The sequence below is a fragment of the Cricetulus griseus genome, chromosome 3, assembly GCF_003668045.3.
Source record: "Cricetulus griseus strain 17A/GY chromosome 3, alternate assembly CriGri-PICRH-1.0, whole genome shotgun sequence".
NCBI lineage: Eukaryota > Metazoa > Chordata > Mammalia > Rodentia > Cricetidae > Cricetulus > Cricetulus griseus.
This window is the reverse complement of record NC_048596.1, coordinates 155,816,463-155,960,641: the sequence shown is the minus strand read 5'-3', so window position 1 is coordinate 155,960,641 and position 144,179 is coordinate 155,816,463. Positions and strand designations below refer to the sequence as shown.

Genomic DNA, 144,179 nt, shown 5'->3' with positions numbered 1-144,179 from the left:
TGTGTGTGTGTGTGTATGCAGATCAGAGAACAGCTTCTGTGGAGTCACATTTGTCCTTACACCTTTACAGAGGTTCTGGAAACACAACTTAAACTGTCAGGCATTTGTGCCAAGCTCCTTTACCCGCTGACCCATCTTGCCTGTCCCAGCTGTGAATGATTTTACACAATAAAATAAATGAAGAAACTTTACTTCTTCTCTCAAGCTGGTACAAAGTTAATTGTTCAAAGGGTGAAAGTGGTTCTCTGAACATCCTGGTTTTTCCACAATCCCTAAGAGAGGCTGAAGACGTTCTGTATTGAAGTATATTTGCTGCTCTTGCATAAGACTCTGGTTCAGTCCCCAGCACCCACAATGGGCAGTTCACAGTGACCTGTAACCCCAGCTCCAGGGCTCCATGGGCACTTGAATGCACATTCATCTACCCATTCACAGATGAAAATAAAGATTTTTACCAACAAACTCTTCTCAGATTTCCACATCCCACAAGCACACACTTGTGGGAGGGGAGCTATGTACTCTTTTTTTCTATAGTGTTTGTTCAATATTCCATACCATTTATTAATTTTAACATTTTAAATTGTTTTTAATCAAAATAAAAATTGTCAGTAACATATGGTCAAAGATCTTTTGTTGTTGTCATTGTTCATTGATAAATTCCAAGTATACAGACTATGTCTTCTGCATAGGTGGTATTTGAATTCCCCTGAATGATGAACCAGTGAACATAGTTTCATCCAGTTAGGATGTGTTCTCTAACACATACAGCGAATCCAAATGAGCTGATTAACCTTATTGTGTTAAATGTAAGTAAGACATTGGACTCCTCGGGGAGTTGAATGAGATCATGTAACTAAATCATTGACTAATGTTAGCACTGTAAACAACTGTGAACTCCATCAGGAGTGACAAATTCTTCCAAAATATATTTCTAGCACGGTCTCCTGAGTTCTGAGATTTCAGTCTCAGATTGAATAAGATTTTTTTTCCAAATGTGTCACCACCATAAGCTAACAGATCTGGGTTTCTTATGCCGACTTTATACTTCTTTTTGTCTGTAAGAACCACCAAGAATCCAAGCAGTGGTGGAGAAGATGCCATTGATGCCCTTCCCCTATAATGAGATTGCTGTCTACCTTGGTTACCATTCCTAGAGCCTTCATCCAGTAGATGTTCGAAGCAGAAACAGGCACCCACAGCTAAGCACTGAACCATACTCCTGGAATCCAGTTGTGGACAGGGAGAAGGGATGAGCAAAGGAGCCAGGACAGTGTGCTGCAGAAACCCGCAGAAACAGTTGACCTGACCTAGTGAGAGCATAGAGACCCTAGTCACAAAACTGGGAAAACAGCATTGGACTGAGCCAAGCCCTTTGAATGTGGGTGACAGCTAGGAGGCCAATACAGTGTATGAGACCTCTAACAGTGGAGCCAGTCTTTAACCCTAGAGCACAAATGGACTTTGGGAGCCCATCCCCTATGGAGGGATACTATTGCAGCCCAGATACAGCAAGAGGACATAGCCCCCCCCCAATAAAATGACAGACTTTGAAGGTCCCTGATGGAGGGCCTCACTATCCCTGGGGAGGAATTGGGGGGATGGGTTAGGGGGTTGGTGGGGAACATGGGAGGGTGGGAGGGCGAGGGAATGGGGGGATGGATATGTAAATATGAGTAGTAATTAAAGAATTTAAATAAAAAAAACCAAAACACCCTGTGCTGGGCAGACTAGGAGATTGCATTGTTCACTTTATGTTTCTTCCAAGTCAGGAAAAGCAGCAAAAGCCTAGCTAATTCATAGCATCTGATTGTTTTCGTGTATCTCTAGCAAAAATGGTGTCTGTTGTTTCTTCTCATTCAATGTACAGACAAGCTTCCGTGGAAGGGCTGCCACAGATGCCTGGCCCTTCAGAGGAAACTAACAGTTTTGGAACAAGATTTCAAAATATCACTTTAGCATTCTCACAAACCTGATAACAGGAGCCCAGCTTCCTGTGGGACAGTTGCTGACCTTCCAGAGAATTCAGATATAGAATTATGTTCAAGACACTCAGTGCTTTACAAAACACTAGTGTAATAGAATGTAGTAGGAAATATAAGAGGAAAGTGGCATGTATGCTAAATGGACACAGAACTAAGAACTATAACGGCTAGTCTTTATCATCAACTTGACTAGGATTAGAGTCACTTGGAGACACACCTCTCTGGGTATGTCTGTAAAGGAGCTTCAGGTGATGTTTACCTGAAAAAGAAAGACCCACACTGCAGTACCCCCATGGGTCAGTCCAGACATCATGAAACAGAGAATGGAGAAAATAGAGTTTAGCGTCACTCTTCATCTCTTTGCTGATTGACTCCAGACACAATGTGACCAGCTGCATATATGCCATCATAATTAGATTCCCTCTTACCAGAACCCACCATGATGGACTGTTGCCTCAAACTCTAAGCCAAAAGCAATCATCCTTCCTTGAACTGGCTTTGAAGGGAATTTTGTCATACCAAGAAGAAAAACAACAAACATAATAATCAAAAAAATTTAATTATTAAAAAAAAAGATCAAGCTCCAACAGTTAGTTCTGGGAGGTGGTTATGAGGGTCTCAAATACTTCCTCTTTTTTTTTAGGCAACTCTCCAATTTAACATAGCCTCACCCAAAAGAAACAAGTCATGGTGAGATGAGACAGATACATTTTGAGGGATCCAGGGTTGAAGGGTCATTGGAAAGGGCTGAACCAGGAACTGGAATGTTTTCAGGATTCCTGGAAGCATTCTTTTTATTTCCCATCTCTATTCAGAAGCCCTCTGCTTCTCTCCCCATGACTACTTGCTTTCTTTACCTCTCACATTGCCAAAGATTGCTGCCTTGGTGTTGCCTGTTGACTGGTTTGTTATGATAAATCTTTCTGCCAAAAGCTGCCGAGCCCCACCACCACATGTGCGCTTTATGCCAGCCGCCCGCCTAAGTTAGAGACCAAATTAATACACAGAGAGACTTGTATTAGGTTCAAATGCTGCTTGGCCAATGAGTAGGATTCTCATCTGTTATCTCAGTCTTAATTATCATAAATCTATATATTTTATAAGACTTATCTTATAGAGGATGCCTTCTGCTGGCACCCTCTCTTGCCGGTGGCTCACATTGCGCCTCTAGAGGAGGCGCCGAGGGGAAAAGGGACACTTTCTGTTTCTCCTTTCTTAAATATGATTCTCCTTGCTATGTCACTTCCTGCCTGGAACACCACTTCTCTACTACATTTCCCAGAATTCTCTATGACTCCCAGTCCCGTCTAACTTGCTGCCTCATTGGCCAAACAGAACTTTATTAAACAATCAATAAGATAAACATGCACAGAAGTACTTCCCCCATCACTGGTTTGCATTGTACTCTCAGACTTCCAGCCCCTGAAGAGACTAACAATGATGCCTCTCAATCCAGATTTCAGACTCCTGTGCCAGTCAACTGTGTTCCAGTCTAGTGTGACTGACCCAGGAGTGATGTGTGGTATGATGGTGTTTCATTATGAGAGATTAGAATTTTTGTAAGTACATAATTAGCTAAAGACATTCTACTCTACAGGCTCACCCCAAACTTACAGAGCTTTGAGACACTTATGGAGACTATTCTTGAACCTCTTAACTCATAACAGCACGGAAATACAATAATTCTCAAGTCTAATTAAGAATTCTGGAGTTTCAGATTCTTCGCTATGGATGCCCCAATTCTAGCAAAGTATAAATCTTCTCCTGGACTTCTTGTCATCATTTTGACATTAAAGAAGGATCAAATTATTTCCCTTTCCTATAATTCAAAGGTTCTCAACATTCCTAAAATGCTGTGACCTTTTAATATAGTTCCTCATATTGTGGTGACCCCCAACCACAAGATTATTTTTGTTGCTACTTCATAACTGTGATTTTGCTACTGCGATGAATTGTAATATAAATATCTGCTTTGTGATGGTCTTAAGTGACCCATGTGAAAGGATCATTCAACCCCCAAAGAGGTCATGACCCACAGGCTGAGCTAGCCCCTGTTAAGGAAGAGACTCTTCTAGCCACTGACACTGTGAACACACCCTCCCCCATTTATTAGAAAGAAGGACACAGAAAGAATGAAACATCAAAACGATGTGAAGATCACAGTCATGGTGGAAAATGTGGCAGCACTCAAGATGGAATCCTGAACTCATGCTAGGAGGTTAGGGTGAGATTTCGATGTGACACATCCAGAAAGCATCAAAAGGGAACCAGAAGCTGTTGGAATTGTGTTGGTAAAATATAAGAAGTTCAAGACAGCAAAATGAAATGTAATTGAATCAAATGTTTTCTCAGAATATGACCTATGACTGGGAGATTGAATTTTCTCTTTGCATATTAAAGAGCCCTGTGGTAAAGAAAAACAATTAAGACAGCCTTGCAAAGCACGTAAGTGTTAGTTCTCATTCCAAGTTTAAATTGAAAGATGATTTTGGGTTCAATGAATAACAAAATTTAATGAGCCATCTTTTGAATGAGTTAAGTGTAAATTAACCAGAAAAACTCATGCTTGGCAACCATCTCCTGTATAAAGTAATTTCATTTTGTCAGGGTGTTGCTAATTTAAACAAGATGACCTACCCCACACATGGTATTCTTGCATTGCTAGCAGATTCTTCTCCAATGGCATCATAATTTCCAAGAGACATTCCAGAAGACAGACACACTAGAGTGACAGAACTTCAACATGCCCCACAGCCATAGCTCATCAAGACAATCCTAGCACCTCTACTCTTTCATTGAGAATATAGATCCTACAAGAAATAAAACATTAGTGATGATGCTGATAAAGCAAGCTGTGATGAACTGAAAGGTCTTTTTTTAGAATCACCAGTTCTCCTTTGCAGTGTTCTCAGACATCTGGATTTATTGCATTATCTTTACTGCTGTGCTACCTTGGAGGAAACTCACACCCACATTGCCTTTTGCGTCATGTGCAATGGCCACTAAAGGGGATGATGGCAGCATGAGATTGAGTAATCCCATCAAGTGGGAACAAATGCTGCTGGAGCTGGTGATCATTTTTCCAGGTGCTTGGGCTTTTAGTGAAGCAGTGATGATAATTTTCATGATCAGGTCCTTTGCTAACAGCCACAGCAAAGCAGATGAAGAAAATCAACGGACAACTAGGTACTGAGTGCTTCTGGTATATACAGTGCACAGTGTCTTAGCTAGGGTTATTGTTGCCATGAAAGGATACAATGAACACAGCAACTCTTATGAAGGAAAACATTTAATTGGGGCTGACTTACAGTTTCAGAGGTTTAGTCCATTGTCTTCATGGCTGAGAAGCATGGCAGCATGCAGGCAGACATGGTGCTGGAAAAGATGCTGAGAGTTCTACATCTTGATTTTCAGGAAAAGGGAAGTGAACTGTGAGAGCTACTATGCATAGTTTGAGCATTTGAGACCTCAAAGCCCATCCCCAAAGCCTATACTTCCTACAGCAAAGCCACACCTACTCCAACAAGGCCACACCTCCTTATACTGTGACACCCTATGAACCAAATATTCAAATGCATGAGTCTATGGAGGGCATAGCTATTCAAACCACCTCCACAACAAACTCTTCAAGGCATTGCCAAAAGGGCTCCAAAGAGAAGTCACAAATGTGAAAAGAATAAGAAGAGAAAGAAGAGGAGGAGGAGGAGAACCACCACCACCACCTCTGGCTGTGTTCATCAATGAATGTAGAGGATAGAATTTATTGAAGGGATCAGACAGGCTTGTTAATATTCTAGGACTGAGTTAAGAATCTATAGAGGCATAATCTCATCTAGTACTGACAATCAGTCAGTGTATTGGTGTTGTTCTTTCTTCTTTACTGAGTTAACAATGGCAGCATACATTTCTTTCCCCTCAGCCCTTTCTCCACTGAAGTTTAGTCATTTCAAGCTCAGAAGTTCTAAAACTTGTGGAAAAACCCAAAGTACAGAGAAGGCACCAGCAAATCACAGCTGTGGCAGTGACAGTGGGGTCCAAGATCTCCTAAAATCCAAGTGTGTGTTAATTAGGGTTTCTGTTGCTGTGGAGAGATACCATGACCATGGAAATTCTTGTAAAGGATAACATTTAATTGGGGCTGGCTTACAATTCAGAGGTTTAGCTCTTTATTATTTTGGCATGACATAGCAGTGTATAGGCAAACATGGTGCTGGAAAAGTTGCTGAGAATCCTGCATCTTGATCTGCAGGCAACAGGAAGTGAACCAAGTGTAGCTTAAGCAAAGGTAACCTCAAAGCCCACTCCCAAAGTGACATCCTCTAACAAGGCCATATCGCCCATAGTTCCATTCCCTATGAGCTTATGGGGGCAATTACATTCAAACTACCACTAAGTGTGATTTTCCTACAATCACAGCAATAAGCCTTCCTGATACTTTAGCTCTTATGGGCTTATTGGGTTGGTGTGCTGCTCAGGTAGAGCTGTGATGTTGAATGCCTGGAGAGGACAAGGGTTAGTGCAATTTCCCTTGATGGACATGGACGTTGTAAGAGCCAGGCTTATGCAGAGCAAGCAGGTCTCCAGGCAGGATCCCAGAACCCTGGCTTTTGCGCATATAAGAGAAGGAACTCTAATCCCTCAGACACTCTTCTGCCTCCATGAGGATGCTGTGAGGGTTAATCTTGATTGTCAATTTGTTAGGTTATAAAATCACTGTGGAAACAAATCTCTAAGCATGGCTATGAGGGACTATCTAGATTAGATTAACTGAGGTGGGGAGGCCCACCCTATATGTGAACAGAACCATTCCATAGACTGAGTTTCCACATGGGATAAAAAGTAGAAAGTGGGGCTGCAGAGATGGTTCAGCAGTTAAGAGCACTTACTGCACTCACAGAAGACCCAATTTTGGCTCCCACTACCCACATGGTGGCTCACAGTCTTCCACAACTCCAGTTGCAGGGGAGCTGAGGCCCTCGTCTGACTCTTGAGCACCAGGCATGCATGCAACACATACAGATGCACTTATACACAGAAAATAAAATAAATGAATCTGAAAAAATATTTTAAAGTAGAAAGTAGAGTACAAGCATTGATCTCTCCTTCCTGACTCTGGACACGATGTGACTAGATGGCCCCTGCGCTTGTCATATCTTCCCCCGGTGATAAATTACATGGAACTGTAAGCTAAAAATAGATCTTCCCTCCCTCCCTGCTTTAACTTGCCTTTGTTGCCCTATTGAGTTAAGCAATAAGACAAGCAACTAATACTGATGTAGACTTCTGATAACTGATGAAAACAACAATACCACAAAAAGACTGGCCATGAATCAGGTAATCCAGACCAACTAGTTCCCAGAGAGCAAGCAGTGCTTTGTAACACCCCACCTCTCCATTCATGCTGTTCTCCACATTGTTGCTATTATTTTCCTGTTTTGTTCTCCCCAAACATCAACAGCTCACTATTTGCCTTCCTCAGAAACATTTCAGAGAAAAAGATGAGTTATGTGTTGCCACCTGTGTCTCTGAATCTTCTTCCATGGTGATAAGGTTGGTGGTGACATCTCAGGTACAGGTGAGTTTTATTTCTTCCTACTGTTCCCAAATGGAAATCTCTTTTGATTACTCTGTGTGTGTGTATGCGTGTGTGTGTGTGTGTGTGTGTGTGTGTGTGTGTGTGTGTGTTCATTTTTTACAATTAAGGGAAGCAGTGTTGCCCTCCCTGTTAGATGAGTTGCTAATTACAAAGTAGAGTCTCTAAAATGGCTCTTTTTATCTTTCTATGGCCTCACCCAAATATATAAAAGAGGAACAGGAGGTAACTATTTTCTTAAGGCAGAGACAAGGGTGCTTAGTTAATGCTGAAGGATATTAGTATAAGATTCTTGGCCCATAGAATAGATCTACCTGTTATAACCAGAGAATGGATGGTGATCAGGATTGTTATAGAATAAAAACACCAAATTCTGGATTTATTCATGGCTTCTTTTTATAGTATGCCCTTAAGTCTCTGTGCCTTTCAGTCTCATGTTCCATATTATTACAAGACAAAACATGAGTTCACAGCTCCCACACTCAACTCTCATAGTCATTAGTCACTAGTACATAGTGTCACCATGAATGGAGACCTTCTACACTTCTTCTGTGCTTGTTACAGCCTTTATGTCACTGCCACAGCCATGTGGAGTTCATGTTGGTACCCTTCCTTACAGTCTTGAGTTCTTTCACAAGTTTTAGAACTTCTGCACTTAAAATGACTAACCTCTGAGGGAGAAAGAGCTGAGGGAAGAGAAACACCTCCTGCCATTGTTAGTGATTGTCAATGACTAAAGTTTAAGTCGGTGTTCAGCAAATGTGAAAAGTGCTGATACACTGCATAGCTTGAAACCAAGGACTAGAGAGGTATTTCTGAAATATTGATGCAACAACACATCATACCAACAGACAGGTTTGAATAGCGGTTGAACCTACCTTAACTGCATTTATGGAAATAATTTATCCAAAGGCCTTTGTTTATCTCAACTGACCTGTCAGTAGGTCTGTTTTGGTTCTCTAGATAAAGAGGTACTGAAAAACATCTCAACCAAACAAACATGAGGCAGGAGTGAAAGAGAAGAGGCAGAAGTGGAGGAAGAGTTCATACAGAAGCACTGAGGTCGGAAAAACGCAAGTTTGTCTTTCATCTCTGAAGAAGCCCCATTTGTAGCAAAGAGCCTGAAGATATTTACCGACTGAGGACAACACTGTGACTGCAGAGCAACGGAACATTGCACAGCAGCCTTCGGTCATCTTTTGTCTCTTTACTAGCCACTCCGAGTTTGATGTAACATCCCCATAGCATTAGATAAAACTCCTGGGGTACAAGCTACGATTGACAGACTTGCAGCCTCCACCAACTCTAAATCTAAGCATATGATAAATATAGCTCATAAAGCCAAAACGACACAGTCAGCCCAACCCCCTTTATAAAAGGTAATGTGTGAACACCATTGGTTTCCCTGCCTGTCTGAAGCTCACCCACCTCACAGCCTGCTACAGAAGTTCCTGGAACCTTGTCCAAGTTAACCTTATCACTCAGGTGCAGGAAGCCCTTCAGGGTCAGCTATGCCCACAAGCTGGTTCTGAGTGCAACTCCCACAGAGGCTAAGATGCCATGGACAAGGGCAGTATCAGGAGGGCATTTCAATTTTCTGGATTCTCAAGTGTTTAAAGCTGCTTCTTTCTGAAGATGCTGAGGTTATCAATATTTAAAATTAATCATGGTTCTTAAAAGTTACCCATCCTTATCATTTACACAAAATACATTCAGATATTTCCAATAATAACAATTATTCACTTCATTGGCTTAAGAACACTATAATTTTAAGTAATAAAATATACCAAAAAAGAGGCGGGCATTGGTGGCACATGCCTTTAATCCCAGCACTCAGGAGGCAGAGGCAGGTGGATCTCTGTGAGTTTGAGACCAGCCTGGTCTACAAGAGCTAGTTCCAGGACAGCCTCCAAAGCCACAGAGAAAAAAAAAGATGTAGAATAAAAGCTATTATGATTTTTGTCTCTTGAGGAATTTTTTAACTTGCCATGAAAAATATAAGAATTGTTAGTAAAATATGATCTTTCACATTAGTCTGGGTTGTAAAGCACTAGCATTATTCTTTCTGAGGAAAAACAATGTTCTTTTAGAAAGAAAAAACAGCAAGGATTAATAAAAGGAGTATATAATCAAACCCCAGTTGGCTCCTGATTGAAGGAAGTCTCTCTGGGTGACTTCAGGACCCAAATTACTAATCAGAGATTTCCAGATCTGTGGGTGGACAAACTTCCCAGGGAAGGGACCAGGACCTGTCGCAGCAGGGTTCAGCATCTTCCTTCTCAGCTCTTATTGTTTGCACAAAATGTTGTTTTTATGCCTTGTTCTGCTTCTTTGCCAAGAAGGCTTGTTTATTCAATTTTCCTTTTAAATGCCCAAGGGTTTAAATTAAGGAAGTCTTCATTTAGAGAAAATGTATGCAGTGGGGTTTATAACACAAAAAAATGGGTGGGGGAATCAAAAGAGTTGGACATCGAATTATGGCATGAGTACTAAGGATTGATGTCTAATGTATGGCATGAGTACTGAGGCTGGACTCTAATGTACGGCGTGAGCACTGATAGTAATAGAATGTTGACATAGATGGGGTTTGTGTGGAACACATCAGTTTTGATTGCTTTTGTCATACAATGTGACATGGCTGATATTTTAATCAACTCTCTGTATGAATCAAGCTTTATCCCATAATATGTTGTAAATCTCAAATACACAGAGTGAAATTTACTCTAAGAACTATTTATCATTCAAAATCCATGCCATGTGTCCCTCTTGGGACATGCCTAAGCCTTTTTGTTTATTTTTAATGTGCATTTTAAATAGTTATTCATTAAAACAATCCCATATGTTTGTAATATAATTTTCAAGAACCAACAACTCCTTAGCTGTTTGAAGGCTTTCCTTTTTATTCTAATTCACAATGACACTGGTTCGTGCAGCAATATAAAACCTGACTTTAACTGTCATGTATTAATGAGTAAAAATAAAAATAAATTACATTCTTCTGGTTTTCATAGTTTCCTCCAACTCCTCAAGGAACAATTAAGGGGTCACTGAGCCCTGCTTCTTTGAATTTGTGAGCCTATATTTTGCCTCTAATATATTCTGTAATATTGGTGTGACATTAAACTAAAAATAAAAACTAATTGTGTAGTGAGTTCTCGGTTAGATGTCATGCTGAACTTCTCTTCAGCAGGTTTTAGAAACAACTCACCTCCATTTTCTTTCCTGTATATGGACATTGACATCCAGCTAAGCAGCAAGTACTGAACACTGTCAGCTAAGGAACTGTTCAGAGCCAGCCCTAGTGCTGTACATAAGGCATAAATTTCAATAGCCTCACTGACATAGGTTGTTATTAATAGAAACTAGTATTTAAGTAGTAAATAGTGAAAGTATATAAATATTAATGTGCAAAAGCTGAGAAAATATGAGAGATATCTATCACTGTGGGATATTTCTTTATAGAATTATTAATAACATTTAAGCAGAAAAAATCCTAGAAATCATTCCCTTGACATAGTTCTAATGCCCAGGTTTCTGCAGAGTAATGAGATAATGGAGAGGTGGGGGGGGGGCGTTCTCTGAATAGAGACAATAGAAAAATCTTGTGAGATTCATAGGAATGCAGCATAAATGCAGGCAGAGATCACATTTATACATATAAGGTATTCCTCTAATTTATTCACAAACATTTATGTCATTTCCTTACCTTGTCTACTGTCTATAATGCAATAGTGAACACGAAAGTGAAAATCTTAACAGGATAGTGATTTCTTTTTTGTTTGCTTGTTTGTTTTGTTGTTTGGGGGAGATAGGGTTTCTCTGTGTAGCCCTGGCTGTCCTGGAACTTACTTTGTAGACCAGGCTGGCCTCAAACTTACAGAAATATGCCTACTTCTCCCTCCTGAGTGCTAGGATTAATGACCGGTGCCACCACCACTTGGCACAAGATGGTGACTTCAATTCTGTTCTGTATGTGTTCAGAAGAATTGCTGAGCACCAATAATCTACATTTCTCCCAGCGGGTAGTAAAGCTCCCTCTTATCTATATCCTTCCACTGTTTACCCCTTTTTGTAAGGTGGAATAGCTATACTTACAGTATGAGGTGGGATCTCATAGGGGTTTTATTTTGCATCCCCTGAAAATAAGTGCTTATTTTTAGGTACATGTTCTTCTGACTGCCTGTTGGTTATTTTTGAGTTTCTTTTGGAGAACTATCTGTTCAGGCTCTTTGCCCATTTTTATTACCATATATTAATTATATATGATCATTTGTTTTACAACATTTTATACCTGAACATATTGCCCATCTTTTAAAAGTTTTAATGAATTTAGTGGGGGGGGTGTATGTGGTGTGTGTGTGTGTGTGTGTGTGTGTGTGTGTGTGTGTGTGTGTGTGTGTTCCATAGTACACACATGGAGGTCAGAGAACAACTTGCAAGAACTGGTTCTCTCCTTCCACTGTAAAAGTGCCTGAGGCTGAACTCAGGTTATCAGTTTAGTCTGCAAACGCCTTTCCACACTGAACCATTTCACTGGCTGCAGTTTTCAACTGAATTGTTCTCTGCTATTGAGTTGTAAGAGTTCTTTATAAACATCTCATCAGATATATGAACTGCAAATATTTTCTCCAGTTTTGGGTTGCCTTTTCACTTTCTTAATTGTTTCACAGTAAAGGCGTTTTCATTCAATGTAGTCCTATTTATTTTTGTTTCTGGTGTGATGAAGATTATTGCCAGACCAATGTCAAGGAGGTTTTCTTTTATGTTCTCTTCTGGAATTGTCATTATGCAAGGTCTCACATTTAGGATGTTATCAACTTTGAGTTGATCTTTCCTCATTTACCAGAGTCCCACTTTATTCTTTTCCATGTAGGAATCCAGTTTCTTCTCTACACCATTTGGGGGGGGGGGCAGGAGTGGAGACAGGGTCACTCTGTGTAACCACGGAGGTACTGGAACTCTGTAGACCAGGCTGGCCTAGAACTCAAGACATCCACCTATTTCTGCCTCCTGAGTGCTGGAGTTAGAGGTGTATGCCACCACTGCCCAGGTTTCTTCACCATTTCTTTACTCATTTTTTTTTATGTTGGTTTTGTTTTGAGGGTTTTCTGCTTGTTTCTTCAAAGTCTTTTTGCCTGGAATTCTCTATGTAGTCCTATTTGTCACCAACTCATGGAGATCTTCCTATTTGGGTTTCCCAAGTGCTAAAATTCCAGATATGAGCCACCATTTCTCACTTCTCAGCAACATTTACTGAAGATCTAGCTGTTCCCATTATGTCTTCTTGGTGACCTTGTTAAATACTAGTTGACATGTTAAGTGTGGCACCATTTCTATTCTATTTCATCAGTTCACATTACTGCTTTTATGTTACTACCATATTGTTTTTAATGCCATGGAATTTTAGAAAAGTTTGTCCTCTTAGAATTGTTTTAGGCACCTGGAGTATCTTGGGTTAGTAACATTTCATGGTGTTTTCTCTATGCCTCTCAAGAATGACAGATTTATTTTGAAAGAGATTGTGTGAACTCTGCATGTAGGGACATTTTCACATTATCAGTTCTGATCCAGATAGCTTCCCATTTATTTGTGTCTTCTTCAATTTCTTCTATCAATATTTGTAGTTTTTCATGAACAAATTTTTCACCTTCTTGATTGGGCTTGATTTCTAGTTATTTTATGCTATCACTAAATAGAATTATTTTCTTAGTTTCCTTAACAATTAGTTTATTGCTGATATTAAAAGGTATACTACTGCTTTTTTGTATGAGAATTTTTATATGCTTGAGCTATGCTGAATTTATCTATTGGTTCTATTTTGTTGTTGTTGTTCTTGTTGGATCTTTGGTGTTGTCAACATTCAAGCTCATGGTCATCTACACATAGAGATAACTTTACTACTCTTCCAATTTTGGTGCCTGGCATTTTGTTTTCTTGTCTGAATACTGGTGGTGAGAGCAGGCATTTTCTATTAGCTCTTTGTTATTAGAAATGTTTTAAAATGTTACCCATTAATTATGATTTCAGCTGTAGGGTTTTTCCTAATAGATGTCCTTTATTAGTTGAGGAATTTTCCTTTGTAATCAAACTGTCAAGAGTTATCATCCAGAAAGGATACTGAGGGGATAGAAAAATGGCTCAGTGGTTCAGAGCTCTTGCTGTCCCTCGGAGGATCCAGATTCTCAAACCCAAGCACCTAAATTGTGGCTCACAAACATCTGTAATCCAGTTCCAGGGAGTATGACACCTTCTTCTGGCCTCCATAGGCTCCAGGCACTCTTGTGGTGCATAGGCACATGCAGACCAAACACTGGTACACATAAATAAAAATGGAAAAAGATATGATACTGAGCTACGTTAAATGTTTTTCATTATCAAATCGAGATGATCATGTGGATTTTCTTTTCCATTCTGATACTGTGATGCATCACATTAATTTATTTGATTATATTAAACCAGCCTTGCATGCCTGTAAATGGAGTCCTTAAATGGTCTAGATAATAAAAAGCCAGAGTCAGATATAGAGGGAAATGCCCAGAGATCAGCACACCTTACCTCCTAAGCATCTCAGCAGACAAGAGACCAATTTCCTGTTTTCTCCCTAATTGTATCCTGTTTCTGCCCAGCTACCTCACTTCTTTTCTGTCTGTACAGACCTCCAGACCTCTATGGTTAGCTAATGGCAAGTTCCATTCTCTGACCCCCAGACTAGCTTTATTAGTTCAAGCAAGATATCACCACACATGTCATTGTTTTGGTCATAAATTATGTGTGCTATTTGTGACATGGTATGGACACAGTTTGATATTTTATTGATGATTTTGCACCAATTATCATCAAAGAAGTTAATATATAAACACTAAACACCATGTTACTGAACAATCGATTGAAGATGAAATCCAAAGGGAAATTAAAGATACCCTTGGAATAAATGATCTTGGAAATATGACGTAACAAAGAAATCTACTGAATATAGTCAAGGAAATTCTAAGACATTTTTAGCCATGAGAGTCTATATTAAACGAGAGAGAGAAAGAGATGAGCCTGGCACACAGTAATAATACGAGGACTTAGAGATACTGTGGGAGGGTTACAACTACACAGCAAAGACAGGCCAGCCTGGGCTACAAGTGATCCTGTCCTCAAAGAACCAAAAGAAAAAAATGTTTAAATAAATAGCCTAGGACTGTGCTTCTGGGACTAGTAAAAGGAAAAAAAGCACTAAAGCTAAAGTTAAAAGGAGGAAACAATCATAGCAAAAATAAAGTAAATAAGAGAGCCCACAGGGGAAACATAAATAAGTGAGTTCTTTGAAAATAATAAATAAAATCAGCAATCCCATAGCTAAACTTAGAGGGGAGAAAGAGAAGAACCAAATAAATGAAATTAGAAATAAAGTAGAGACATTTTGACAGATGCTTCAGAAATAAAATGAACCATAAGAGACTATTGTGAACAACCATATGCCAATGAGTTGGATAAGCAAGAGGAAACAGACACATTTCTAGAAAATGCTAACATTGATTGGAAGAAACAGAAAACTTAAGGAGACAAGTAACAAACGAAGAGACTGAAAAGTAATTAAAACCTTCCACCACCACCAACAAAGCCTAGGGCCAGATGGCTTCGTGGCTTTCATTCTAACAAACATACCAAGAATTATTACCAATACTTCTTAAATTTTTCCAAAAATATATAGCTAAAGGGAATGTTTCCAAACACATTTTATTAAGCCATCATCTTGATGCCCAAGTCAGAGCAAGAAAAAGATTATAACTCACGTATTTAAAAATAGTTTAACATTTTTATTAGTATTTTGTGAGTGAAGCAAACAGAAGAAATGCACATGGATCCAGTACCTCTCCGTATTTCAAATAAGAATACATTTGGGGGAAATGCATGCCTCTAAAAGCATTTAAAAATTATCAAAATTCTGTCTGTGAATGGCTACCTCAGTTACCATTTAACTAAGGTCTGAAATATTAAGAATCTGCTTTTCTGTCTTTGCCACATCTACGACAAGAATGAAGACCATTCTTAGCAGTCACACTGTCGACATTCCAAAAAATGTCCACAGCAAAATTACTGTGAAGGGCCCCAGGGGAGCCCTCTGGAGAGACTTTAATCATGTCAATGTAGAGCTGAGTCTCCTTGCAAAGAAAGAGAAGAGGCCCAGGTTGACAATGGTGGAGAAACAGACACTGGCCCCTTCTGCACCATCTGCAGCCATGTTCAGAACACGATCAAGGGTGTCACACCAGGCTTCTGCTACAAAATGACACCCATGTGAGCTCATCTCCCCATCAACATTCAGGAGAGTGGGTCTTTGGTTGAAATTCAAAATTTCTTCTGTGAAAATTACATCCACAGGGTTCAGATGAGGGAGGGTGCTGCTTGATCTGTTTCTCAAGCCCAAAAGAATGAATTAATCCATGAAGGGAATGATATTGAACTTGCTTTAAATTCACTGACTTTGACATAGCAAGCTACAACAATTAAAAGTAAGGATATAAAAAAGTTTTGGATGTGGGCTGGAGAGATGGCTCAGAGGTTCGGAGCACTGACTTGTATTCCAGAGGACCTGAGTTCAATTCCCAGCAACCACATGGTGGCTCACAACCATCTGTAATGAGAACTGGTGCTCTCTTCTGGTGTGCAAGCATGCATGCAGATAACTGCATACATAATAAATAAATAAAATCATTTAAAAAGAGTTTTGGATAGCAACCTATGTGTAGTAAAAGGCAACAGTGCAGCGGGCTGATAAGTAAGACTTGCATTACCCAGCTCCAGAAATAAGAACCCGAGTTGTAAGTACAGCTTAAGATGTCTTTGGGGTCAATAAAAGATGTCTACTGAAAAACAGATCTGCTTTTAATTGTCCTGGGCAATAATATCTATTATGAGACTAGTTTCTAACAATAGAAGAATTGGATTGTTCAGATCACCTATGCAATTTCAGTTATTTCTACTTCATGTGTTCTATTGAAAGTTGTCTAACAATTTTTTTTTTGTTTTTCTTTGTTTGCTAGCTATAGTGTTGAAGCCATTCTCTTCTGTCTCACTAAGTCACATGAGGTCACATGCCCGAGAATTGCTATTAATTACAGTTAATAAGAATGGATAATATTTATTTTCAATAATGACTTATCTGTAGCCACTGAATCTTAATAGTTAGTTCACATTTTAATGATATTTTCTGTTCATCTAAGCTTCAGAAACAATATTCACAATAAATTTTTTTTAAATAACTAGCTTCTCTTTCTCCAAGATCACTATGTTCAGCCGAGGCCATAGTCATTCTATACTGAATATGCACTACTCATGTACAGTGTACCAGGGTGTGTGCTAAGTTGTTAGAAAATGATATGGACAAGAACCAGTACAAATGACATGTCAATCGAATCAACCAAATAGCCACCAAGAATAATGGAATCTATAGAGAAATGTACAAGACTTTGGAATCCTACAAGTGGGAATTATTCATTTGTTTTGTTTATTCTTCTCTCATACATCAGATGATCAAAGTTTCCCCTTCCTCTACTCCTCCAGCCCCCCCCCCAAGTCCTCTCTCCCCCACATCCACTCCTCCTTCTTTTCCCTTCTGAAAACAGCAGGCCTCCTAGGGATATTATCTGAGCACAGCATAGCAACTTACAATAAGTTTATTATTCACAAAACCTCATATCCAGGCTGGTCTAGGCAGCCCAGTGGGAGGAAAACAATAAGCAGACTCACGGACACTCCCACTGTTAGGAGTCCCACGAGAACACCAAGCTACACAACCATAATGTAGATGCAGAGGACATAGCTCAGACATATACAAGACCCTTGGTTGTCACTTCAGTCTCCATGAACCCCTATGAGCCCTGCTTAGTTGATTCTTTGGGCTGTGTTCCCATGGTGTCCTTGACCCCTCTGGCTCCTACAGTCCTTCCTCTCCCTCTTCTGCTGGGTTCCCTGAGATCCACCTAATGTTTGGCTGTGGGTCTCTGCATCTGCTCCCATCAGTTACTTGAGAAGTCTCTATGATTACAACTGGCCTAGGCACCAATCTATAAGCATAGCAGAATATCATTAGGAATCACTTCACTGGGTTTTGTTTGCCAGTAGAATTTGGTTCTATCCTAGGTCTCTGGGATATCCAGCCTCTGCTTCCTGCCCATCCAGGCAGTGTCAGGAGTGGGCTCCTTGTCGTGGGGTGGGCCTTAAATTGGACCAGTCATTGGTAGGCTATTCCCATAAGTTCTGTCCCACCTTTACCCCAATACATCTTGCATGCAGGTCAGGTTGCAAATCAAAGGTTTTCTGGCTGGATTGGTGTCTCAGCCACTGCACCTTGTCTGATTGCAGAAGATAACCAGTTTAAACCAATTACTAGGAGTCTTCCTTAGGGTCATCCTCTTAGATTCCAGGGAGTTTCCACTGCACTAAGTTTCCAAATCACTCCCTAAATGTCCCCCCAAATTCCAGTCATTTCTCCCAGTACTCTCTCCCTCCACTACCACCCGTGCACCCGATCCCTCCTGTTCCCACCCTACCCATTCCCAGTCTACCCACAAAAATCTATTCCATTTGCCCCTCCAAGAGAGACCCATGAGTCCCCACTTGAGTCTTCCTTGTTACCTAGCTTCTCTGGGGCTGTGGATTATAGCATGATTATCCTTTGCATAACAGCTAGTGTTATAGGTGAGGACAAATCATGTTTGTCTTTCTAGATCTGGGTTACCTCACTCAGGACAACCATCTCTAGTTCCATCCATTTGCATGTAAATTTCATGGTGTCATTTTTTAAACAGATGAGTAATACTCCATTGTGTAAATGAACCACATTGCCTATCCATTCTTCTGTTGAGGGACATCTAGGTTGTTTCCAGTTTTCCGACTATTATGAATAAAGCTGCTATGAACATGATTGAGCAAGTGCCCTTGTGATAGGATGAAGGATCTTTTGGGCAAATGCCCATGAGTGTTATAGCTGAGTCTTGATGTAGATCAATTCCCATTTTTCTGAAGAACTGCCATATTGATTTCCATAGTGGCTGTAAAAGTTAGCACTCCCACCAGCAATGGAAGAGTGTTCCCTTTGTTCCACATCCTCTCCAGCATGAGCTGTCACTTGTGTTTTTGATCTTAGCCATTCTGACAAGTGCAAGGTAGAATCTCAGAGTCCTTTCGATTTGCACTTCCCTGATGGCTAAGGTGCTTCTCAGCCATTTGAGATTTCTCTGTTGAGAATTCTCTGTTTAGATCTGTACCCCATTTTTTAATTTGATTATTTGGTTTGTTGATGTCTAGTTTCTTGAGTTTTCTAAATATATTGTGGATATTAGCCCTCTGTCAGATGTGGAGATGGTAAAAATATTTCCCTTTGTCCTATTGATGATGTCATGTGCCTTACAGAAGCTTTTCAGTTTCATGAGGTTCCATTTATTAATTGTTGATCTTATTGCCTGTACTATTGGTGCTCTGTGCCAACAAGTTCAAAGCTATTCCCACACTTTCCCTTTTATCATGTGCAGTGTATCTGGCTTTATGTTAAGGTCTTTGATCCATTTGGACTTGAGTTTTGTGCAAGGGGATAGATATGGGTCAATTTGCATTCTTCCACATGCCACTATCCAGTTAGGCCAGCACCATTTGTTGAAGATACTTTTTTCCCCTTGTATATTTCTGGATTTTTTAGAAAAAAATCAGGTTCCTTGGGTGTGTGTATTTTTGTCAGGGTCCTCAATTCCATTCCAGTGATCAACCTGTCTGTTTTTATGCCAACACCATGCACTTGTTATTACGATAGCTCTATATAGTACAGCTTGAAATCAGGGATGGTGATACCTCGGAAAGTTCTTTCATTGCTCAGGATTGTTTTACTGTCCCGGGTTTATCCATGTGAAGTTAAGAATTGTCCTTTCAAGGTCTGGAGAGAATTGTGTTGGAATGTCGATGGGGCTTGGTTTAATCTTTACATTGCTTTTGGTAAGATGGCAATTTTTACTACATTAGCCCTACTATTGATCCATGAGCATGGGGGATCTTTCCATCTTCTGATAGCTTCTTCAATTTCTCTGTAAAGACTTGAAGTTTTGTTCATATAAGTCTTTCACTTTTTTGGTGAGTGTTATCGCAAGGTATTTTATGTTGTTTGTGGCAATTGTAAAGGGTGTTGTTTCTCTAATTTCTTACTCAGCCCCTTTATCATCTTTTATAGGAGGACTACTGATTTTTGTGAATTAATCTTGTATCCAGACACATCTCTGAAGGTGTTTATCAGCTGTAGGAGTTTTCTGGTAGATTTTTAAAATGTTTTTCCTGTATTTATTTATTTTTTGTCACTGCCATTGATTATTTTTATGTGTCTGATTTCTTTTTTCTTTCTATTTTTATTTAAATTAGAAACAAGATTATTTTACATGTCAATCCCAGTTCCCTCTCCCTCCTCACCTACCTCCCCCCCACAACTAACACCCTACCTAACCCATACCTTTTCTGCTCCCCAGGGAGGATGAGGCCTTCCATAGGGGGTCTTTAGGTTCTGTCAAATCCTTTGGGATATAGCCTAGCCCCTCCCCCTTGTGTCTAGGCTCAGGGAGTATCCCTCTATGTGAAATGGGCTCCCAAAGTCTATTCCTATGCTAGGGATAAGTACTGATCTACTACAATAGGCCCCATAGATTTCTGAGGTAGAATTTTTTTAGTTTGCTTATGGATATTGTCATATCATCTGCAAATAATGATACTTTGACTTCTTCCTTTCCAAACTGTATCCCCTTGATCTCCTTTAGTTGTCTTATTTCTCCAGCTAGGACTTCAAGTACTATATTGAGTAGAAATGGAGAGTAGACAGCCTTGTTCCTGGTTTTAGTGGAATTATTTTGAGTTTCTCTCCATTTAATTGATGTTGGCTATAGGCTTGCTGTAAATTGCTTTTACTTTGTTTAGGTATGTCACTTAAATCCCTAATCTCTCTGAGACTTTAACCACTAAGGTGTGTTTGATTTTTGTCAAAGGCCTTTTCAGCATCTAATGAGATGATCATGTTTTTTTTTTCTTTCAGTTTGCTTACTTGGTGGATTAAACTGACTGATTTTTCATATGTTGAACCATCCCTGTATCTCTGGGATGGAGCCTACTTGATCATGGTGGTTGGTATTTATATGTATTCTTGGATTCTGTTTAAAAGTATTTTATTGAGTATTTTTGCATTGATATTTATGAGAGAAATTTGTCTATAATTCTCTTTCTTTGTTGAGTCTTTATATGGTTTGGTTATCAGGGTGACTATGGCCTCCTAAAATGAATTTGGAAATTTCCTTCTGTGTCTAATTTGTGGAATAATTTGAGGAGTACTGGCATTAACTATTCTTTGAAAGTCTGGTAGAATTCTACACTAAAACCGTCTGGTCCTGGGCTTTTTTTGGGGGGATGGGGGAGAGTTTTAATGACTGTTTTTATTTCACAGGGGGTAAACACATGTCTGTATGCTTTAGATTTCCTTGGTGTCTGTTGTTATGTCCCCCTTTTATTTCTGATTTTGTTAATTTGGATAGTCTTTCCGTGCCCTTTAGTTTGGATAAGGGTTTGTCTGTCTTGTTGATTTTCTTAAAGAACCAACTCATTGTTTCATTTATTCTTTGTATTGTTCTCCTTGTTACTATTTTATTGATTTCATCCCAGAGTTTGATTATTTCCTGCCATTTACCCCTCTTAGATATGTTTTCTTCTTTTTGTTATAGAGCTTTCAGGTGTGCTGTTAAGTTGCTAGTACGAGATCTCTCCAATTTCTTTATGTTGTTTCTGTTGGTTTTGAAATCCAGCTTTAATCTATGGTGGTCTTATATATGCAGGTGGCAATTTCAATTTTCTTGTATCCATTGAGGCTTGCTTTGTGAACAAGTATGTAGTCAGTTCTGGAGAAAGTGCCATGAGGTGCTGAGAAGAAAATGTATTCTTTTATGTTTGGGTGTTTGTGTTCCATAGTTATCAGTTAGGTCTATTTGGTTCCTAACATCTGTTAGCTCCAGAATTTCTCTGTTTAGTTTTTGTCTGGATGAACCTTCCATTGGTGAGAGTGAGGTACTGAAGTCTCCCACTATTAACGTGTCTGGGTAAATGTGTGTTGAAAGCTTTAGTAATATTTCTTTTTACAAACATGGGTGCCTTTGTGTTTGGAGCATAGATGTTAAGAATAGAAATGAATATTCCTGGATTTTTCCTTTGATGAGTACGAAGTGTTCTTCCCTGTCTCTTTTGATTAATTTTTGTTTGAAATCTGTTTTGCTAGATATTAAAATGATTATGCCAACTTTCTTCTTAGATTCCTTTCATTTGAAAATATTTCCAACCCTTTATTCTGAGGCAATGTCTATCTTTGGTGTTGAGGTGTGTTTATTGTATGCAGAAGAAGAATGAATCCTGTTTTCACATTCATTCTGTTAGTCTGTATCTTTTTATTGGGGAATTGAGTTCACTGATATTGGGAGATATTAATAACCAATGATTGTTAATTCCCCTTCTGGGTTTGTAGCTAAATTAAGTCAAATGACTAATGTCTGACAAATTCAATGGGAGGCATGTGTGGGACAGGGAAGAGAAAGACAGAGGTAGTTCAGAGGAAGCAAGAAAAGGGTCTGCTAACTGATTTGAAATGTGAGGTGAGGGGCTGGGGAATGACTTAATAGGTAAAGTATCCATGTGGCACAAGCATGGGGGTCTGAGTTTGAATACCCAGGATCATAAAATTCTAGTGTAGATGGAGTTTCTGTTCTGCCTGGTCCCACAGCAGTTTAGCCCCAAATAAAAATACAAAGACGTATAATAATTATAAACTGTTTGGCCAATGGCTTAGGCCTCTTACTGGCTAGCTCTCTCTTACTTATTAGCCCATTTCTATTAGTCTGTATATCTCCATGTGGTTGTGGCTTACCAAAGAATGCTCAAGCATGTTACTCTTTCAGCAGCTACATGGCGTCTCTCTGGCAGCTTCTTTCTGTCTCCTTCTCCCCAGAAATTATCCTTGTCTGGTAGCCCCGCTTATAGTTCCTGTCTGTCTACTGGTTAATCAGTGTTTTATTCATCAACTAATAACAGAAATATTTATACAGAAGGACATCACCCATAAATCTAGGGGTAGTAGTACTGAGGGTGCAGAGACAAGAGGGTCCTGGAATTTGCTATTCAGACAATCAACCAAATTGGTACATGTTCAATATAGTCAGAAACCTTGTCTTGAAAAAATAGTCAGACGGGGAAAAATTAGGAAGATATGACACTGACCTCTGACCTACACATCCATGAACATATGAACACATACACACATCATGCACACAAGCAGATAAATAAAAGAAACGTGAAATGAGGAAAAGGGATCTTTCCTCACTCAAGTGTTAGTTTGAGCAAAGCACCAAGAAATAAGAGTGTTGTATATTGATATATAGCACATTCAAAAGTAGAGGTCTATGTACAGAAGATTACCAATTTAGGTTTATAGATGTTGAATTTGAAGTATTTGTGAAATATTAAAATAAAAATGTCAAAAAGGCAGCAATGTGACAGTGGAGTTTCATGGGAAGCCTGGTCTGTAAGTGTCAATGTAGAATAACCCTAATAAAAAGTCACTTGACAGTGGAAGGGGTTGGATAAAGAACACTGCAAAGGTGGAGACTGGAAGGCTTGAGACAGAGTTCAGAGGCGTATGAGGCTTGGTCATTTAATAGAATAGGAGAATGTAGCTAAGACTGAGGAGCAGCTGACCAAAGAACAGCAGCCGGTAGTGTGTTCCGATGTGATACAGAATGGGAAAGAATGTTTTAAGAGAAGAATGGCTTATTTGTTGAATGATTAAGTGGACATATTATCTTCTACAATGATTAGACATGGTAACCATTGGTAGGATCATCAGGGGTTGTTTCTGATGAAGCCTGGAGTCCAAAGGCAGAAAGGACTCAAAAGCCATGGAAAGAAGGTACCAAACACTGTGCTACATAACTCCTTCAAAAGTCAGGGTGTTGTAGGAAAAAGACATGAAGTGCTTCGCTGCTCCTTCGAGGACCATAGAATCCAGTCTAAGCAGGGCAGTGAAAAGTATGCAGATAGGATGCTGGAATATCAGGGGAACAAGAACAGTAGCCTAGAGAGATAAGATACAAGAAGAGTCAGTCACAGGAAGCCTGGAGGTGTAGGAGTCAGACAGACCTCAGGGCATAGCCTGTGATGCTCACCTCCTGACACTCTTCTACTTAGGATTCACAAGTGTGGAAGCATTTAATAGGGTAGCAGAATAGGAAGGAGGCCAGCAAGACAACTGAGAAGCATTGGCCAGAAGAATTGAAACCTGGAAAATATGTATGTTGACAAGGGAAGGAAGGGAAAAATCGTATTTTAAGAAAAGATTTCAAATTCTTCTTTTTGAGTGTGAGCAAAATCCATGCCATATCATTTAATATATGAGGGGCAATGATGTGTACACTGCTCACACACAGGTAGGAGGAATAATGTGAACACTGTTTACACACAGGTTATATGAGAATATAAGACCACCTTGAGCCCAGACTCGCTCTCCTTTTTTGCCTTAAATGAAAAACTGCCATTTTGCAAGCTTGCCTGTGTCGGGGACGCTGTTACATAGAATTAGAGAGCCAGGAGCTCTTGAGACAGGAGCCAGCACATTCTTTTTAAAAAGTTTAAGTAAAATTACATAATTTTCTCTTTCCTCCTCCCCACTCCTCCCATGTATTTACTCTCTCTCTCAAATTCATGACTTCTGGCTTCTTTGCTTTAACTCTTATGTTATATATATTCCTGAATGTCTAAATATAATCTTCTCAATCTGTAAAATGTACTCATATGCACACAACCTCAGGGATGAGTATTTTATATTGGACAACTAACTGGGCACTCTCCCCTGGGAAAGACTTTTTCTCCTGCTCTCCCAACACATTCTTTAAGCTTATAGTGCCCCAAATAATATGAACTTAAAGGGGTTTCCCACCCCATCTAATTTTAGTTGACACATCCCAGCCAACATCTCCAGAGCAACTTCAAAGACCCAGCATCATGCCTGTCCTCTTAAGAAAATTGGAGAAAATGAATGTACTGTGTTGTAGTTCTGCCAGGTTTGTGGAGATAATTCAGGAAAAGCAAATATAACTAACAGGGAGAATGCATCCAGAGAGAAATGTCAAACCAGATGGGACAATAAAAGATAGTGTTCTCTCATCAATAGATGGGTAAGGTAACATGAAGAATGGGGTCGGGGAAAATGACAGGAGCAACTTCAAAGCCATATTGAGTTGTTTCTTCTACAATGACCAAGAAAAAACAGTGATAACTGTGAGCAAAGTCAGGTTTTAAAGACTCACTGTCAGAACAGGAGCTGAGAACAGCTAAAAGTGTATCTGCAGGAAGCTATGGAATGACCAGAAATGAGCATGATAGAGGGACATCAGTCTATAGGAAACACCAGTCACAGCCTGTGCCTTTGGAAGCATGCCAATGAGCAGATCGGCGTGGTCTTGGCCTTTTGTGTTCATCATAGCTCTGTGATTTTAGTAGCCATGTAACCATGGGAAATTTTGGTTTTTAAGTATAAAATGTATTAAAGTCAGGCTGGGCAGATGCATTTGGTGGTAAAATGCTGTGAAAGTTCAGTCCCCAGAATCCATGAACAAAAAGTCATTCATGGCTCTGCACCTGCATTCTTGGGACTGGAAATGCCAGCTAGGCTAGCCTAATTGGAAAATTCCAGGCCAAGGAGAGATCCTGCCTCAAAAAACCAAGATGAATGGCTCCCAAGAAACAACACTCAAAGTTGGCCTCTGGCCCCAACATGGATGAGCAGACATATGCACTCCTACCCATGTACATATGTGCCCACAAGAATTCACACACACACACATGCACAGATATGCACGTACACATGCACACATGCAAACGGGCACACACACACACACACACACACACACACACACACACACACACATATATATATATATGTATATATATATATATATGGATGCACACATACCAAGAATGTATTAATTCATTGCATGGTGGTTAAGTGAGATAATGGAAGCGCAGCTCTTATCACTACCAGGGCACCTTATATTAGTGAAGGCTTAAATGGAAATCTACTGAAGGCTCTTCACTGGATAAACCTGTAGATTCAAAAACTGGACAGAAATATCACATCTGAGCTCAAAGACGGAAGGCTTTTAGAAGAAACTGAAGTGCAAACAAACAAAGCTCTTCAATAACAGAAAAAAACTGGGAAATCCAGTTAGGCCCAGTTACAAACTTACAGAACAAAGCACTAAGTTATATTAATATGATCTTTCTTGTTTGTCCCTTGAGGAAGAATTAAATTGGCATCCATCTTTCATGTAATCGGTGCTCGCTCTCTCTCTGTCTCTCTGTCTCTCTGTCTCTGTCTCTCTGTCTCTGTCTCTGTCTCTGTCTCTCTCTCTCTCTCTCTCTCCCTCTCTCTCTCTCTCTGTCTCTCTCTCTCTCCTCTCTCTCTCTCTCTCTCTCTCTCTCTCTCTCTCTCTCTCTCTCTCTCTCTCTGCCTCTTTCTGTCTCTGTCAACCAGGAAGGACATTGGGAACTATCCTCTGTCACAGTCTGCCTTGTTTTCTCATGAAACCGAAGCTCACTGTTTCTGCTAGACTGGCTAACTAGCAAGGTCCTGGGGTCTATCCACCTCTCCCTCCACCCCAATTCTGGAGTTAAGAAGCACATGTGCCTAATTTTTATGTGGGTGCTGGGGATTCAAACTGAGATTCTCACATTTACACAGCAAGTGCTGCTACCCACTGAGCCACCTCACCAGCCCTCGATCAATACATTTCTCACAAGACTTGTTCTTAGTCTTGAGCAAAGATTTTGAGGTTCTCTGGATCTCCAGAGTTGGTGCCATCATTGGGGCTGACCTCATGTGCAGTATGAGAATAAACCTATTCTCCTTCAGGAACTTAATCCTTTCAACTTGTCTTTTCAAAGCAATAAACAAAAGACCTGCCGTGATTAAAGCAGAATTATTTTTTTACAGAAAAACAAAGTCTGGCTCAATAATTTTTTAGATATGTTCTCACAGGAAAGAAAACATAATTCTTCAATTCTTTTATAATTAAAAATCTATATTTTAATGGATATGGGTATAAAAATGCCCAAGAGTTAGTTGATTTTGAGACAATATACATATTTTATGTTTTTTAAATGAAAAGAATATTGTTTTCAGTGGTGTGGGCAGAACCCAAGGCCTAGTGCATTCTAGGCAAGTAGTGCTGTACCACTGAGCTGTACCCAGCCACTACCCCGTCATACTTTATGGACTGGAAATGAGCTCAAGCACCAAAAGGCTGACTCTAATGGAACTCCTGGTCCTATGAAATACACATAGATCTGAAACTTAGAAAGCTTTCCCTTATATTCAACATTTATTCTAAGTTTACACATGTGAAAACATCTGTAATGTCTACAAAATTCCCAGGTGTTTGAAACCATTAATAAATGAAAATGTTTGCAGAATTTCATGCCCTGGGGCAAGACATAAAATTTATGCTCATTTAAAAAAAACTGAAGAATTTCTTTATAAGTAAGTCATACACTTTGAAAATAAAAGAATATGCACAATTCATGAATTGTGGAACAAAGCAGAATTTGTGATCGTGAACTACACCATTCAAATAATGTTTTAGCTTTATCACATGCTACTAAATTGGGTATTTTGTTGCTTTGAGTTTAATGAATATTTCTTTGACCAAAAAAATTTTAAATGCTACGTTCTTGTTTTAGTTTGTCAAAATAACATTTCTGAAATGTCTCTATCCCCTTCCAGAATAAATAACCGAATACTATTATGCACATACATAAGTCACACTAAATATTTGTGTCATACAACACCTTCTTCAGGACAATTATCTCTGAATGATGTTTTAAATGGATTTTTGACATTTAACAGTTTTTGCTCATATATTTAGATTTGAATGCAACCAGGTTTGTAATACACTTATCTTTTATATTTTCAAAGAAACTTTTTACTAGATTGTCTAATTACCAAAATTATCCACAACTTAAGATCCTAGATGATTAATTCCATATCTTTGACTAAGGTAGCCAGTTTTGGATAAACAAACCCTAATGATTTTACATTACTATTTAATTAAAAACATCCTCAAATGAAAGATGTTTTCATCAATCAAAGGTTAAACGTTCATTTACATATTTTGTCTCAGTGGTTTAGCTACATGTTTAGCTAAATGATGACTAGGTATCCATTGAGAAATTAAATTTTGCTACAGGGTGGTCTTGATATGAGGCATAGCCAGGAAACTAATGCTTAGTTTCCAAAACACCTAGTGCACACAAAAGGAATTAACTTGATAGCTGTGTGGGCTTCAGTTCTCAGAGCTTATCACGTCTTCCATATTTTAGTAATTTTCTCCATAGTTAAGGTATTATATTTTCTCACATGTGTATGTAGGGTTGAGATACGAATTTAGTTCATTTAATTGATGTAATCATTAATTACTGAATCATCTCAGTTTCAATCACTGTTTATGAGGTGATTTCATGATATAGACTGCTTTTCATTATTTTATAATTAAGTGCCACTTCTACACACCCTCTAGTCTCACTAGTTCACCCTTTCCAACTGCATAAGATGAAGGAAAATGTATTAGCAAATTACAGCAGCATGGCTAGTTCAGGTATTCTAGAAAGTTGACTTTACTGCAGAAAAACCTGTCACGTGCTCTCTAAAAACCATGGTTTAAGTCACCACCCCTAAATCAGGCCATTTCCTTTCAGTTAGTATGAATTGATATGACACTGGTTTAAGAGACAGCCTTCCAAGGAAGCCCACAGTCGTTCACTGACACTGACCCTAGTCAATCTGCACAGCAAGTCCGTTCAACAGGAGTATCAGCAGAGCATTGAAGACCCAAAAACATGCAAGGGGTAAGGCTGGATGGACAAAGGAGGTTGTGGCAATAGTGAAAATGGCAGGACGTGGCAGCACATGCAACTGCATCATGATTCAGTCCCGAGAACCAACTGAGGAGCTGAGTAAGTCAGCTGAGGACCTTCATGTAGTGTCGTCTGTTAGCCAGCTACCCATGAGAAGGTTCATGTAGTGTCATCTTCCAGCCAGCTTCCTGTGAGGATGTTCATGCAGTGTCATCTGCTAGCAGGTGCTGCTGTCCTAGGGATTTTATATGCAGCAACATTTTTGTAGCTGAATTTAATACACAGGGGGTAAAATAAAAACTGATCAATTGGATAATTAAAATTAGTTTATGTGAATTAAATTGCAATTGTTCACATCTACACAGTAACTTTAAGAGTAAGTGGCATGGGGATGAAGCTTGAAAACAGAAAAAGTAGATGATCAGTGTACCATTTGGGGAAATTTATAAATGATAGATTTTAAAATGAGTCTTGCGCTCATATCCTACATTCGTCTCTGAGTTCCTTTTTTATGAAATCAGTATGCTTTTCCTTAGACCCAAGCATGCCAAATTTCCATTGCTGATGTGGTCAAAGTTTTTTCAAAATGCTCTAGTTATTTATGGCCTGTATACCATTGCTTTCTAAAAAATGTGCCTGACTTTTCCCCTGCTACCGAGTTGCACAGATGTGGAAGATCAGGTGCCTTCTAGATTTGGCCTTGGCCATAATCCACCACCATGGCTGAGGCAGGCATTGTTGCTGGAGGTGTAATGGATGTCAATACTGCTTTGCAAGAAGTGCTGAAGACCGCCCTCATCCACAATGTCATAACATATGGCATATGTATAGCTGCCAAAGCCTTCCACAAGTGTCTAGCCCATCTTTGTGTGCTGGCATCCAATTGTAATGAGTTGGCTGAGGTACTCTGTGCTAAGCACCAGATCAACCTTATTAAGACCCTGGAAGAATGAGTAGGCTTCAACAATTGATTGAGAGGGGGAGCTGTGCAAAATGGTTGGTTGCAGTTGGGTAGTGGTTAAGGACTATGGCAAAGAATTGCAGGCCAAGGATGTCATTGAAGAGTACTTCAAATACAAGAAATGAATAAATAAGCTTTTTGACTCACAAAATAAATGTGCCTGTCTATCCTCATTCTCCAGCTCCTACAAATGCAAAACCAATATTTGTAACTTCTCTACTGCAAGAACGCTATTCCAGAAAGTTTCCAGCACTTATAAATACTTATAAATGTGGAGCAAGGAACAGGCATGTCAGTGGAGAGCAGATTATAAATACTCACATTTTCCCCTAGAAGTTGAATTTTATTTGGAATGAAATTCCAGTGAAGATTTAAATGAAAGGAGTGACATGAAATGGTTTGTGGATTCGAAAATTATATTAGTTGCCATGAACATAATGGAGTAGAGTTGAGAAAAAGAAACTAAAAGCATGGAGAATTTAAGACATTTTAAAGCTAATGAGAAAGGAGAAATCAGGTTGGGATACTCAGCCCGTAGAGTACCTGCTAAGTAAGCATAGGAATGTAAATTTGATCTGCAGATCCCACATAAACTGCCAGCAGTAGTGGTAGGAGCTTGTAGCCAAGAAGCGATGCTAACAAGTAGGCCTATGGAGTTCCCTGGACAGCTAGCCCAGCTTAATTGGCAAGCCCTGGGTTATAATAAGGGAACCTGTTTCAAAAGAGCCAAGTAGACAGGTGTCCTCAGGAATGGCACTTGAAACCTCTAGTCTACAATCCAGGGAACACAACCATGTATATCTGCACATATGTTCATTTTTACACATGTGAGCACACACATGAACACACATGTAATAAATAGATATAAGCACTCCTCCGATTATGTATCTAGACAGTGGTCATTGACAGATATTAAAGCCACTTCATGAAAGCTCAGAGGGATTCTTCACAGTGAGTGAATTAGTGTAACAGCAAAGCCACTAAAAATCTTATCATTGCAAAACATGAAATGCTCATACGCTGTGTTTCCTGATATAATAGGAACCAAGCATGAAGCAATCTTGCAAAAATTCATATCAAGGCTCCAGACAAGATGGCTCAGCTCATAAAGGTATTGATTGCTAAGCCTGACAACCTAAGTTTGATCACCAGGACCCACATCATGGAAGGAGAGACCAGACACTCAAAAGTTGTCCCCTGACCTCTGCATGTGCACCACTACATACATGCAAACACACAGCCTACACACACACACAAACACACACACACACACACACACACACACACACACACACACACACACCAAGCTTCTGGGCTGATGGTTAGAAATATAGAGTTTCTATCCATGAAAGTTGAAGTTGTCTGTGGAGGAACAGGGTTAGGAGCGAGGGTAGAAAGTTTTGTTTGGACTGTGCTAGGCTTGAAAGACTAGCTGGCTATCTGCATGGAAACATCCAGTCAGCATCCTAAGAAGAAAAGACAGAGTTGCTGAAAGGAAGACTTGGTTTTAAAGGAATTGCTCAAGTGTGTCATTGAAAGAATAAGATGAAAACACAAGTTACATATATATATATATATATATATAATATATATATATATATATGTGTGTGTGTGTGTGTGTTGTGTGTGTGTGTGTGTGTGTGGTGTGGTGTGTGTGTGTGTGTGTGTGTGTGTGTGTGTGTGTGTGTGTGTGTGTTTAAATGACTTAAGTCAAGAAAATTCAAGCAATTCATCTGGACTAGAACTGTCTTAGTAGTAAAGAAAAGAATCCTTCACTAAAGGTGAGTCTGCATTTCCAGGAAAAATTAACAACACACTTGAGAGACCCAAACAGCTCCAACCGATTTATTTAGCTACACATTTAAAGCTTAAAAATGACACTAACAATAATGAAATATATAGCAATAAAACGTCAAGCACACAACATCATAAAAGTCACATTTGGAATCTGTCTTAATTATTTTGTTTCTTATAGTTGTTGTAGGTGTTGGAAGTGCAAGATTGGGGTCTCAGCATGTTGTTTCTGATGAAGGCCCCCTTTCCAGGGTACAAGCAGCTGACATTTCCTGGTCCCCTTAGGAGGAAAAAAGGTTTTAATAAGTAAAAAATAGGTTAAAAGAAAAGGAATGAAGAAGATGCTTCATGTTAATGGTAAAGAAAAGCAATTGTGATCAGGGATGAAGGAATTCTGACCACTTTCATAATGGCCCAAGTGTCCATTCAAGAGGTAAATCATAAACTTTTATGCAAATAAGCACAGAACTCCAAAAATACAGAAGTTGGTATAATCTGTAAGGGGGATCAGGAAAGCCCTTACTCTAGGTGTTTGACTCCAGTAAGGACTGATAAGACAAATACGATCAATATGAAGAGAAGATTTAAACACCATCTAACAAACTGGCCGTCACAACAGGACACGTGTTCTCTTTTGTTGTCACAGAGTGCTTACCAAGATACAACGTTCTCCTGCCCACGGAAAAGATTCAAATATTTGCAAATTCAATTTGTCTTGAATATACTACAATGAGATCAAGTTAGAACCAACAACAAAAGTCTTCAAAAAACCCCTAAGTATTTGGAAATTAAATCAGACCGTCTTTTAATAACTTGTGTTTGAAAGAACTTGGGCAGTGGCTGTGCAGGGAGGGGAAGTTAGAACATATTGTGAATGAAATGGAAAAGAAATCCTATTATTTCAAAATCACTGGATGGGTCCAAAGCAGTAATAATGGCTAAATTATATAAAATTTTCTAAAAAGCCAGAGGCCAAAGGAAGAGACATAGGACAAGCCGTCTCCTCTGAGTTTACTGCCTCTGTCTTCATCATGTGCTTGTGACTGTATCTTGTGTTATGCAAAGAATTGTTTCTTCCAAAGGATTTTTCCCTCACTTTTATTGTCTTTCTGAGAGTTCATACAACTCATCCCCTCCCCAACTCCTCCCATATTCACCCTCATTTGCTACTCACCCAACTTTGTGTCCCTCCCTTTTAAATCCATCAAATCCAATATATGGTGTTCATATATCCTTGGGTGTTTGACCTTCCGTTGTAAGATGGTCAACTTTAAAATCTCTCTCTCTCTCTCTCTCTCTCTCTCTCTCTCTCTCTCTCTCTCTCTCCCTCCTCCCTCCCTCCCTCCTTCCCTCCCTCCCTCCTTCCCTCCTCCCCTCTCTCTTTCTCTCTCCCAGCAGTATCACTTGCCAATACCTCCTTAGCTAGGGATGGGACTTCCTGTCCATCTCCCCTCTCCATGCTGGGATTGTGTGTGGCTTGATCTTCAGCAGCTTTCATGTGCATTGTCACAACTGCTGTGAGATCGTATGCAAACACACTTATGTGTCTGGGAAACACTGCTTCCTTGTAACCATTCACCACCTCTTACCGTTCTTGCAAGCTTTCCTCCACATGTTTTTATGATGATCCCTGAGCCTTGGAAGGAGCAAGTGTGATATAGATGCCCCATTTGAGGATGAGCATTCCCTAGTTCCTTATTCTTGCACCTATGCCAGTTGGGAGTCCCTGTTATTCAATATTTACTGCAAACAGAAGCTTCTTGATAAGAATTAAGAGATGCATTGATGTGTAGGTATAACAATAAATCATTAGAAGTCAGTCTAACACTATGTATCCTTAGCAGAATTACGGTAGCAGGTTCTCCTGTAGGGCCTATATAACCTGTCTTGCCATAGATTCTTACCCTGATGATGGTGCCAGGTATGGGTTTTAACTTGTACGTTGGGACTTACGTCCAATCAGAAAGTGTCTGGTTACTGTTAGTGTCACTGTTGTTCCAGTGTGTGTGTGTGTGTGTGTGTGTGTGTGTGTGTGTGTGTGTGTGTGTGTGTGTGTTTCCATGTCAATCATTATTGTAGCTCTCAGGGTTTACATCTAAGTGAATGATGCTTGGTTTTCTCCTCGAGTAGTGTGAAAAGCAATTTCCCACCTGGGAAAACTAGCCCACAGGGAAAGAAGCTTCCAGGTGAGTAGCATGTTCTATGACACAAGTATATGGTATCTTCAGCAAACAGGTCTCACAGTAACATTTTGGAGATCTCACTGGCCAATAACTATAAAAGATGCAACCCATTGCTGACATTGGGTTTTTGCTTGTGAGCTAATGATATTCGATAGGGGCATTGTTACCACAGTAAAGGTCAGCTTCATTTTAACTCTTTTTATTGCTGCGAATCCATATATTTTAGGGAGCTTCTACCATAACAGGTTTCCAAATGACTAGTGTTGTCTATTCCTCCCTGTATTCCCACCTAATCCTGCCTCCTTATCCCCATCCCTACTTTAGCCTTTCCTATTCTGTTATTCCCCTTAACCCTTTATACCAGTGAGTTTTCTTTTTTCCCTTGAAGGTTCCCACACAATGACCCTTTAATAATTTCCTGACCCCTGTGGTATTTCAAATGAAATATGCATATCTGAAGATCAAAACTAACATCTACAGATAAAAGTAAATGTGTACATTTGTTTTTCTGGATCTAAAAATCGGAATGATTTCCAGCTCCATCCATTTACCTGCAAATTTCATGATTTCATTTTTTATAACAACTCAGTAATATTCCATTGTATAAATATAACACATTTTCATTGTCCACTCATCAATTTGTTTACCAGCCATAATCTTATATACAAGAAAGAAAGAGAAATGGAGGGAGGGAGAGAGGAAGGGAGGGAGGGAGAGAAGAGAAGGAGGGAGGGAGGAGAGAGAGGGAAGGAGGGGAGGGAGGGAGGGAGGGAGGGAGGGAGGGAGGGAGGGAGAAGAGGGAAGGAGGAGGGAGGGAGGGAGGGAGGGGGAGGAGGGAAGGAGGGAGGGAGGGAGGAGGGGAGGGAGGGAGGAGGGAGGGAGGCAGGTCAACCCCCAAAGGATTCTGAAGCCCTGTCAGTATCTGTGAAATTCACCTACTTGGAAATAGTGCCTTCATAGATGATTAATATATGATTATTAGGATGGATACTAACATAACTAATGTTCATGTAAGATGAAGAAATTTTGGATATAAACAAAACTCACCCATAAGCAAGACACAGGAAGCTCTCACTACCTGCAACCAGGGAAGTTACCAGAAGCTAGAGAAAAGTCCAGGCAGTTAAAAGGAACCAGTCCTGAACATCAAATTAATAAGGGATGCCTAGTTTCTGCACTGAGAGACAGTATATTTCTGTTGTTTTAAGACCCTAGTCTTGGTGTTGGCTATGGAAGACATTCTTCTGGCCAGGGTTAAATGGCTAGTCTCCAGCCTTCTGCCAGTGTTCCCATAATCCATTTCATCACCTTGCAGGCATCAGCCCTGGCCTGATAGGTTCTGCCTCCACAGCTCCCAGCTCTCTCTTGCTTCCCATCACTGACGATGCAATGAATTCTGGCATGATTCATTTTACTTCCGTATCCTCTATACTTTCCAGTTCTCTGATATTTATTTACTCAATTCCCTATTTTTAATTCACTCTGTGAAAGCAACCGGAAGTTTATTTCTGAAAAGACAGCTGGCTGGAGCAGGGTTTATCTATAGTTCAGTGGTAGAGTGCTTATCTACCTTGGGAGAGGCATCTGGTTAAGAGTAGAAACTTCAAAGATCTTATGCAATCTGGGACCTGGCTACTTCAAAATGTTGCCCATTCTTGCCCATTTCTATCACTTACTGGTATCCACTCTTGAGGGCTAAGCCTCTCTGTCAATCCTTGGACATATCAAGCTTGCCTACTTCGTTCAGTTTTCTTTCCTGTTCCTTATGCTTTATGTGTACATGGCTCACTGCTCTGATCTTCAAAATAGTCATCCTTCTCAGGGCCTGTGCCTTCCTCTCACACTCTCTTTTCTGTCTGGCACTCACAGATGTCTGGCACAATCTGCCCCAGCTCTTATCTATTTCCCCCACTGGAGGAAGTTCTAGGAATTTTAAACACCCGTGTCTCCAGTGCCCAGAGCAGAGTTCGGCACACAGGTACTGATGTAAACATTTTTGGTGTGTGTGTGTGTGTGTGTGTGTGTGTGTGTGTGTGTGTGTGTGTGTGCTTGGGCATGCACTCACACACATGCCAATGAATGCCGTGGTGCATTTTTGAATATCAGTGGACAACTTGTGGGAGTTGGTTTTCTCCTCTCATCATTCAGGTCTCAGGGATCAAACTTAACTTATCAGACTTGGGGCAAGCGTCTTTATCTTCTAAGCCATCTTGCTTGGGTCAGGTACTAACTTTAACAAGAGAGAATGAATAACTAGAGAGAAATCCAACTAGTCACCCTAGCATTGTGCCAGTCACTACACCTGGACTGTAGCCAGGTGAGGAGTCACATTATTGCCTGTCATTTACTTTGAAAAGATCTTTTGATTTATTTGAAACCTTCAAAAAGCATCAAGTCAAGTAAGATGGCTAGTGGGTAATATTTACTGACAGTTGGTCATGGTAACACGCATAAAACCAAATTACATTCAGCTGAGGTGACCAAGGAGAGACATGTATAGTTCCTGGAAGTGGTACTTACAGCTCATTCACACATGATAAAGTTTCTGATGGTTACAAACAATGCAAGGATGGAAATAGATGCAGCATGTGTATACTTCTTAAACAAGGTATAATGGCTGAAAGGGCCCCTTCCGGCTCTGACCAGATGGAGCACATGGCTCCACTCCCCTGTTGTAACCCCCAATGAGGCTTTAATCTTAGGAAACACCCTAGTGTTGATCCTTTTCCTAAGAAATTAGACTGTTGTGGAATATTATTTTAAGATGTGTTGCATTTGTTTAATGATGTAAACATGTGTTGCATTCTTTTATGTTGCATTTGTTTAACTATGTGAAGCAATGTTGCTTTGCCTGTCTAAAACACCTGATTTGTCTAATAAAAAGCTGAACAGACAATAACAAGGCAGGAGAACAGACAGGTGGGGCTGGCAAACAGGGAGAATAAATAGGAGAAATCTGGGAAAAAAGGGATCCAGGGTGGAGAAATGGAGGAAAGGGGGACTTTGGGAGCCAGCCACCCAGCCACCCAGCTACACAGCAAGTCCACAGAGTAAGAAGTAAAGAAAGGAATACAGAAATAGGGAAAGGTAAAAGCCCAGAGGCCAAAGGTGGTCTCAATAATTTAAATTAAGAAAAGTTGTCTAGAAACATGCCAAACTAAAGGTCGGGCATTCATAAAAAAGAATAAACTTCCTGGTGATTTATTTGGGAGCTGGGTGGAGACCCCCTAAAAGAACAGAGTGAAAACAACTAAACACATTAGATGGTTGATCTTCTGTGGATAGTTTTTAATTTGCCTTCTGGGGAAAAAATAAATCAGCAGTTAGTCCACCTGTGAAACAAAAGTCAGGTACTATTTAGATTGTATCATGTCGGGCACTGATGGTGCAACGCCTTTAATTCCAGCACTCAGGAAGCAGAGGCAGGTGGATCTCTGTTAGTTTGTGGCCAGTCTGGTCTACAGAGTGAGTTCCAGGACAGCCAGGACTGTTACACAGAGAAACCCTGTTTGGAAAAACAACAACAAAACAAAAATAACACCTTCCCCTGGCCAAAAAGGAAATGAATTGTATCAGTGACACAAGGAATAAGCTCAGTGTCCTATAAAGGACTTGATTACATGCCTTTCATGATGAATCTTGCATCACCTTTGATCAGTTCCAGTTGCATGTGTCAACACAGAACAAGGGAAGGGATGTAGCTCAGTTGGTAGGGTCTTTGCTTTGTGCGCATGAAACCATGGTTTGTTTGGTTGGTTTTTTTACTTTTTAATTTTTTTCACTCATACAATACATCCTGACCACAGCTTCTCTTCCCTCTATTCCTTCCAGTTTCCCCTTCTCATCTCTCCAGATTTACTCCCATACCCCATCTCCTCCAAGGAAAGAGCAGGCCTCCCCAGGACATTGACTGAACAGGGCACAGCAAGATTCAATAAAACCAGGCACAAACCCTCATATCAAGGCTGGGTAAGGCAACCCAGTAGGAGGAAAAGAGTACCGAGAGGAGGCAAAAGAGTCAGAGACACCCCCATTCCCACTGTCAGGAGTCCCCCTAAAACAACATATATGCAGAGACCTAGTGCAGACCCATGCAGGCTATGCAATTGCTGCCTCAGTGTCTTTGAGCCCCTATGAGCACGACTTACTTGATTCCACCTCTGGCTCCTACAATTCCTCCTCCCCCTATTTGGGAGGTTTCCTGAATTCCAAGGGGGAGGGTCCCAGTTAAGACCTCCAAACTGGGCTCTCTCACCTCCTAATGTTTGGCTGTGGTCTCAGCATCTGCTCCCAACATGTACTGGAGGTGGCCTCTCTGAAGACAACTAAGGCATCAATCTGTGAGTATATCAGAACATCGTTAGAATCATTTCATTTCTTTTTTTAAAAGATTTTATTTATTATGCATACAATGTTCTACCTGCATGTAGGCCTACAGGCCGGAAGAGGGCACCAGATCTCATTATAGATGGTTGCCAGCCACCATGTGGTTGCTGGGAATTGAACTCAGGACCTCTGGAAGATCAGTCAGTGCTCTTAACCTCTGAGTTTATTTTGATTGTATCCTAGGTCTCTGGAAGTCCTGGGATTTTATTCTGAGTATTGCCTCAAGCAGGCATGATGGTCCTTGTTTGTAATCCCAACTCTAAGGAGGTGGGTGCAGAAGGATAAGTAGTTCAAGGTCATCCTTAAAGTATAAGGCCAGTCTGAGATACATGAGACTTTGTCCCAAAAGGAAAAGAAAGAAATAGGCTTGTTTCCTTTTGATCATTTATAAATGTTCGGCATCTTGACAGTTAGGATCATAACTTATAACAAAAGCATCATTTTGTGAAACCCAGTATTAATTTACTTTAGGTGGTCTTACTCTGAGAACACACAGAAGAGGAAGGCCTGCCCCAATACTATTAACATCAATTTATTGCTCATGAGTGAGAGCTTCAATGACTGAGATATGATTTTAGAAGGATCTTCATTTTAGGAAGAGACATTAAACTAAAATTTAGGAATAAAGCCTTAAACACATTGTAGATGGGGTTCTGGGATGCGAATTGCATGGAATTATGCCAGTGGCTTGATAGTGATAGAATTTATCTCAAGAAGTACTAAAGGGAGAAAGTTTAAAGTCTTAGAAATCATTAGCGGGATTTATTTTACAGTAAGAGACTTCTAAGCAGGAAGAATGTTATGTAAACCATGTGGGAACTAGAGTAGTGTTCACAATAACATGTACACAGCAGTGCATGATGGTGTCCATGTACACAGCAGTGCATGACGGTGTCCATGTACACAGCAGTGCATGACAGTATCCATGTACACAGCAGTGCATGACAGTATCCATGTACACAGTAGTACATGATGGTGTCTGGAAGAAGGGTTAAGTTTGCTTCCAGGGCATTTGCTTTAGCTGAGTGCTAGGCCAAATGTCTCAGCAGGCTTTAAGTTTATCCCAACAGATCACTTCTGTTGCTTAAAAACTCTAACTTCACACATAAAATGTAATTCAGAATCCAGGCACTGAAATGCTCACCTAGCCACTGATACCACTTTCAAAGCAGTCAGTTACAAGCCTCAGCCACCACCAACTTTCATGGGAGCTGGTGAAATCTGTCCAAATATGGTGAACATTCCTCTATTGCCAAAATGGGAAAAACAGCCTTATCTCCTCATCAAAAGCTATCCACCAGGAAATCAGCTTCCCTGTTTAGTACCCAAATAGACAAAAAACACATTTCATGTGCAGCTCCTGGGAGACTTGTCCCAGTGCCAACTTGTGGGGCTCCAGTAAACATGAAATCATAGCTCTTGATAATGTTGAAATCTTTCTAGAAACACTCTAGGCAGAACTTGTCCAGTTAGGGAAAAGGTGATTTTATTTGCACATATGGAGCTTCTTTCTGCACTTCACATCAGAGACTACATTCTTCCTCCTCTGTGTATGTACACCAGAAAGTTTGTGTTCATGTGTGCTGTTTGCACGTGTGTGTGTGAGCGCACTCGCGTGCTCACATGTGCACATTCATATACTTTATAAATACACACAGAGCTACAGGTGTCTCCCAGGCGACTTTGTCTGGGGTTACAGGTGGCCCCTCAAGGCTGCCTTGTCTCAGTCTGGAACACATCCCACATCTGCCTGGAGAAGAACTCAGGTTTACCCTACTCTGGGATACCCAACCATATACACATGTCTCAGTGCCACTACAACAGCTCCAGGAACTTCAGCAAGGACCCTCTGCCTACCTAAAAACCCGCAGCATCTGGGTTCCCCTCTTGCCTCTAAATCTCAGGGATCACTGGGGACCTGAGGTGTCTGTCGCGCCTGCGCCTGCGGGAGAGGGAAAGGCACGGACAAGTTCCCAGCAGCCGGCTCCAACCCACGGAGTCCATCCCTTCCCGGGCTAGGTAACCAGACCCAGACCAGCGTGGGCGAAGCCAGGGAAAAATCCCTCCCTTCTCACTTTGCGTGGTCCCTTCCTACTCACATGGTCTGGGAGCTTCAGCCCAGCCTTGAGCAGCAGCAACGTTCCCCAGGCACTTTGGGCCCAAGCAGCGCCCAAGGTCGGGCCACCCCCACCCCAGCACGGTGGCGCTCTGGGTTCCTAGCCTCCGAGGCTGGCTCCAAGGGCTCCCCCGCCCCCTCCCCCATCCCCTGTCCTCCCTCCTTCTCCCTCCCTCTGTCCGCCCGCCCCGTCGCAGCCCGAGGCCACCCTGGGTCCCCGCAAGCGCTAGCTCCCGGCCGGCTGCCCCCTCCCCTCTCCCTACCCCGGGCGGGGGTGCGCGAGCAGCGGTGACGTCAAGGGGCGCGCGGTGGCAGCACCTCCCCGCGCGCTAGTTAAAAAGAAGAAGAAAAGAGGGAGCGAAACATGAGAGGCTGTGTGAGAAGCAGCAGCCACCGGCAGAGGAGACCTCAGCATCCTCGGGAGCCCAGCGCCGGCCCTGCCTCCACCAGGCCCGCCGCAGCCGCCGCCCTTTCGGTTCGTGCTACTGTCTCACCTAGACAACTTCCATTGAGCAGACAAGCGAAGTTCCATGACTGTCGTCTCCTACCCTTCCTCCTCCTCTTCCAACTCCTTCTCCTCCCACTTCCCAGCCGCTGTGGAAAGCCCCTAACCCAAGTGACGCTGGCAAGGCTGCGGACAGTGTCATCTGCACTTTATCTCTCTGCTCCCACCGCCCTTGGGCAAAGTTGCAGCGCTCTACATCTTTCTCCTCGCCACCTCCCTCCGCCCCAGGAGCGTCCCGCCGCCCCGCAGCACTCTCCTGGAGCTGCGCCCTAGTGCCCTGCTGGGCAGTGCCCCCCCTCACCCCCCATCCTCCCGCGTCCTGCCACTGCTGCTCTGGATAGACGATGCTGAAGATGCTCTCGTTTAAGCTGCTACTGCTAGCCGTGGCTCTGGGCTTCTTTGAAGGAGATGCCAAGTTTGGGGAAAGGAGCGAAGGGAATGGAGCAAGGAGGAGAAGGTGCCTGAATGGGAACCCCCCTAAGCGTCTGAAAAGGAGAGACAGGCGGATGATGTCTCAGCTGGAGCTGCTGAGTGGAGGAGAGATCCTGTGTGGTGGTTTCTACCCCCGAGTATCCTGCTGCCTGCAGAGTGACAGCCCTGGATTGGGGCGTCTGGAGAACAAGGTAGGCACTCGCTGGTGGCTGCAAGAGAGGGCAAACTCATTTCGATAGTTCTTATAACTTTTCTAAGATGGTTAGGTGTTTTGGGTGTGTGTTCCTCAGCAGTGTGCGGATAGCCCTCCTTCCCTGGAGTCCGTTGTGGGGATGCTCGTCAAACTTGCCTATCTCTAGAGAGACATTTCTGTGGTACCCGAGTCCTGATCTGGGTAAATATTTTAAGAGAATGGGGATTAACAGTGTATTTTGGATCAAATCTAGCATTTGGTGAGGTAGAACTGTAAATTAGGGTGGCTGTGGTTTCCGGTTTATTTTTCTGGGGTAGAAAAGATTTGTTCCGTTTTCTCCACGTGCTCTAACTAGTGTGAGCAGACTGGATTCTAAAGGCTATCTAGGCAGTGTTGGCTTATGATCTGAAGCCCAGGCAGAAGGGTCTAGCTTGCATGACAATGGTTAAACCTGCGGAAGGGAACTCCTGGTACCATAAGAACTCGAGAGATTTTGCTGGAGCCTCCTATTCAGTGGTTTCTCCGTCTTGTTGTAACGTTATAAATCCAGGTCTTCGCTGGTGCAGTATTGTCTAGGAGGATCTTGTCTGGAAACTCATTTTTATGGGCGATGACATATGCACTTCTCATGCCTTGATTAGTTTAGCCAAGAAATGTCTGTCCAGTGCAAGCCATCGTTGGTCTTGGTTCTGCATGAGATTTCTTACAGGGGATGCAGTGCTGTGTGCCGTCTGTGGGATCCTGTCATTAACAATCACTTCACAGGGGACAGGCAATCAGGTGTCCCTGCTCCCCCTGTCTTTGCCCATTTTAGATTTAATTAAGAATTCCTCTGTTACAAGCCTGCAGTTGTCAAGGTCTGAGAGACTCGGAAAACTTTGTGTGCCACTCTTGCTGGCCCGGGCATTAAAAAAAAAAAAAAATGCCCAGGCTGAATCTAATTTTTATGCTCAGTTCACGGTAGATTTCACCCTATTATCATGTAAACAGCTCCTGCGAATCAACATATGTGTCTGGGTGGTACCTCTCACTTTGTTTTGTAACAAAAAGCCATATTGCATCATTTAATTTGCTCAAGTCATGCAAATAGGAAAAAAATCAATAGGACAAAAAGGGGTCGACGTATCCTCCTCCCCACTAAACTGCTGCCCACACACAGCGTCCTGTTGCTTATGGCCAAAGAATAACAACACCACCATTGTATTTGTTAGTTGGTTCACTAATGGGTGAAACTGGAGAACATCATTCTCTCTCAGTCCCCAGCTCTGTCCAAATGTTCATGCCTTTTGAGGGAGCGTTTGTCCAACTCCTTCTATTCCCAGATGAGTGAGAGCTGTCTTGCCGTGGGTTTCAGCTGCAGCTCTCTCTTTATTCTTACCATATGCAGCAGTAGTCTGAGATGCGGGGAACAGATATTCTGGCGTTTTATTCACAACAATGTCATTAAGCCCCAGCCTCCTAATTGAATGAAGCTACAGAAGCAGCTCAGTCAGAGCATCTAAAAGGCTTCTCCGGGAGTCCCCACCCCCATCCCAAGGGGAAACTCAGAGAAAGGTGTAGAAATATTTACTCACCATGAAGTGTCCCTGTGTGTAGTGTATGCTGTGAATATACCTAGGATGCAGAAACCCCTGCAATACTGACTTCTTCCAGAAGCATGTGGAGTGCAAACTTTGTTCTTAACTAACTATGGTGGGGAGGAGGGGTAAGGGGGCAGACTCAGGGAGTTTATACTCCTTAAGAGAAGCTACATTAAGAAAAAGAACTTAAACAAAACAATTACTTAGGAAAGGTCTGCCATGTTAGCCATGCATGTTCTTGTCAAAGCGCTTTCAGTCTCCAACAAATTCCGATTCCTTTGGAAAATGTGTGTGAAGCAAGTTGGGTTCCATAGTTCTATGGCAAGTGGTTTACAAGCAAACAATACTCAAAGTGTTCAAGGCAAGAGCTGTGTCACAGTCATGCTCATGGATTCTTCACCTATGTTCTCAAATTTTAACAGTTTTAAAAACATGTTATATTTATAATAAACATAAGTGTCTTCCTAGGTTATAATATATGTTAGGGTATTATTTCATAAATGTGTATGTAACAGAGATGTTGGCTATTCAAAAAAGCCATTTGCTATTGTTGTTGTTTAAAAAAAAAAAAACTCAGAAAAGATTTTTGCATTTTCTGCAACTTTTCAAAAAAAGTACTACAGTAGCTTTTCATCAGGGAAGAAATTTCAAAGACAAATAATAGTAAGAAAAGTCAGAAGACTGAGCATGTGCAGCTAAGCAGTTCAATCCAGTTGCTAGATTAACGAACTTTCTTTAGTGAATCAAAATTTAGTTCAATTTCTTAGACTCCATACTGTGTTCTTATGTCTGAGTTTCTTGTAGGTTGTTTTTAATCATTTTTTATTTGAATTAGAAACAAGATTGTTTTACATGACAATCCCAGTTCCCTTCTCCCTCCCATCCTCCCCTACCATCCCCCCAACTAAAACCCTACCTGTCACATATCCTTTCTGCTATTCTTCCCCTGACTATGATGAGACATACGTGATGCCAAAATTTAGTAGGTTATGTTGTCTTAGAAAAATTGCTGCGGATCCTAAACATAGCATGCTAAAAAGATGTAATTCTCATTAGCCAAACTGAATCTACAACCCACCGAAATACACCATTTCTAAAATGGTGTACCTCTCTCTCTCTCTCTCTCTCTCTCTCTCTCTCTCTCTCTCTCTCTCTCTCTCTGCGTTGGTGGTTTCACAGCCAAAGCTGTCAAGGAATGGGTGAAAAGTAATTGTTTTCAAGTGTGCCCTTTTACAATCATTTGTTTGCTCTGGCTCTTGCAGGGACAAAGGCTATTGTTGAACACATCCAACTAAACAAATAACTCATCCTGGGGTCCCTTTAACAGCTGCCTCAGTACAATGATCTATTTACATATTAGCCTAAAATTGAAACTGAACTCTTTAATGACATAATCCAGTACTATAGTCCAGAGCGCGTGTGTTCTGCCCTACAGCTGAACAGTCTTGTAGACATATGATTTTTTAGAAATAGCTTTTTTGTGGACCAAGTGATCTTAAGGCGACATCTTAATATACTGCCATGTATTTTCTACTTTTAGCCCTTCATGGAACCCATGTGGGTGCCTCTTTAGCCTCTTTATTTAGTTATGTGATAAATAAAGAGAAATATAGGGGGTCTCTGCCACCTATTTCTCCGTTGATAAGCTGTAGCTGTGGGCTTTCTCCTGTATCCCAGCACTTACCTTTCTTCTGGCGATTTCACTTTCACAGGGCTGAAGATTAAAGGATAAGCTGCCAAATGTTACAGACTACACAGCCACAGCATCAGTCCTTCCTAGGCTGGCTGTGATCATGTTTGCAAGTTTTTTACACGATTTCCAAAGTATAACTGGCTAAACCACTATAACTTGATGACTTTGTATTTGGCCTTTAAAAATTGAAACAGGAAATTAACTGAAATTTCTTCTTAAGATTAATGGCAATATGAGGCATTAAATTAAGAACCTGTGTACCTGACATAGACATGTTGGAGGAGAGAAAGAAAGAAAAGACAGGGGTATCCCCGCCCCCCCTCAAACACATGCACCCATCAGTACTCATCTGCCTAAACCAATGTTGTTGCTTGGGCTGAGCCAGTTTAATTGACTTCAGTAAGACTATTGGTTCATTGAAACCAAAGCCAGAATGATGGCTCTATCTATCTTCAAATAGGTGTTTATATTGTAGACCTCACACAGAGTAAAATGTTCCCATCCTGCTGGGCCGGAACAGCGTCAAACCTTAACAAGAATAATATTCTACTTGATTTCAGATAATTTATTGAATCCTATTCGTGAAACTTTTGATGAGGGATCTTGTGGGCAGGACACATTCCAAAAATTGTAAAAGACAGAATTCTTTAGGCACTAAAAGCAAGCTCTTCCTGGAGAGCAGCTGGGAGAGAACATGGGATCATTCTGTGTCAGCTATTTAAAAAAAAAAAATAGAAGCACAAATAGTCTCCATAAAAGCAAAGGTAATTGCAGCCCAGTTTTCAGGCAGCAGAAAATTTGGCTTCAGGTCCCTGCAGTTGTTTAGTTCTTGGAGGGTTGCTATATATGTGAAATAAACAGAAACAAGCTGACCACTATTCATATTGAATAGATCTGGTGAGGTCTCTCTCCAGGCTGGACAATAAAAGACATTCTTGGAATGCAAATCCTAAGTGTCTGGTGTATGTTTTCTTTTACAAAACTTGGACCATTTACACAGTTGTCACTTAAACAAACTGATAAAAATTAAAATGTAAATGCAAGTATGATTAATAACTTTTGAATACTCTAAGTAGTTTTAATATACAAATCCTTCTTCTGGACTAGAGCAGCCTCTTTAGACTCCATGCAATTTGTTTTTAGGTTACCCTGTTTTTATGACCCTGTAATATCATAATCCAACCCTGTCTTTTAGATCTAGGGTTTTATGACCCTGTGATATCATAATCCAGAAAAACAGAAGCTATATTATTTACTCAAATGAGCTCAACTTGTAAAAGAAATACTTGTTTTAGAGAACTAAGCAATTTTCTAAAGTTTCAAACTTAATTTTAGTACATTATTCCAGAAAAATACTTAAGTAGACACCTAGATGAAAACAGTATAAAATGCATACATGTTGTAGAGTTTTGTAGTGTATGTAGGAGGGGAAATCAGGATTGATTTAGATAGCATTAATTTTATTTCCCAGATAATAGGCTGACATTGTCCTCTATACTTATTGAAAGGGTTCCTCAAGTCAGGTTTCTGAGTGAATACTGATGCTAAGATCCATTCTACCTACAAGTTATTAACTTCAAGGGATCATCAAGTCCTCCAGAATTAATCTTACTGAAACAAAGGACATATCATTGTAAGAATAATAATAAAAGTATTCTTTTTCATTAAAATTCACTACCCACTATACAAAAGCACTTTCATTAAACTCTGTGTTTATTCATGCATTTAAAATACCTAAGGAACTAGCTAGAAAGTTTTTCCTGGCTAAGATATAATGAATATTAAAAATGGGTCTTAAGCCCATTTGGTTCAGTTTTGGGTATTTTTATAGACATGGAACTTGCATGGTAACATTTGCAGATTGGGAACAAGTAGAAATTTACCAAAATGCTATTTAAGTACAGTTTTGAAGCCATGTTAGGGGCTTTAGGAATTAAATGGATTTTTTTTTATCCATGACACAAATAAGCCATGTCTTTAAGTTATACTGTGGACACAGTTGGATAAAAGTGTGGAATTTTTAAGGTAAATGTGATTCAATATATGCTCTGGGGTAGAGTAAGTGTATCTATAAACATCTTATTTTAACAGCAGAAGAACAGATTCACACACTTGGATTTGCAAAGGCAAGAAGTGCTTCTGTGTTTTCCCTTATGACCTTTGTCTTCCCACCCTGGCAGCAAAGATGACGTGTTCTTTTGAAAGACTATATTGCAACATACTCAGTCTTTTTCATACTTTTCTACTTAACATGATTGAAAGGGGGGGGGGAGAAAACCTGACAAAGCTCAGTTTTCTCATGACTAACAAGATGTGTTTCTGATCTGTGGCTTTCAGATCTTCTCTTCTACCAACAATACAGAATGTGGCAAATTACTAGAAGAGATCAAATGTGCTCCTTGCTCGCCACACTCGCAGAGCCTGTTCTGCTCACCTGAGAGAGAGGTCCTGGATGGAGACCTAGTACTTCCGCTGCTCTGCAAGGACTACTGCAAAGAGTTCTTTTACACTTGTCGGGGCCATATTCCAGGTAAAGGAAAAATGCGTAGGTTAAAACATTGCCAGCATCGTTATAAGACAGCTATTCTCAGAGGCTTGTTTATAGGAGTTGTAAAATGTGTTTCACCTTCCTATTTTACTTCGTAGTTAACTTTCCCAAAGGCTTATGTTTTATTGCTGTGGAAGAGAGAACTACAGTTTCAGCTGACAAACAGTACACTAACTTTGTTCTAATGCCTTATGCTTCTTGTTAAGATACTAATACAAATTGTAAACTTTTTGCACGTTGGATTATCAGTATAACTTTATACATCTGGGTTATTATCACTAAAAACCTCCTTTTCTTTTCTTTTCTTTTCTTTTCTTTTCTTTTCATCTCTCTGAATTATACCCCAGCACCATAGATGTTTCTTGTTGGAACCTTTTTTTTTTCCTACCAGCCTCATATCAAGGCCACTGCTTCTATTACATAGCAGTAAGGGATAAAAAGACACCCCATGGTTTTTAAGATATTTCTTTAGATAATGTGTGACTAAGAATTACTAGAAAAGTAACATCTAACCAAGCATTTTCACATAAAATGACTAATTGTCACCTTAGAAATACCATGAGATGGGTAAAACAGTGAAGTCCTGTTCTCTGGACAGAAGAGAAAAACTGAGACCCAGAAGAACTCTGCTGCTATAACCAAACCTGTACAACATAAAGAGAAGATGACAGAATGGCTGCAGGAACTCTCTGAATAAGGTGTCACAGAGACACCTGGTCACCATCACATTCCAGACCCTAAGAAACATATAGTTCCCATCAAGGTCATCAAAAGTTTATAACCCAGGGAGGAGTAGCTCAGTTGGTACCTGTCACCTAAGCATAAAAACATGAAAAAAAGACTGGCACAGTTATGAACATATTTAACCTAGGGCAGGGATCGCAGAAACAGGCCGATCCGGGAGCTTGCTTCAGAATCTGTGTCTATATAGTTTGGTGAGATACCCAGTGTTAACCTCTGGGTGTTACATGCACCCCCACTCATACACACACACACACACACACACACACACACACACACACACACACACACAGACACACATACAGACACATTTATAAATTGCATAGTTATTATTTTAATTAGAAGAATAGGCATGGAGGAAGAACATAATTTAACAAGACCGATTATTTTTACTTAGTCCAAGTTCATACACCAATCACTGCAGTGAACCCTTTATAAAGTTAAATGGCATTTAAGAAAGAGATAATTCCTAAGTATAGTAGGATGTGACTCAGATAAACCTTTGAAAGTGCTGTGTACATCTTAGAATTTTTTGAGCAGCAAAAACATAGATAAAAAATTTAATAGAACTTTCTTATAAATAATAAACACTCTACATTTGCTTGCTTCCTTTGCATATAGCATAACACGTACCTAAATCATTTGGATGTGAAATATTATTGCTTTTATAAACTGTAGCCATGTTTCTGACTTTTCTTAAACTGGCTGCTTTTTTTCCCCTTTATCACATTCTTCAATGCAAAGTGGAGCAGCTCCCAGTAGCCTCAGTGGCCCACAGAGACCAATAACAGATTGGAAAGCATGGCGGGGGGTAGCTGCAGACCTCTGCCCTTACAGCCCTTAGCTGAAAGTGATCCCAGCCAGCACTTGGCATCTTCGTTTGCTGTATCATTTCACAGAAAATGCAGCATGCTAGATTCACAGACTTCTCCGCGGTGGTCTTTGTATATTCAAAGTCATTTTAGCATCCAAAATAACAAAGAAGTCTACAAGATCAACTGAAGAAGCCCAGCAAACTGCTCAGAGCCCGAACTGCAAACGCATCACTTCCCAGATCAGCATATGTGGTGACGAATGACAAATTTATTTTTCTACAAAGTTTGTATATATGTAAAACTGCTGAAGTGCATCAAGATGTCAAGTGCTCTTCGTGGCCACCCAGGCTGCCTTGAAAGATAACCACATGAAAGCTCCACTCCTGAGGTGGAAAGGGCAGTCAGAATGCTGCCTAAAGACCCAAGGAGACTTTAGCAGCAAGCTCAAGGGACAGCCCTTCCTAGGTCACATACTGATAATCATTTTAAATACTTGTGTCCGAAGTGAGCTGTAATAACACACTGCTTGGCATTTATGTTCATTGATTTATTAGCCAGCTGGAGCCCTGGAAGGTAGGCCACCTTTTCCTAACCTGTGAGGAACAAAGCAGGAGTCTGCCCATCAGCCTTGCCTCCAGTGCGCAAGTGTGTCTAGACTGCTAGGACACTGGGGTATTAGAAATTATTGCAACAACTGTGTAATCATTTTCACCTTAAGTCTATGCTTTACTCTTCTCAGAAATTCAAACTATGGGAAAGAGATAGTTTAAGATTCCGGTTCATAGGAAACTTGGCCAAGGTATTCCAGCTGCTCCTACCAATGCCCTTTACTCTCTACAAACCAAAACCCCGGAGATGAAGAGAGCCCAAGGAATATACTTTGTAAAAAGAAGGGAAATTCTGAATGGGATCAAAAGAAAGCAATTTCATAAATTTCTTTCCTTGTCCTATACTGCTCAAAACATGAAAAAAGTACTTCATTGTCTTGGCTTTAAGAAAGCATGACCATTTTAGAACATTCTTGGAAACTGAACGACAGCACATTTCTAGAAATTTAAATTCAGAAACAATCAGGCTCTTCTTATTAGAAAAGAGATTCAACAGCAGTAAAATTGACTATACTCTAGACTGTTAATCAAAATGTCCTCCACTTGTGGACTTTCTGATAATCTCCTAAAGTTTCTCCAGTGCCCCAGTTGCTTACCATCACAGGTCTTTTCCTTTGGTCTGAATGAACAGCGTTCTCTAAAGCTTGTATAATACACTCTGAGAAAGGCCCATAGAGACACCCGTTGTCATTGCTTTATATTTTGTCCCTATTATCGTAATGATTTTTATCACTTCTAGACAGTCATGTCCCAGTTAGGTTTCAGTTGTGTGAAAGGTCTGCACCCAATTAGTTCAATTGGTTTAATCCTGTAGCTAATGAGGCCAAGGTCAAGGGTTTGAGTCCATTGAGTTTCTTCAGCCCTGACTCCATCAGATACCTAACACATGTGTCTTATTAGTCCCAGGGAGAACAAGCTAGAGGGACGGAATGGATATGTCAGGAGCCTTCATTCCAGGGATTCAGGGGTTCTTCCCCTTTTCAGTATCATGATGGATGAACAAAGGGGGAAATACAGCTTCTCTAGAATACGTAGTGAGAAATGAAGCTGGAACACACAATCACTCTGGGGAGTATTTCTTTTCCAAGTCAGTATTTTTATAGGGTGCTGCATGGGACAGGAGGGCTGGATTCACCATCTTGGAAAATGGCTAAGACCTGAATACTTGATAAATAACCAAGTGTTTAAAAAAAACAGCAGCTGCAAGAATACTCTCCATTTGTAGACCTGACCCTAGCAAGGTAATCCAGGCTGGGCTAGATATACACCTTCTGTGAAAGGCTCTCAAGTGAATTTTTAGAAACAAAAGGTGTGTGTTTGATCAAGAGTCAATACATCTGGATACACAAAGTTTATGAGGATACATCCTAGCTTGAAGTTAAGATATTCTTTTTGAAAATGAGTTCTCATTTCCTACTATTTGTCCCCAGCTTACAATGCTCCTGGAAGTGGAACCAGTCATAGTTCCATTCATTAATCCCCTTTGAGATAGTCCTGCTTTGCAGACAGACCAATTGCTTTTAAAGCAAACTCAAGTTTTCCTTTTCTATTTTTGCTCAGATAGACTTGCTTTTAGCACTTTTAGTTTTTACATGGGTGCTTAACCATTAAAGAATGGGGAAAGAAAGGTTATCTTTTGTAGTGAATTCCCAAAGAAGTGTTCCTTTCTGTGTTCAACACTGGCAGATTTTCAAAGAGAGAAAATTTCCTATTGCCACTCCTAAGGAGAATCCTCTGTCATGCCTTCTATCCCATACCCTACACTCCTGTGTGCACACACCCCTGGGGGCACATACTATACCCTGCATCCCTGTGTGCACACTCCCTGAGGGCACACACAGTACCCCGCTTCTCTGTGTGCACAGCCCCCTGAGGGCGCACACAGTACCCTGCTTCTCTGTGTATACATGCTCCTGAGGGCACACACAGTACCCTGCTTCTCTGTGTGCATAGCCCAAGGGCACACACAGTACCCTGCTTCTCTGTGTATACACACTCCTGAGGGCACACACTTTTCCTGGCCATCTTCCCCAACTTAAGATATTTTCCAATATGCTTGACAGAAATGCTCTTGAAGAGTCTTTGTTGACAATTCAAGGGTAATACATTTCACCCAAAAGTGAGGTTAAAATGTATCCAGAGCTTTATCATGTGGAACTCTTACACCCAATGGTTGGTTTGTTTTGAGGTTTGGGCTGACCCAGGTCAAGCTCACTGCAAAGGAACTTTGAGTGTCTGGCAAACTCAATCAATAAGCCTCGCTTGGCTGAGCTCCAAATCTTGTTCTTAGAAACTCTTGCAAAACCTGAATTTGTTATATAGTTTCCAAACTCTGACTAAGTTACCAGATACTGTTATCCTAAGACTAGTAGGTACAATGAAAACTCCAATTTGTTATGTAAAAAAACAGAATTTCACTAAGGTGAAGATAGGAGGTGAGAGACATCCTTTCTTTCGGGTAAGCAAACACTCTCACCTGAGCTGACTGATAAAAACAGATCAAGGGGAGTTTGTGCTGCTTGTTTCTTGTTTGTTTGTTTGTTTGTTTGTTTGTTTGTGGTGTTAAGTTCAAGCCTGGACTTTGAGTTGCTGAACAAGTACTCCAGCAGCTATCTATCCATTGCCCAGAGGCTGATAAAGTCTTCCAAACGCAGAAGCAATCATATTGACAAGCACAATAAAGCCAGGATCCTTTACCTTAAACTACAGATTTCTAATTTTTTCTGTATTTTTCCTCCAGTCTAAAGCTTTTAATTGCAGATTCAAGGAGACTTGTACTTTCAAAACCTCTTTGCAGGCTCAGGGAATGGTTCAGTCAGTGAAATGCTTATGGTACAAGCACAAGGACCTGAGTTCAATCCCGGGAACCCATAAAAAAGCTGGGCACAGAGGAGTGGGCCAGTGACCCCAGTGACAGGGAGACTGAAACAGGAGGTTCCTTGGGGCTCACTGGCCAGCCAGTATCCTGGAATCAGTGAGAGACCTTGCCTCAAAAACTAAGAAAGAGGAAAAAACCAGTTGTTGGCTTCTGAGCTCTACATTTACATCTGTGTTCTCACACACAAACACACACATATTCACATACATAAACACACACACAAACACACACACATACATGCACATACACCAACGATTTTAACATGAAAGAGAAGAAAAGTTGTCTTTATTTTATCACCTGTTCAAGTTTTCTTCTTAAGAAGATCGAAGATCATTTAAATATATTTTATCATTATCCCTTAGAGAAAAAAGCACAGGAAAAAAGGCTCCAAAGTATTTGAAGCAAGAGGGCTTCCTCTTAGCATCAATTCCTTGCTTAAAGATTACATAGTGGGTCATTCACTTTATATGGAGATGTTTGCTATCTCCATTAATGCATTCCATCAAGACAACTGGCAAACAATAGACTATCGCTTCTCTAGCTGTCATGTGTTCTTTTTAGGAAAGTATTTAGTACTGTAGGAAAATTAGGCTAATTAGTGATGAGGTAAGCTCGTAAATATAACCCGTGATCAGTGAGGCAGCTTGAGAAGAGTCAACACAGTGAGATTAACCCTGGCTTTTGTAATGTGCATTTCATATAGCCTTTCAAGTAGTCAGCACAGGGGCTGGAGAAACCGGCTCACTGGTAAAGATCCCCCACTGCTCTTCAGAGCATCTAGGTTCAGTTCCCAGCACCCATGTTGGCAGCTCAAGATTGTCTGTAATTCCAGTTCCAGGGGATCTGGTTGCCTCAGACTCCTGCACACACATGATGCATGTAAACTCATGAAGGAACACACATACACACCATACAAAAGGAGAAGTAAACCTTTCTAAAGAACTCAGCATAAGGAGATTATACTTTTACTGGAGTTCTTAAATGTGTTTAAAGAAGAAAAGGGAATCCCAAGCCCCTCCTTTCCTTTTCCTTTTATGTTTTTGTAGTCTGGTTTTCCCCTGTGAATATTCATATGCTTTCTAAAAATCTTCTTTGGCCAGATGCCCAAATGAGCTGGTTTTGCTAGAACACTTCATGGTTCTAAGGAGTCTTTCTCCATGTCTGTTTAAAGGTCTTCTTCAAACGACTGCTGATGAGTTTTGTTTTTACTACTCAAGAAAAGATGGCGGGTCCTGCTTTCCAGACTTCCCAAGAAAGCAAGTCAGAGGACCGGCGTCCAACTACTTGGACCAGATGGAAGAGTATGAGAAGGTGGAGGAGCTCAGCAGGTCCATATAATTTCCCGCTCCCTCTCCCCCTTCCCTTCTCCCTCCTCCATCTCTCTCTCGCCCTTTCCCTCTTCCTCTCCCCCTCTCTCTCTCCCCCTCCCTTCTTCCTCCCACATTCTCTACCCCCTCAATGCTCTTTAATCTTAAAGAAAAAAGTAATAAATCTGTGATTTTGACAGGACATACTTCTCTGTGCTTGTGCTCAGGAGCGGTAGACTCCACTGGCATTAACTTCTTTTCCTTCTTAGTGGTTTGCTCCTCTAAAATCATAGCTTAAATGCACTTAATACTCAGCCCCCTAATCCTCTGTTATGAGCTTGGCTTCCCCATGACTCATGGGAATTTTATGGGTACAGTGTTCAACTTGAATTTTATGATTGTTGTTAGGTTTATGGCACCATGGAAATATTCAGCATGTTTATTATTAGCAAATCAGGTTTTCTTTATATAAATGGATCTTAGAACTCTCTCCTTAAATGCCTTCTCATAAAGGCTCATTATTGTGAGTAAAAGCAAATTTTACTTATAGTCACTGAAAGATGAGATAATGAGCTAATGACATTTCAGAATAAACCATTCTGGTTCTCACTTTTACTTTCTGAGAAAATGATATCTTGTTATTTTCCATTGAAAAGATAATATGAATTAACAAAAAGAATCCTATTGTAGGGTGCCTGTGTTAGCAGCCCTTCCTGATTTTCAAAACTATTGTTTTTTTGTTTTGTTTTTTGTTTTGGGTTTGTTTTGTTTTTGTTTTTTGAGGAAATGGATACATTTGGGAAATGTGCTGTGCTCTGTTTGCACCTCCATCAGCGGGAGGACTGACTGTTTTTCTCTGGTTTGTTTAGAAAACACAAACACAACTGCTTCTGTGTCCAGGAGGTAGTGAGTGGGCTGCGGCAGCCGGTGGGTGCTGTGCACAGTGGCGATGGCTCCCATCGCCTCTTCATTCTAGAGAAGGAAGGGTATGTGAAGATCCTAACCCCAGAAGGAGACATTTTCAAGGAGCCTTACTTGGACATTCACAAACTTGTTCAAAGTGGAATAAAGGTTGGCTTTTTCTATTTCTTTATTTTGTTCCGCCTGTGTAGGATTTATCTTAAATGCTCTCTTCTTCTATAGAGATTTATTTTTGTAATAAAATAAAGAATATCTGAAAGGGAAAATGTGATAACTAAGAGACCAACAATTACAACTCAGAGGGACAATGACATTTTTGTTTGATTTACGGGCTGTTGAGAAATGTGAACAGGGTGATATTTTGATCTATACACTGTTCATATTTAGAATAACTTTTGTTTCTAGTTGTTAGTTAAAGGGCATAAAATTTCATATTCACACTTCTGAGTAGAAACAAAGATGTTATTTTGGAAATTGTAATTGATTATTTTATCATGCCTTTTATTTGTTTGGGTCTTTAAAAAATGTTTCTCATGCTATGACTTCTTTGTACGATGCTTTTACAGGTAAGTCAAACATTTTTATCAATAATTAGTCATCTATAGACTACATAAGCACACCCATCACTTTCTTCCCCACTCCTGATTTGAATTCTCTAGTCAAATAACAGTCAAATAACTGTCCTGAAGTTCAAGTCACATGAATAGCAGACAATGCTGGCAGTAGGAGGCTGTATGGCTGCTGCAGCATTCTGAAACTGAGACACATTCAGCAGCTAATGACTGCTAGAGTAAAACAAATAAGTCACGAGTTCCTTAAAGAATCGGTTTTCTTTTTCATTTTTTAAGTGGAAATAGAACCAAAGGAGGATTTACATTCTGAGACTCATATAGATATGGATTCCCTGATTTGTGTCCCAGTCTCATTAGGGAGACCACCAAAATCAGAAGGAACCAGTGAGAGAAAAAATACTGTCAATATCTGTTCAGTAAATACTGGGTAGATAAAAGCTAGAATGAGTCAGTGAGAACACAGGTACTCTGGGGTCAGTGAGAACACAGGTACTCTGGGGTCGGTGAGAACACAGGCACTCTGGGGTCGGTGAGAACACAGGTCATGCTGTACACATTGGAGTCATGTGAACTTGTGATATGCTGATGCATCTATGACACACTTCACAGAAGAGGTAAACCTGGAGTTGGCATGTAGGTCCAATGGGAGTACACTTGTTTAGCATCTGTGAAGTCCAGGGTTCAATCCCCAATACCATAAAAATGAAGCAAAACAAAAAAGAAATTAAACATCACTGGACCAGCAAGATGGCTCAGCAGGTAGGAGCACTTGCCATGCAAGCCCGACCACCCGTGTTTGACCCCTGGACCCCACAGTGAACAGGATGCACTCCTGGACTTTGTTCTTTGTCTCCATCTCTGCACCAAAGAACATTCACGTCCACAAGACACTGATTCCATCTTCAGTGTGGGTGTGGGAAATGAAAACTTTCCTTTGATACGTGTCTGTGATCTCAGCATAGCCAATGCAGGAAGATCATAAGTTCAAGGCCAATCAGCATTAGACAGTGAAATCCTGTTGTCATTGCTTGCTGTATTGTTTTTTTAATTTTTTAAAATTTCTTATTATTTTATATGTATGAGTGTTTTGCCCTCATGCATATATATGTATTGCATGCATGCCTGGTATCTATGGAAGCCAGAAGAAGGCCTGGAGTTTCAGATGGTTGTGAGCCATCATGTGGGTGTTGGGAATCTAACCTGTATTTTCTGACAAAAGGACCAGTGCTCTTAACTGCTGAGCCACCTCTCCAGCTGCCACCCCATCCTACTTTAAATACATACATATATACCCATATCCATATCCATATCCATGTATCAGGAAGGGGGGAAGGAGGAGGCTTTTAATAGGAAACAGCTTGGGCACCAGGACAGATTATTTGGATGAGTCTGTCGTTTGGACTTTGATGGTTTCAAGTTTCTCCAAAGGAAACACCACTAGATAATAGATAGCAAATAATCAAAAGCAAGCATTAATATGTTTCTATCTTGTGTTCAATAAATACTCTCTGAAATGGGTCTTGGTAACTCTCTGTGGTGTTACCAGAGAGCAAAGATAAAGAGTGACAAGTGTGCTTGTTATTCACAGTGGTGACTTCCTCCTCTGAGGGGGAAATGTGTGAAGAAAAACCAGAGAAAGCATGTTCCAACCCTCCTTCCTAGTTCCACTGGCTCGGGTTCCATATACCTCCTTCTGTTTCTTTATATTAACATTAAATGACCTTTTTCTTAGAAGCAATTTTTAGCTTTTGTCCCAAGCAACTTTTAAGTAACATTAAAAACAAATCACATGCATGTATCTTCCTCTACTATATTTTGGAGCTTTCCTAAGATTTGGAAATTTTTCTCAAGAACTTGCTTTGGTGGCTAAAAGCACTTGCTGCTCTTTCAGAGGATCCAAATTTTGTTCCTGTGAGGCCAGTTGTCTCACAATCATCTGTAAGTCCATCTTCAGAGGATCTGATGGCCATTTCTGGTCTCCTTAGGCACCAACACACACACACACACACACACACACACACACACACACACACACACACTTTGTAAATCTCATTAAAAACTTTCTTTTAGATGTTCTATTTCCTTCTTATTCATCTTTTGGAATGGCTCCATCGTTCTAGTTTTCCCACTGTAAGCAAAGTTATGTATCACTCTTGTATCTATTGCTTAACCTGGCAGATGGATTTTTCTTAGTGTTCATTCATAAAAGGAATGTTTCTGAGTGGAATATATACCATAAATACACAATCTCAATTTTCTTTAAAATATGCTTTCAAATATTTAAGGTTATAATATATTGTTTTTCAGTATTATTTCAGAAAAATTGCTGAATTTAAAAAGATACATATGATCAAAACTAGTTGTGAGAAAGGGCTTAGATCCCTGGGAACATTGCTGTACAAAGTAATAAAAGTGATCATCTTATTTTTCTTCAACTTAACTGTCTAAAGAACAGATGGCTGCCTTTAAAGTCACAAGTACTTTGAAGTCCTTTTATTCAAACTATACGTGTTCATTGGGATACTGAATGAAAGATCCAGTGAGCTATTCTGTTCTGACAGAGAAGCATTACATAATGCAATAAAATTGCCCAAAGCAGGACACCAGTCTAGGGGTCTGCAGTATGTTTGCACTGGAAGTCTCCAGGAATTTTGTGGAGCACAAAGAAATCCTGTTGAATTTGGCATGTAGGTTTCCAGAGGAGTCCCAGAGCTTCTAGAGCTGTTACATAAACTTCAAAATCCATTATCCCAGTGAGCAGACAGGACGTACTTAAAGACAAGTCTTTTAATTCTCTTAAGGCGCTGACACTAATGATACCGCCTAACCAGGAATCTGTCCCTTAGATATCTGAGTGTTTAGTGAGGACAGAGAACCCATCCTGATAAAGCAGTCCATGCTGCTTCACCTGCACCTCATCCTCTAGGGAACACTTGGACTGCAAGTGTTAAAAGGAGGCTACTGCCAGTAGGATGCGGTGGAGGCCATCACATTCATGAATGGATCGTGACTTATACCACTGCTTCTGAAGGTTTGTCTCTCAGAAACTTAGGAAACAAAGACATTTCACAGCTACTTCTCAGGCCTCTTTAATAACAGGGGTATTTAACAAGCTTGTGTGTGAAATTTGTGTTTGTCTACAACTATTTTGCATAAATGATACAAGTAAGACTTTTCACAAGTCATTTTACATGCCATTTCTTTTCTGTTCTTTCAATTTTAAGAAGCCTAAGTGATAGCATAAAGTCATTTAACTATAACACGAAGATCACAGAATTAATAATACATTCTGACCCAGCCTCCACATGCCCAATTAAATGAAAATTATAGAAACTTCAGTGGAGAACTCAACCACATGACATCAGTTAATGACCTGTGGGAGTAAATCAAATCAGACATAAAGAAGAATCCCTGATTATAAGACTTTCTGAGAGCTAGCTAGTGCTGACTACAAGAATTCTGGAATGTTCTCTCTTTTAATTATCAATTTAGAATGGATACTGATTTCTGGCCCAGAATAAAGGCAAGTTGAACTCAGTTGATCTTGAACTCTACCAGTCCTTGTAACTATTTGTATCCAATGCCATCTACAATTAGTCAATACCTGAGACACTGAGGCACAACCCTTCTCTACTTGGGTTCTGGTGTGTGTGTTGTGGGGTGGTGACATATGTGAATGTATACACTTGTGTTCATGTATGCATATCCAGAGGCTAGAGGACATTGGATATCTTCCTTGATCACGTTCCACATTGTTTTTTGAGACACGATCTCTTGCTGAGCACAGTGATCAGTAGATTGGCTAGATTTGCTGGCCAATGAGCTGAGGGAACCACCTATCTCTGCTAACACAGTTCTAAGTTTACAGAGGTGTGCCACCGTGCCTGGATTTTATGTGCTTGTGAGGTAGGAGCTTTGCTGACAGCAAGAGTGTGTTGCCTGAAATATAAGAGATCATAGTATCCTGGGGAGTTAACTGTGTCCAAATCACATGACAACAGTGATCTGTGAATACACAAAGCCCGAGCTAAAGAATAGAGTTTCCTGTAGGAAATAGTCCTGGAAATTACAATTAAGGAGTCAGTATGAAATACAACTTATTTAAGCCCGTCACTAGTACTGACACTAAAGAGCTGAGGAGCAGACACTGACCTTGCTCTCTTGTCTGCTGAGATGCTAGGAGGTAAGGTGTGGTGGTGGTTTGCTCCTTCTCTCTGATCTCTCAGCATTTCCTTCTATATCTGTATTTATTACTTAGACCAATTAAGAACTCCATTTATAACTCTGCATCGTCTGACCTTGTGCACATGTGTTGTTACTGTTGATCCTGTTGACAAGGGGCACAAAATTGTGCTCTCTGTCTCCAGGTCTTTAGATGCCTGGCCTGTGGAGTGATTTCTCTCTGGGTTGAACCCAAGCTTCTGAGGTCCAAGAAGCAGCTTCCCCTGTCTGAACTCCTCAAAGACAACAGACTAGCAGGTCTCAAGAATGGATACTTGCTTGTCATACTGACCCAAGAGCTTTCAAAGTTCCAACCCCTAATCAGAATGGGTAGGGTCAGACTCAGGCAGAATGCTTTCCCTCATTATTTTAATGGTTGGTCACTTTCACAATGGGTGAGACCCAGGTGCTGTGTCCCCCAGGATCACTGGCCAAGCACCAGCAGTCTTTCCCCTGTCCTTTGTTACTTCCTCACACTGTGCAAAATGCCTCATCCAGTTGAGTGAGGAGATGTACTAACTGTGGTAGTGTAAAATACTGGACATGGAGTTTTGAAAAATAGTATTTTTTATAATCTGTGTGTGCGTGTGTGCATATTTACATGTACACACGCACACACATGTGGAGATCAAGAGACAACTTGTGGAAGGTCTTTCCTTTTACCATGTGGGTCCTGAAGACTGAACTCAAGTCATCCTTCAAGCTAGGCAGCAAGCGCCCTTGATCCACTGAACCACCTCATAGGGCTGACATCAAAGCTTTGAAACAATACTTTAGCTTGCCCATTATGTTCTTATCTTTATTTATTTTCTCCATGTTAGAATCTGGTGCTTGGCTAGTTGGCAAATTGTGATCATTGGTGTTCAAGTAGTTCACTGTTTTCTCCATTAGTCCTATTTACAAAGGACCTGGACCCTGGAATGTACTCTAACATAATCTCAGCAGAGTAGTTTATACTTCCAGGATGTAGAAGTTAGCCATGGCCTTGCAAATGTACAGAAGGAAGGAGCAGTCTGCACCTGACCCCTTCAGGGAACTGGCAGGCATCACTCACCATTTGGTCCTCATGAGCGGCCAGCAGACAGAGAGGGTCACATCCTCAGCCCCCAGCTTGCAGCACGCATCAGAGCTGAAAGACTTGTCTGTCACTGGAGCAAGTGTCACTGGACCCCTGTCCTTCTCTGTCTACTTGGACCCTCCCTTTAAAAGATGCTTTTGAATCAATCCTTTTATGGGGGAGGAGAGGACATAAGGCCAAAAGCTGCTGATTGTCCGGGTGACTGAGCCCATTGAGCTAGGGCTCTTGAGAGACCCAGTTCTAGTGCCTGACAGTCCCGGGAACATGTGGAGGATGACAGAGGGTGTTTGGGGGCCAGCCCTGCCTGCAAAACTCCTGACTTGTAACTCACATGCAGATTTGCCAGTATTTAGAGTTTGCTGAAATCCAAGTGTTCACTGACTGCCCACTGGGGGATGTTCTAGTTTTTCAGAATTTTCATGTTTTCTGTCATTGAGTTGCAATCTTGTGGCAGCCCCTGGAATGTTGGTGTGTTCCTGCTTGCATGATAGGATTCAAAGCAGAAGACAGAAACAATTTACTTTTTTCCAGAAGCATAGCATGCATACATGTGTCCATGCAGCAGTGACTGGACCGTGCATAGAAAGGTCCCTCAAAAAAGGAGTCAGTACCCATGCTTTTAGTTTGAGAGAAAGCACACATCTAGTTGAAGGAAAGCAGCAAATTCTATTTGTAAAACATTACAGTAGGGGCATCACCATTCTGAAAGGTTTTCGTATACTGCCTGACATTTAAGGGGTTTGTAATTGTTTGTATGTTTTTAAGATAGAATTTCTGTAGCCCAGGCTAGCCTCAAACTTGTACCCTTCTTGCATCAGCCTTCCAAGTGCTAGGATTACAGTTGTCAGCCAACACACCTGGCTTCATCTTAAAAGTTTGTGACATATCAAATCACTGCCTATAAGTTCTAAACTGTACCAGGAAGAAAATTGCTATGGTGGCAAAATTAAACATATTTTAAATTCCTATGAACAGTGTCTTCCCCCAAACACACACTTTTAGCACCTTCATTTTTGATTGTTTAGAAATCCAGTCCCAAAGTAGTCGGTTAAAAAGTAAACAAAGTTTTTACTACACTGGGTTTTGTTTCTTTTTTTTTTTTATCAAAGCAGTGTATTTACCTTATTGGGTATTTCTGGTGCTTTGTGTCAGGATGCTCTGAGCTTTATCAAAACAATGTTATTTTCAATTTTAAGTATTTAATTTCATTTTAAATTGAGTACCTAACATTTTTCATAAAACAAAAAGACCCTTGTTTCAAGTTGAACATCTCAAATTCCAAACTCTGAAATCTGAATGGTTCAGATTCGGAGACTATTTGAGCTCTTACACCCATTGAGGGCATCTCCGACTCTGAGGATGTTCCCTGCACAAAAATTATCTAAGTTGTTGCAGTCAGAGTACCTTCTATGAGGTGCTGTGGAGATAGCTCAGTGGATAAGCACTCGCTGTGCAAGCGTAGAAAAGTGAATTAAGTACTGGAAGCCCCATGTAAAGTCAGACACACAGCACAGGTACCTATCTCTAAGAACTTCTGTAGGGAATGAAGAGTGAAGACAGGACTATCTCTGTGAGCTCATGGGCCAGCTTTTCTGGTGTATAAAGCAGAAAAATGGTGGAAGGCAAGAATTGCCCACCCTCTTGATAAGACCTTTGTAACCGGTAGACATGTGCTGTGGTTGATGCCAGTCTAAGTCAGTTTCATCCATGAACTCTTGCTCATCATGAATCCCATCTCAAGCCAGGGTAGCTCCCTTGGTGCTCTCTGATGAGTGGAGGAGGTGTGCTTTCTCTTATGTGTTGGGATCCAAAGGCAAGGGTTGGGGAAGGGGAAGATGAGGAAAGTTCCTACTTGAATGTTTTTATATTTACTCAAGATTTCAAGGGCTGAGAGAACTGTGACTCTGGTCACTCTGAGTGAGGGTAAAAAGTAAGGAAATTCCAAGAAATATGGAGTCTAAAGACAGCCACTGTCACCTTTGGAAGGCATCGGTCCTGGGGAGGGACCCTGGGGAGGGACCCTGGGGAGGGGTCCACTATCTCTCTAGACTGTTGACTAGAATAAGCAGACCATTCCATTCAGATATATTGGTTGTCGGCCTCCCCATGGTCTTTGACCTCATGAAGAAGACACAACACTGGAAACAGTTGTAAATGGTAGATGGTAGCATGCCAGTCCTTTTCATAGATACTCAATGGGTAGCATGCCAGTCCTTTTCATAGATACTCAATGCATCTGTGTGTTGAGTATGTGTGTGAGAGACCTAAGATCTACCCATTCAGTAAATATTAAGTAGCCCCACACTGTAATACTCAAGCAAGCTCTGACGTCTACAGAGATACCTGCCCTTTCCTTTTAAGTACTTTTTTTGTTAGTCATAGATTTCCTCTGCTGTCCCTACAAGCTACCCCTTGGGGAAGCTATTAATATGCCATCTCACAGATAAAGACACTGGGGCCCAAAAGTAAACTGTGTGAGATAACACAGCCACAGGCACCAGAGCCAGATTTCGGCTGCAGATGCAGTGCTCTAACCATGGCCCTGACTGTCAAGATTAGATGACAGTTCTACAGAAATAAAATTACACAGATACCTGTGAAGTTTTCCTTTCCCCAAAATAATAAACCTTTAAAAAATAATAATTTAAATGTGACTCCAGGCCCCAGAGAGGTAGCTCAGTGCTTAAGAACATGTGCTGCCCTTGCAGAAGACCTGAGTTCCAATCCCAGCACCTTCAGGCAGCTCACAACAGTCTAACTTCAGCTCCAAGAAAGATGGCATGTGCTCTTTTGGATTCTGTGGGCAGTTGCACTCACCTACACATACCCACACACAGACACACTCATTCATAATAATTAAAAATAATCTTTAAAATTCAGAAGAAAAATGTGACACTAGATGAAAAAAATACCTTCTTTTCTATAGCCTGTCCTTTGGACGCTAGATGATGGTGAGGCAGACCCTCCATTCTGGAGTTCCTCAGAGTGCAGATGCAGTGGTGATGGTCTTTTCTGTGTTTACTCTGCAACATGCTTTGTGTCAATCTGCCATAGAGCCAGTAGATCGTGGGATTTGCAAAGGAAATACACTGAGACTGAGAACTAAGACCACACATAGCTTTTGCCCATGAGCAGCTACTGCTCGAATCACAGTTTAGGCTGTCAGAAAGAGTGGGGCTGTTGGGTTGAGTTGCTTTAAAATTAACATATACCATCCTGTTACAGTGACTGCTTTACTCAACTGCTGGTTTTTGTTTTTATTTTAAGCAAATCAATAAAACCTTTAAAAGAAGGTCTTACAGCCAATCAATAGGGGAAAGTATGAATAAGTGCAGTGAAAGGTGCTGAGTGCCCAGTAGAAGAATGTACACAAAGAACAGCCCTCACTGCCTCCCTCTCAGATCTTGACCATAGAAGCTGCTATTCCCATCCCTTTCACTCTGTTAAAGGACGCTCCCACAGTGATACCATAAAGCTTATACCATAAACCTTGCATGGGGAACCTTGGGGGATTCCATGGCAGGACAGAGTGACCCGAGGCAGGGGACAAACAGCCAGCAGACAGAGCTTATGTGAGAAGTTTTGTTAGAAAGGGGAGAGGGGAGGAAAGAGAAAAGAGGTAAAGAGACACAGAGACAGAGACAGAGGCAGAGGCAGAGACAGACACAGACACAGACACAGACACAGAGAGAGGACAGAAGAGAAGAGGGAGACAGGAAAAGTCCTGCCTGCCCCAGGGAAACAGTGGGAAAGAGAGAGCAGAAAGAAAGCTTAAGTGGGGTGGGGGTCTGTCTTTTAAAGGGGTCCTTTGCACCTGTGTACAAACTATGCAATCATGGAACCCTGGGCTGACCAGGGTACTGCCTGAGTGCATTCTACCGGGTGACAGGGACATGCCAGCATAATGCCTGAATCCTTACACACCGTCTATAAACACATTCATACTTTGATTTATTTCCACATTCCTATGATCATCTCCCAAGGTTGCATCTATAGCATGTGGTTTTTCACAGTTTTCTCTGGCTCTCACATATGTGTGTGTGTGTGTGTGTGTGTGTGTGTGTGTGTGTGTGTGTGTGTGTGTGTATGTTATATACACATTCTAACAATGTATGTACAAAATAATTTTCAATTACTACAAAGTGCCCTAATGTAATTATTAATGATCTCTATCAACTGGTATTTAGTTTTTTTTTAAGACTGTAAAATCTGCAATTACATCAAACTGTCATAATATCAAAATCCTCAGATGTGGGGATGTATCTGAAGTATTTTTTAAAACTGGATTATTGGTTAGACATTAAAAGCACCCTTACTGTTTTCAGTCAAAATGTGCTTTGAGAGTTCAGTTTCCTATATGTGAGGATCGTTTTATAGTTATAACCACATAGAAAGTTTGAAAAAAACTTTCCTGAACCATGTCATTTTCTGTCCCATGTGACCTTATGACCAAGAGACAACACACCTACTTACAGTTGTGCTCAAAATTACCACCAAAAAGGAGCTCAAATTAAAATCCTCTTATCTAACAAATTTTCATTCATTCTGCCTGGAGTACTGCATCCAGTTAAATCATTAGCCTCATCTATTCACCTAATAAGTATACAGACCTAAACTTAAAATCACAGAAAAATACTATTAGCAATAATTTAAAGTAGTATTCATTACTCTGTCATCCCTATACATGGTCAAGCAAGGATGAGATTTGACCTGCACTAGTGCCTTCACTGATAGCAACTGAAATTGTTTAATTGAATTATAGAACTGAATCTAGGAAGCTGGAGCTAACACAGAAATAAGGCTGTGTCTAAAAGGAGCACATGGCTTTTATACATGGCTATGAAATTCCCAAGAGAAGAACATTCCTTTCAAATATTCAACTGTGGATAATGTTGTCTTTCTCTTAAAGACTAGCCAAATTATTTACTTTTTCTTTTTAATTCTAATAAACTGTTTTTAAACCACCCTCTTAGCCTAAAGCACCTTTGATCCAACTAGGATCACAAACCTAAATCAGAGACATCTGTCCTCAGGCTATTTCTAGATAGAGACACATCTGCACTGCACAATCCCCTCTCCCCAACCCCCAGCCAGCAGTTGGAAGCTGCAAGAACAATGTCTGAAGAGGGGGTTACATCCGCAGCATGAGTATAAGATGCTCAAGTTTAGAAATAAAATCAGGGCATGCTACTCTTCAGAGGATTAGAGGGGTGGCCGAATTTCATCCCAGGTAAATGCTAGACTTCCTGAGAAAGATGTGGGAGGAGAAACATCTTTTGTGCACGAGTGTGAACACACCTGTTCAAGAAAAGTGAGGCAGAACTTGAGCCCACTTCTCTCCCAACCCCCAGGCACACACAGGTCACCAAACATCTGTCACAAGTCATCAACAACTGTCCTGGACTGAATTCAGCCGTTCTCTCCTCTGGCCTGTGTCACAATTACAGCTTCTTTTTACATCTCCAGGAACTTGAAAGGTCAGATCACCCCAGGATGTTAATAATGTATTTATACCCATCACCCTGGGGCTGACCTCAAGCTTCTGGGAGAGTTCCACTAAAGGTCTTACCTAATAGTTGGGATAGTTCCTTAATTGCAACCTACAAGGTGCCCCACCCCCCCCTCTGTTTTTTGTTTTGTTTTGTTTTTCAGATTTTTGGCCTTGACTAAAATGTGTATGCACGTGTGTGTGTGTGTGTGTGTGTGTGTGTGTGTGTGTGTGTGTGTGTGTGTGTGTGTATCCTCTGAGCAAAATAATAGGTAAATGGAAAAGCAGTGTCCTAGACATGGAGATGAGACATTTGTCTTTCCTTAGGAACAATTATTAGAACTTCTACTAAGTAGATGACTTAGTTGGTAAAGTAGCTGCCAAACAAGTGCAGGACCTGAGTTCAATCCCCAAAATCTACACAACAATTCCAGAGAGTAGCCGGGCATGGTATGGTGACTCAAACTTGTAAATCCCAATGCTGGGAGGCAGAGACAAGTGGGCCCTGAAGCTCACTCACTGGACAGCCAAGCTAGCCACAAATATGACCCTATCGATGCTTCTTGGCTCTAAAATCCTGTGAAGCAGAGAAGCCATACAAGTTATAAGAGAATTATGGCCAAGAGAAGTGGCCTATGTAACTCATGTTTGCCTGGACTCAAGAAAAGTGGCCCTTGCTTTCTTCTGATTTAATGATCCAGAAAAGAAACCCAAGGCAACACTCCCTCAGGCAGAGCTCACTGGGCACTGTATACTCTGACAGATAACACCTTTCTGTGTGGTCATCTTTGCTCAGTATAGTTTTCAAAGCCACAGTACCTCAGCCCCACCTGAGGCTTCAGGTTTCAACTAATGGCAGGGTCATGTCTTAAATGTTCAGGATAGCAACACAAAGATTGTCCAAACCTGGATTTGAAGGTGAAGACACTTAATGACCTTTCCATAGACGGTGTTTAGCATGCTGGGGAAAAGAACAGCTTACAGCCATGTAGAGGTGGAGGAGAGGCGTAGCGAAGGAGTTTGCAGAGCCAAGCAACTATGGGCTGGCAGATAGGAAGTTCCCCGTAGATCGCACTGTGAAAAGGGGAGTTGCCTTGGGGATTTAGACAGAAGAATGACATGACCTGAATTGATCCTTAAAAAAAAAAAAAGATCAGTAACAGTCACGTTGGAAGTAGACAGGGGAGGGCAAGAGTGGAAGCAGGCCATGGGGTCAAATAGCAGCTTCTATCTACTCCCAGCTCTCTCCAAAGTGCTTTGTGCCCACGAGCCCACCACCTTACCCTGCCAGCCTCAATTGTTCACCTACAAAGTGAAGTCAATAATAACTACAGTCTCATCAGTTTTTCTGTTGTAGGGTTAGTACTTGGAGAAATATTCAGATATTTTCCTCACTAAGCATTTTATACATGGTGTTTCCAGGATTTCTACTTCCTTCTTAAGACTTTTAAGGGGCTAGTTTTGAAACTCAGTGCCTTAGCAACCTAAAATGTTTAATGAGATCCAGGAAGATCCCAGGGAAGTATTGATTGTGGTAAAGAAGGGAGCCCATTTGTAAATGCCAATTCATGAAAACACTGACTGCTACCAAACACTAGTCAAGACACCCTTGCCCCTGATCCTCTGGGGGAAGGTACAGTTAAAGACAGAAAGGGGACCTAAGACCAGATACACTGAAGATTAAATGATAATGAAATTCAAAACTATAGATTTCTCGTAAGAAAGATGCAGACAAACTGTTGTAAGGAAATTCTGACTTCTTAAATTGTCTGATAATTCAATTATTTCTGAAATACCTATAATTCACTCTCAGGAGTAGACTATTTCCAAATATTCTCAGTAGACTCCCTCGTCACTGGTATTTGGACAAATAATCTAAGAATAGCCCATCAGCTTTTCAAGCTGTCTGTTAAGCTCCCAAGAGCAGTTTCTTCTACCTGTGCTGCAACTCCAGAAGTTAATTGGGCTGTGGACAGAGTAAATGAGATGTGGTAAGAGGAATGGGGAAGAGGCTGGTGCTTGCTGATTTTGCTCACACACTTAAGGGTTTCTGTGCTCAGCCTTGCTTTGAGAGAATTCCCTTGGTGCCAATTGACCTAACTTATTCCAAAACAATTCTGTTTGGAAAGAATAATTTTCATTGTGGGTGTTCCTTGAAATTGTATGCCTCGTCCCCTGTTATTACAGAGATGTGTGCTGTGCAATTGAAAGCACCAGCTTCATTTCCATGCCCTGTGTAGATTAGCACTATATCCCACACACAGAGCCGAATAATCTGTTTTAATTTTATCCCATGCACATATAGTTTAACTTTAAACAGTTTTTAATGTGCAAAATCCTTCTTTGCCTAATATTAAACCAAACTTTTTATATTTAAATTATTTAAAAAGAAACCCTAAAGGTAGGAGACTTGCTTCAGTCACAAAATAGCTTTTCTTACAAATATTTTTTTAGGTTGGGTTTCTTGGGTTGGTTTAAATGGCATCTTCATGCTCCTTTGAAATCATGTGAATGCATTTTTCCCTGGTGTAAGAGGGGAAATAAAAACTTGAACAGGAAAGTTCAAAAAGACAATAATGAACTTAATCAATGCATTCTTTTTTACTAGGCAGTGTTGTCTTTTGGGGTTTCTGCAGTGTTTTTTAAACCCCAATAAATCAATTAACCAATATTCATTCTAAGATTTAATTTGGTGAATAGAATATATGTGCTTTTCATCAGGGCACACATCTTTTTAAGTCTGGAACCACCACACACAAAGAATTTAATTCTGACAGACATTTGTTCTCGGCATAAATACTTTGGGGCCAATAGTTGTCTCCACTTAATCATGCCTCTTAAAAGTAAATTCCAGAAAACCTGAAGCTCACAGTGACCCCTGGGAAGGTGAGTTGTCAGTAAATTACTTTTATGATGTGCCCTAGGGAAGTAGGTCTGCTGGGACTTGGGGGTCGGTGGGTTCTTGCCTGGAGGGGGTTTAGCCTTTTACTTTATCTGACCTTCCCACTACTAATTCCACATTGCCTGTTGGCTGTTAGCTGCAATGTTGGGTATCATGGTAGAAGAGACTTACGTGCCAGGAGACTGTGTTAACCACATATTTGTTACTTAACTTCCAGATGGAACTTACTAATGAGCATTTGATTTCTGTGATTAAATCTGAATACTGAACATCTAATGATCTGAGATCAGAAATGAGCTCATAACAGATCGGCTAAACTATGACTGCCTTGAGTGACGATAAGAGATGGCTGCATTGAAGTCCGTCCCTCTCATTTTCTTTATTTGAATTTTTTGTGACACTCGAACATTTATAGAAACCAGGAGACATGTATGAAAATCACATGTCAGAATTCTGTCCTCTTTTTTTCCACAAACTATTAAGCTATTGGAGACAAATCTTCAGTAGTTTTGTTTTTCTTCATTATAAGATGTTATGGTGTGTTAGTGCCATAGCAAACACAGGAATTCATATTGTTTCAGTTTTTTAAAAATTAGACTAAAAGAATTACAAAATAATACTTTTGTAAACTATAGAACACAAAATTTTATTCATTTCCCGTTAATAGTTAGGGCATAACTTCCGTAGACTTAGATGTCTCTCTCAACTTCATGAATATCTAATTTTCCTCTTGTCCCATTAGTTTTAGCTGCTACAGGAGGGCTAGTATCTTCATTCATGCAGTCCTTTATAGCTTGGCTTTATTTTCTGTAAGTGTATCATACCATTAAATGGTGTGTGTGTGTGTGTGTGTGTGTGTGTGTGTGTGTGTGAGAGAGAGAGAGAGAGAGAGAGAGAGAGAGAGAGAGAGAGAGAGAGAGAGAGAGAGAGAGTACGGGTGTGTATATGTGGTGTGTGTGTGTGTGTGGTATGTGTGTGGGGATATGGTGTGTATATGTGGATGTGTATATGTGGATGTGTGGATGTGTGTGGTATGTGTGGGTGTGGGTGTGTGTACATCTAAAACACTATGTAGTGGAATGAAATAGTGATGACAATAGGCACAGACTATTTCTGTAATTGGTTTGCTTTATGACCTGGACTGTCGTATAATCGAATCAGGCAGCCCAGAGTTTGCAACTGATGTCAGCCTTTTCAGGCAGATCAACAGTCCACAGCCAGAGCAGCAAAAGTGTAAGTCCATCCCTCCACAGTGGGGAAGGAAAGAGATCAGCCAATAACTTCCTGTAATGCAAGTTTCTGGCTCAGGAGCAGATGAAAACAAAAAGGAAGTTTTAAACCTCATTTACATGCCACACAGAGTTACCCCAAGGTTATCAGCCCCCAAATAGTTGTTAAACTGGTTGCAGGGTTTAAAGGACAGGAAAACATTAAACTGATGACCTTATCATGCACGTGTAGTCATGTGCCTCCAAACACAGGATGCCCTTCCCCAACATCCATCTTCACATCTGAGAGAGACAATGAGAGTAAAGAACAGCATAGATGCCGATATCTGACAACACTAGACAGATGTTACTTGAGAAAAGGGTAAACAAGCTCAAAATCTGAAAGCTAATTTGGAAACAATAGTTAAAATGGATGTCTCATCAAGATGCTGATGCCAACCTTAGACTTGCTCTACTTATTTTCACCCCACCTGAAGTCATCTGTACTGCTGATGAGACATGGTCAGCCAGATGTTTTATGTCCTTGTTTTGTTGTTTATGTCCTTGTTTTGTTGAAAATATCCAAAGCGATTTGTCTATTACAAGGTGATCCATGCATATTCCTTGGAGATTTGCTGTTCAGTTACAATTAAGAGATGGATCAGAGGCTGCATTAACACTTTGAGATGCTGATCAAAAGGGCCCATCTCTGAAACCATTTGTGGACCGATTGCAAAACCCCAGACCTGGGATTTTGGAGGCAGCTTCCCAGATGGAAATGCGTGGAGCTTTGGCCAAAGGAAAAGAAATGGACAGGAAGCATACATGCATGCACACATGCATGCCAGGGAAACAAGAACCTCAAATCTAAAGAAAAAGGGGGAACAGAAACAGAACTCTAAAAATTATTGGTGTCTTTCTAACATCTGAGTGAAATCTGGAAGATGCCAGAGGAAAGAGCAGGTGACTCCATCTGTCTGAGGAGAACTGTGTCTCCCTTGTAAGTGACTCCTCAACAAACATAGGTAAAGGACGTTGGGTATAGGAGACACTGGGCAGGATGGGGGCAGCTGAAGCCAGAGAGGAGCTGAAAGGTACACCTCACATGCTCTAAGATTCTGAGTGTCTGCAGTAGATATCGAGGACAACATAACCACTCCTGATGCAGTGTCTGGCCTCTGTACCCACAGCCCATGAATGTGACTTCATAGGTTTCCTTTGTCTGGAAGCAAGGTAAGTTAAGAATCGAATCAAAAACTGAATGCAGAGTGAATCTAAGCAGAAACTGAAATTCAACTCAAATGGGCTTCACTAAAATAATTTCTGATTTTATTTCCCAGAACTTTACCTCTTCTGGTACAGACTGTCCAATCCTAAGAGTTTAGCAAGTCCTGGCTTTTCCTCCAGAGAACCAAGACAAGTCCAGTAAGGGATGGATCCCCCTCCTCCCCACTTCAGGCATACATTTCTGTGCCACTTTGTATGAGTATTGGTTACTTTTCTATTGCTGTGGCAAAACACTATGACCAAGACAACTTATAAAAGAAAATATTTGAGTTTACATTTTAAGAGGGTTAGAAGTCACTAATGGCAGAACGAAAACATTGGGGGCAAGAACAGCTGAGAGCTTACATCTTGATCTGCAAGAGAAAGCAGAGAGAGGGAGGAGGGTAGAGAATCCAATCCCAGGGATACACATCTTCAAATAAGGCTATACCTAATTATTCCCAAACATTCTCACTAACTAGGAACCAATTATTCAAATATATGGGGTGAGGCAAGGCCTTCACAATCAATCCACCAATAGTACCTGCTACCAATGTTTGGCCGGGCCTGATCAATGATCCTTTCTTAGAGCCAGCAATAGAGCCTTTAAGAGCCTCTAAGCAAGGGTCAAAGAATTAATACTCAAGTTCAAACTGGAATGTCATTAGGAGAGAAGAGGGTGGGATGCTGGGCAGCCTAAACCGTGGCTTAGCATTTGTTGCTAAGGTTTGTCATGAGCCTGAAATTCAGTTCCAGTCTAGTCTAGATCATAACCTTAAGAGTTTAAGCAACTGGAATTTAAAATAGACATCTGTCTCCTCACCTGAGACTCTTGATGTTGGTCTTGACTTTCTTCCCAGACATGTCATCACTGAGCTCATGAGCTTTCTTCTAAGGCTGATCTTAGTACACCTGAGGGTTACAAGGCAGCCCACTGAAGCATGAAGTTGATGCAGTATGTCTGACTCAGAGCTTTTGTTAGTGTGTATCCAGTACTCAGTAATCTGATTCAGTATTTTCTCCCTGTGTATCTAGTACTGATTTTTCACCTATTTTTAATCTGTCTTATGTTTAACATCAGGTGGTCCAGATGCCCACACTTGACGCACCAATATAGCAGGCACAAGAAATCATTGGTGAACCTCCAGGTGCAATGCAATCAAAAGAGACTGATGGTTCAGGTGCAAAAAATGGTTCAGCTCTAAAACTTAGGTGTCTGAGGTTTTAATGAAGCGCGTCTACTCCACCCAGAGTCTTCGCAGTTTGAAAGGCTTTAGTGACATATCTAGTTTTCTTCTGTCTACCAATCATGTATTAGTGAGTCACTATGGAGTTTGTAGCCAAATCTCCAGGAAAAAAAATGGAAGTATATATAGAGCTTCCTCCAAAAGGCTTTCATAGAGAATAAGAATGATCTAATAAAAAAAGAAAGAAAAGAAACATACTATTGTAACATAGTTGGGTATTTTTTGTACCCTATGTTTTGAAGGTTCCCATTTTCTAACTAATGATACTGAGTTCCATCATGTGCAATTTAATTAACTTTGGCAAACACGTTTGACATGCTTTAATTTGTCTTTAGTTGTACTGGTATGATTAATGTGCTGCAAACTAGAGTGTAATGTGCTCATTATTTCTTTACATTTTGAAATATGATGGGTATTTAGGAATATCCCCAGAGTTAGTTAGCATGCCTTTTCTAGACAGCTAATGTTCTTATTAAAATCTGTTCTTATTTATTCAGTTAAGTGAAAACAAGAGAAAGTTTGAAAAGCATGAATCCTGACTCTCTACCCAGGAGATGTGTTTTCATTTACTCTCTAACAATTATGAAAAATATTCAAATTATTCATTTGTTTTTTCAGTAACAGCCTTTTTGTCACATTTATGCATGTTCTTGAAATTAATGCTAACTCTACTTAAAAAACAAAACGCATTCAAAACCAAAAATGTAAATTTTTTAGTCTTTTTAAATATGTGTATATGAGTGTGTGCATATTCTTGTGTATTAGTGTGTGTGTGTGTGTGTGTGTGTGTGTGTGTGTGTGTGTGTGTCCATATTCTTGTGTGTAAGAGTGGTCACATGCATGTCATAGTTTGCATGCAAAGGTCAGAGAACAACATCAGACTTCAGTTCTCACCTTGCACCTTTCTGAGGCAGGGTCCCTGTTGTTCACTGCCGTACACAGGCTACCCCACCTGTGGATGCCCAGGGTGTCCCTGACTCAGCCGTTTCATCTCACAGAGGAAGACTCAGATTACAGGCACAAGTTATCACATCTGAATTTGGCTTGGGTTCTGGAGAATTGAACTCAGATCTTTACACTTGGACAGCACACACTTTTTACCCACTGAGCTGTCTTCCCACCCCTTATGTGAATGAGTTCTAAATAGGAGTAATATTTTTTTATGTAGCTCTTTCTTCCCAAAGGCACGCCTATGTTGTCAGGGCAACTTCCTGAAAATATCTATCTATTCCACGAGCATACATTATATAAGTGTCTGTCACATTCATTCCTTCTAAGAGTGATGATTAATTTGCTCCCATGGAAAGCTGGAATAACTTGACCTTCAGCCTTATTTTCACTGCTGTGACTCCTTGTCATGTTCTGCACCCTGGAAACTTCTCATTAACGGAATAGTTCAATTAAAGCTGAGTAATTGAATGATACATGATGGAAAATGTCACTATTTTGTGACAGTATCAGGAGATGTACAAATCATATCCTGTGTGTCTTAATTACTTTTATTGCTATGATCAGACACCATGACAAAGGCAACTTATAAAAGAAAGAGTTTATTGGGGGCTTACAGTTTCAGAGGGTGAGTCCATAACTATCATTTGGGAGTATGGAAACAGGCAGGCAGACATTGCTGGAGCAGCAGAGAGCTCACATCTGAGACAAAAACCATAAAGAAGAGAGAGCTAACTGGGAATGCTGTGGGTTTTTGAAATCTTGAAGCCCATTCAAAGTGATACACCTTTTGTATACTTCTGAGGCATTTATGAACTTAAAAGTTTGGGCTTACTTTGTCCCCTGGAGAAGGGGAAAGGGTCACGATCCCCTGGGCAAATTGAGAACATAGGAAGTGGGGGGAGGGAGCTACGAGATTGAGAAGGGAAGAAGAGGAAGGATGCAGAGGTCATGAGGGAGCAGAAAGATTGAGTCAGGTGTAGATTAGAAGAACGGATATGTGATAGGTAGGGTTTTAGTTGGGGGGGGTGGTAAGGGAGGAAGGAAGGGAGAAGGGAACTGGGATTGTCATGTAACAAATAAGATTTGTCATAAATTATGCCAACCACTTCCACATGTATGGATATTATAGTCTGTGAACAAATGTGAAGGATGCTTAAGATGCAGTGTGTGATAATGACTATGATTAGGAGTTGACAGACTATAGATGGACTCTGGCCCACTGCCTGCTTTTGTAAATGAAGTTTCATTGGGACACTTACATGATACCTATGTTAACTTCTGTACTCAACAACAAAACTGAGTAATTGCCATAGAGATTCAGTACCTTCTTAGGAAGTCTCCAAATCCTAAATATTCATTCTCTGGCCCTTTAAGGAAATAGTTGCAAATACACACTTCTTTGAATTCATGTTGCCATAAATCTTTGAAGACACTAAAATAACATTTTTAGAGTATTTGAACAAAATTATGGAAGCTATAAAAATGCTAGAATTTCTCTACACATTTTAATATGATCTGAAATAATACAAATTTCTTTTTTAGTTTTTAAAACAATCTTTTTTTTCATTTTACATACCAATCCCAGTTTGACCTCCACTTCTCCTGCTCCCCCTAATCCAAATTTCTTTATGGTCTGTATTTCTAGGGCTCTGAAAATTTTAGAACATATTACAATTGATTTTTTTAAAACTTATAGTCAGTTGTAGTGTTATACCCCTTCAATCACAGCAATTTGGAGGCAAAGGCAGACAGATCTCTGTGTGTTCCAGATCAGCCTGGTCTGCATGGTGAATTCCAAGGCAGTCAGAGCTACATAGTGAGATTCTGCCTCAAAATTGTTTAATGGATTTATTTATTTTGATAGCACATGCCATGGGGCATGTGTGAGTTCAGGGTACAGCATGTGGGAGTTGGTTCTCTCCTTCCACCGTGTGGGTCCTATGATTAAACTCAGGTTATCAGGCTTGGCAGCAAGTACCTTTACCTGTTGACCTATCTTCCCATCTCATATGATTGATTATAATGGACGCTAGTAAAAAGAAAATGACATAGATACTTGTAATGTACTTTGCAACTCTCAACTCTAAGTAACCTGGATATGATTTTTGTATTAGTACACTCACACGTGTGTGTGTGTGTGTGTGTGTGTGTGTGTGTGTGTGTGTGTGTTTGTGTGTGTGTGTGTGTATGTGTGTGTATGTATACATATAGGATTATACATGTGTAATATACATATAATCCTCAGTCAATTATCTTGGTTCCATGAATATACCATTATGCTAAGGCAAAGAGTAGCTATAGAAGATAGTGCAAGACAGGCCTGGCCCCTCACCTAAGGAGAGGGACTGTACCCACAACATCACCTACACACCATCTTTTAGCATCCTTGCTTTATAAAACTGACATTTTTATTTAAATGCACAGTTTTGAAACTCCTTCTCTGTCTAAGCTCAATAGTTGAAGCATATGTAAAGTGTTTTGCTTAGTTTATCTTTAAATTTAGAACTCTTGGGGATGCAGTCTGAACACTTTAACTGTTTATAAACTAGAACTGAAGCTACACAAAACAACACATATACATGATTCTAATTTCTATAGATTTAAAAGTTACAATTCCTTGTCTATGACACATTACATCATTAAAGTGACCTTGGTGGTGCCTATGAAATGCCTAAGACCAAAGTGGTTTTTGAATTGGGAGTTTTTACATGATTTAGACTTAGCATCTGAGGCCTAATAAAGCAACACCATGGCCAAGCCATCTTTTGCTCTCCACCTCCTTAGAGCCTTCTGCTCCATTTTGTCAAGAAAATCAGGAGTGGGCCTGGACAGAAGAGCACTCTTTCAGAGGCCATGTCTTTCAGCTTACAATTGCCTGTAATTCCAGATCCAGGATCTGATGACCCCTTCTGGCATATATGGGCACCCACACCTATGCAGCATCTGTTCAGACAACACACACACATACACACACACACACACACACACACACACACACACACACACACACACACGAGCATGTGCAGAAGGAAAAGGAAGAGAGAAAATAAGAAGGGGCTGTATGAGAATTAGGCTTATCTTGCACAAGCCATCTTCTTTTATTTTTCTTCCTCTAATCATGTTTTTTAGCATTACAGGGCATTCATCGATCTTACAAGAAGCTTTGCTTATACAGTAAAATTTGAGTACAGCCTAAATTATGCAGTCCACTATATTAAGCCCATACTTTCCAGTCCACCCAAAGTTTCCAGTAAGTTCTATTTGACCTTTGTATAAAGACCACCTTCACTAGGTGACTTATTTTTGCTGTCCTCGTGGGTGGTCGAATGAGGCAGATTTCCCCGTTGAACAACATAAAACTTTCTCTTTAGCCAACCAAACATTACACAGGGATGTGGCTTGGAGGGGCTGTTTCTCAATACCATCAACAACTGCTTTCTTGGAACAGCCTGTTGCTGAAGCGTGGAGGTTGCTCTTGGATTTGCCTTGAGTAGTGTATGGATTGGTTAAGGAAGTGAGTGTGGCTGACCCACCAAATTACAGTGGCCATGATGTAATTAAGTTCAGCATCCTCCCTAGAGACTTTGAAAAGTACCATCATGACACCAAACCCTAAAAAGAGAAATTTCCAAGAGGCAGGAAATTAGTGAGGAACAGTCTTTGGGGAAATTTTGGAAAGTTAGAAAATAATAATAATTGGTGAAAACACACTAAAATTATTCAAGAATATAACCTGTTCCAATACAAGTTTATTATCTGTGCTCCTGATACATTTTAGTCAGCAATTTAAAAAATACTAAGTGGGGTGAAGGGATGGCCAGAAATTAATGATGCTATTGGAATTGGGATAGAGGGTTAAAATGTGTTAGAAATTTTGAAAATAAATAATGAGTAGCATTTGCTCTGTGATTACTCAAACTGTACTAAACAGTTACAGTAACAACTTAGACTTAGACTATCGAGTTATAGACAGTATAAACTAGTAAAATGCCATCTGAGGACTAAATGACTGTGCAGAGAGGGTCAGAGAAAAAATGAGAAGGGGGAGCATTTCACCAGGCCCAACGAGTCAGAAGCCTCATAGCCAAACCGCAGGCATGCTTGCCAGCCTTCTGGTATGACCCTAGTCCAAGCTTAACACTCAGGGGCAAGGAGGCCTGGAGAAGGTTAAGGGGCGGATGCTTTGCTTGCATTTTGTCCCAGATGGTTGTTGTTTAAGGCAATGCTGTTATCTCTTTAGCATTCCATGAAAGGTTTTCTAAAAGTGACTTAACAAGTCTTCAGGTCAAGGGTAGCTTATGTTTTGGGTAATATGCAGCAGCTTTGTCCCTCTCTGCAACTGTTACAGTCAGTCAGCCTGTGTCTCACTGATTGCAATCTCATAGTGTAGGTAATTGCACTTATGTTTCACTGTCTAGCTTTCAGAGCTTATAGGCATGGGTGAGACAGCTCCTAAGATAGCCTGTGTCCAGACAAGAAGCTACATTACAATAAACATCACTTCCCAGTAAGAAGAGGACCCCTGGTAGAGAAGGATGACCACTTGATATACAGGTAGGACTGCATGAGTGGTTCTAATCTAGTACATTAAAAAACTGTATATGGCTATGGCAAGATGGCTCACTGGTTGCCGCCTGACAACCTGAATTTGATCCCAGTTTATGAAAGAAAGAAATACACATAATGTTTTAAAAACATCAACATCTGAATTATAGCACTTGGCAAATCCACACTTATACAGCCATTCCAAGATACATCATGTTATATGTCACACAAAATAAACAAATATATGCCCTTGCAGCCTGTAGGCCACAGGGTGGACACCTCCAGGTTTAACATGCAGGCCTCCAGTGTGGCCTGGACAAGTGGGAAGGTTGGACGCCTCGGCTAGCTTAGAGCCCCCTTTCCAATGCTGCTTTCTGCTATGGTCCACCGACCTCCTGGAGGGCATCCCAGCTCCTTCAAGGAGAACCCAAGAATGTTTCCTGTACTTCACTGAGCCTCTGTGGAAAGGGATGAAATAGTTTCCAAGTCCCTGGTTTGTGTGAACTTGCACTATACTAGAGGTTCTCAACCTGTGGTTCTTGACCCCTTTGACAAACTTCCATCTCCAAAAATATGTACATTACTATTATAAAGTAGCAAAATTGCAGTTATGAAGTTGCGATGTAATACTTTTATGGTTGGGGTCACCATGACATGAGGAACTGTATTAAAGGGCTGCAGTATTAGGAAGGTTGAGAACCACTGATCGAGAGGGAGCAGATGCTCTGGATCTTCTCACACAAGCAACTTCATACTCATGTGACCTGGGGTAAAGGGCCTAATGATGAACTTGTGACATCCTTTCGCTGCTGGCCTGCGCCACCACATTATCAGAGGCAATCTGATGCTTTACACTCTGTTTGTATACGTGCATCTGTGTGTGCACATATGTGTGTGTGTGCATGTGTACACATCCTTGAGTGTGTGTATATGTGCATGCCTGTGTGTATGTGTGTATGAACATGTGCACGTGTGTATGCAGCTGTGCTAATATATATGGTGTGTATGCATATGTGTGTGTATGTGTTAATGCACTAAACCAGAATGTTTAACCTTTCATATTCTCTAAGCCGCATCAGATGAGAAATTGCCTTGGGAGACATGATAAACCCAGGAATCTCCAGCCTGTGACACACAAGTTGTAAAAGCAAAAGCATACTCTTTTTTTCTTGATAGAAATTAATACCCTTTTTGGTGAAGTCCCACTTTATTCCAGAGACCTCCTAATATATGCTTCATTTAATCCTTGTCACAGTCCTATCATCTAGGTTGTATCAACCCAACCCAACTTTATAGACAATGGAACTCATGCTTGGAGAAGCAAAGCAATCTTCCCAATCACTTGTGCATATAGTATAGTAACTAGAGAGACCAAGATTAGACTCTTGTCAGTCTGATATCAGTTGTTGAATATAATCTAGCCAATACTCATGGCACCTCTGAACACATCTGAAGAAATTTTACTTCAAAATCAACACTGATTTCCAAAGTGTCTGTCTTCTAGGAACAATACATAGTAAACACAAAGCTAAAAACAAACCATGGCATCCCTGCTGTAAACAGCCTCTGCTCCTCGGATTGGTGGGTTGATCCCAGAACAAACTGCTCATTGCTGAGGCAGAAAAAAAGCTGCCCTTGATCTGGCCTTGAGGGGCAATGTGAATTATTCAGGAAGTGAGTGTAGCCTGCTAGCAAAGCCCCCAGCATCGTGCTGGTTTGACAGGGTGGCCTTCTGTATAATTAATTTGTTTGTTTTGTTTTGTTTCTCAATTTCCAAACAGCCAACAGTTGAATTCATTCACTTCTGGGGAGAAGTCACACCTGTGCCCAGATAAGATTTTTCCCATCCTGAATGAATAAATTCAAAGTTTGACTTTTCTGCCAATTGAGAGGGGCAGTCCAGTTATGCTGCCTTCTAACTGCTACTAGAAGAAGTGGCTCTTTTGTTCTCTTGTTTTGTTGGTTTTAATATTTCAAAAGACTCATCATGAAGAGGTCATTAATTGTCTAAGAAGCTATGGAAACTGGTAGATGCTAGAGAACCCTGTCATGTGCAACAATAAATACTTGGGAACCATCAGGAACGGGGCCTCCTGAGGGTTCCCTGCTAGAATGCAAGGGTTGGGAACATGCACACAAAACTCAGATGCCCTCCTTCTGCCATTCTGCCTCCATTACTGTTACTGATACAGTGGACCTGTGGGTATAAAGTGGGAACATTCCAAACATGTCACCGGAGTGCTCATTTCTCCAAAGAGCATGATGTGTCACTATGATCCATGTCCTATCAGTGGGCACTTAAAGTTTGGTTTTTTAATATATATACACAACTCATTTTGATGACAGATAAATACCTTCCCAAGAATCTGAGCCGCAAAAGTTGGAAGAAAGAAACCTTTTGTAAGTTTCTGAATTGAGTCATATAATTATCTCTGCCCACTGTGAATAAACCACAACTGTGAACGTGTGATTTGCAGAGATAGTTTGATTTCCCAGGGCTGTTAGTAATGTGTTTTATTTCACACCAAACTGTTCCTTGTAACAAACAGGAAACTCCACTGAGTTTAATCCAAGGTTTGAGCAATGGAAAGGCATATAGATGACGTCGTGCATTATAAATATTTTTTGTAGTTGCTGGTTTATTTCTAAGGAAATGGTGCCGATGACATAATGATGACTGACTTTTATTAGTGTTTTGCTCTGAAGCTCTAGACCAGTCGTTACAAAGAAAAACAAATTGTCTACTGTTATCCCTTAATACTTTACTTGATGTCTTCTGAGACATTAGTCCTGGGAAGTATTTCTGGGATTGCTCTACTACATTAGTTCTCCTTATCCTTTTATCATAAGACACAACAAGGCAGCAAAACAAAATTTCATAAATTTCAGAATGCAGAATGATGACTGTTGGGTTTTGTCTGAACTGCTCATGTTTCCTGAAACATCAGTTTTACACTGCCATTTTCTGGCCACCACTATTCATTGTCAGAGAAATTCTTAGTCAGCTTAGTACATTTTTTGTTTTGTTTTGTTTTGGTTTTTGGTTTTTCGAGACAGGGTTTCTCTGTGTAGCTTTGGAGCCTATCCTGGCACTCGCTCTGGAGACCAGGCTGGCCTCGAACTCACAGAGATCTGCCTGCCTCTGCCTCCTAAGTGCTGGGATTAAAGGCGTGCACCACCAATGCCTGGTGAGCTTAGTACAATTTTAAACATGCTGCTTCTACTAGTAGCCAGTAGGAATTGTTGACATATTTTTACTGACTCCTTTCTTCAGTTTTTTTTTTTTCTGGATGAATTCTTTTGATAGGTTTCTTTTATGAATTATTTGATAATTTTATACACTGTGTTTTAATCATATTTACTCTAACTTCTCCCCTAACTCCACCCAGATCCACCACTACCTTTCTACCCACCCCCAATTTCTTTTCTTTAGTAACTCATCAGCTCTAGTTTATGCTGCCCATGTACTCCTGGATGTGAGGCATCCACTAGAACAAGTTGACCCTTAAAGAAAACTGAATGTCTCCCTCACAAGCTACCCGAAGTTCCTCAGTTAGGGGTGGGGACTCCTGAACCTCCTCCTATTCCATCTGTGGATGTCGGCTGACTTGGGCTTGTGTGGGAATCACAGCTGTTATGTGAGTTCACAAGCACAGCGGTTCTATATCATGTTGGGAAGACACTGTCTGATTCCAGTCTTCCGTGACTCCACTTCCAATCTTTCTACCTCTCTTTCCTGGATAGTTCCTCAGCCTTAGGGAAGATATGAGCTATCCCATTTATGGCTGAGCATTCCACTGAAACTTATCCTCTGCACTTTGACCAGCTGTGAGTTATCCATTAACCACACTAGAAACTTCTCTGATGAGGTATGAGAGTTGCACATGGGTAGAGAGATAATGAATTCAGAGGGCAGTTTGTTATTGTGCCTGTTTAGCAGAATAATAAATAGCATTAGGTTCATTCCCTGAGGCCGTGAGCTCCCTAACTATGGGTTCTCAGCCGCATTTATAGCACCAGGCATGGGTTTCCTCCTGTAGAGCAGTAGACCTTATATAGAACCAGAAAGCAATTGGTTGACCCCCATAACATCCATGCCTCTATTGTGCCCATTGGAATATCATGCCATGCTGGACATTATTGTAGTTTGCAGAGGTCACAGCTGGGTACTACCGTTGATGACATTTTTTAACTTATAAATCCTTTTAAATGATTTATTTGATGTGGCTGTATTTTAAAAGAGAAGTGTAAGTGGGATTAAAAATACGCATATGTGTAAAATAGAATTATAGCTTTTACTGCCTTTCATTCATTCATGCTATTAGCATCTGAATGCCCAGAGGTTATAGCATTTACTGCTAAGTTTGGTGTGATAGAATAATGAAATGTGTTTTCCACTCGAGACTGGTAGACGCAGTTACCACAACATGATGAAAGTTGAGTGGGGTCCTAGGAATTGTAGAAAGGGTTCGAAAGAAATGATAAAGCCATCGGTACCTGTGAGTCTACTCTTAGCAGGGAAGTTAGAGCTGGCCCTTAAAATACCAGGAAAATCTCCCAGAGAAACTACAACTGAGGAGAGAGGCCTACCTCCACTAGAAGGAAAAACCAACCCTTAGACCCTGGATGTTAAAGCTGACAGGGTGTCAAGTTGACTCTTTCTGGAAACACATAAACCTGAGGTAGAATGGCCAAAGTTAAGTTGGAAAAAGAGACTAGAACCTTTTTGGTAAAGGAAGTCAGACTCTTGTGTTCTCTGAGAAACTATTTAGTCTTGTTTTATATATGATATGAGTCAAAATTTGTATTGGTTGTATTTTAAACAGATGGAGTAAAATAATCATTTTTTTTTTTTGCAAATCTATATGAAGGATGGAAGAGTGCCCCTGCCCCACCACCATCAGATAAGGCCTAGCAGAGTGAAAACTCATACAACCAAAGAACAAGCTGTTCTCTCCTCTTCCCATGATGCTTTTCCTACCTTCCATTTAGATTTATAGTGGAAAAATGCTTGATGAAAGAAAACACCTTCATAGCAATAGATGCAGTCCCTCCAGAATTAATAAGGGCATTTCTATCTCAAGCCATCTTCCCACTTATAGGCCATTCTGAAGTGGTGTATAATGTCACTCAAAATACTATTTCATGGTATATTTAAGGCTCCTTGAGAAATCCTGCATGTGTCTGTGGTACTTGTCAATATTCAATAGAAAAAAAATGACTTCCTTTGTCACTCTTACATTGTTTGTGGTCATAGAACTTACAGAATAACTTTCTCTGTCACCCTTGCATTGTTTATCATCATAGCACTGACTGAATAAGTCAGTGATGAATGCTGCTATTCATAATCATGAAATTTCAATCCTCTGTGTAGTCAAGGATAGCCCTCCTGCTGCTCACTGTCATGGTCACAGATAAACCCATCCCATACCTCTGAAAGGAAGAAAGCTGATTGACTAACACTGACAGCAAGTCAACCAAGTGCTAGATGCTTCAGCTTTTGCTTTCTTTGTTTTTTTGCTGTAGGATGGGTATCATGTAAGAGGAATTTATAATGCCTATGCAATAGGGGAAAAACCCAAAGCTTCAGGGTGGGTTATTGTCCCATAGTCAAATGGCCTGCAAGCCATAAGGCAAGGGCTAAGCCAGTAAACTGCTAGCATTTGAATTCTTTCCATTCTGTTCACATGCCTTCATGGTCATATTCATACACCTTCACGGTCATATTCACACCTTCACGGTCATATTCACACCTTCACGGTCATATTCACACACCTTCACAGTCATATTCACACCTTCACAGTTGTATTCACATACCTTCACAGTCATATTCACATACCTTCACAGTCATATTCACACACCTTCACAGTCATATTCACATCTTCACGGTCATATTCACACCTTCACAGTCATATTCACACACCTTCATGGTCATATTCACACCTTCACAGTCATATTCACATCTTCATGGTCATATTCACACCTTCATGGTCATATTCACACACCTTCACAGTCATATTCACACACCTTCACAGTCATATTCACACCTTCATGGTCATATTCACACACCTTCACAGTCATATTCACACACCTTCACGGTCATATTCACACCTTCACGGTCGTATTCACATCTTCATGGTCATATTCACACCTTCACAGTCATATTCACTCACCTTCACGGTTATATTCACACACCTTCACAGTCATATTCACTCACCTTCACAGTCATATTCACACACCTTCACAGTCATATTCACACACCTTCACAGTCATATTCACACACCTTCACAGTCATATTCACACTTCATGGTCATATTCACACACCTTCACAGTCATATTCACACACCTTCACAGTCATATTCACACCTTCACAGTCATATTCACATCTTCACGGTCATATTCACACCTTCACAGTCATATTCACTCACCTTCACGGTCATATTCACACCTTCACAGTCATATTCACTCACCTTCACAGTCATATTCACACACCTTCATGGTCCTGAGATTCACAACAACCCAAAAGCAAGAGTGGGAGGATACACATACTTTTGTGTCTTCTTTTTCATTCCTCCTTTCCCAAAGAATGGTAAGGGTTTACAGATGGGTAAGACTGTTGTCTTACTCCAGTTCCATGAGGTGCCTGGAAGAGGCTGCATTTTCTCTCCTGTCAAGCTTCAACTTGAATGCACAATCCAGGCAGACCTGTCCTAAGCCCTTAGACTAAATTGATTCCCAACCCCACTGCTCTTTTCCACAACATCTTATACTTTTCTTTTAGAATTCTCTCTAAAAGTGAATAACATGTTTATTTGTAAGCATCTTTCCTTAAAAAACTGGCTTCCCAACTAGAACATACTAGTCCAGGCCATGGCACATGAGAAAAATATAGACTTACACTGAGCGTCAAGAATGTGTCAAAGCTATTCTTTGACCTTTCTGTAAACTACCTCACAGTGTTTCAGGAAGTAGGAAATGCCTTTGCTTGTGTGCTGCAAACACAGGAGTTCTAAGAACTCCCCCAAATCAAAGGCTCATAAGTGGGAAACTAACTGTGAACTTTGGTATCTGAACTGCGAGTCCATGCTCTTTGGTGTGACAATATGAATGACTAAGAATTTGGCACCCCAGGCTGTAGGAACAACTGGTTAACCTTATCACACTTATGACTGAGGCAAGGGCTGGACTCCCAGGGCAAGCTCTGGGATTGAAAAGGACAAATGTGAATGAAGCCATGGGTGTTGAAAAGAGTGGATGCTGCCTGTTAGAAAAACAAACACTGTATTTACATTGCGATTTGGTACCAGAAACTTTTTTCCCTCCTCTGGGAATTACGATGCGATGCTGGGAATTAGAATGTCCAGATTGCCTCATGAGTGAAATTATGAACATACTAGAAATCATTGCTTGTCTTTCACTAATTCTTCCCTTGGTTAATTGAGATCACAGTCTCACACAATTTAAAGGTCAGAAATTCCTGCAAATTGGTCCTTTGGTCCAGTCACATTGTCCCTAGCAATCCAAAGTAAAGTTTCTGTTGAGAAACTACAGGAAACAGCACTTATTTACATTGAAAACTGGCAAAACTCCACAGAGATGGAGAACATCATTCTTCTAAGTCAAGTAAAGACTCTGTGTTCCTCCCGTTGTTTCTTTTAACAATTTATGAAATTAGGGGGTTGGCAAGATAGCTAAGGGAGTAAAAGAGCTTGCTACAAAAGCCTGGTGATCTGAGTTCAATCCTTGGAACCCATGTAAAGATGAGAAAGGAGAGACCAATTCTACAAAGTTGTCCTCTGACTTCTACATGCTCAGTGTGGTATGCTCTGCTTCCAAGTATAACCCCTTTTCTCTCTCCCCATCTCCCCCACATACACAATAATAATAATAATAATAATAATAATAATAATAATAATAATAATAAGTAAATATCCAAGCCCCCCTTTAGTCTTTCTTAATGAATCCTATTCTGATTTTATAGTCTTTAATCCAGACTTATCCAAATTAATACATATATATATATATATATATATATATATATATCATCCCCACACTTATATTAAAGGTGCATTTATTTACAAATATTCATTATTGCTTTCATCCAAAATTAGTATAAATACATAAATGCTAAGCCAGGATTGATAGTGTGCACAGCTAAAGCAGAAGGGGTGTAGCCTGAGCTAAACAGAGAGACTGTCTCTCAAAAAAACAGCCATAAAAAGAATTAATATAAGTACATAAGATATGAAATATAAACCATATTTACTCAATTTAGATATAGGAAGCACACAAATATTTTTTCTAACTATTGATTGCCAGTAAACATGATGCTATATAAAAATGAATATTTGTCTTTTGGTCCTTCTGTTGCTGTCGCTAGAACTCTGCATTTTAACCATTTTATAAAATGGTGCTTCATGATAATATCAAAGAGCCAAACAATTTGATTTTTGCTACTTTGGTAAATTGCAAGTTTAATTGACATATAAATCATATTCGTTCAGACTCTAACTCAGAAAATAATTTTTAAAGTGCCATAATTTTTATGTGACCTTGAAGTTCCAGCACTCTATTATATAACTTTTCAAGAGAGGTCACATGAAGGGAACCTCATATTTCCTTAAATTTATTAGTGTTCCTTGGTGGTCTAAACTGCAAGGGTTGTTTTTTTCAAGGCTCCCTTTTAAAGCAATAATCTTATTTAATTGCTCAATTTTTGTGCTCATGTAAGTCAGTGGGAGCACTTATTTAGAGTCACAGGAAATCCACAATGGAAAGAACACTGAAACATGACTAGGAAAGCCTGGTGCATCAGCCTTAGATTTCTACATAACGATGTGAAGATAATGCTCTTAGCTACATAATCACCGTATTAGCCACACATCATAAAAAGCAAGCTTTTTAAATCCAAAAAGTCAAATTCATTAAAAGCAATTTTATACCCTTTGCTAGAGTGAAGCATTTATCTTTTATGTTATGATTTTTCTATTTGCCTTTATTGAAAAAGCCCTCAATCTCTCCTTTTTCCAACTACACAGATATAAATCACATGGAACTATGAAGGAAATACACTTTATAGTCCTGTGTCTAGTGTTTAAAACCCAATAGCCAGACTTAATGCCTCAGAGGTTCTAGCGGAGAAGGAACCTTACAACTCCACTTTATTTCGTTGGTTTTCACTACAAAAATCTAATATTCCAAATAGTTCATAAAATTGACTTTCACCCTTGTGAAAGTAGAGTTCGGGTATTTATGAGTTCATTAAAAGTAGGTCTTTATTATAGAATAAGTCATTCAAAAAAAGAAAACCCAAAACTAGTTTCAAGTATTCAGACAATAGAATGACATTTCACCCCTGAAGTAAAACGAATTTGAACCCAGGCTTGTTCACTCAAAAAGCCCTTGGAAATCTGAGGCAGCAGAGTCATAAGTACAAGGACAGTATGAATTACACAGCCAGTTACAAGCCCCTCTGGGTTCCGTAGTGAAGCCCTGGCTTAAATAAATCAATACATAAATACACAAATGACAAATGTGTAGAATTACAAGGAAGACTGGAGCAGTCAATGTGTTTCCTAAATTTTCTCCTTTATCTCAAAGGAATTATTTACAAACAAGATTTGCCCAGTGTTCGTGAATCAACAGGGTCTTAGTATATCCTCTGACTGCCCTGATCTCACCGAGTTAACCAGAGATCCATCACTTGCTCCTGCCTGCGGAGTAAAGGCATCAGCCAACACACCTGGCTCAACCTAACAGTTTTTTTTTTTTTTTAACTGCCAATACTTTTGAGAATGGTACTAAGAAGAAGCCCTGAGGGAATGAGAAAAGGCAAAATTGATCCCACCCAATCATAAACAAGCAATGCTCATTTCATTGTTACATAAACTAATATTCTCATATATAGATACTTTTAATGGACAGAACCTCCTCCTAGAAGAATCTCACAGTCTTCTTCAGTTTATAATTGAATATCCAACTTTGAATCTAAATTTAGTAAGTGTGGAGTTTAGAAACCCATGGGTGATACTAGTCAACACTGCTCTAAAGTAATTTTCAGAGCTATATGCCACATCAAAAGTGTATGTTTTCTTTTCCATCACAAATCTTGGAAATACATTTTAATAAAGGAAGACTTATTTGGGATGTGGAAGAGACACCACTGAGATTTGCTGCCACTGCTCCTAGAGATCACAGAAATGTTGGGGTTGATTTGTTGCCACAAATCTTCTCTTTGTTTACTAAATAAATTGCTTTATGTTTAACTCCAGAATATGTACTATTTTAACTGACATTATGTTTTTAAAACTCAACTTAGTTCCTACAATAGCCCATTTGTATATGCTTGCAAATTGTTAATGAACTACCGTTAATACACACCACCTACATCTCCTGAGGAGAGACAAATTTATCAAAAGTAAGTGGGGACCCACTGCTGAATAGAAATAGAAAACTGTCTTCCCATGCTTGTAGTTTTGTGAAGTCTAGACATCCTTTGGATGGCTACAAGCAAGACAAGACTCCATCCTCACAGTACACAGCTTCTCATAAGGCTAAAATGGAGGGCTTCGCCTTCTTTACTTCAAAATCATATTCTCCTATCTGGAAATCCCATCTATGGAACAACTAAGTGACCATGGAGCCTCCCTTTCTCCCCTTGTCATTGCTGTGCTCAATACAAGTATTGCTTTGGCAGTCAGTGTTTTGACATTCTTCATCTCCCCAAGTCTTTGAGCTAATCCCAAAGAGATTCTACATGAACCCCAGGGCCCCATTAAACAACCAAGCAAGTTCTACCATGAAGCAATCTGTGAATGTCCTATTCCACTGAGGTGTAACTAGTTTGTGTGAAAGTTCCATCTAAAAAAATCAGGAAGACACACTTCTTCCCCTTGTGCTTAATGGGCTGCTTAAGTTTGTGAAACAATGAAGAAATGAGATTTGAAAACAGGGGACTGATGAAAAAAAACAGTAGCAATAAAGGGAAAGGGAGCTTCAGCCAGTGGGATGTCCAACAGGGATGTCCACCGGTGCTGAAGAGCTGACTGCCCACAGCTCCACACCACAGCAGCCATGGCATCCAACAGCCAGTCTTCACTTGGCTTTGGTAAGATTATTGATAGCACAGCACAGAAATTGACACAAGTCGGGTCTTGTTTTTTTTCTGATAGTTTCTTTATCAATATTGTTAAAGATAACAAAAAAATGACAGTTTGGTGAGGGGAGTGTCAAAGAAACGTAGTTTTGTTGTAGCAATTCTTAGAGGAGGTGATGAATAAACATAAGACAAGTTCAGTTAAACTTGCCTGGGGCTCCTTCTGTCTATATCACTGTCCATACCTCTTCAAAATGATATAATTAATAAGCAACATAAATATTCATGTTTAATTGTGTCCATGTAGACGATTCTTTGTGTAAATGCCTTACTTCTTCATTCTATCTCAACAGAGTTGACATTCCAGTTTCTTCTCTTTTGACTTTTGAAGGCCTGTGTTTAAAAAATAGATTGCTATTTTCCCAGAGAGGAAAACGTTTTTTTAAAAAAAACTAGATGCATATATGATTGGATAAGCTAAAAACAGCTGAGGTGTCTAAGTTAACCTATCACCTATTAGCTCAAACAACTAAGATACAGAGTTTGCCATTTCCCCCTCTAGGACTGCTAAAACCTAAGCCACACTGTTTCAAAACCCTCTCAGCTCCTAAGCATCAGTGCTGAGGAAGGAAAACTAGCCCCACATGTCTCATTTGTATAAGAAACAGTTGGTCACAGACTGTGACATGTTTTAATTATTTGTACTCCAATCACAGATGAGCACTGCTCAGCCATTTCTAATTATACATTCTGGACAAATTCATTAATCCACTGTCCAAAAAGACAAGGGTACCAGTGAAATCGCACTAAGTCTTGGAATTGCTGTAGAGTTTAAATTAGCTCTCACAAATTCCTGAACGCAGTCTCTGGTACATAGTAAGGGTACAGCACAGGCTACTGTTATGACATGTCTTCCCAGGGAGATGAGGGCACACCTACAAGAAGTTTCCAGCCTCAGGGAGAATTGTTCTAATTCCTATTTTACATAACTGGCATTCAGTTGTGTTTAACAATGTAATTACCCAGTATTTCACCCTTTTACAGTTATCTTAAAAATGGTGTGTGTGTGTGTGTGTGTGTGTGTGTGTGTGTGTGTGTGTGTGTATGTATGTGTGTACATATTCTGCACACAGAGCCTTTTGTGCAGAAAAAGCATACATTCAACTACCAGGCTATGCCTTCATTCAGAAACACTTCACAACCTAAGGTCCAACATGCATTTAGCCTGTAGGTCATAAAAGAATAGTTTAGTGAACTATAATGCTTTTCTTAACAAAACAATTCTCATTTCCCCTTACTTCTCAATCCTATGAAGTTCCTTTAGTTTGCCTTATTAGTTTTATTTTCATGTGGCTTATAAGCACAATGTAAGATCTTTACTTTCCCTAAATGGCACCAACATTTCTAAACTCTTTCTTCAGAAAAATGTGTGGCACTGTTTCTGAGAAGAGCTGACTCTTTTGTAAGATTATTGTTTTGCTCCATTATCATCACAAATATGTGTTTCAAATAGCTTAACTGTATTGAAGCCCTTCATCTTTTGGAAATGCGTTAGCAAACTGAACTTCAGAATATCTCAAAGTCACCACATGGCATACATTGAACCAAACACTCCTAGTGTTCAGGCCATTCCCTGACATAATTTAAATTCCTCTGGCATGTATACTAGTAGTACTATGACAGATGACCACTGCTTGAACACGGTAAGGTGTATAGTGAATCTAATTTCCAGGATGCTGTACTGTACCAAGTGTAGCCTGGGGATGACATTGAAGTATAAACATAGTTTAGTTCTACTTGACAAGTATAAATTCAACATAAAATAAATCACAAACACAGGTACATAAAGTATTATTACTATAAATTTTCACTATACAAAATGTATAGTGGATGGGAGATCCACAGAGTTCCTACTTTCTGTGGATGTCCCATGCACTCCATGGAAGCACTACCCTCACTTGACTCCACCGTTCGGGAGGGATTTGTTTTTGTTTTATTGTTTAAATTGTATATATATAATGGGAGGGAGGATATGAGTGTGGATAGGTGTGCATGTGGAGGACACAGGACAGCTTCATGTGTGAATCCCCTGCCTTCTACCTTATTCAAAACAGGGTCCCTGACTGTGTGCTGGCACACAAGCATTGGGGATGTTCCTGTCCCTCCTTCTTATCTGCAACAGTAACACTGAGGTTACGTGGAACACGTCTAGCTTTATGTGGACCCCATGTGTAAGCTTTATGTGGGCTCCAGGGGTTACATGGACCATATGTAGCTTTATATGGGCTCCAGGGATCCTAACTTGGGTCTTTGCACTTGCTTGGCAAGCACTTTGCCCACTGAAGAAGCTCTGAAGCCCAGGAGTTGTCAATGGAGATTTCATTACATAGACAGAATAGATTAAATTGTTAGCCATTGGTGCCTGAACTTAGTCAGCAGCAGCTCCTCTCTCGAGTGAGGGGAGAGGAGAGCAGAAGGCTTCAGTTCTCCAGCTGTGTGGCTGCTTCTCTGGGCACTAGCTCCACTGCTGACCTGCCTGGGGGCCACCAATAGTAAGCCCATTAGCACAAGCTCAGGTGCAGTTGAAAGAATGCTTTATCAATAAATGACATTCCTGTCACTCAGGAGTTCCAAGAGGTTTTGAGGCTCCAGGCCAGGAACTAGCGACAAAGACAAATTGTCCTTTTTATTTTGCGTGCATTCCTTCCCATACATTCACTCAAGATCTCTATGGGATTGGCTCTTCTTCAGGGATTAAAATCACACTTTTAGAACTGTTCTGAGCTTTTCCAGAAGGTGTAAAACAAAACAAACAAACAAACAAAAAAGCCACCGTACTTCACAGCATATTTCAAAACTGCAAACAAAGAAAAACAATATAGAACACAGTTTTATGTGATTAAAATGCTTAGATTTCCCATCAGACCATCAGGCAGGCTTTCCCATATCTGGTAGTATCTCCTGCACATGAGGACCCATGCAACTAGCTCAGGAGTTTTGCTCTTGATTAACTTCTACACACATTTCCCTTACCCACCTTTTATAAAACCATCTTCTCTTTCTCCCTCATTCCTGAAGACTGCTCTCACTCATTCTGAAGATAATCAGGGTTATTTCTATGCTGGCAACTATATTGACAGGTGTGCCTTTTGGTGACTATGTAGATAAACTTCACCACTAGAGGCCATGCCAAAGCAACTCAACTTTTAAAGGCTTAGGGTCAGGTAGATTAAACTATTCTTGGGTTTTGTACCTGTCAAAAATATGTCCTCTTATGATTTGTTACCTTAGCTATCAAGGGAAATCTAGGTTACAGAGTGATTAAGAGTGCTCTGTACACATAGATGGGGAGTCTATCCCGGGCAGGGTATCAGTGTAGCTCTTGGTACTCACAAATTTCTGAAGGCAGAAATCGAGGCTGGGAGGACTGAATAGCGGTGTGAGGATCAACCTGCCTTCACTATCTTTGAAGACGGAGAGAAGGCATAGACTAAGGAATGTAAGAGGCTACTAAAATTGAAAATTGGAGTGGGGAGCAAATTATCCCCTGGAGACTAGTAAAGAAGGCAGCTCTACCAGCATTTGCATTAACCCTTGAAACCCATGTTAAATCTTCATGTCCAGACCAAGATCACAAATGTGTCTTGTTTCCAGCCATGAGTTTTGTGAAGATATAATCTGTTATTCTGTTTGGAACAATTCTATAAATATAATTTTTAAAAATCACTTGTTTTCTCCTTTCTGGATAGCAGAAAGTTCCTGACAAGAAGAAGCCATGTTGGTTGCCAAGTCCCCCTTTTCCTCTATTCTGTGAATAGGCAAAACACAGACAAGTGAGTGATTGCTGCTAAAGGAAATAAGAAAGTCAGAATGATAGTACAAGAATGTGTTTAGCCACAACTAAAAATGCTACTGTTCTATTCTTCTGTTAATCCTCAGATATTCCTTTGGGACTAAGGGAACAGCAATTGTACCCAAGGCTGTCCCCTCCTACCCATGCCCTGGTGTCATGTAAGAAAATGGCCTTGCCTAGTCTATAGAAACTTGCCTAATTCTTTGGCTACTAGGATACCAAGCTTTCTCTTTTTGTTGTGAGTACCTGAGAAAATAAACCTTTGGTGAAAAGAAAACCCAAATATTTATGTACTCTCTGCAACTCCTGTTGTTTGGAAGTGCCCATTTCTAATGATATAGCACTGTTTCACCACCGGAAAAAGTCAGCATCTCAGAGGAGTGTGGTGGGAGTGAGACACCTGAAAGTTACAATGACGTCTGCTTCCATGTCTGCTCTTTGAGGAGCAGGAGGACTTCTCCATACTGCCAGGCAAAACCTGACACATAGTAGGTACTCCATAAACATATGCTCAACTACTGTTAATGATGTTAATGTCCAATCATCAAGGCAGTGACAATTCCTTGATTGTAGGACTGTACTTAAGCTTCCTCCCTGCTTAGTGCCTTAGGGCACGTTACGGATGGTGACATCACAATCAAGAAGGCTGTCTGATGTGCTCAGGATCCCTTTTCTTGTTGTTCTGTTTTGTTCAGAAACAGAGACTCAGCTAACCCAAGCCAGTCTCAGATTCATTATGTAACAGACACTGACTTGCATCCCTCATCCTCTTGCCTCCATGTCCCAAGTACTGGGATTACAAGCATGTGTAACCACACCTGTCTGTAGTAGCCTTTTTAAAAACTAAATAACTAAAATGTCCATGCAGTTGGCACAATAACCTGCCCCAAAGGTTCGCTTGACACTGTAAATATGTTAGACAGCAAGGACTCCAGGAGAAGTGAGTCTGGACTTGAAGTCAGTTAGTTAGATATCAAAGACTAAAGAAAAGCTGTAAAAACGAGTCGTGGTGCTTCCAGCTTCCTAAAACACGCAAGCTGGCATCCCCCCAAAGGGCATGGAATCAAATGTGAGAGAAATAAAACTCAGAATAAATTCAGTTTAACCCATATTGAAAGTAGAGGGAGGGAGTTAGAGAGATGGCTCAGCAGTTAAGAGCACTTTCTGCTCTTGCAAGGGACCTGGGTTTGGTCCCCAGAAACCACAGGTCACATCCATCCATAACTCCAGTTCCAGGGAATCCAGTGCCTTCTTCTGACCTCTGAGGGCACCAGGCATGCATGTGATATACATACATATATATGTATGTATGTATGTAAGTACATACATGTATACATGCCAACAAAATACATAAAATAAAGATAAACAAGTCTAGAACATTTTTTTAAAAAGTATAAAGAGAATGTTTTCTCTAGATGTTATCACAATGAAAGACAAACACTTCAAAATGTCCCTTAAAGAAAAACCATGTTTTCTGTTGTAATCATTTTATGGTTACCTGTCTTTTTCAAATGGACATTTCTTATTACTCAAAGAAGAATACCCTTCCACAATTTGTTAGAACTTCCATCTGCTCAAAAGGGTAAAGTTTATCCCAACATGACAAGAGAAGAGCTGGTCTGTTAGTCTTCAGTACTCTGTTGGGAGATGCTGATCTCTTATTCTGGGGACACTGTGAGGCATGCAGCTGAGTGACAGTTGCCATTGTACTGTGAGTCCCTGGGGAAGCTTTTCTGACTTACCCAGAAACATGGGTCAATCTCATGATTCCAAACAGTTGAAGTACATTGTTTTCAACTCATTCAACAATCCTATTTTGAGTATCCACTTGTGGATGGTGTGGAGCTGTCCTGACTTGCTGTACTACTAGGAGAACTGGGGGAGGAGAAGAGGCTAGCCTGAGACAACAGGCTCTAGCCAAAGTGGCAAGTTTTTCCAACCTGAAGCCTAGCAGGCTATCATGATCTTATTTAAAATAGTATGAAAATTTTCTTGAAAACTTTTTTCTTCCTTCCTTCCTTCCTTCCTTTCTTCCTCCTTCCCTCCCTCCTTTCCTTCCACTCTTCCTCTCATTTTTAGCTTGATGAGGAAACTCTCACACATGAACTTTGCAGAAGATATGCCTGTTTTGCAATGTCAGAAGTGTCTCACTCTGTTACCTTCTGGTTTGGGTCTCATGATGCTGTGTGCATAGTCACTTGAAGCACAACTTTCATAGGGAGTAGCCAGGAGCCAATCATGAAGCCCAAAGTTCAATGTACAGATTTGAAAAAAATCACTGCCATTCACATGGGTTGTGATAGCTATTTTGGACATTGGCTAACAGTATGGCATTGTGTTAGAAGACATACTCTTGCCAGGCGTTGGTGGCGCACACCTTTAACCCCAGCACTCGGGAGGCAGAGGCAGGTCCCAGAACTCAGGAGGCAGAGGCAGATGGATCTCTGTGAGTTCGAGGCCAGCCTGGTCTCCAGAGCGAGTGCCAGGATAGGCTCCAAAGCTACTCAGAGAAATCTGTCTTAAAAAAAAAAAAAAGACATACTCTTTCTAAATGGCACAGCTCCCTGGACTATGAGTCTTCCTTCTATCTGCTAGTGAGTGTGCTTATATCCTTAGTCAAGTCAACCCAGATCATCTTGAACAGTTCATTCTCCTCAAATGCTCCCTGGATTAGTTTTTACCTCTAAGCATTTCTGGATAGAGCTCATGGTTTCCATTCCATAAACTCTGAGCCATAAAGCCACCCATCTTGAGGGAAGGATGAGAGGAGTTAGGAGAAACGTCCCTGTAGTTGGCATAAGGGCTGGTTGATTCTTCCTGCTGAGCCTCAAAAACAACTTGCAAGAGAGGGAGAGAAATGAGGCTTTGGGCCTGGGGGAGAACAGAGTAAGGCTGGGAACACATACAGGCAGAGCTTGGGTGAAAAAGACATAAGGTCACAGGAAGAACAGAGGTCATTCTAGGACTGTGTCTGTTACTGCCTAAAGCTAGAACCACATTAGGGGGCCTGAGGTTTTAAATATCTGATGACATCACTGTGAGAAGGCCCCTGACTCTGTTGTGAAGTCAACTTTCAGTGCCAGTCAACATGTTTCTTCATGTAGACCTTGAAAAATGAGACAGACCCCAAAGACAGGTTTGCATTTGAGAGTTCAATCATGGTTTACTCAAAACATATTTTAATTACATAAACAACATCACTGTGAAAGCTGACTGGGGTGACCCGCCTATCAATATTTCAGTCTTCTGGTTCCGTAGTTATTCCTAATGCCTGAGCCTTCGCTGTCATTAGAGACAGCCATGAGATTTATACAACACATGAAATTTTCTCACCAATGTAACTATGAATTTTTTTTCTTGGAAATGACTTAAGTAGTCAAGTTTATAAACCAATAAGAGCACAACTTTATACCAGAAGGTTATTTGAAAAGAGCAGATGCTATATCCTAAATTAATCAAATGTCAATTGTGTAGCTTGAAAAAATGCTGTAATTTTTGACTTTTTAAAAAAATGTATTACCTATTTTCTTCTCATTCACAACTCATTTCTTTTCTGAATTTGGCACTTTTCAAAAATGTGTGTGGTGCTCCTGGATTCGTGGATGAGAGCCATGTCAATAAATGTCCACTCCCACTTGCAGATTCATTTGTGACCCATTCATGCTACATCCCTAATTCCTGAAAAGCAACCAGCTCAGGTTGAACCATGGTGCTCTCCTCCTGGGGCTGTATTTCTGACTGATTGTTCTCCTCCTCAGCCTGTATTTGATTGCTCTCCTCCTCAGGCTGTAGTTCTGGCTGTATTTGATTAGCAGTTACAGAGAACTGCTTTCAGCCAAAGCTTACAGTGACCACAACCGCTTGTGAAGCAGGCAGGTGACACTTAACCTGCCCCACAGTTTTAGAGAGAAGTATATTGGGGAGGAGAATTAATCACAGACAAAATCCCACCTGTGGGCTTCCTCATGCAATCCATCAAAGTGGTTTAAATAGGCAGACAGTCTACATTCAGACTTGAACGATATGTCTCAGCCTCTGGAGTCCTCTAAGACAGCCAGGGGATATTTATCCCCAGATGATGTGAGAAGTGACACATCAGAATAGAGTCTGCATTAAAACCATCATCACAAAACGGAGGCACATTCATAAATCATAGTCATTAGCATCTGACTCTAATGATTAAAGTTAAAATCAGGCAGATGGCGATGTGCAAAAAGGTTAACACTTGAATAAATGATTCAGTAGTTCCCGGACATTTCCAGCCTGTGTATTATTTATGTAATTCTCAAAGTCTATAAATATTTCTACTTTGGATGCTATGTAGTCAAGCACATTTATTTCTGAGCAATGAAGCAAATCAAACAAGGCTGATTAAAAATAAACTTTTATGCCTAAATTTTTATGCTCTCAGACTGATGTATCATTCAAGTTGCACCCAGAGGTGTTCTGTGCCGGTGACAGATGCTGTAGAGTGGCACTCAACGTGACAGTCCAACATTACTGACCATGACCCTGAATAGAGGTTTTTGTATTACAGATTTTTTTCTCCCATTTAACACTTCAGAAGTTAATTTCCCATCATATTTTGTCAAGGCAGATGTGATGTTAAAGGCATAAATAGGGGATGAGCAATTGTAAAATTCATTTTCTGTCACAGGATGTCACTGCTGTGGATAACTCACCAGACTGCAGAGAAAAAAAATGTTCGCCCATGTCCTAGGTCTCTGATCTATGTCATTTCAGGTGCTTTCATTATAGGCGGACACTCCTACACTACCCGTGGGATAAAGCAAATGCTAAGACTGCTTTGAATTTCCACATGCTGAATTAGCAGAAAATGAAGATAAAATGCCTTTCTATTTCCGAACATGATGATGTTTTAATTGCTTTAGCATTTGGCATGTCTAATGTATACAGTCCTTGACGTTCATGCAATAACAAAGGAGAGCTGCTTGAGATTTTTCTTTTTATTTCCTTGCATCCCCTTCTCATGTTTCTCCCACCCCCACTCTGGTCCTGCCTTTCACTCTCCTCCCATGTCTTCCTCCTCCTGTTCTATGCAGTTAGGATGCATGTAAAAATATCTCCTCTCTGTAGAGATGGCCAAGGCTGCTGTTACCTAGCTGTGATGCACAGACCACCATCGCTGTGACAACTGATGTGGATGCCTCCGGGTGAAACAAAGGTTTATACATTACACAAGCAATTTAACTGCTTTCGAAACATACTGCCAAGACAGTGGGAGCTGGCAGCCAGCAGTGTGTTTTAGGTTTTGGTGAGCTGGATTAGAAGTAACTGTTGATTGTGAAGTGTTTTTATTTGTCTCCTATGCACTACAAGCAACCTTGTAACCCAGTAAAGAATTCCTCATAGCACTTAAACTGCTCTCCCCAGCTTCCCGAGATTACATGCAAAAATCTCCTGATGAAAGTGGCATAAGAGTCCTGTGCATAGATAACTGCTCAGACAATTGTCCTGTTCAAACCTTTAAAGAGAGCCACGTAGAGAAATGTTTTATGATCCTCTTCTGGGCACAGGACAATGATAACCCAGAACAACGAAGACACTCTTTTCCAGGTTCCAGTTGAAACACAATAAAGAACATAATTAACTTCACGATTATTTGTGTTTTCCGTTTACTGCAGGGAGGAGATGAAAGGGGCCTACTAAGCCTTGCATTCCATCCCAATTACAAGAAAAATGGGAAGCTGTATGTGTCTTATACCACCAACCAAGAACGGTGGGCTATCGGGCCTCACGACCACATCCTTAGGGTAGTGGAGTACACAGTATCCAGGTATCTTAACTAACGTGCATGGAAGCCTACAACATCTGCCCTGTTGTTTGCTCTTCTTCATCTCCTCATAAACTATCTAGAAATGATTGCCGTGAATTGGTAGTAATTAAAGCAGAATCTTCTCATGGCTTAAAACACGTGTGTGTGTGTGTGTGTGTGTGTGTGTGTGTGTGTGTGTGTGTGTGTGTAAGGAAAATCAAGTAAAATAATGTCTTTGGTATTTTTCCTCAACTATCTTCAACTTCAATGACATTCCTAAAATGTAGAGATTAATGTAATTTTTCAGTAATTCTGATTAGCTCTGTTGCAAATGTGATTCTTTCTGTACACAGCTTCCTCTCCAGTGGATTCACATTATGCCTGGAAAATCATGGTGCTTTTCCTTCTGTCATGCAGGAAAAATCCCCATCAAGTTGATGTGAGAACAGCCAGGGTGTTTCTGGAAGTTGCCGAGCTCCACCGAAAGCATCTTGGAGGACAACTGCTCTTTGGTCCCGATGGCTTTTTGTACATCATACTCGGGGACGGTATGATCACACTGGATGACATGGAGGAGATGGATGGGTTAAGGTAACAGACTGCTTACCAACAAGTACTCTTTGACACTCACATGCTTTCAATGCCAGGACACAGGGTTGAACCACAAGTGGAAACTATGTCTGAGTATTGAACATATGGCTGTTTCATGCTGATGGGTCACTCTGCTTTGTCCTGTAAAAGTTATTGCTACAGATGCTGCCCCATGACACACAGCCTTGGGGAGTGCACCTCTGGGCCCAGCAGCAGGGCACTAGGCTCTCCCCAAGCCCATACATCTGTGCTGCTGCCCCACCCTCTGCCTAATGAACTGATGTCTTAGGGACATAAAACCCATAGACTGGCCAAGATTAAAAGGACAGATTTTTTTAAAAAAAACATAAGCAACATACTATGGCATCTCCTTGGCCACCCTCCATCTGTAACCAAACTGTCCCTGGTCTCCCTCATGCCATAGGGAATTTGGAAATGAAGTAATTTTGAGTCAAACGAGGGGATGGTTTCTTTCTCCTTAGAGAAAGTCACCCCATACATGCAGGTGAAACACACAAGCTGAAATGTGAAGTGCTCACTTGCCTCCAATTTCTCAGTGATTTCACAGGCTCTGTGCTGAGGCTAGATGTGGACACCGACATGTGCAATGTGCCTTATTCCATACCACGGAGCAACCCCCACTTCAACAGCACCAACCAGCCCCCAGAAGTGTTTGCCCATGGGCTCCATGATCCAGGCAGGTGAGGACATCTGCCTATCTTGTCCCTACTTTCAAAAGAAAAAAGAATTTGAGATCTAGGAAGACAAACAGGACATTTGGCCACCAAGTAGCAAGGAGTGGTAGCCCTTTGTACTTCTGAAATCATAGGGGGGCTATTAACTAAGCAAACTTTTAACTCACTTTCTAGCACTTACCTGTGAAGAACATTAAAAAAAAAAGATTAAACAAGGGAAAACACAAGTTCTTAGAGAAAATTAGGGGCGGGGGAATTACTATTAGATGCACTTTGGCTTTCTTTCTTTCTTTAAACACCTCTAAATTTTATTTTCCTGTTGGCTTAGTCCATTTTATGCTGCTTTAACATGAGGTTGCACACTGGGCAATTCATAAACAATAGGTGTTTTGGGGTCACAGCTTTGCACGCTGAGCAGTCTGAGCTGTGGTGCCAGCACTTGCTCGGTGTCTGCTGTGAGCCTTCTTGCTTCTTCAGCTCATGGTGGAAGGTGAGAGCAAAAGAGAGGGAGGGAGACAGAAAAGTTGCCAAACTCATCCTCTTATGAAGAACTCACTCCTTGGATAACCAGCTCCCCCTCACAATACCATGAATCCATTGGTGAAAGTAGTGTTCTCATGACACCATCAGCCCCAAAAGGTCCCATCTGCCTTACTGACAGCAGTAGGGACCAGGATGCCAGGATGTGAGCTTCACAAGATACATTCAGACAATGTCATACGTGTTAAAAAGGAGTGGTAACAAGTGTGTTCTAATGGCCCTGCCAGAATTATACAAATGAATCACAGATAAAGTACAGAGCGGAACCTCCTACCTCACACCAGGCAGTTCTTACTGCCATGGCTTCACTTAATACAAGATGATGTAGCGTTAATTTGCAAGAAATTGAGGTAAATGTCAATGTCTCTCATGCTTTAAAAACTGACAAATACTAAAGGAATCCATGGTGGCAGCTCTCTTCTTATTTTATAATGAGCTGTAAAGAACAGAAAAATAAGAAATCTGTAGAATGAAGGGTTTCAGGCACACTTTGAACTGTAGCAGAAATTCTGATGAAAACCCCATCCAGTCTGGTCTATCATTCAGACGAAGGGGCATGTGGGCACATTCATTCGTTTACTAGCTTAGTTATTATTGCTATTTAATGTTTATTAAGTGTTCACTATGTGCAAGGTGAATATTTCTCAACCTTTTTATTTTTATAATCCCTCATGCCCTTCATCTTCCCTCCATCAAAGCCCAAATCCACACTTCATTTCCTTTTTGGCATCTCCACAGATCTTAAAATCTGTTCAGCAGGGAATACTTAAGGTGGGGTCAGGATGTGGAGGAAACTGTCACATTCCATTCCTATAGCTCAGAACGCACAGACACCACAACACAGCACTTTGAAGTGAAGCAGCCTGAGTCACCACCCTCCCACCAGAGCGTTCTTGCAGTGTTCCTGGGGGTCCAAGCCTCAGTGCAAAAACACAGGATGAGGCGCTTTCCAGACCCTTTGCGTGGCATGATGCCTGCACCGGGGAGCCCTTCTTCCTCTGGCTATTGAAGGCTGAAGAAAAATTCTGTCTGTATTCTGTTTCCCTTGCAGAGAATCTCAGACAGAGAAAGATTTAATGAAGAGAAAAGAAACTGTAACTATTGTTGGCTAAAAGCAAAGCTGACTGTCATTAAGCTCCCTCCATAGGGTGCTAGACTAGGTACTCCTGTTGGTAGTGCTCTGGGTAGCTGTCCATGCAGCACCTGTGTAAACTTGTGTGTGTGTGTGTGTGTGTGTGTGTGTGTGTGTGTGTGTGTGTGTGTTTGGTGTATATAAACACCCACACTTACACACGTAGAGAGTAGACCACAGGAGGGGGGTCAGATGTCTTCCTCTACCATCTGCCTTCCTCTTTTTCTCTATTTTTTAAGACAGATGTGTTATTGAACCTGAAGCCCAATATTTCAGTGAGCATGGCTGATCAGCAAGCCCCCCCCACACACACACACACAACGGACTCCCAATACCAGGGTTGCAGGCTTGTGGCATGTCTGACTTTTATGAGGATGCCTGGGAATCAAACTCAGATCCTCCTCACTGCATAGCACATATTCTTGCCCACTGATTCATGTCCCCTGTCCCACATCTTTTTTTAGATTCACAGTAATGTGACCATAAGTTACAAAGACCAGTGATAAACCCTATGCCCACATTAGCATAGCCTCTCCCCCATTGTCACCATGCCCGGTAGAATGACCTTCAGTGAACAACTAAGGAGACATCATCAACACATCAGCCACCAAGAGTCCCTGGTTGACAGTAGCAGCCACTCCCTAGCAGCACACCTCGGGGAGAACAGGCCTCTACTTCAACACATTAGCTGCTTCAGGTAGGAAACAAGTCAAACTCCTTTTTGTCATAAATTCTCCATCTTCCAAAAAAGGTACTAGAAAAAAAAAATCATCTCACCCTCTGGGACTACAGTCACTAAGTCACCACATGCCTGTGTCTCCATCCATGCCAGACACTGTGTTGTGGGATACAGTTAGGACAGTTGGGTTCCTCTCTGTAGAACTGTCCCAGCTCCTGCTTCTTTATCATGACTGGGCTGGTTGGAGCTCTCAGTTGTTTTGTTTTATTGTAATAATTGCTAAATGGCTCTCCATCTCTGAAGTCCCTACTCTCCACTTTTTAACATTTTTCATTTATTGAAAGCCCAATAGTTTGGTGTATAAGTAGTTAATGTATTTTGTTGGCCCAAATAGCAATTGTCAATGGAATGTTTTTGCCTCTGGGGACATTTGACAATGTCTATCAACAGTTGTGGATTTCATATTTGGGATGAGAGGGGCTAAGAGCAGGGAACACTACTGTCATCTAATGGGTCAAGGCCAAGGAGATTGCTAAGAATCCTATAATTCACAGAATGGTACCCCCTCACCTCTGGAACAAAGATTACATGGTCCCAACATGTCAAGAAACCTGTTTTTTGTTTGATTTTTTTGTTTCTTTTTTTTCTTTCTCTCCTTTTTTAATTTAAATTAGAAACAAGAGTATTTTACTTGTCAATCCCAGTTCCCTCTGCCTCATCTCCTCCCCTGCCCCCCCCCCAACTAACACCCTACCTATCCCATACCCTTTCTGCTCCTCAGGGAGGGTGAGGCCTTCCATAGGGGGTCTCCAGAGTCTGTCATAGCCTTTGGGATATGGCCTAGGCCAACCACCTTGTGTCTAGGCTCAGGGAGTATCCCTCTGTGTGTAATGGGCTCCCAAAGTCTATTCCTATGCTAGAGATAAGTACTGATCTACTACAAGAGGCCCCATATATTTCTGAGGCCTCCTCACTGACACCCACGTTTATGGGGTCTGGATCAGTTCCATACTGGTTTCACAGCTATCAGTCTGGGGAGCAAGAGTTCCCCGTTGTTCAGGTCAGCTGTTTCTGTGGGTTTCACCAGCCTGGTCTGGACCTGTTTGCTCATCACTCGTCCTTCTCTGCAGCTGGATTCCAGTTCAGTTCAGAGTTTAGCTGTGGGTGTCTGCTTCTACTTCCACCAGCTGCTGGGTGAAGGCTATAGGATGGCATATAAGTCAGTCATCAATCTCATTATCAGGGGAGGGCATTTAAGGTAGTCTCTCCTCTGTTACTTAAATTGTTAGTTGGTGTCATCCTTGTAGATCTACAGACGTTTCTTTGGCGCCTGGTTTTCTTTTTAAACCTATAATGACTCCCTGTATTATGGTATCTCTTATCTGGCTGTCCACTCTCTCCATACCTCTTCAGTATTGTACTTAAGTTCTAGCTAGAGCAATAAGACAACAAAAGGAGATCAAGAGGATTCAAATTAGAAAGGAAGAAGTCAAACTTTCACTATTTGCAGATGATATGATAGTCTACATAAGTGACCCGAAAAACTCTACCAGGGAACTCCTACAGCAGATAAACACCTTCAGCAAAGTGGCAGGATACAAGATTAACTCAAAAAAATCAGTAGTCCTAGTATATACAGATGATAAATGCACTGAGAAAGAAATCAGAGAAACAACACCCTTTACAATTGCCACAAACAACATAAAATACCTTGGGATAACGCTAACCAAAAAAGTGAAAGACTTGTATCATAAGAATATTTAGTCTTTAAAGAAAGAAGCTAAAGAAGATATCAGAAAATGGAAGATCTCCTGTGTTCTTGGATAGATAGGATCAACATAGTAAAAACAACAATCTTGCCAAAAGAAATCTACAGATTCAATGCAATCCCCATCAAAATCCCAGCAAAATTCTTCACAGACATTGATTTTTGTTTATTTGTTTGCTTGTTGTTTTGCATGTTTGAGAAGTTCAGACATTGCCACTAGGCTTCCTTCTCCCTCCAATCCTAGTCTCTTATTCACTTGGGCATGCTGGAAATATTGTGGCCTCTTAGACCTAGATTAGGTAACAGGAATATAGTGAATGACCCTTGACCTTTGTGGAGCTCCATCAGTGGTTAGAACCACAAGGATATTCTTGTCTCTACATTAGGTATGGAGGACATGAAGACAGGTGGAGGACTTTTATTTTGCTATAGCTCCCAGGGTATTAGTGTGCAACCATTCACGGACTGATGAGATGGCTCAGAGGGTAAAGTCACTTGCCACAAAACATAACATCTGAGTTTGAGCCCAGGAACAGAAGAAAACTGACCTCCACAGATTGTTCTTTGATCTCCACGCAATATACACTATGGTGCACACAAGCACACACACACACACACACACACACACACACACACACACACACACACACACACACACACTCACACACACACAACACACACACACACACACACTCACACACACACACACACACACACACACACACACACACACACACACACACACACACAAGGTAGCATTCCATGTAGGAAATACAACTAGTTCTAAGGCAAATATATTACATACATTGTATGGCACAGTTGATGGTAGCATTGATTCATATTTCCAAACTCTGCCAATGTGTTATGCATGAGGTAATCCTTACCGATAGGCTAACAAAGGTCTTTAAGATGATGAGCACATTCATTAGAAGAAAGATAGCCAGAAAAATTAAGAAATGACTCCTGAGGTCATTGGCTGCAGCAGGGTAAACAAACACATCAGATGTTTCCTTCATTGATTTCAAGAACATCCTAACTAAATTGCTCATGGGATCCTGGCCAACCCACAGAGTGGCCCTTTCTATGTCAGGAAGACCCTGATAGGAATTAATGAGTGTCTTCCTCCTTTATTATGTAGATGTGCCGTGGATCGACATCCTACTGATAGAAACATCAATTTAACAATACTTTGCTCAGATTCCAATGGGAAAAACAGATCATCAGCCAGAATCCTTCAGATAATGAAAGGGAAAGATTACGGTGAGTCAAGCCTGCGGTTGTCGCTGTAGGTAAAGATTGGTTTTAGTATATTAATTGGAGAAAAGGGAGTCTGCATAATGAGCATTTGAAAAAGCATAAAAACAGTGGCCTCTGTGAGGCCAGTGAGTAAATTGCTCCATTTTTAAAGGTTCAAGGACTCCTCCAAGCCCAGAGGGTTCTTCTGTTTAATTGCCTTTCCCATGGATTACAGTCTTCCCTGTGGGTTCAAATAGTTTAATGGTCTCAAAAGTCAGTGGCTTGCATTTTGCTCATCTGAGACTCAAGGCAGGGAACTTCTCTTTACTCCCTTCCCTCTTATATGGGGGAACTTGTCTTAACATCTTATATGCAGACAAATAAGCTTAGAGGTAAGAAATTGCCGAACATTTGACATGCAAGTCTCAGCAATTAGGAAAATAATGTTTCTAATAAAAATAATTTTAAAATGAGCTTCTTTTAGAGAAAACAAAGTAATTGACTTGTAAAAACAAGTCATGGGAATAAAATGTTTAAACATTATTTTTAATAACATGATTACTGGAGTATTTACAGAGAACTTAAAAACATAAAGTTGGATAATGAAGTCCAAAACACTGAATTATTTTCAATGCTATAGTGCATACTTCTTTTGAAGGCCACAGTATAGTAAGCATTTTTACGACTTAGGGAGCACAGGAGATTGAGATTATTAAACTGATTGCTCCTTCTGTTTACTCATTCAACAGAGTTATTTATTTTAGCACTAGGAGTGGGGCAGCTGTGTTAGTTCATGCAGTATTCGGTTATTTTACTTCACTTTTTTTCGAGCTCTCTCTCTCTCTCTCTCTCTCTCTCTCTCTCTCTCTCTCTGGTGTGTGTGTGTGTGTGTGTGTGTGTGTGTGTGTGTGTGTGTGTGTGTGTGTGTACACTTTAAAAAGCCAAACCAAAGAATAATGTTGCTTGGAAAAAGAAGTCTAATAAGCTACTAACTAATTCAATTGATTTGGGCTATATCAGAAGATTAAGCTAAATTCTACTAAGCACATTAACTTCCTAGCAAGACCAGTTAGAGTATTAATGGCCTTACATTTGCGTATTTTAAAACACATTCAAAGTGTGAGCAGCTCCCACTGTGAACACATTCACAGAACCCTGTAAGTGATACGCACCATTATCAGCCACATTGTACAGAGGGGACACTGAGGTACAGAAAGGTTAATTATCAAACAAAATTGAACAGCAAAGGATGGGTTTGAACTGCAGCAGCCTAACTCCAGTACTCGTGACCTTAGTCATTCAGTCATGGCTTCTGTCTGGGGCAGGGTATTTAAAACTGGTCTTTTCCAAGCTTTGTTTTATCATAGTCCTATGGCAGAATAAGACCTTTAAAATGACTGTGTTGCCACAAAGTCACCTACATAGGTACCTGCTGGTGCTTGTGACTTCTTTGACAGTAAAAGCATCCTCATGTGAATTTGTCACATATAATTCAAAGGAGCTGCTAAAGCTGTGTTTGTTAACATTCAACTCCATAAACTGAACTCCCATGGTGCCTTAAGTTAAGATATTACTCTACTGAGTGACAGTGTTTCTATGAATACAGTAAATGTGGGCTTAAAGACATTTTAGGTGCTATGCTTTTATTTTTCATTAAAGTGTGAACTTTTAAAACTTTAAATATTTTATATGATTTGGTAAGTCTGTTTGATTTACTAAACACAAGCAGAACCATTTTTACAGATGTTTATTGTTCAAAACTCAGGCGTTAAAGTATTTTGGCTCTATAGTAACTAACCCTAATTTGAATTGTGCTGGAATCTTGCTGTGTCCTGATGGGCAGTTTCATTTTGTTAAACTTACATTTTGATGCCATCAGTGTACCTGGGAAAGATCCTTGTCTTGCCTTTTGAAACACAATTTGGAATTAAATGATTGTGATGCTCACTTTTACTTCAGAAAATGTTTCATTTGTTCTAATGATATTTTGTTTTTCAGAAAGTGAGCCATCACTTTTAGAATTCAAGCCATTCAGTAATGGCCCTTTGGTTGGTGGATTCATTTACAGAGGCTGCCAGTCTGAAAGATTGTACGGAAGCTATGTGTTTGGAGATCGCAATGGGTATGTTTCCGAATGCCACAGTTTCTTGTATAGTTTGGCACACTACCAAAAAATATTCAAGTGGCTATCCCCCACGTGTCAGACCTTAGACACATGCAAAATTACTGTCAGTTCCTTGTGTTTTGCCTCATCTGGAAGCTTAATTGGAGAGATGCTTCTAAAAGTTTCTTCGATAGGTTCAGTCACTTCTATGGGATAATGTTCAAAGGCAAAGGAGTCTTGTGAGGGACTTCCACTTATTTCTACTGTTCTCTTTATCCTCAACCTAATTCCAAAATTTGTTTTATGAGAGTTGTAAAAGCTGTTTTAAAAATTACCCTGGAAAACTAAGAATTTTGGTAGTGCCAAACTCAAAGGACTTTCTGCCGCACCATGCACTTCATCTACATAAGGAGTTTCTACAAAATAAAAATTGAGCCTCAGTTTTCAGGGTCTCATGGTAGGTAATTATAAGGAGCTAGCGAAACCCATGCTGCTGGCACTCGAGCTCGGCTTCTGCAAGAGATAGGGGATTTGACTGCACCTACCCAGTGCTCTACCCATCCCTCTCGTACTGGTTTCAGCTGCACAGCCTGTGCTTAAGACCAGCCTGCCTGGGAAGCATCCTCTCTAGGTGGAAGGAGGGGAGGGCCTTTCTCTTACTTGGACTTTTCAGGGCCCTTTCCAAACCCCATCTTATCTTTGAGTCCCGTATTCTCATATGGTACTTTCACAGTTCCCACACAGGACAGACCAATGTTCCTACACAGGACAGAGCAATGTTCCCACACAGGACAGATGAGTACTCCCCCACAGGACAGATGAGTGCTCCCAGTACAGGACAGATGAGTGCTCCGACACAGGACAGAGCATATTCTTTTTCCCTTGAGAAGTGATGTATGTCTTTGGTGTGACAATTCCTTATTACAATTTCTATTTTAAAACATTTTAGGATGCCCCATAAGCCAAGGAGTATTTTCACTGTGGGTTTATGGTGTGTTTTGTTGTAGGAATTTCTTAACTCTCCAGCGAAGTCCAGTGACCAAGCAATGGCAAGAAAAGCCACTCTGTCTGGGCACCAGCGGTTCCTGTCGAGGCTACTTTTCAGGTCATATCTTGGGATTTGGAGAAGATGAACTAGGTACCATATCTATTACCCCACTGAGTTCTAGTTTCACTCCTTCCTTGGAAAACTTTGTTGTCTAATAGAATAACTGTCTCTTCTTCCATTTGTTGGAAATGTGTCCACAGTAAAGGGGATCTCCACAGAATCCCAAGATTGTACAGTTAGACTGCCTTTCCTAACAACCTTCTCCAAGGATCTTCATACCTGGTTTATATTTTGGAAGTATTAAAGTAATAAAACAGAAAAAAAACAGGCAGAAACAAGAAAAAATAAGTTCCAAATGTTTTCATACCTACTGATATTTTTTCTCTATATACTATGACACTCCTTTTATTTTTATGTAAAAACTGTCCCACTTGCCCATGTCTTTTTAATATATTTTAGAAAGTACACTCTGAATGAATCTAATTAACCCTCTTTGTTGTTAACTTATTTATTTTTCCCATTTGAGACTAAAATGTGTGTGAGATAATCTGAGGGCCAGAGATCCTTGCCAATAGAACAGAAATTATCTTACCAGTATTGACAATGTTTTTGGCATGTTTATCGCTGTCTGGAGACTGTGTATGTTGAAGGCCTCATCACCATGCTGTGGTGCCATTGGGAGGTGGTGGCACCCTTAGCAGGTGAGCCTCAATGTGAGGAAATTGGTGTTCTTTAAAAAAAAATCGATTTATTTTATTATTTTATATTCATGGTGTTTTGCCTCCATGAGTGTACACCATGTACATTCTTGGTGCCTGAGGAGGTCAGAAGAGGAGATCCCCGGGAACTAGAGTTATACATGGTCATGAGCTGCCATGTGGGTGCTGGGAATTGAACCTAGGTCCTCTGCAAAAGCAACAAGTGCCCTTAACCTCAGAGCCATTGCTCCAGCTCCCAAATTGACACTCTTGAAGGGAGCATTGGAACCTTGTTTTTCTCTGTGTCTTTGCTCTCCAGCTGCTGTGTGGGCAAGAGGTCTTCTTGGCCTACACAACTGCAATGGTATCTCCCACTTAACAGAGTCAGGCTAACACACATTGCAATCCCTAAAACCAGGAGCTAAAATAAAACTATCCTCCATTAAAAATAATAATAATAGTACATAGGAAGCCTGATGAGAAGGGAGTTGGAATTGGAGTCTGGTTAATCGGAAAGTGAAATTATGCACTCTCCACTGTTTTAAATTACAGACTTCAGTGTTGCTTTTATGGTATTTTACTTAACTACACCCTAACAAACCATGAGGACTAAGATCCTTCAGTCTCAGAAATGAATTTTAAGGCATAAAAAGAAAGAATGTTTCTTTCCTAAGTCAGAATGTTCTCTCTATAATGAAAGTCCAGGTTGGTTTTCTTTGCACATTGAATCAACACAAATAGTTACATACCATTCGCTTAGATTAGTAGGGGACTCAGGCAATGATCCCCAAAATGCATAAAAGTACTTGAGAAACATGGGGATATGATAATTAGGACAGAGATTTGTCCTCTCTTGCTCCAGAGTGAAAGCATTTTTTTTCCCAAGACGGGGTTTCTCTGTGTAGTCTTGGCTGTCCTGGAAATCACTCTGTAGACCAGGCTGCCCTCTAACTCACAGAGATCCCCTGTCTCTGCCTCCAGAGTGCTGGAATTATAGGTGTGTGCCACTACCACCCAATATTCCCACTGAAAGCATTTTATATCTGGGTTTTTTTCTTTAATGCATTTCTACCCCACTCAAGGGAACCAGAAAGATAATAAGAGTCAAGCTCTGTAGAATAATTTAAATGTCATCGGCAGACTTTAATTTTGAGAATAACTAGGGCTATGGGTGGGCACTGGTGGTAGAGCACTTGGCTAGAATACTCAAGGCTCTGAGTTTGCACAATAAAGAGGGAGAAGAAGAGGAAGAAGATAGATCAAGGAAGAAGAAAGAAAGGAAAGATGGAAGGAATGGGAAAAGAGTTGGGGGCTGAAAGGAGGAATGAAGGGAGGGGTTTATCCAGGCAGCTTCATAGGAAGGCAGGAAAATTCCACTTGACCTTACTTAGGCTGTTTCACTCTTGAAAACAATCACTGGGTAAGAATAAACCTACAAACAGAGGTAGAGACAAGGACCCCAGGGAGGAGGCTGTTGGCTGTGAGCCAGGTAAGGAACAGGAGTAGTCTGGGGCTGGGGGAGAGGTGACTGGGCTCAGGTACAGTGCAGAGGAGGACTTATGAGTGCTATCACAACCTTAGGTATAAGAGTCTTCCTGAGGCTGGATGGAGACCCATGATATCTGCTTGGCTATGATGTCATGCTATAAATTCACTCTGTATTATTTCTCTTTTCAACAGGAGAAGTTTACATTTTATCAAGCAGTAAGAGTATGACCCAGACTCACAATGGAAAACTGTACAAGATCATAGACCCAAAAAGGTAAAGCTTCTTTTTCGTTTGAGTCCACTCAATATCCACCCTCCAGTCACTTTAGTTCATGCTGAGGTGTTATAGAACAGACATAGTTTGTGAAGGGCTAGAGTGAACATTCTACCGTCCCATGACAGAGGGCTACACTTGACCTTGAAGGGCTTGAAAAGCTTATTCATATCATTCTTGTCCTCTCAGAGATGTCCTGGAGTTGTGGAGCCAACATTCCCTGTTAAAAGTCAGGAGAGGACCCTAAAACATGGAGAACAGTGGCTTCAGCTCTCATGTTAGAAAAGAACAAAATTTTTAATTTTGAGAATATGAAAATGTTCTGGAGAACATCATCCTTCTTAGTATGATTTTTGTTAGATAGGCAAGATAAATTATCTTAACAGTTCAACAAATGATTCTCATTTCAAAGTGATCAGACAGTTCATAGCACTCACAAAGACTGTTTGATCAAGCCAATGAAAACTGAAGTACTGTTTCGCTATTTGCTTCAGCAAAAGGAAGGTGTGAAGGTTTTTGTCCTTTAAATATCATATTTTGGTGGCTTTTAGCAGATAAAATGTTGCCTTGAAAACAAAAGGACAAGACTTCAGATCCACAGACCCCAAATAAATGTGGAGTGGGATAGTGGCTACATACATCCAACATCAAGGAGGCAGAGGCAAGGCATAGATTGCCAAACAAGTGAGCTCCTGGTTCAGCCGGAGACTTGTCTCATTAAAGGAAACAGAAAATGATCAAGGAAGATACTCAATGTTAACATCTGGCCTACACACACACACACACACACACACACACACACACACACACACCTAACATACACCTGTGTAAGTATGTATCTGTGTGTGCATGTTCACGTGTGTGTGTGTGTGTGTGTGTGTGTGTGTGTGTGTGTGTGTGTGTGTGTGTGTGTGTTCTGCTGCTATTCCCTCCCAGTCTAGTCTACCCATCGCAATGATGATGGCACACAGTTCCCTGTGGTTCCAATCATCATTCATCAGTCATGATTTTCAAATATGAGAGCTGAACTTTCTGAAACTGTTAAAATTACGCACTGCCACATGAATGTTGGTCATACAGAACCTAATCACTTTTATAGATACAAGTGGTTAGTGACTAACTGGTACTCCTTACTCACCAACACCATGCTACAAACTTCAAACTTCTTTGAAGCTTTTCTCAAGAGAATCAGTTCTAGATATTGCAAAGGTTAGCCAAAGGCATTGACGCCATTCAACTGTTAAAATACTATTTGTACGTTGTCAATTGCGTTTTCCTGGAAAAGCCATGATCTAGTGACTGGGCAGACTACCTTTTCTATCACCAAAAAACATTTCCTTTCCTGAGAAAACTACAGGTTAGAACTGGCTACTGCACAACAAAGAGGAGAACCCATGAGAAAGGGGAAGTGGTCCCTGTCCCCTGCTCACAGAGAGCGTGACCTCCCTTCTTTACAATAAGAGAAATGCTTATTGTCACATACGTAGTTGCAGTGAGGTTTTTCCTATTTATGTTTGAAATCAGTGTCTTCTTTGAGAAAAGAAAAGAAATGAAAAACTATCAGACACTTAGGAGGGTGCTGAAACTGGCAACATTACAAATACAAACCAATCTAGTGTGCACTCCTAACAGAGTGCTCTAATGACCTGCAGTGCAGGGATGGGGTTTTACCCGGACCTGTGGCAATTAGTTACAAAATGGTCACTGTTGCTCCATTATGTTGTCAAGACTGATCAATTTCTGAAGCTTCCCCACAGTAGGGTAATGAATTCTTTCCCCACCCTGCCCTCCCAGCCACACACAAAATCTCTCTTGATCTGGATTGTTTAGTCTGTTGGTGAGTAGAGGTGAAGTTTACACCTTCAATCTATTATTAGGATCTAATTATCAGGGTTGCCATGAGTGACCTTGGCTTTGTGATCTTAGGGCCCCTCTAGTAGGGTGGTCTCAGACTGACATACCTGAAGGCCTGGCTCCTCATTATGGGGCTGTTTCTGGTGATTCATGTCATGTGTGGGGCCAGGGTTAAGATCTGTGTTTGCTTTGCAGAGGTGGGGAAGTAATAGAATCTCAGAGACCCATCCTCCCACACGGGCATCAGCATATTCTAAATTAAACCAAGTGCACGAAAGCTAATGTTTCCATAAAGGCTTGTTGGGAGCCTCTTACTGTTTTGATGTAAATGCCAGCAGTAATTATTGCAGTGTTTTCCCAAGAGGGGCTGGTGCATGAGCAGACACTTCTGTGCAAACAGGATTCGGGGCAACACAAGTTAATTGCTAGCATAGGCATGCTCAAGAGGTCAGGCAGAGTAGAAGTGTCTTTCTACTCTGAATAAAGAGCACCATCAAATTTATAAATACACACACACACACACACACACACACACACACACACTCACATACACACACACACACACACACACACACACACACACACACACACATTTGTCATTTCAAAAATCTAACAAATTGAGAAGTGCCTAGACTTGTTAGAATATTTTCAAGATAGCTTTCATATTATCAGTTGATTCATGACCCTGGGAGAGACAAGTACTAAATGGCAATTCGTCATATTTTTATATAAGGTATCATAGAATTTATGTACTTACCATAGTATTTATGCTACATTTTCTTATACACACATATTGAACTTAGAAATAAAAATGTAATAACTCTTAATCAAATTTGGCAAAACATGTGAGGTTCCAATGTTGTCAATCCAATCTGCAAGGACAGTTTAGTCTAAAGCTGAAAACTGCGGGATCATTTATGTTAAGTTTTAAATTATTTAGGGTGGAACAGCTCCCTTAGAAGATCTTTTACAAAAAGTAAAGATCATTACATTTTAATTAGTTAACTTTTAAGTTAGTATATAAAGTAATAGGGCTTCTTGTAAATTTTATGCTCACATATATTTGTATGTTGCTCTTCTCACCGCCCATTACCCTTCTTCCCTCCCCATCTCCAACTGGCCATCATCTGTAATGAAAATTTGAAAATGAAAGATGACCAGCTTTCCTAAGTTACTTAGGGAAAAGCCTTCCCTGGGGAGACAGTACAAGAATGGATTTGTCTTATGCCAAAACGCAAAACACTTCCAGGGCATCTTCAGGGTTGAGAAGTTACCTCTCATATCAGAATGGAGCTGGGATCAAACCAACAGCTCAGTCAATTCTGAGTTCCTAAACTCTCTTGTACTCAGTTCAGTGTGTCCTGTAATCTGCCCTTGGGGCTTCACCAGCTGATATCCAGGGCACAGGTGTGGATGCATGGAGCATACATTTTGGGCAGTGGATCTCATTTCACTCAGTGGTGCTGAGTCTTGTCTTAGAGTCTTCCTTGAAATCCAACAGCACGCCACAGAAACTTGTACACGACCACTGATTACCTCATATCTCTTGACTACATGGGGCTCTGAAGTTAGCTGAATCATGTATTTATAGTGTATTCTAATCTCTAGTCTTGTCAGGCCACATTCTTTGCATTCCATAATTATTTTCAGGTGCTTTCTCAACTTGTAAGTTTCTCTCACTTCCAAAATTAGGATGCAGGTGTCCAGGGAGCTTTAAAAAAAAAAAAAAAAAAGCTCTGAACAAATACATTCAGGTAGTCATTCCTTACATGCTTGCTCTTCATTAACTCTTTTCAAACTTGTTCAAATGTTTTGGGGGCGGGGTGTGAGGTGGCTCAGCAGGCAAAGACACTCGCAGCACAAGCCAGATACCTGAGTTCAAGTGCCACCACCTAGAGATGAAGGAGAGAAACCAATCTACAGTTATTCTCTGAACTTCAAATCGGAGCTGTAGCACCAAGCCCAGACACACTCCAATACATGAATGAATAAATCCATAAAATTTAAAAGAAACAGGATCAAATGCTCTCTAGCAATGGTGGAAACTTAAAAAAGTTCTGACACAGGTGACTTCGAAGCTTTGTCTCTGTAGAGCACAAAACTCTAGTTTTGTTTCAGAAGAACTTAACCCAAAATGGCTTTGCTTTGACTTTCAGATGCCCCAGGGTTAATTCTCCAGGAATGTGGAAAGAAAGGCCTTTCCCGTTGCTTTTCCTGCTCTGAATCCACTCTTCCTGTATTTCAACACCTTGCTTAGCTCTTCTCCAACTCAGATGCCAGGGCCTTCCCTTTAAAAAGTCTGTAAATTAACAAAGCAAACCCCAAGCCTGAGAGGTCACTCTTCAGAAATGCTGTGTCCCCAAACTCCTCTGTGACCAATATCAAAACCTACCCCTTCTGCTGCCTCCCCCCTCCCATGAGGTGCCATTTCCTGGCTTTGTTTTGATTTTTTGGTTTTTTTTGTTAACCACTTCATCCTATTCCTCGTTATGCAGGACGCTAAAGTATTGCTTTAAAAAAAATCACTTTGCAAGGGTAAGCCAGTCCTATTTATCCTTTGCGTATGTCTGGGAGCCCACAGGCAGCTCCGGTCATCCTAAAGAAACTTACACATAATAGAGCAACTTTGTCCAATAAGCCAGTGGAGTCCCAATCCATCAGTCAAAGTTTTATGCAAGTGGCCCCCACTAAGTTGATAAATTCCCACAGTGCCTGTTGACCCAGCTGCCAAGTCCTCTTGCAGCAGGTGGTGTTTTCATGGCCACCCCGACAGTAATACAAACTGTTTAGCGGCTTCATTGACCTTGTAGCTATTAACTGGGATACAGGCTGCACAAGGGACTAGTTCTCAAACAGGACAGAATTTCTTAACACTAGGGGTCATGAACAAGTATATGCCCTGTAAAAATCCATCCAGCATGGTCAATTTGAACTCTAAAAGACAGGCAAGCATTTTCCACCTTTTTGCTATTATTTTTATGATGTATATCCGATAACCAAAAATGTGTGTACACTTATTTCCCGAAATTTGTTTTCATTACTGATAAAGTTCATTTCATGTGCAGTTTTAAAAAAAATGGCCTTTTGGTTAACAAATCTCTCTAACTTGCTGCAGATTGTCTAAAAATTTAAAGATGTTTAATTTTTAAAAATAGACAAAATCAAGGTCAAAACTTCTAATAAATGGGTTATCATAGTTACATAATCTATTGTAACAAATTTGATCTGACTAAAATTTCCTCAAACTTTAGTAAGATTTGCATATGTGAATATGTGTGTTTTTATAGGCATACTTAGCCCATGTGTGAAACCTGCAATGTTCCATAGAGCCTTTACCTGCTTCATAACAAATCCCATATAACCTATGAAAAACTAAGATGTCCATGTTATTTTAAATACTTTTTGAGTCATATTTTTGAAAATAATCATGCCTTTATTAAAAATGATGACAGATCTGTATTTATAGAATACTAACCTAATTCTGTTTCTTTCCCTCTTGAAACTTTCACGATTTTGTATGCCATCACAAAGAATCTACACTGTTTTCCCTAGTTCTGTTAGGCATAATTAATTGACCAACAAGAATTGTAATGTTTACAGTATATGCACCCCCTCAAAGCCTTATCCTTGGGGGATTTGTTTCAAGAGCCCTACTGAGATGACATCTAACCCTGTGTACACGTTTCTCCAACACACACACATGATACAGCTTAACATATAAATTAGGAACAGAGAGATTCACAGCAACAACTAAAAATAAAGTAGAAAAGTTGTATCAATATGCTATAATGATATGTTTTAAAGCACTACTGGTTCATTTCTGGAATTCTCCATTAACATTTTTGGACCACTATAAATAAAAAAAAGGGCACAAAAAGTTGTAGGGATAACTTGACTTTTGATAATGATGTGAATAATGTGAAATTATTACATCAAGCTAGTTAGTATATCCATTAGCTCCAATACTGAATTTTTGTGGTGAAAACACTTACGCATATTTTATGTGTAGTCTCTGTTTCCTACAGATTTGACACATAACTAAGCATTCAAAGGAATTTTCCACTGTATTCAATTAGTATTTCTTAATCTATCAATTTTGAATGCTAGACCATTAGCCCCTATGATAACTATATAGACTGCCATGAGATTTTGATTCAATTGCCATCTATAAATGGCATCTATTTACAAATATATAAAGTAGAGAGCATAAATAATGAAAAACATTATCCTTCAAAATAAGATTTATGTATTAAGATTTCAAGATCCATAAAGCCATTTCTTAAATTCATGTGTCTTCCTTTCACCCACCCTCTGGCTCAGTGCTAGAATCTGATAGTATTCAATGCCCTGAATATCTTACATTTTATTATATTTTTATTTTTATCACATTATCACTAGATGTTTGTTGCCTTAGTAATCAGATGAAAATAAAATTCAGGTTTCCCACCCCTATGGGGACTCGGGCTTGGCTATGTGATTTTTTCCTTCCCTTCACATCACAGTTTGGTTTTGTGTGTTTCTAGTCTCCTGAAAGGCAGGTGGCTGACTGGCTAACTAGCTTCCAGCCACAGTTGCACTGTTACTTGAATTGCTGAAAATACCTCCCAATCTCCAGTCCTATGACAAATCTGTGCTTGTCATTTAATCTTCCTAGAGAATTTGTTATAATATCACAAGACGACAAAGACGGAAAAGCTTGGTTGGGCTGAAGTACTAACCAAGACAAAATGCCTTGGAGACAGATTTTTTTCAGGCATATGAAACTTTGAAATGAATCTTTTTTACATTTAGCACTAATAATGATATTTGATCAGTTTCTAGAGTCAGAAGGCTTCAAATGGATCAGATATCTAAGGAAATTTGATAAGCTTGTTTTTCCATCTAAAAGCAAATGACATTACCATTCAATTTTAACTACTTTGCCTAGATTAAGAAATGTTACATTTTTTTTTCTTTTGATTTTTCAAGACAAGAGTTCTCTGTGTAGCTTTGACTGTCCTGGAACTCACTTTGTAGACCAGGCTGCCTCAAACTCACAGAGATCCCCCAGTCTCTGCTTCCCAAAGAGTCTTGGGATTAAAGGTGTGAGCCACCACGCCCTGCAATAAATCTCATCATTTTTACCTCTTGATTTTCCCATGGAAATAGAGGGGTTGATGTGAACTGGTAAGTTTTAGTGTGAGAAGTTGACAGGCTATTTTAGATATTTGAGGATTGAGGTGGTGATTATACCATCACCACATTAACAGTTGTTAGCAACACCCAGCCCTCGTAGTGAGTGTGTCAGGTAATCAGGTGAGTCCAACTTGAAAGTGAAAAGCTTTAGACCAGGAATCCTCAGAGTGAACATACTCAGACAAGACTGCCAAGACCCATTTTCTTCAATGTGTTTCAGAATAGAAGTTTCTAGATACTGTGTAGAAATAACATAGAACCCTAACCCTATCTATCTAAGTTATAGCTTTAGAAAACACAATACAAACTGAAAACTTGTAATGTGATTGTATATAATACGACCTGTACAAAAAGACTTATTCTTGAATTGAAGTCTACCTTCCCCTTGGAGCACATGTCAGTTACTCAGGAAATACTGGAAACTGGAATAGACTCAGTATCTCAAAAAAACATTCATTATTTCATTGTGCTCCAAAGAGGAAGAGAGCACTGTTAAAAACAACAGAAAACACATATCTTCCTGTTCACACAGACACTGTGTCCCAGAAAGATGCCTGTTTCCTGGCCATACAGGAAGGCTCCATCTTTCTGTTCTACCTGGAATATGGTTGTGCTCTAGAGGAGAAAGAGTCCTCATAACCCAACTGAATTAAAACATTGTCAAGGTCAACTTGAAACTTTGGTACACAGTGTCTGTGGATAGTCAGGCAACAGTGCTGCCAATCCCTTGCCTCTAGAGATCTGTCCCCGGGAGTACCTTGTAAAAGAAAAAATATTACACTGACTAAGCAGACTAAAGACCATAATAAGAAAGAAAGGCCATTTATTTGTGTATTGACCTTGGAAAACGACACTAAAAAGATTTTTACAAGATAACACAGCACACAGGGAGTTTCTCTGCCTTGACTTATGCAAATGGAAAACAGATCTACACTGTCATAAGCAGCTTCCCTCCCCTAGCCATCTTGAAATAGAAGAGTTGACACTGCCTTTAAACACAATGAGGGGTAAAGGTGACTCCAGAGTATCCACATTTAGGGAATTCACTAAACCATAGGATTTATGCTGTGGCCAGCAAGATGGTTGCCTCTTGAGACACCACCCAATCATAAGATTCCAAAGCTTTCTGTACTCAGAAGTTCCTGAACACACTAATTAATGACCACACAATTGCTCCTGGTTAGGAAGTGGCCCCCAATTGAGAATGGTACTTGAATTCATTTGGTCTGACTCTACCCACCACCCTGCTATTTGCCACTCATCCGAGACTAGACTGTGAGTAACAAAGGTTTAGACAATTGGTTTCTCTTAACTGTTGAGAATGGGGAAATAATGGAGGAGGAACAGTGTTATAAATGACAGTAGCTAGAAACACTTTCATGAGCTCCACAGTGACTCTGCATAAAGAAGTAATACAGTTCTTAAGTCACTCTCGTCCTTCAGGAAGTAGATAGAAAAAGCCATAGAATTTTCAAATCTGCTAAAACCTCCAATGAGTCAGTATTTTATAAATAAGTAGCATTTGAGGCCTACGTGTCTGGTTTTACAACAGAATGAATTTGAAATGTGTATACATTTGAAAAAACTTAAGAATGAGCCTTTTTTGGTGAAACACAAAATGGATGTTGACATTACTCATTTAGGAGGACAGGATTCATCACAGTGTTTCAACACAAGCTGACAGAAGATGTTTCATCTATTGATTTATTTGTTCATTCATTAAATTAAATAGCATTAAATTAAAACCACCCAGATTCCCACTACCCAGAGACTTCTACCACTGGCCTTTTCTAGTCACAGAAAGTCAATACAGACAATGTGTGTTGTAAATAACCTCGCTTCCCACTGTCCCTTGTCATTTCAAAGAACTATCCAAACCTTTGCATCACTACACAAAGTCAGTCAAAGTGAGTTTCTAAGAAAATACCTTAACTTTCTGAAAACAATACTTTATATGTTAAAGAATGTTGGACAGTTTTCTCCAAGAGCCTCTCAGTGTCCCATTATTTGTCATGTGAGGAGATGAGGAAATATGTTTTTCTGATTCAAATTAAACTTAAGGGCTTTGGGGATAAGTGTCAACACACAGGCTTGATATATTTTTTATTGCAAACCCAAACACCCTGCTGGCTACATTTTCTATTTTGAAAGTTACCTCTGACTCCATTCAGTAGAACTCAGAGACCAGAGGCTTAAAAAAAAATGATTGTTTAAAAGAACAAAACTATTCAAATCCTTCTAATTAGATTGTATACTAAACACAATTTTCTAGCCCAGTGAGAGTAAGTATTAAAATTAGTTACTCTAAGATGAATGAATTCTATGGATTTTTGCTTAGCTGTCATCTAGGTATAGCAGGTAGCATTTGTGCACTGCTTTGTCCCTCCTCCTTCAGTCTGTGCAAAAGCTCCTGTTTATTTTACTGGAATGGAGGCTGTCACCATAGCAAACATCACGGGGAAGGAAAGGAATGGTTGACTTTGCCAAAGATCTTTGTCATACTTCATCAAGCTTCTTCCTAGAAAATGAATTTAAATACATTGACTTACCTCTTCTCTGGTCATACTTTATCAAACTTCTTCCTAGAAAATTAATTTAAATACACTGACTTACCTCTTCTCTGGAGAAGGAAACAATCCCTGTCTTTAGCATGTGCTGAACTTGACATTTCAGCCTATGATGCACTAATATTGTAGCTAACATAAAAACACATCATTTAGAATAAATGTAACTTAACATAAGTAAGAACTGTTAGGCAATAAAAAAATACAGCAACTGTTTTAGTTTATGCTAATGACATAAAATTATATCAGTTTGGTTAGAAGTGGTGGTACACCTTTAATCTCAGAACTAAGAAAAGGGAAGCTGTCAGGTCTCTGTGACTGTGAAACCAGTCCAGTGCTCATAGTGAGCTCCAGGCTACCCAGGACTATATAGTGAGACCCTGTTTAATAATACATACATATATATATATATATATATATATATATATATATATATATACACACTGTGTGTGTGTGTGTGTGTGTGTGTGTGTGTGTGTGTGTGTGTGTGTGTGTGCGCATGCGTGCACTATCCCTAAAAGTGTTTGTGGATCTGAGTGGAAGGAAACTTCAAAATATGCATGCCCTTCTATTTTTAAAATTGCAGTTTGATGGCTGTCGAGAAGGCTCAATGAATAAAGCCCTCATTGAGCAAGCCTAACAATGAGTGCCATCATAAGATCCCATGGGAAGGTGAAAAGAGAAAGCTGACATCACAGGGCTGATCTCTGACCTACACACATGAACCACAGCATATGCACACTTGTACAATACATAATAGATGTAATATATTGTTCCCTCCATAGCCCATATATTCCTAATATCTCTACTTAACAGCATAGGAAAAGACACTTTTAAACACCCAGTTATTAATCTTATCCAGATTTCTGTAGATGGAAGTTCTGTTCCACCTGGTCACACAGCCATTTAGCTCCAAATAAACACACAGAGACTTATATTATTTATAAACTGTTTGGCTGATGGCTCAGGCTTCTTATTGAGTAGCTCTCTCTTAATTATTGACCCATTTCTATTAATCTATGTATTGCCCCAAAGCTGTGACTTACCCATAATCCAGCATGTTACTCCTTTGGCAACTACATGGCATCTCCCTAGTGGCTTCTCTCTTCCTTCCTCTCCCCAGAATTCTCCTAGTCTGGTAGCCCCATCCATCCTTTCTGCCTGGCTACTGGCCAATCAGCATTTTATTCATCAACCAATAAGAGAAACCTATATACAGAAGGACATTTCCCATCAGATTTCATTAAGCATTTCCATGGGCTACATATTCTTCTATGTCCTTCTGAGACACAAAGAAGAGAGCAATGTTTGTCTTCATAGAGTTTATCTGAAGAAGTTACATTTAGTGTATATAACACATTCTGTTTAACATTGAGCACCAAGGCTCCTGAAACTGGCTTTGTTGGTGATCAGAAACACTACAGTTACACAAATAAAGTAAGAGTTTTGTACAAGAAAGAAACAGAGAACTCTGGTGTTTCACCCTAGCCTAGTAAGGACTTTTATTGATGAGAGGAGATATAGAAGTTTCTATACATCTTTAGTATTTGAGATTTTAACACATGATTTTAGAGCATTATAGAAGGCCTCTAAATTTGATCACTGTTCCTGTTGGCAGGAGGACATAACTAGTCTTAAGAAAACAGAATCTCACTGGGCAGTGGTGGTGGCACACTCCTTTAATCCCAACCCTCAGGAGGCAGAGGGAGGCAGATTCTAAGTTTGAGGCAAACCTGATCTACACAGTGAGGACAGCTAGTGCTAAACAGAATCCCTATCTCAAAAAAAAGAAAAAAACTTCAAGGCTTAATTCTTTTTCTAACTAGGAAATCCCTATAACTGAGTTTTTGTGGTTAAACCTAGACTTTGGAAGCACATGAGAAACTAATAACATTTGTTTATACTCTTTGCTAGAAGGTCCTTCTCACCATGTGGTAACATGGACACCAGTGAGGATAGGACACTCCAGGAAAGGAACCCTGACTACTTCTCCCTAAATATTAGGTTATGAATATTTGGAGCTCTGGTGCCATCTTGATCATGTTTAAATAACAGCATTAGAAAAGCAGAAACATTAAAAAAATAATCTTTGATGGCTTAGTTTTCTCTATAAATGACAATAGTGTAGAACAATTAATACAAAATACATGAAGTTTCACGTTGCAAATGATATATTTGTGCTTGCTATTATTAACATTCGTTCTCTTCATAACAGGAGCTAATTAAGTTATTATATAATAAAATATTTTGACTTTATATAATTCATAAAATCTCCATCCTATACATGTCTTTCTTTGCATTAATAGTTTCAAATGTTAAATTCTGCAGCATAAATATTCACCTGCACCCAGATCAATTTACATTCATCTCAACATAAAGTAAAATGATCTGGGTGCCGGGGCACACTACTGTAATCCTAGTAAGTGAGAGGCTAAAACAAAAGGCTTTCCAGTTCAAGTCCAATCTATAAAACACACATGAGGCCAGCCTGGGCTACACAATGCCTTCACCAAAAGGCAAGAAAAACAGAGACAGGGAGATAGGGAGATCCTGCCCTGAAAGGAGAGACACACAGACATGTGGTGATACATTGTTTATGATCTAACAAACCAACTGAAGATGAGGAAAGCAAAGCAGCCGGCCACTAGCTCTCACCTCTACCTCAGGCTGAAAGGACTGTCATGTCCTCAGCATTGCTGGAGAATAAATCTCTGAGACTAAATAGTGAATACCCCACTCCTATCTTATATACCTCTCTACAGCTAGGATTAAAGGAGTGGGGTCCCAAGGGCTGAGATCACCTTTGTGTGAGCTGTTTCTCTTTTAGACTGATTCACTCTAATGTAACCCAGGATGACCTTGAACTCACAGAGAGCCATCTGCCTCTGTCTCCTGAGACCTGGGATTAAAAGTGTATACCACCGATGCCTGGCTCTATGGCTGTGGCTAGCTTTGCATTTTGATCTCCAGTTGCTTTATTAAATCATCAATAATATATCACCAAAATTCCTCTTTTTGACTAATACAAAAAGAATAAATCTACAAAAGGGGAGGATACAGATCAGTTGCTTTTTAGATCACGAACAATATATCACCACACAGACAGACAGACAAGGTAAACAGACAGAGAAAGAGAGAGATACTTTCTAGGAGACAAGGTTGTGGGGGAGTGTAAAGAAGGGCAGCATACATAGCACACGCCTAATGTGTTCAAAGCCCTGGGTTTGACCCCAAGAACCATTAAAAAAGAAAGAAGAGAGAAAAGGGAACAGAACAGAAGGGATTCATTTCCATGTTTGTTAGTCAGTCAGTGATCACTATGACAGATGTAACTGGCCCTGTAATATCTCCAGCTTGGCCAAACACAAGAGGAAATCTGGGGTGCTATCCCTAAAAGTGTTTGCAGATCTCAGTGGAAGGAAGCTTCCAAACATGCTTGCCCTTCTATTTTTAAAATTGCAGTTTGATGGCTGTCGAGAAAGCTCAATGAGTAAAGCCCTCACTGAGCAAGCCTACCGATGAGTGCCATCCCCAGAACCCATCAGAAGGTAAAAAGAGAAAGCTGACCTCTGACCTACACACATGAACCATGGCACATGCACACCCATACACACACACACACACACACACACACACACACACACACACACACACACCATCAAATGAAAATTTTAAATATTTAAAATTAAAGTTTCTAGAATTCTAGCTAACAAATACAAATGAGCCATATTCTTCTTGTATCTTTTATGGAGAATTTTGATGGTAATAAAGTTTCTTACGCTACTTCCCATTACCAGGGTATTTTTATGTTCTTCTGAAGTTGTGAGTTGACTGTGTCATTTGAAAAAAAAAAATCTTACTTCATAAGCTATAAGATCACTCGATTTCATCATTTTGATTTTCAACTGATATACAATGTCAACTATTGTTTTGGGGTGCAGACCTTTAATGCCCGAGGAATGCAGAGTCACAGTTCAACCTGCGCAAACCCTGACCTCAGATTGCTCCCGGCTCTGTCGAAACGGCTACTACACCCCCACCGGCAAGTGCTGCTGCAGTCCAGGCTGGGAGGGAGACTTCTGCAGAATTGGTTAGTATTTCTGTTATCACCTGGAACAGTGTAAATGGCCCATGGGTGCTTGAGAAACTAATATCACCTGTTTCTAGAATCATCTAGTGTGCAAGAGGCTAGTGCTTCACAATTTCTCTTTCTGAAGTTGCAATGAAATTCTTCTCATTCTAATGTAGGTCGTACTTAAGTTAATCATGAGCATACAAGATCTCTAAGTGACTGAGTCCTTTCAAAAGGAAGGAAAAATGAAAACAGAACACCACAGTCCTGCATTTGGAGCACTCACACCCGCCAAAGACTTGGTGCTTGCCAAAGCCATGGCCAAGTGCCAGCCTTTTCCAGACACCGCATCGATGCCCTCTCTGGCTTCATGGTAGCATTTCACTGTGGCACACTAGGAATGGAGATTTTCAGTTACTTGTTACTAACTAAAAGGGGAAAATGCAATTATCTAGACACATTATGAGACTATTCTACTCCACTCCCTTGTAACTCTTTGTGAAGTGAGCAGCAGCTGCTCAAAGAGAATGAAACACATTTGTTTGGGTTATTCTAGCCCGTCATGTGAGATTTCCTCAGTTTCCTGTTATGTTAAATTCTAATTGGTGTGAAGTTAAGAAAAATGAATAAGGGATAGAGACTCAGCTCAGTAGTTAAGAGCACTGGCTCTTCTTCCAGAAGTCCTGAGTTCAATTCCCAGCAACCACATGGTGACTCAGAGCCACCTATGATGGAATCTGACGCCCTCTTCTGTCCTGCAGGCATACAGGAGGACAGAGCACTCAATCACATAAATAAATAAAAAAGAAAATGAATGAATTTAGAAACTTAAGAGTTTAAGATTGGTCTTGAAATACAAATTCACCAAGGAGTGTGCATGCATTAATCAGAAGTGGTTTTGATCTCTACTGTATCACACATTAAAGTACACCCTGCCAATGAAAACAAAAATTCAAATTAATATTTAATATTTCTCTTGGCTTATAAATCTTGCCTTTTATTCTAAAGATATATCTGTTTTGAAAGATATTATAATCACAACTTGCTTGGCTTGCATATTGTCTAACAAAAACAACCAACATTTAGAGTCATATAGACAGTACATATTTTAAACTTAAATTGCTTCTGCCATTTAGTAACATTGTTAACAACTGATTAGAGTTAGAGCTATAAACCTAGGAAAAGAGATACATAATTACAACTCGGCAGAATCTAGGTTGTTATTCAGAACAAGAATGTACACTCTATTGACCGTTCCATCTTCCTTTTAGTCAGTTGAGCACAAAACAAAGAATCAATGTACAAATATAATAGTAGTCATATACATGGATATTGTTTCTCTGCTTCTTTCAGTGCTGGATAATATGTATTCCTCCTAATTCCTTGTTTCTTTAGATAGCAACCAATTCTGTTAAAGTCTTTGCACTTTGCCTAACTGCTATTTCTCCTCAAACATACATAAATTAAAAAATATTTTCTGAGTGCCTTCTCTGGACAGCATACTTACACTGAGGGCAAACAAGTTATTTTAAATATAAGAGAAACATGGTAATTTTGGTTAACTTTGGTTAACATTTGTTTTGTTTCTATAAAATCTTCTCAACTAAGATTTCTCCTGATTAATTTTAAATACTTTAAATAAGAAAAAAGAAAAAAAACACTTTATAAAAGTAATCTAGTATGTCTTCAGTGAAGAATGTTATTTATACACCCATGTGGTTCACACAGCTTCCATAAGTTTGAAAGACAGAGGGCTTTCATTTTTGTTTATGCTTTCTTTCCCATGGGCCAGTCCCAGGACCATGAATCTTGAATACTATATCTGAAAAGTGACCCTGATCCTAACGAGGAAATGTATTCAAATAATTTTATTATGTCTGTGGTAGCTCCACCCCTAGACTTATCAGTGACAACTAATGAATATACCAAACTGTGTCTCTCCATTCCATCATCACAGTAAATCTTAACATTCTTTTTCTATATTGTAGGAGACAAATGATTTATTTAAGAGACTCAATGCTTTAAGCAGCCCTAAAAAGCATTGCCCAGAAAGTCCTCTGCCAGTCTCTGCACGGAGCCCAGGATGGAACTTCATGTATAATCAGAGATCAGTGTGTTCTGGGCATTCCCTGTAGCATGGGGAAGCAGGGATGCCAGGGAGACCAGATGTTGGATATTGCATGCAACACCAGTCCCAAACTGACCTTATTTCAGTGTCACATTGGAACTGCTCCAGCTGGTGGCGCCTTTCTCAAGGCCAGTCTCTCTCCTGTGAGGTCCTACCCTTAAGGAATGGAGTTGCTGTTGGTTAAAATGCCCTGTGGAGCAGGAGTTGAAAGGGCTGGCATTATTGTGTTAGTGTAGGTTCTGCAAATGATTGTGATAGTTTATCATGAGCCCTGCTTCTCCTTGTGCTGACATCTGGACACAAGTAAGCTCAATTCATGCCCCTAAAAAACTTTGTGTCTGGAAACTGTCGTGAGTGTATATTCCTCTGTCCAATCAGTTTTTGACTGTTTTCCGCCTTCTTTTCCTACCTTTCCTTATTCATCAAATACTTGGTCTCATACATGGCATGGCTTCTGACATGAAGTTTAAGAATAATACCATGGGGCTGGAGAGATGGCTCAGAGGTTGAGAGCACTGGCTGCTCTTCCAGAGGTCATGAGTTTAATTCCCAGCAACCACACGGTGGCTCACAAACATCTGTAATGAGATCTGATACCCTCTACTGGTCTGCAGGCATACATGCAGGCAGAACACTGTATGCATAATAAATAAAATCTTTTTAGAAAGATTTAAAAATGAATAATACCATGTTTTCTTTCTTGCAGCCAAATGTGAGCCAGCATGTCGTCATGGAGGTGTCTGTGTCAGACCGAACAAGTGCCTCTGTAAGAAAGGTTACCTTGGTCCTCAGTGTGAGCACGTGGACAGAAGCATACGCAGAGTGGCCAGGGCAGGTATTCTGGATCACATCATTGACATGACATCTTATTTGCTGGATCTCACAAGTTACATTGTATAGTTTCCGGGACAGTTGAATAGTCCTTCCTGGTGGGCATTTATTTTGATCTTGTCATTAAAAAGAGAGACTATCTTCCTGCTACACACTCCTGTGATCTCATTTTCTTTTAGTAATTTAAAAGCAATTTCCAGAAATGTGCAGATTTCAGTGTGTATGTTGTTCATTCACATACACACGTCCAACACGTGCACTCACAATCCCCAGACCCCATTTTATATAACAGGTGGTTTTGTTTTGTTTTGTTTTGTTTTTAATATCTACTTCCCGCTGTGAAGTACTTCACACAAAATTTCCACTGAGAATTAATTACAGAATGTTTATGGCATCAGAAGATATTCCTTTAGTTCCCAGGAAATTTCTGTCTGCAATTACTAAAGTTGAGCATAGTAGGGTTTTGAAATGTTGTTGTGCAATGTGGTAGAAATATTTTTATATTAAAGGTCTATAAGAAGAGAGCATGTTTCCAAACTCCTTGATAGATTTGTGAGCAAGCAGCGTGATGTGAGGCTGTACTCTGCATTCCTGTTGATGTGTCTAATTACACAATATTGTGCACTCACCTTTTATTTGACAGAGCAATCAGGTTACTTCAGCTTAACCTCAAGATGGTTTTCAATGTCTTATGATTAAATCAGAGCAACCTATTTAAAAAAGCAATCTTCCTGAATGGACTGCTTCTATTGTATATTTTGTGTAACAATAGTCACTGGGTTTGTGTTACATATTTATATTTTTATTTTATTTTTATAATATAGACATCACCTAGATGAAACACCTTTACCCTGTCCTGTAAATTACTAAAGTTACATTTTCACCAACTTAATTGGAAAGAAGGGGCGGGGGTAAGGAAGCAAACAGCCTTTAATGTGCCTTGGATCTAATCTAGCAGTGTGGCCTTGTACCAACTTGTACCAACCACCTCACTGGTCAAATGAAAAAGCAAGAAGACAGCCAGTCCTTCCAGAACTCCAGCATTGCACACATGTGCAGTGCTTTCACCATAGCATGGCTGTCAGAGTCTGGGAGTAGAAGGTTAAGGTGTGCACTCTGACTCCACCCTCCATGGAAAAGGGCTTGTTCACTCACAGCCACTTCCGGCTGTGCATCAGCTGCCTAATGTACAGATTCTTCAAATCTTCATTCTTGGCAACACTGACTTCCATGCACATGTTCCTTCAGGACACTGTGACAGTAGCCCTTGGCTGTTGCTTCAATACATTGCCTACAAATGCTCTGTTCAGATTTTCTTAGAGAAATGACGTACTCTAAGTTACAAGAGTCTGACAGACATTGTTCTTAGTGGTTTTCCATTTGCCATCTCTGCACGTTTGCATTCTAACAAAGCATAATGGCTGTGTACTACTGACCATGATAAGCATACACACTCTACCATAACATCCATTCCTCTGGAATCCAAAGTGTAGAATCATATATGCACCAAGCACTGGCTGATATTGCACACATGCTCCTTATCCTTAGGAATATGAGTCTTAATTATGAAGCAACAACAACAATCTGTTGTTTTAAAGTGGGAGAGTTGCAATTACACTGTGGATTCTAAGGAATTGTAAAGAATCCACAACATAGAACAATTTATTGGCTCCACTGCTCCTGTCTTCCGTATATGATTACTTGGGTTTCCAGTGACCTCATACCAATGGAAATGGGTTGAGAAATCTTGGTGCTTAGTGAACAATAGCCTGCATTAAAAAGTGCATGCATAATTTTGCACAATTTCGCTTCAATTGACAGTCTATTCAAAGAAGTCTTGGAGCTAAATGAGCATGGAGACCAAATTGCCCTCTTACCCTAAAAAAGGGGTGGTCCCTTCTAGTCTCACCGACACTTCATTGGCCCAACACTGTGACAAATCTTGCAATGAACCATGCAGTAGCCTGCATCTGTAGGTTAATAGCAATCTTTTGTCTCCATTGCTTTCTCTTCATAGTCCTTTTACTGAATTCCATCACAGAAAGTTTTACAATTAAAAAAAGGAAAAACTGCCCTGACAACCATTTTTGTAAGTGGACCTTCCTATCAAATCATCCCTTATTCAATGTGGGTGACACTAACAGAATGTGAATGTCTCTTGAAGGAGCCAGCTGTCTAAATCTGTCAAATTGTACAGTTTTATTACACATACCCCCATTCATAGTTTGAGCAAAAACAAGAAGGATACCCCTGGAAAGCCAACAGAGTCTTAAAGCCTGAGTGCTTCGTTTTACACTTGAAGAGAAGATGTTCCATTGGTGGGCATTCTACTCAAACAACATAACTAAGCTGGCCAGACCAGAGCTGCTTTCTCAGGTCACTTAGAGATCATTCTGTACTCCAAACGTCATTGCCTTTTCTATAATAAGCTATTCAAATGAAATACCAAATTCTCTTTAAACACGATGGTAAGATCCATGGTTATTTAAACCAAGCAAAGAATGTCTCTAGACTCCTTTCTTTCTGTCCTTTGGGAAAAAAAGTAGATAGCAATGATTGATGGGTGACTGTGTGTTTTAGACTATGTGACCAATTCCAAAATTTTCTTTGACCTGTTCCTTGAAGTTGATTTTTAAATGCATGACTGGGGATTATCATAAGTGACTTGTGAGAGATAGATTGGAATTGGTTAAAAAGTATGAGCTAAGAAAAATCTACCCATCTAACAAAGCACAAAATCTTAACTGGAAGAATTGTCATTTATGTGAGTGCTGATGTGTATGACAAAAAAGAAATAAACAGTTACTGCCAGTCCTAGAGCTTAAGTTTTGGGTACCAGCTGAATGACGAAAAGCACACACATCTACCACTGTAGGCGCTCCATGTCAGTCTTCTAGCAAAATCACAGGAAAGACAACGAGAGTCAACCTAGTAAAGAGCTTGAGCTGACAGGAGGGACACTCCTAGATAGTTCCTACAAAAGTGACAACCATCTCCACAGAGTCCTCTTTGAAGAAAACTATTCTAAATCCATATGGAAGGAAATTAGTGTCTTGGTGATGATGACCTCAGAGACTTATCCTCCTTGCCATGAGGTCTGTAAGTCAGAGGACTCAATCAAATTTATATGCCCAGAAAATGAACACATTTTTATTCTCTGAGGAAACTGGTGGCACTGTTCCTGTGAGTATTGATAGAGTCCCCGCAGAAAGTTTCTCTTTCCATATTTGAGAGATGCTCTCTGACTTTCTTTGTCACACCAACACAAATTGGCCACACATCCAATTAGTAATATGACATGAAATAAGATAGGAAGCCCAAGTGTAGATGCATCTAGATGTTGAAAACATGTTCTTGGAGCCTATCAGATACAGTTCTCAGCCAAGTTCTGCCTGTCTTCCTTGGTGCCATCTCCTCTGAGTAACTTCTGGAATGGGCTTGAGGTTGCCTTCTAGGAGAGGGCAAAGGACTCATGGGAAAATGAAGGGGAGTTAGCTACTGGATTCCCAAAATTCTAGCAGCCTTAGAGAGATTCATTCATTTATGAGGTTAGCATTTTCCTAAGTTCTATTAAATATGAAGCCAAAATCCACCCTTTCATTCACTTTGTTTTCCCATACAATTTATTGAGGGCATGTATTAGACAGTTGAAAAGATGCAAATAAATAATAGATTCCTTGCATCAATAAAAAGCCTTATACCTAAAATTTCTCATTTGTTTTTGTAGGTCAACAACAACAAAAAAACTAGTACAATTCAGCATTCATCTTAAGGTAGTCCCTTTCATGCACATCACAAAGTAAGATGTCATTGTTTTTCAGGGTTTTCTCTTTGGAATATATATTCTTTATAGATTCAAAATACATATATCCATATACTGGCAAGTGAACATACCTATATATTGTATATTATCTCAGTTGGCTATCATCTTTTAAGTAAAAAGAATAACATTTTGTCATCTAATATATATAATGTATATATATTTAATTTTTCTCTATAGTATATGTATATTATATCTCAATAATATATATACACTATATATTGTGATGGGAAATTCACAGTGGCCAAATATAAAATGAGCTTTTTCTTCACAGTTAGAAATTCAGTTTTGAGCATTTCTCTCTACTGAAAACTAACTAGTCAGTAGTTTCCATTCACACGAATAATGTATGATTAGACTTGGTATGGTCTGCGCCAGAATAAACATTGGATGTTTCTTTACTCTATAATCTTAAAATCTGAGCATGACTTCTCTGGAATGAACTATGAATCCATGTTCAGAAACTAACAGCCTTATGAGATATCAGATATCCCTCATCTTATTCTAGTCAGAGGATGTGTATGGGCGTGTGTGTCACTAAGAACTGTGAAGTAACAGGATGTGTCATACTGAAGTACTCTAGAGTTTTTGGGAGCTTGACTCCCCGGGACATGCTACATCAGACTAGTATTTAAAATAAATCTGTCTAATTACAATGAAAACATTATTGAATCATGACCATAAGCATGAAAAAATTCTAATAGGAAAATCTTGGGTCCTCCTTGAATTTATCTGTGATTGATTTTGTTAAGTGTTTTGTTGTTGTTGTTGTTGTTGTTTTGAGACAGGGTTTCTCTGTGGCTTTGGAGGCTGTCCTGGAACTAGCTCTTGTAGACCAGGCTAGTCTCGAACTCACAGAGATCCGCCTGCCTCTGCCTCCCAAGTGCTGGGATTAAAGGCGTACGCCATCAATGCCCGGCTGATTTTAAGTGTTAAGGAGTGGTTTTGTCTTCCGTTCTTCTCACATACTTTGGTGTTTTGAGTTGTCTATTTCCTTCAGGCTATTGACAATTAAAGCAGTCTATCCATAATCATATAGGACATTTCAAAACCAATCCATCCTTGAGGTTCTGTTAATAAGAGGCAGCAGACAGTAGGAACAACTAGTAAACCCAAATGCAAGTAGGATCAGGACTAGTATAGGAATGATTTATGATTTCTAGAACATCCTAAAAATTAATATGCACATGATCCCCTGGAGTTTGAACTAATCTGGTTTACTAAATCAGTTTGTAAAAATATGCAGTTTTCCTTGATTGATCTTCTATTATTAAGCTACCCATTTACTCATTAATGCAATATAAATGCTGAAGTGCTCGCATAATTTCACACTGTAAAGAAGGCGAGGGTGTCTGCAAGGGCAGGGCAGTATGTTCACTGGGATAATTAACATGTTTGAAACAAAAGAGCATTTCACATCCAACTAGCTCCAGTTTGGCTCAGCCTTAGACTCCAGCAGTTACAAGTAGTACAGATGGCCTCCAGTACATCTGTGTGTATCTGTACATGTGCACACACCCATGTATATATATATTTATCTATCTGTACAAACACTACATATGTATACACACTATCTATGTAATATATAATATATGTATAATGCATATAAATTCTAACAAGTGTATTTGTGTTATCTTTAAAATAGAACAACTGTATCTTGAAGAAGTGATAAATGCAGAGAATTGGCTTTATTGTTGATCTGTGGATTTAATGTTTTTAGGTGAAAGGATGTTTTAAGTGTATAATTTCTTTTCTTAATTTAATATATTTATGTAAATGCATGCCTGAGATTTGATTAGACTGGCTGTGTTTTGTGTCTTAACATGATCAAATGTATTAAACTTTATCTTATGACTTCATGCTATGTGCCCTTTCAAAATTTGTTTTTATTTTAAATTTTAAAAAGTTCCTCGTAAATTTTCAGACTGGTTATACAAACACTATTTTTGAAATATTATATTCAAGGTACTTATAAATATTATTGTCTTTTGTCATTATTTATGACCTAATTCTAATATTTCCCACCCAAACCATCACTAATGTCAGGGTCAGGGTCAGTTTCATTGTGTAGATATATTAGGTAACCATAAAGATAATTTTTTGGTTTACATTTGTTCTAAGTTGCAAGTGACTTAAACCTAATCCTTTTAAGCATGAACTACTGGTCAAGTTAAAGGTAAGGCAAAAAGAATTGTAGGACATTTGTGGTAGTGGGCACCACAGTGAAGGAAGCATTGAAAAGAGGGTAAGGCACCTACCCTACAACTTCGTGGCCTTGTTATTTGGCTTTTATCATAATTGAAGCAAAATTTTTTGTCAAAAGTCTTTGTCCAAAGTCTAATCAGTAGAGCTAGAAAGATGGCTCAGTGGTCAAGAGCCCTGACACAAGGTTGATTCCCAGGACCCCCATGGCTCTCACAACCATCTGTAACTTCAGTACCACTGGCTCCAATGTCCTCTTCTGGCCTCCACAGGCACCAGGCATGCATGTGGTACATGTAGACAGATAACCACACATAAATCCTTTAAGACTGATCAGTAAATTGGAACTGACATTAGAAGAGCAATCTGCTGCTACCTCACCCCATCTCATGTTCCTAAACAAACACAGCTCACTGGCTTCCTGAAAGGAAAGGCAGCTCTGAGCAGGTGATTTCTAGGGGAATAAAATGTGTGAAAGTTCACTCAAAAAGTGGCCCACAACTTAGGTTGCTATCTGGGAGTTTAGGCAAAATGGCATCAGGAGAGCATCCTTAGCTGGTTCCTATAGGGAACCAGGAAGCACCAGAGACCCCCTTCAGATACTGCCCCTCTAGCTGTTAGATCACAATCCCCTGCCTCAGCACATGGAGCTCGTGACTCCTGCATGTATCTGACACATTTTAAATGCCCCACAGGCCTAGAAGACTTGTAAGCTAAAAATGCACATACCCAGCTGGACGCACCCTTGCTTTCACTGAGCTCCTTGGGTTCCTTCCCATCCCTCATTTAGCTTCTCAGCTCTGCCATCACTGGTCAAACCAATTTCTTGTCTGAAATTCTGTAAGTTATACACACCCGAAGTTGCTTCTATGCCTATTTTAAAACTCTCAGTTGATATATAATTAACATGTGTGCTTTAGAGAGGGGTAGAGAGATGGTATTCCTTAATGAGAATGGGACATGGCAGGACAGCAGTGAAGCCAAGCAGCATGGTGCTTGCCTAGCATGCACAATCCCTTCCTGGGTCCCCTCAACACCACAAAAAGATAAGAGTAGAATAAACACATGAAAAGTCAAAAAGAAAGGAAGAAAGGAAGGAAGGAAGGAAGGAAGGAAGGAAGGAAGGAAGGAAGAAAGAAAGAAAGAAAGAAAGAAAGAAAGAAAGAAAGAAAGAAAGAAAGAAAGAAAAAGAAAGATGAAGAAAAACATGAAATGTTCTCTGGGATAGCACAAGAGCCTGTTTTGTTGGACCCCAGTATGAGCACAGTAAAATGAGGTTAGGAAAATATTTCCAAGGCCTCTACTGAGGGCAAAGGCCCAGGAGCCATCACTGAGGATTTGCATAGGTCGTATTTGCACAATAGCTACTGGCTTCAGTTTTCTCCGGGCATCACAGTCAGCAAGACAGATATTTCTATGCACTTGCCCCTTTAAGCTTATGTCTTTTGTTTGTTTGTTTGGTTGGTTGGTTGGTTGGTTGGTTGGTTGGTTGGTTGGTTGGTTGGTTGGTTGGTTTTCCAAGACAAGTTTTCTCTATATAACAGTCCTGGCTGTCCTGGAACTCACTCTGTAGACCAGCCTGGCCTCCTCAAACTCATACAGAGATCTGTGTGCCTCTGCCTCCTGAGTGCTGGGATTAAAGTATGTACCACCACCTGACTACACTTATGTCTTAAAAGAGAGAGAAGAAAAGACATTTGGGTCTGGGGAATTGGCTCAGTGGTAACATGAATTAGAATCCCAGCACCTACATAAAAAGACAGGACATGACTACACTCTCCCAGCACTGGAGGAGGCTGAGACACAGATTACATGAGCTAGCCAGCCAGCCTAGCTAAAAAGGTAAGCACTACGTGCAGAGAGAGACACTATCTTACAAAAATAAGGGAGAGAGTGACACAAGATACCTCCAAGTTAACCTCTGGGTTCCACACTTGTATGTGTATGAGTACACACAGACACACACACTCACACAGACACACACACACACTCACTCATACACAGACACACACTAACTTACTCATACACACACACACACAAACACACTCACATACACACACACACATACACACAAAGGAAATTTGAAACTGATGTCCTGTTTCCTGGGAAATATAATTTAAAATACCAGCCATAAGTTAGTCTCATGTAAAATTTACTTTTTTTCTGTTTTTTTTTTTTTACTTTTTTTCTATTTAGCACTCAAATAAGCATCTCTAGAGATTAAATTGTACCATCCTTCAAATGAGTGAAAGATAGAAATAAGGAAAACACTATGAATTAAGTATTTTCTAATGTGTTTTCATAATTTGATTTATAGTTCATTCCTATGCATTGTTTTTTATAATTAGCAGAATTTAAAAGGAAAGGGGGACAGGGACAGGGAACCAAAGGCTGGCTGGCAGTGACTGTGAGATTCCTTTAGCGATTGTGCCAGCACCAGAAGCCACTTGAGCTCAGGCTCGAAATTTAATAAGGTGCTGTCAGATCCCTTTGGCATGTTTACAGCCTTGTAATTAAGACCCCTTGATACAAAATCCATGTGCTTCATAGAAAGCAACTTAGCTTATCATAGACACTCTGCTCCATGATCTACAGCTACTAGAAGCCACATATGCCAGGCACACTTGCAAGGACCCTGGGGTGGGGGTGGGGGGTGGGGGGGTTAAGAGGCTGTGAGTGCAAATACCAGGCCCAGATCTTTAATGGATTACCTGGTTGATATATACACACCTCTCACTACACTTGGAAATCAGTTTGAAAGATTTTAGTTTGCTGGGAGAAAAAGTTTTGAAAGATTTTAGTTCACAGGGAAAAAAAGTTCCCCACAGGCCTTGGTCCATTACCAGGAAGCTGGCCCCAACCCCGGGCACATCCTATGGTTTAGACGGGGGCGATCGCCAAGACAACCCTCTTTGGGTCACACCTGGCTGGCCAACAGACAATCAAGGACTTTTCAGGGTACGTTCTGTGGTTTTTCCTTTGTAGAAAAGCAGGTCACACCTGGGTGACCACTCTAACATGAGATCATACTTTGTAATCACTCACTTTGTGCCCCTTGCCTGTATGCTGATCTGCGTTTTTTTTCCTATATAAGGAGCTTGCACCCCATGCTGGGGTGCGCAGCTTTCTCAATATTGCTGACTCCTGAATGCTCATTCGTTCAATAAAGCTTTTGCAGCTCTTGGTCTGGTTTCTGAGTCTCGGGGGCTCCTTGGAATCCTGAGGCCCTTAGGGGTCTGGAGGGTCTTTCAAGTTCTCTTCTGTTAAAAAGAACAACACTGGGTTCCTTCCAAGGGGGGCTGGGGAGATACCTTGGTGGTACAGTGCCTGCTTGATCAAGCATGAGACCTTGTGTTTGGATCCCCAGTACCACACAAAAGCTCAGCACAGAGGACATGCCTACTACTCCAGCAGGGGCCCCAATCATGGCCAGCAACTCCATACTAAATAGGCAAAATACCAAGCCCTAGGTTCAGTGAGACACCCTGTTTCTACAAATTAGGTGGAAAGAAGACACCAACATGCCAGCACAGCCAAGCATACACCGCCCCCCCGCCAAACACACACACTTGTTCATCTTCCTCTTCTTTCCACCTCCCCCCTCCCTGCTCTTCCTCACTTCTGTGGGTCTGCTGTTGATTTCTGTGACTTTGTTGCTCTTGCTTCTCCCATCCTAGATGGCTCATTCTGGTTCCCTTTCATGTCCTATCATGCCTGATCTATGCCTCTTATTTTCTTGAGTTGTCAAGGGTGTGGCCACAGAAAAGCAGTAGCTCCCTCCAGGGTCCTTCATGTCCACTTTGCCTCTGTCAGTTGAAAGCTGCACCGGAGGATCCCCTAATGATCTAAACCCTTCCCTATAACAATAACTGTTTCCACCAAGCTGCCAGAGCCCGGCTGCCACGTGGGTGCCCGAAATAACATACAGAATCTTATATTAGGTTTAATGCTGCTGGCCAATGACTAGGATTTCTTATCTGCAAGATCAGTCTTAATTATCAACCCTAACTATTAATCTATATTTTATAAGACTTATAGAGGATACCGGCCTTACATCCTGTCTTCCTGGTGGTCACATGGCAACTCCTGTCTCTACTACATTTCCCAGAATCCTCCTCGACTCCTAGTCCCGCCTAACTTGCTCCCCTATTGGCCAACAGTACTTTATTCAACAACGAATAAGATAAACAAACACAGAAGGACCTCCCCCATCATCTCCTCTTTTCTGTCTAAATAAAAAGAAGGGTTTTAACATTAATGTAGTAAAATATATAACAAAACAGTTATCAAGTAAGAATTATCATTATAATATTTAGTCCACTAACATTTAGCAAGGTTTAAAAAAATATTCTATCATCTATCCAATCTTTGTGAGTGTAAGGTCTTATATGTAACTTAACTATCTGTCTTCAACTCCATCGAAGACCACAGAAGGATAAGATATAAATTCTAGAATTAACGGAGACATCTCGCTACCTGAACAGTCACCCAAAGTTCCTCAGTAACACTGGGGCATCCACCTTCAGCCTATAGGCTACAGTGTGTCTGGTAGACTCTCCATGAAGGAGGAACCCTTTGGTACTGTCTTGTTTTGCCAGTTCAGCAGTCACTTTCCTGTGGGTCCTGCATGTCCAATTTATACAGCAACAAACAATCTAGGCAAGAGCAGTTTCTGTGCCCCACCTGGAAAGCCTTTACAAGTACTCTGTAGCTCCAAGAGAAGAGCCAAGCCTTTAGCTGGAATGCCTTTCCAGATGGCAACTACAGCGCAGTGAACTGTAAGTTCCAGGCTTGGGCTTCCCAGTTAGAATGTGTGATAGTACTAAGTTAACATGTTGATGACAGTTGTCAGGCTGCTGCTTCTGGGAGGGATCGTCACCACAGTGGCTGCTCTTCTCACTCAACAAACATGCAATATCAACATTCTGGAGTTGTTCTAGTGCCTGAGCTAAACTCATTCTGGGTTGTATAGTGATATGCACGATCCATTAATAGAGACTAGCTTTAAGCTTGCCAGTCATGCCAGCAGTAAGTAGTGACAAGAAGGATTCTTGCTAAGAGAAAAGAGCTAAAAATGAAAATACCACCACAAATTAATGTGCTTAAATGAAAAGGCAAAGCTTAGAAAAATAGAAGTTGGATTTCTAGATATTATTCAATTTTTTTACAAATTATTTTAATAAACTTTATTTCTTAGTGTGGTTTTAGGTTCATAGCAAAACTCACCAGAAGGTTCGGAAACATGCCCGGTCTGTACACATGCATTGCCTGCAGTGATGTCCATACTTGCTCCCCAAAGTCCATTTATCACATGGACGTGGCAAATGACACAATGAGTCCACAAGTGGCACATCACCCCTCCCATCTGAGGTTCACATTAAGGTCTACCTGTGCTATTCACATCCTATAGAGTTTGAAATATGGAGAATGACAGGTACCCACAATGACAGTGTAATGCAAAGCAGTTTTATTGCAAGACAAGTGCTCTGCCCATTCATCCCCCCTCCACCAAGCCCTGGTTGTCACCAGTCTCTTAGTGTCTCCATTGTTTTGCCTTTTCTGAAACATTCTGCACTTGGGCCCATGAAGCATGAAGCTACTTTGGGTTGACATTTTACCTTGTCATGCCCATCTTATGTCTTGATTTTATGACTCAACAGCTCATTACTTATTCATGCCCAATAGTGTTCCATCATACTCCCATGTAGCACAATTTATTTATTCCTACTCCCACTGAAAGAGACATTATTTGCTTGCAAACTTTTGGCAACAATAAACAAAGACATTACAAACATTTGTGAGTGGGTTTTTGCGTGGATATGTTTCTCGGCTGCTCTGGGTAAATACATAAGAGTTCAATTGCTGCATTGTGGTCATAAAGTACATCTGGTTTGATAGGACACTGCCAAACTTTCTACCAAATGACAGTACCTTTTATGTGTCACCAGCAATGTGGCAGTTCCTGAACCAGTGAGATGCATCAGGGCGTAAGGAGGCCCACAGCCATGCCTGATGACCTGAGTTAGACCCCTGGGACCCTTGTGATAAAAGGAGAGATAGTTGGTTCCCTGATCTACACACACACACACACACACACACACACACACACACACACACACACACACGTAGGTGTGAAATCAATTAATAGAGCAGTATTATTCAAGTAAACAGCAGTTCTGTGTTTCACATCTTGATCAGCACTTGAATTTGCCAGTGTGGACTGAATTTTCAGAAAGGATTTTTTTTATATAATTCTGACACCAAAATATAATTATGGCACTTAGAATGGCAATTAGATCTGGAGAAAGCACATTTTTTCAGAGGTGCAGACTTCCTCCAGTTGTTGGCTGTAGAATTAAGATTTGATCACAGGCAATCTGGCTCTAGAGAAGCATTGTTCCTTGGAAATAGCATTTGAAACATAGACATGGCTACTAGTAGGTTTAAATGTGTGTGTGTGCATGCATGTGCATGCACTTGGGTGTATGGTGTGTATGTTTGTACATACATGTGTCTGTGTGTAGTTAAATCTTCCATTAAATACATTTCAAAAGTAAAAAGAAATATATGAAACAAATTTAATGATTCATTTTCTATAATTCAGTACACATTCAATATTTCAGCATACACTCAATATAAAAACTATCAATAAAACAGCTTACATTTATACAATAAATAAGTTCTTGAAAACAATTGTGCATTCTACGTTACAGCCCTTCTCAATTTGGAAACAAAATTTTCCAAAGTCAGAAGTACTTGACTGCTATTTACTTGGGAAATTCTCCATTGAAAAAATAGACTCACATACCCATGTTACCCTGATCGTGCCTAAAAGTTTTCCAATTGATTATTGAAACAATTGTTCCCTTTTATAGTTCAACTATTGAAAATTAAGCCATTTAGGATCAGAGTAGCTTCATTCCCTGTGCCTAATAACCGTGTGTGGCTAGTGGTTGTGAATTAGACAGCAGAGCTCTAGAGCAGTGGTTCTCAGCCTTCTGAAGTCTGTGGCCCTTTAATACAGTTCCTCGTGTTGATGGTCTAGGGCAGAGGTTCTCATCCTTCCCAGGGCTGTGCCCTTTAATATAGTTCCTCATGTTGTACTGACCCCCAACCATAAAATTATTTTCATTGCTACTTCCTAACTGTAAGTTTGCTCCTGTTATGAATCATAATGTAAATATTTTTGGAGATAGAGGGTGCCAAGGGAGGTCTCAGCCCACAGTTTGAGAACTGTTGCTCTAGAGCCTGGGCACATGTCTCTGGTCACCTGCCTCCCAAGGAAAGAACATTAAAAATGCCCATAATTTAAACTCAATTCTTTATTCTTCCATCACTTAATAAAATTACAGATGCTTATTTTAATGTGTCTGCCCGTGAGGCGTATGGAGAGAAATAAAGAGTCATATTGGAAGGTCACAGTTTAGGCTCACATTCAATCTGACCCATGTTACATTATTTCTTGTCTCTTCTTGGATGTGTGACCATAAACATATTTCCTGACTTCCCAAACTCTCATTTCTTCATCTTAATCTAGAGTCATAATAATAGTGGCCAGGATAAAATAAGTCAATTCATGTAAGAAGCCTAGTATAGTTTTTCCATATAGTTCATGACAAATAGGTGTTAGTCATTATTGGTAAGTAGAATATATTTACCTTGGAAGACCAAAGTATGTAGCCCATCTTCAGGGTGGCATTTCTTTTCCCTAGAGGGGGGCTTACCCACTTATCTGTGTAACCCAATATCTCCCTCTAGTGCCAAAACCCTTGAACAGCAGGCCTGTCTACAACCAGAGATCACACACTGAATCTCCTTGCTTTCTCAACCTCAGACACCATTTCCAGTTCCCTTAACAAGTACTCACGTTAAATGCTCTCAGAGCTCATCTTCACAAACCCATTAACTGGGAGCCATGTTAAAATGCAATTTATGATGCCCTCAGGATGGAGTAGCATGACTTCTTTTCAATTCTTGGGTAATCTCCATTACCACAGATCTCTCTGAGTAGCAATGTTTTAGTCAATTCTATTTATCAACCAAGCTCTTTATAAAGAAACTGCAAGACTGTTAGAATAAAGAATTGCAAAGCTAAGTGATATGCTGTCACCTTTTTTCCTGAGAAAATGTGCAAGAAGAAAAGACCTGGAGAATTACATAAACTAAAATACACCTGAACTTCAAAGATGGAGCCAAAGAGAACAAGCTCTTCTAGAACACATTTTCAGCAAGAAATAACAAGGGTATATGGAATAGCATGGCAATTCTTCCACACCCTTGACCTCACAATGGAACCCAAGGTCAAGTGATAGACTTGACCTAATGTCTTCTTAAACTACTCTGTGCCCATAGTTTGTCTCAACATCACATGGGCTGGATGATGGTTTGGCAGGAAGACCCTGGACCAGTAGTGGAAGAAGTCAAGTCAACTTCTGACCTTTCTTGGATTGGTGGCCTTTCTGGTGTCTTTTGCTCAAGAGACATTGAAACACCAGCATCCAGAAGATGATATCATCTGTGCTTCATTTTTGACAGAATGAATATAATAATAACTGTCACATTTTGCCAACCTCAAATGAAATAACACAATGAAAGCATTTTGAAGACAGAGTATGTGATTTGCTAAAAGTCTGACAGATCAAACTGCCCTAGATTCTCATAGGCAGAAGAACTAATGTCAGCTCTTTCTGGTTAGCATGAAAGGGGGATGGATGGGGTCTGAAGTTTATTTAAATAATGTGTACAATCAGTATTTTCTAAGCTAATTAAGGCCACAATGACTTAATTACTCAAAATTCTGCATGTCTGTGTTGCCGCCTATAATGAGATTGCCAAGTTAATGACTATTTTCATCTTTTTTCAAATCTTTATTTCTGCTGATGAGTTTAATACACAGGCATGGTTCGTTAGTAACTTTGCCCTTATCTTGTCAAACTCACTGCATTCCCAACTTTGGGGGGGGAAAATGTCCATAAAGCATGCCGAATATCAAACAGCATGTGGGGGCTCCACTACATTTATCACACAGGCATTGGAATCAGGCAGGATCTCAAAGTTTTAAATTCATTTTCAACATCCTTTCTCAGAGGTGTGCTCGAAGACCAGCCACCATCCTTTGTTTTGTAGTAAGACATTAATTGTTTTGCCTCTATTGGCTTCTTAGAAGGTTGTTATTTGTTTAAAAAATTAGGATTAAAAAAGAAAGATTTATTCTAAAAGTACATGCATGTGAGTGTGAAGGACAGGGCTTTGAACATGTGAGTGCAGGTGCCTGTGGAAGCCTGTGAAAGCATCATTCCTTGATGAGTGTGCTGGGAACCAAACTCTACAGGAGTAGCAAATGCTATTGACTATCTCTTTGGCCCCTTAGAAGCACATTTTAAAGTACTTTTCTTCAAGTTTTCTTAGGATCTCATAGTAATGGGTCCCCACTAATTGATTACCCTCTCTATAACACTACATGTTTTGCATATTATGTTTGTGTGGTGTGCAAACTGTGTGTACTCATGTGCACATGTGCACATGTGTGTGTGCGTGCAAGTGTATGCACCTGAAATGGGGTCTCTTGCTTCACCCACAGCTCATCATGGCTAGTCTGACTATCCAGCTTGTCCCAGGGAGTTCCTGGTCCTGATTCCTGTATGTTGTGATCACAGGTACGATGCCAGACCTACCCCATTTTTTTCTAGGGATCTGCACTCTGGTCCTCGTGCTTGCATGGAAGTCACTTTACCCACTGAGCCTCCTATAACACTACATTAAAAGAAAATCATTTGCCTGAATGCATTATGATTGGACCTGTAAATGGAGTTTAGGAGAAAACAAACACCAAAGAAACACAGTCCTTGTGGCCTTAATTATTTCTACATTGAAAGAAAGTCAAGGAAGAAAGGAGGAGGAAAAGGATAGAAAGAGAGGAAGACATTTACAGGTTTTTTTCTCATAGACTCTGTCTTTTCCTTTAAATAATAATGCCTAGCATTTGGGCCAGGAAACACTTATTTCATTGCACAGTCATGTGAAGAGTACTTACACAACCCACCACTCAATTGATAGATGACTACTGGATACCAGACTAGCCTTATTGGGAAGACAAAGGTATGTAAGGCAGGCTCTTCCATCTCACAATGCTTAGCATCCAAGAGGAGAAACAATATCCAGACATGCAAAGAAAACATTATTAGTGTCTAAAAGTACTTAGCAGGCAAAGTGAAATTTTTGGCCTACATCCAGTCCACTTTGGTTATTTACTTAAGTCCTATGTTTGGGTACCAGGTCAAGAGAAAAGGGTGAGATCTTATTTATGTTATGGTTAAGATTCCAGGTGAGATTTTCCTTTAGTCCATTAGATGAGCCCAACATCATTTGTCACTCTGGGTGTTGTTAAGATTCCCTGCTGTTGCCAGATGCCATAGTCAGCCTGCTGGAGTCCTGGGCAAGGCAAGCAACACCTTCTTACCATCTCTAAACTCCTAACTTCAATCTCTTTGTCTATTTGTCCATTAGCACTGCTTTTCTTTAGCTGTTCTCTGCATGACATACTTCACTGAGATTTAGAGAAGTTGCAGGAGGTAGCCTAGCCCAATAGCCATACGGCTTCAGTACTCTACTGAAACATAATGCATTTAACTAACTTACTATAGAGTCAAATTTTCCTGTGCAAAGAGACATGTGGATGTTGCCACAGATGAAAAACTGGACTCTGTAGTTTCTACAGATCAGCACTTTATTCTGCCAGGCTGACTTCACGATCCAATTAGTTCCTATCTTCAGTGTGGAAGAAGAGTAAGAGTTTGCAAAGGATCCTCATCTGGAACCTCCCACACAAAGATGTATCATCACTGTCCTTAGGGAGATGATCCAAGTTTGCTCAGCATCCCT

General features: G+C 40.3%; 2 protein-coding genes across 2 annotated transcripts; both read left to right on the top strand.

The window, feature by feature from the left end:
- The first annotated feature begins 29,255 nt into the window (after positions 1 to 29,255).
- On the top strand, positions 29,256 to 29,622 carry LOC100770429 (40S ribosomal protein S12-like). The gene is given in 2 exon segments (XM_035441401.1): positions 29,256 to 29,497; positions 29,499 to 29,622. Coding segments are annotated over 2 exon segments (366 nt in total).
- Positions 29,623 to 40,825: 11,203 nt separating this feature from the next.
- Positions 40,826 to 127,798, top strand: Hhip (hedgehog interacting protein). Its single transcript, XM_027404881.2, has 13 exons — positions 40,826 to 41,104; positions 46,717 to 46,909; positions 53,141 to 53,297; positions 54,146 to 54,347; positions 98,269 to 98,420; positions 98,817 to 98,990; positions 99,548 to 99,691; positions 104,943 to 105,064; positions 107,039 to 107,162; positions 108,152 to 108,282; positions 110,571 to 110,652; positions 124,187 to 124,335; positions 127,152 to 127,798. The coding sequence occupies exons 1-13, from the start codon at positions 40,826 to 40,828 to the stop codon at positions 127,343 to 127,345; spliced, it is 2,103 nt and encodes a 700-aa protein (XP_027260682.1). The 3' UTR covers positions 127,346 to 127,798.
- Positions 127,799 to 144,179: the final 16,381 nt, after the last annotated feature.

What these genes read in the sequence shown, in the direction of transcription:
- Hhip (XM_027404881.2), top strand. Translation starts at nt 40,826, where the DNA reads ATGCTGAAGATGCTCTCGTTTAAGCTGCTACTGCTAGCCGTGGCTCTG. An exon ending in GGGCTCCATGATCCAGGCAG is followed by an intron (nt 99,692 to 104,942) that starts GTGAGGACATCT and finishes TTTATTATGTAG; the next exon opens with ATGTGCCGTGGATCGACATC. An exon ending in GTGTTTGGAGATCGCAATGG is followed by an intron (nt 107,163 to 108,151) that starts GTATGTTTCCGA and finishes GTTTTGTTGTAG; the next exon opens with GAATTTCTTAACTCTCCAGC.